Source organism: Xenia sp. Carnegie-2017, unplaced genomic scaffold (genome assembly GCF_021976095.1).
Source record: "Xenia sp. Carnegie-2017 unplaced genomic scaffold, XeniaSp_v1 HiC_scaffold_13, whole genome shotgun sequence".
Lineage (NCBI taxonomy): Eukaryota > Metazoa > Cnidaria > Anthozoa > Malacalcyonacea > Xeniidae > Xenia > Xenia sp. Carnegie-2017.
The window spans coordinates 1,950,262-2,056,171 of NW_025813436.1; the positions used below are offsets into that span (position 1 = coordinate 1,950,262).

The following is a 105,910-nucleotide window of genomic DNA, read 5'->3' on the forward strand; positions in this document are numbered from 1 at the left end:
ACTCTTCTGATGACAGTCTAAGCGTTCACTTTATTAAACACTTCACTAAAGAAAACTTTTCTCTGTTTAATGAAAAAGAGTCAAAGCGTGAGTATAAACCCATGAAATTTGCTTTTGGATGAATGCTAGTAAAGAATTGACCATTGCGTTTATGGAGAAAAACATATAGAAATGTTAACTAACAATTTGATTCATGCTAAAACGTATAATTTAAAGACGGGGAAGAGAACAAAGTTTATGCAAAATAATTGACGATTTTGTTGTTGCAAAAAAGGGAAACGGTGTCGTCAACGTAACGTTTATACCAAAGCATATCTTGAGGTTCAGAAGAGACAAACATCTTACACTCATTATAGCCTACGAAAATATTAGAAAATGCTAGCTCACGAGGAGAGCCCATAGCCACCCTATCAATTTGTTTGCACATAATATAATAAAAACTAAACTCAACTCCTCTAGTGGCCAAAAAAATTAATTCTCTAAAACCTCCTCGGACATGAGTTGTACAGCCAAGCGCATCATATGTTCTTTTGGTAGAGAAAATTCTTTGGAGTCAACCCTACATTCTGAAAATGTGTGCGCAAGGCTTGACAGTTTGCTCTTAAAGCCAGGCACTGCTTCGACATTACGTGGTTCAAACTTTCCTAACTGTGACGAAAACATTGTAATTTCTGAAAATATGTCCTCTTATCTAAATTTACTGGGGGGATTCCAAACTTTGGACCTCTAAACAAAACATCTATTTCAATCGCAGAAAGTTTATATGATGAAAGATTTGTTACATGTGATGCAGCTGAGCCAATGTGTTCAAATCTTTGGCGTATAAAACATTTCAACCTATCGTCATTATTCTTCCGTTGAAAAACCCATTTTTTATATCTTGTATCTCCTAAGTAAGCACAAAATCGTATGTGATCATATTTTGAGAGAAAACCCTTTGAAACTACCATCTGTCTAACAAGATAACTTCTCAAATACTGAAGCTTAGATTGTTCTTTATTAATGTCATCTATCAAAAATTTCTTTTCCATAAACAATGTATGTCTAGCCCTGTTCCTTGCTATCCTAGTAACTACATCAATCGGAATGACCTCTGCCTTCAGGCAGGCAACCAGAAAAGAAATTCGGCTTTCCACCTAGCGAATCTTTCCTCAAAGTCTCACCAAATTATTCACGTTACGAACCTGATCACCACTATAGCACTTTTTCAAATTATACTATTTGGTTAGTGCTCTTGACTTAAAACAGTTATTTTAAGAAATATTACCATATTTCTTTTACCATTCACCATGGTATTTGTGGTCTTTACGACGATTTTTAAATTTTTTCTTTGAACAAAGTGTCTAAAGTTTGCAATTTGCCTTATTTGCTTTCTTTTCTAAGTCGTCATTTCTCGAGATTTTTGATGATATCGTAAAATGAATACCAGTTCATTTCTTTACGGTAATATCACATAATTTCTCCATCTTTTAGTCAAATCTTGTGTATCGCTATAGTGCATAAAAGCCATTTGTAGAACAGTGTACCATGGCATGTTTAGGATTCGTTGTTAATACAGGAGGACAGTAGTGCTTTATGCTCCTGGAAAGCATTTAACTAATATTTTAGTCCTTATCGATTTCGTTAATAAGTGCTGACAAATGCCTTTGAGAAATGAGTCTCCTATAATCACAGTGGCACCATTGTCTTTTACCAATTGAGTTATACTAGACCTTTTTTCTTAGGGTTGTAATTACTGCCCGTATTAATTAACTTTGATTTTGTTTCAAGATTGTCCATTTCTCTCATTTCAAGGTATTCAAATTGATTTGTGGTTGGTACGAAAATAGGCGTTTTAGTTTATTGCATGCGATTTTTTTTTGATTTAGTTGTTTGTTCTGGTTTGAATACTTCCCAGGGAGGAATTGCTTTCATTTTCTTTTTTCTTAAGCTTTTCACTAATATCTTTTCTTTGAATTTGCATAATTGTTCTTTTTTTAAATAGTGATTTCGAGCTCCTTCATCTTATCATTTGATAGTTGAGGGCAATTTTGATTTCGAGTTGTTGTACATGATTCTGTTGATTTTCGAACTTTTTAGGCGTTGCCCTGTTTACTTACTGATTTTAGCTTTTCATACCTGTCTTGTTGAGTTGCTTTAGAGTTATAGAGATGACTTTTAAAGTCTTTGCACAAAGAATTTTCTTGGAGCTATTTTACTAAATCAATCAGTTCTATAGTTTGAATTACTACACTTCTGGTACGAGAAACACGATCATTTGTAGGAGCTTTAGGATCCTGTAGTGAATGTATGGTGGCTCAAAGCATTGCCAAGTAGAGTTTAATCTCAGCCATTTCGATTGAGTCATTGTTCAGTAGCTGATGTTCCAATTAGTAATTTTTTTGCCTTGTCTTGTTTTATTTTTTTAAATTTAGTGCAAGAGCTTGAAATCTTTCATAAATTCTAGTATTTTAGATCTAAGTTCCTTAATGTCTCTATCGGAGAACGAACATTGTATTTTTCCAACATTAGGTGTAAATATATGGGAAAGAATTTCTAAATCTATATCTAAATTAACTAGGCTCGCTTCAGCTTTGTTAAAGGAAGATATGATCTTCGCACTTTTTGCTGGACAATTTAAGAAATTGTCTCATGAGCCTGAAAAATTCAGGTGACTCAACGGGATTCAGTCCCCTGAATTTTTCAGGCTCATGAGACAATTGCTTAAATTGTCCAGCAAAAAAATGCGAAGATCATATCTTCATTTAATTTCAAACATCGCACTGCATATAATATTCCTTCATATTCAGCTTTGTCTTGCTTGTCTTTGCACTGCACAAGAGATATAAATTTTTCCCTAACTTCGTTCGCTCTTTTCCCTTTTAATACTAACGATGCAGTGTACCAACGTATACATAAGTCATTCTCTTCAAACATTTTACACGCACCGTCAGGTGAAGTCGAGCTTGCAGTAGATAGTTGAATTTGTTCAAGTATATCTTTAGGTTTTTTAAACTTTCCGTTCTATGTTAAATTCCCCTTTTCGTTTAACGTTAGTTCTTTATCGAGTGTAGTAGAGTAATCATGATGAGATACAATATCATTAAGTTCTTTTTGAGTTTAATCTAATAACGTTTCAGTAGAGCCCTTACGTAGACGACTGTCCGCCATGTTGCATTGTCAATCTTAATTGTTTGTTTACAATAATTTAACTTTCTCACCTTTGATTATTTTGATTAGCTTTTATATCACTTCTTTGTTTGATTAACCACTCAGGACCACTTTCTTTAGAAGACAATTTCACTGTGTTTCTTTTTTAATTTTATTACTGTGTTTCTTAATGCAAGGGCGTTCCGACATAGGTTTAAAAGTACATTATTATTTTTCCTTTTCTTCGCTTTTCTCAACTTCCAAGTTGCTGTTGGAGGTATGCAGCCTCTAATTGCCCTCTAGTTTATAATGCAATCATGGTGAAATATCTTGCTAAAAGGCCTCCGTGCTTAGAATTCGCTTCAGAAAATGTGGGAACATAAGCATCAAAGGTTCCGATACGAGTGGGCCTTCTGTCAAGAGATCTAATCTATGGTACAGTATTCAAAGTATAGCACAATGTTAGAGAAATAGAATTTCTCAAGAAGAAAAAGAAACGTTTGGTTTGACCATTTGGACAGCAAGATTAGTTTTAGTTATATTTGCTTATGTGGAATACGTTGACTTTGCGCCACTTCCAGAATTGTTATACGAATAGACGCATGATCGAAAGAAGAATTAAAGCAAGCAATGTGAAGGATGCCGTAATGCTCGATTTCATAAAAAATCTCTAGTAATTATTAGTATTCATTGAAGTACCCTTTTTCTCTTATTGGAAATTTTATGTTTTTATTGGAAATCACGTTTGAAATTTGTAAAATGTTCTAAATGTTCTTGTATTGAGTGTAGTGCGTGCATCTTATCGTGCAACCATAAAAAAATGAAAACAGATGAAAATTCAAGCATTTCATGTTATAATTTCATTGACTATTTTTATGTCAAGTCCATGGGTGCATAACTGTTGTGTGCTACGTCCATAATATGACGTATGTCTGTCCCCATCACAACAGTTTTTCTTCTCCGGAAAATTGACGTATCATATTATACATTGGACATTCATCAACATCATAAAGTTTTGGATCAGAAATTTTAATGGAAAATAATGAAAATTTTTTCTACTCAAATCACGTTTCATTAATAAGTAAAATAACCTATCGTGAAAAATCGTACATGTAGCTACATATCATGTACAGTAAGTTGTAATTAAAAAAAACCCCAAAGAAATTCATGTGTTATACGTCTTGTGTTCCACGTCATCCTAAAAGCCAAAATAAGATATTCATATTTTCAAGTTTTTTGGTTCTTGAAGTTAATATTTCTCAGAGCAACTTTATCCTGTCGCCAGCTGAATAAATTGTTTTTTGTTAACAGATTTGATCTAGCAATCTTATTTAAAGATTATAGATTAGACGAGGTGGATTAAAACTCATCAACGATGCAAAGTAACTGCTTACCTCAAGATCTTATGGAGCTAATGTTAAAACCAAATTTGGCATTCCGCCCATGCAGGGATGCGAAAGAGATGGTTTTAGAAAGATGTTGTTGTAAATTCTCCCTAAGTTGTTCCATTCGAATAATTTCGTGAGGTTGTACTTTGAACAGCTTTATGGCAGCAATGGATAACGGTGGAAGACTTGGTCTTTCAATGTTCCAGAGGAGCCTAGAGGGCATTCCTGTCGATAAATAATAAAGCATGCAATTATTCATATGATTCCGCAGTTTATGTAGGCAGCAATTGCTCAAAGCTGAAGTGGCATTTTGTCATTTTAAACCATTATTATATATATATTTAAGCATATCAACTTGGTTTTAGCAATTATTTTCAAGTGGAAAATAGAGTACATCTTGAACGGTAATTTTTGCTTTGATGTTATAGGATGATATTGAACTTGGCAATATTTTTTACCTTTAAGTTTCTCGTACACTTGGTTTCTTGGCTTTTTGTATTCCACGCATACAGGACCATGAGTAGTAGGCAGTTTTTTTGAATCTAGAAATTCTTTCGGATAATAACGAGTCATTGGCATATATGAAGTTTGATCCATAAAGTAAGTGTTGAACTTGTAGTGCTTTCCTTTATTCTGCCAATCCCACCAAGTCTTATCAACAAAGCCATGATGAAGAAAGAATTCTGGGGCAAATCCTGCGTTATTTAAACACATTGTCCCACTTATATAACAATGGACATTGTTGTGGTAAGTACGGAGCAGTATTTCAAAATCATCAAACTGATCATATGTTTTTTTCAATAGCAAGTTCATATCCACTCTAGTTGGAAATAACCCCACACCATTAAACCTTCTCCTCAGACACAATTTTGTTGTATTGGCGGCTGATGGGAGGAGCCATTCATGTTCTCGGAATAATCCTGTTTGAACGCAAAAGGTCGTTGCTTGCCCATCACCACCAAGACCCGCCTTGCTTGTATCCCACACGTGGCTAGTGAAAGGTTCCCCAGCCTCTAAGCTCCAATCCCAATACGGCATGGTAAAATCATCATCTATTTCTCTCAAAAGATTTTCGTATTGAAGAACAAACCAACGATGCCAAGGAAGAAAGTTTCTCTTTTTGTGGATACCACGATTGAAGTAATCTTTATGAATTGTTAACAGAGTTTCGTACTTTTTTTTGTAGAGAGTATCCGTCGACGCTGTTATCACTGCGGTTGTATATCGAATGCGTTCCGCTTCTGTCAGATCATTGAACTCTTTTCGAACTCGACAATTAGTTTTATCATTTATTGACAGAGCTTAAAATAAGAAAAAATTATCAGTACTGAAGATCACATGAAAGAACTGTGTGTGAATATTTAGCTTAGCGAATAAGTGTTTAACTTTGGTATGCATCCATCTTCACGTACCATGACATTGAATGGTCTAACAATTCGAAAGTGTAAAATTGCTCATTACATAGTTTGTGAAATATTGCATCAGTTTATATGGATGTAATGCCTTGTTAGTACAGCGTTTCTTTCACGCCAAGACGCAATGTCATAGTGTACTTTATACTTGTATTGCTCAACAATGCATAGCAATATTTTATATGGTTTCATTTGCCAAATTTTATATTTGGCCGCGAAGCTAACTTCTAAATTAATTTGATGAGCACAAAGAGGAAAATGCAACAGTTTTATATCGTTGTACTACTTGGTGGATAAGGTTAACTGTTGCAATTTCGGCCGAAAATATTTAAATCAATGAGAAAAATAGGCACCCATTTTGTACATGTGGGTACTTTATCAATTATGTCGCCTTAAAATGATTTAGATAATTGAGCATGCTTCAAATAGAAAGATATATTAAGAATATATACAACTGTTCAGTCAATTGGCCCAGTCACTGCATAAATCGTTCTTGCGTGTCATGTGACCATTCTCACGTTGTGGAACACGTACAGTTGCATTTATTCGGCTTATTCAAACTTTTTACTGGTTGCATTCATCAAGTTGGATTACTTCACTACGATTTTAAGGTGTTCGGTTGTTTTTTAGGAGCGTGGCTAAAAATTTCCATCTCAATCAATGGAAACACAATTCTCTATTTCTATTTATTCGAAACAGAAAATGCAAGTACTATCTTTTTCTTGTTGATAAAGTTGTTTTTAATGTATCAACCATGCATCTTTGTCTTGTGAGCCGTACGAAAATAACTTCTCACATTTAACGTGTGACGTGGAATGCAAGTGAATCCCAAGCATCCTTACTTCTAGCAAAACTGGTTTTATCTTTTTTCATACCTGTAACAAACGGTAGAGCAAGACAATCCAAAATCACAAATACCAGGAAAACTTCCATTATAGAAATTCTAAAATAAAAAAAAATTATGTTTACTGATTTTCATACGTGTATTTCTGCAGTTTATGTAGTGGTGTAAAAAATGCAATCTAAATTTTGGCTGAACCACAGCTTTGTCTTATATATGAACCACATTACCACAATACCACATTACCCACCTGCTTCCTTTATACATTCAAACACGGAGACGTCTTTAGTTACTATATGTTATAAGTGATGTCTGTTCTTTAGAATTTGTTATGAAAACTGCAAGTATATAGCTTGCATGGTTTTTGTCAAGAGCAAATTCTACTACGCAAGTGCAAGCTCTGTTACATTTAAGCCGCAATACTCGGTTTGCACTCCCCTGAAAATTGAGGACGAACGCCGCTCTTGGCCAAAAGGCTGGCTCTATTTTGAAATTTGATTTGGATACCTTAATGGAGACTATATATAATGGAGACGGCATAACGGCATAACCCCTTTTGCCTACAACCAAATATACAAGAAATATATCCTGTACGAAATGTGATGCTTAGAAATAGACGTAAGAAATGTACGTGCATCTTAGTTAATAAAATTAATATCCTAAGGCATTAGCTCTCAGTTTCTGGAACTATACCAAAATAGGTACGCAGAGCATACCTGTGGGTGGACACAAAACAAACGGCAAATACTATACGTACAATATACATTGAACTTTGAAAAATATTCCAGATTGCAAGTATGTGATATGAACTAAATCAAACGATGGACCAAAATAAGCCTTTCAAAATCTACGCTGTAGTAGTAGATGTGTAGTAAGTTGATCAACCTCTGCATTAGGACCGGATATTGTATAAAGAATGTGATTTTATAAAATCGTTTCGTTTGCGCATATAATTGCATAATCCTGTTTTGTTTATACTGACAATATGTGAAAAAATAAGCCAAGATTTGAAAGAAATGTTAGCATTGCAAGCCATCGCAAACATGAATTAAATTTTGTTTGGTTGAATAATATATGAAACTTGAAGTAAAGAACTAGTATTAAATATAGTTATGTGCAATCTGGTCCAATTGCTTTGGTGAGTAAAACGTAGAGAAAGTATTGAATGCATTTTTATACTTGTCTTAAATGCATTAAGTATTCTCTCGATGTGGATAAACATGAAGTCATAATTACAATGCATCAACACTTATAGTACAGGCCTAACACAATTCAACGCATTGTTTATCTAAAAATATTTGGTATACGCGCCCCGTTATTCATAAAGGGTTACGTACTTGGTCGTTTGAATGAAGAGTAATCTCAAAGCACATTTTTGCAATCTTGAACAGTTTTCAAATTTTGATTTTTGTCCATATATTTGTCATATAATTTGTGGCCTTCCAACCATTTGTCAAACGCTCTTGCATAAATCACATGCCACGCGGATTATGACAATATTATTTTTGAATGAGACATTGTTCGTTCGTTACGTTCATGCCATGGTTAACGCAAACGTGCGTCTACTTTCTTGCCGTATAACATAGTGGCTACACTGCATGCGCCTGGCAACCCACAAAAAGTCGTACTTCTTTTACCTAATATAGCCCAGGAGTGATAATAAACTGCAACATGCTCCTGAAGTTGTCATGCCAAGATGCTGCAGTTTACATAACATATTCTAATTAAAAACACTGCTAGAAGCCACAGTGACAGTTCTACTGATGATGAATTGCTAAAATCAGTAAAATTAATTAAAAAAGAACCGAAAGTCTTGAAAATGGGAGCTGAGTCATATATTGAAGGAGCAGATAACTGGAGTTCTGAGATAAGTTGAATTAGGTTTCAGATTCTATATGATGTTTTGGCAATTATGTACATGCTTGATGCTCATTGTCGTTAGGTTTCAATAACATGTACTTTTAACCTGATAAAAATGAAACTAAAACATGGAAAATGATTCTTCACCATAATTTAAATGATTTTTGTTTATATTACTGTACTGTTCACATATTCATTGAAACAGACATATGATTAAATTCTTTATGCATGCTTTGTATGTATTCAATTGAGGTTCGTCTTATGCAAATTTTTGTGTAAGTCTATCAATCAGGTGTTGATGTGTAAATATCATGCAAACATCACCATACCAAAACATTAAAATATTTATAGTATAAAATTTAATTAATAGTTTGTCATATTTGATTGTTGCTTATATGCATAAGAAGCCGTCGAGAGCGGATGTTTAAGACCGCATGAAAATAAGAGAAGGATGGATTTCAAGAAAATAAATAAATATAATGTTTTAAAAGTTGCATGCAGAACTAAAACAAGCGGTCTGGCAATGCTACTCTCTAGATAACACTATGGCAATACCAAATTCTTCATTTGATGTGGCTGATTGAATTATTATTTAAACTTATGAAGCTTAAAAGCATTTCCCCGACGCTGCCTTTGGTAACAATATGAGAATTTTTTTATAAAATAATAAGTTCTGAGATAAAATGCAGGGATCGCCTTATACTTGGCAGAATTGCTACGATGATAGACGTTAATGGGGCTCATATAACCTGCTTGAATTAAAACTTTTCTTTGTGATACTTTGCACGCACAGGAATTTAGGGACGGATTAAAGTGACAAGGACGTAAGCTAACTGTAGAAGTTCAAAAGATACTCCTAATGCAACAAGACAAGTTGTTTAGAACTTCCATGATGTGATGCTAGGCATGTTGGTAAGTACCCCCAAGACACGGAACACGGAAGATACATGCAGAAGGATTACTTCGCTGCACAACTTGCTGCTGTATATTTGATTAATTACTGGCAGCAACAAGCTATCTTAGCACTTCTATTGGTCAGAAAATGCAATTTACTGGCTGACATTACGATAATGACATGCATAATAAGATATGCGTGATACGAAAAAAATTCAATGGAGTGGCCTTGGTGTATGATCCCTTCATTGTGCCCAAGATAAAATTTAAGTAAAAAAACAATGATTTTTGCTACGGAAATCATGCAGTCATTTAATGAATGTCTGAATCAGTGGCGTGCGGTGACCGAATTTAATAGGGAAGCGCTGGGGGTGAGGTTGGCGGCAAGCCGCGAACCTATCTAGGGGGTCTGGGGGCATGCTCCCCCAGAAAATTTTTGGATTTTGAAGGCTACTGGAGCGCATTTCCCGCGATTTCTGGGAGTACTTTGTTGAAAAAAATGTATCTGTCATGACTGAAACAGTATTGAAAAAATCTAAAAAATTCAAAAACTTTTATAGAGTATATATCACAATTACGGTTTAAAAGTATTACATGTGGTATTGTGATATAAAGTCGTTTTAAGTAAATGGCTACGCGTGCATTTGTATTGTAGTGAAGAAGTAACAGAACGAAATAGTCCAAAATCCTACAACAGATTTACTTGAATGTAAATTCCATCCGTCTTTCCTTTGCGCAAAACTCCTTTATAACGTCCTGATAGAATCGTGGCTCCCCCTGCAAACTTACCAACATCTCCTTCTCGATTGAAATTGTAGCAAATGCAGAAAGTCGCTCTTGCCCTTGTGTACTGCGAAGATACGTTTTGATACGCTTGACAGCCGAAAATGATCTTTCTGCAGAGGACGTACTTGGCATAGTAAGAATGAGCTGACACAATCGGTACACCTCTGGAAAACAGGCTTTCAAGTCAAGTTCGATTATTTTTGATATCATATCAAAAACAGGTTTCGATTTGAGCTCGGCAGATGCGTATACAACGATTAGTTCACTTTTTAGTGCTTGAAGATTAAAGAATGTTCCATATGAATCTTGCAACGATTGCAGCTCTCGTTCGGGAAAATTTCGGCTGTACAATTCGTGCTTTGAATGATCCAACAAAGAAACGAATGCTCTGCTGTTTAAGACTTTCGAATCTAGAGTCAATCTGCACGACAATGGTATCGACTACACAGAAAAACATTTGACGGAAGGACGCCTTTACATCCTCTTCACTTTGCCCGCGTTTCAGTGCTACTTTGACGATACTTGAAGTAAAATTCCAATAATCTACGAATTTTGCTCGTTGTTCTTGAATCTTATCTTTCGTCTCGCGAACTTTCGTGACACAGAAGACAATATCGAACTGCTTACTCTGAATGATATTATACTTTATAATTACGTAAAACTACTCAAATTTCAAGTACATTATCCGCTGTGTAATAACTGCACCTTCTTTAACCAAATATATAAAAATGCTGTAAATAAATTCTAACACATAGAACACTCACGACTGTTGTAAATAACTTCTTCGCTAGTGAATAAAATAATCACAAAATTTACTAGCATTCTAGTACATTGAACTCACGCTCGGAGCTCATACGAAAGACTTATATACAACGCTAAAATCTACCGGATACAAATATCAAAACTACTACGCAAAAGGAAGCGCTTGTCAATATCATAATCTTGTATTACATGCTACAGATAATATCTTCTACATACATAAATTGCAAGACAATAGGCGCGAAATGTATTGTAGCAGTCGTGATTATAACAATTAAGAACAGCCAGTTTCGCGCACAAAATTGGCACGGTGTGTTGCAAACTGAGGCCATGGCGTTGTTTAATGTTTATATTTTGGTATAATGACGTCATGGCAACGTGTTCTCCCGTTCTTCAAAATGTGTCTGGCACTAACTCGTACGTTTCAGAATATCGGAGAGTCGTGTTTATTATTTAGTATCTTGTACCTTTTATTTTTAGTCATTAATTTACGAATTCAACGACACAAGACTGACAAGAGCATAGTGTTTTGGTCATAATGCTAGTCATACTTTACCACAACACACGTTTGCGTGCATTTCGATATCTCTGCAGACTGCGGCCCTGCTTGTTTACGCACATTGTGCGCAGAAAATAATAAAATAACCAGTAAAGCACCTACTACTTTGAATTAGAAATCAGAACATTACCTTTCGCTCTCAGCCATCTTTTAATAAACGATAACATTAACGGCGTGAATAATTCGGATGTCCAATGTGTTGAATATACGAATATTATTCGCGCGCTGATATGTGTTTAAAATTGCGAGCGTACAAGACTGTTGACCAATCGCTATCAAGCGGCGCCCTTAGAAGCGCCGCTTGCCTTTTCTCGATATTCCTCGAATAAGAAGCCTCCAAATCTAGATTGACGCATGCGCAAATGTTCAAATTGAGCTCCGAAGGCAAGCGCGCTTGCCTTGGTTAATAAATAAGAAATTTTTAAGGTGTATTTAATCCACTTGACTGATCTTACAAGTGTTGCAAAGTGAAACCGAAAACCACGACAGTAAATCGCGTATAAATAGCAAGCATTTCAACTGTAAAGACAATTTAGACAAAAGATTACATTGACATTGTTTAGAACAGAAAAATTTATACTGATTTTGCTCAGAGATTGATCCAAAAAATTTTTGTTCGGTAAAATGCTTAGGCAAGCGGCGCTTGCCTACGCTTGCATGACCGCACGCCACTGGTCTGAATCTTTGTTTTTGAACAACAATTTGTGAACGATCTGCATAACGATTTGAAATAAATGATGAACTATATAATACAACAATGAAAGCAAGCACGCTGTTACTTTATACTTGCTTTTTTTACTATAGATTGTCCAACAATGAAAAATGGGTGATAAAGCTTGAGCATATATAAAAGTTTAATGTAAATTTAGTGAGGTTTTTATAATGAATGCATTCAAAATATCTCGAGGTGTTTATATCCATCTAATTGAACTTAGGCACGTTGCAAAATTTGCACGCAACATTACCAATAACATTCAATGAAGTTTTATCAGCTAAAAGTAGGGAATTCAAATTGTAAAAGACAAAAAACAAATCATGCTTCTTAATTTGCTATTATTAATGATAATGCATATTGAGAATATTTCCAAAAAACCTAATACGAAGCAATAAAATCTTCCTTTTCCCCTCTAGTGCTTTTCATAGCACCTCATCAGTAAGTCAAACCTCTGTATTCAGGGCTGAAATCCCGAAAACTGTTTTGAAAGTCAATTATTTATGCAGCCATTCTTGAGCGGTATGAACTCTGCAAAATTTAATCAAAGAAATACAGATAATGCTTAACTTGAGCCTAAAGGCTTGCAAAATTTCAGCAAAAGCTGATCATACCCCTCTGCTTTTTTCCGTTATTTGTATATACACCTGCAACATTTCATCACAAAGTAAAAATGCTTATTTCTCTGTTTTCATTTATATTAGTTGTAAACGGAAAACCAAAAGACTGGCCATGTTCTTTTCTAAATTCAGAAGAGTTTTTACTTGTTTGAGACACAAAACAAGCCTGCTAGGGCCATTCGCACTAGTGTTACAATTTGCGAGAATTAAATTCTGAAAGGCGGGCAGTCTCAAATAACTGACATATCTTGGTTGAAGCAATACAGTATAACAAATTATTGGAAGATAAACTTCCACGTACGCGCCGGCATAAAAGGATAAATGTTTACAGTGAAACCCCGACAATAAGGTCACCGAAATAAGATGGCCGTGTTCAAGTTTCTAGCACAGCGACCTTCAAAATGCAAGAAAACTCGTGGAAATTAGTAAGAATTTATCCGTCCAATTTAAAATAAGAAAATGGCACTTTGACATGCATAAGTTGCTAAATTCATTAATATCTGCAAGGGGTCTATGAACTCCAAACCTAAAATTGCAGTTACATTTGCACTCGAAATTTGTACTCATAATTTGGTGAAACTTTAACTTAATGTAAAATCTTACAAAATGATTTTGGAATAGGAAATTAAGCCTTAATTTTCTATGAAAGATTTTGCATAGGCTGGTTCAAAATGATTCCATCAAAAACTAGTCACTAACCTCGATAATAAATGATTTCAACAATTCTTTTATTCTTTCACTGGTGATGTCAACTTGGTCATAATGATGCGCATCTTCTGTCGCCCTCCATTTATGTGCAATGGTCAAGCACCAGAAAACAATTAGCAAACACATTAGCATACACATCACGGAATAAAGTCAACAATAACCAGAAATAGTACCTGATGTCAATTCTATTTGTGGCGAGAGCTGAAGATCACACTCACGTTCAGTATGACTACAAAGTCCCATATCACAAATAAAAATGTTTCTTTCGATTTTAAATATGCCGAGAATGAAAACGCCCTCCTTGTGATTCTAAAGATTCAAGCTTAGATTCTATACAATCGTTGAAAATCAACAGACAGAAAAACAGCCAGTATTGGCTCAGCAACTATCAACACTTGTGAGCGTCCAAACGTGTTTCCCTTTATTATTCACAGTTAACTTCTTAACATTGTCTAAAATAAAGTGATGTGATCGAATTGCCTAAATTTTCCAACTTATGTGTTTGTGAATGTATCTAAGAATGTGATTAAATATTTTGTACTAATTTTACCTTATAGTGATTCTAAAGATTCAAGCTTAGTTTCTATACAATCGTTGAATGTCAACTTACAGAAAAACAGTCAGTATTGGCTCAGCAACTATCAACACTCGTGATCGTCCAAACGTGTTTCCCTTTATTATTCACAGTTAACTTCTTAACATTGACTAAAATAAAGTGATGTGATCGAATTGCCTATATTTTCTAATTTATGTGTTTGTGAATGCATCTAAGAACGTGATTAAATATTTCGTACTAATTTTACCGCTGATGATGACAGTTTGTAAATTGGTTTGTGTGCGTGAGTGTTAAAGGTTCCAACGATTCTTCTGATCTTTGTGTAGTGTTCAGTTGCTCTTTGATAAGGATAATGTTTAACTTTGTGTCTGTCCTCTATATTTGCAAAGGTTAGGTAAATGAAATTAACAGAACATTTTTTAAGATGAATAAGGGTTTGATGAATAAGTAAATAAAAGAGCGCCAAGACTGATATATACTCTATCAATGCTTTGAGAGGTTTCATTCATAAAATGAATTGTAAACCCTTCGTTTGTGTATGTGATAAGTTTGCCTTTTTATACTAAGTTGGCCGATTAAATACATTTACGAATTGAAAAAAGTTATGTTTGATTTTTGAGCGCGAACCAAAGCTGTATCGCATGCGTATATCATTGTATTCATTGTACAATGAAGCCTCGCACGCTCATTTGCTACTCACAAAACCGTTATAAATTTGCATAAGGATTGAGTAGTTGGTTCATAGACATAAATGATGGAGAACCATTAACGACAAATGCGCTTAAAATATAGGAGGATTGTTTGAAAACCTTTTAGCACCAGCAAAAAAGTTTCTTAAAACAATATAGAACACACAGTCATTAATGATATTCAGAATTTAATTCTTAAACTTGGCCTTTTGATAGTAGAAGGCGTGACTGATTGGTCCTCTGATAAAACGTATTGAAATGTTATGGATAGTCTTGCAAAAATTTCTTGTACTTATTTTTACAGCACCTGATTTTAGTCAAGAATGGAAAACTAATTTATGAATGGTATTTTTTGAAACACATTTCTTTGTACCATAAAGCTTTCGTACAACTTTTCATCATTTTATAGATGGCAACTAGACTTTTTCAAGAATACTAGCCGATACTGAAAACTTTTTGCCAAACAGGCATGTTTAAAAAACCATAGATAATCTCAGTTGTACTTTATAAACGTCCGTCAAAAAACAAGCGTTCTTCAATGATCAATATAATTACTTAGTAATTAGTGCCCACTCTTAGCAATGTGATGTCTGATTCCTTTAATGTGAAAAGTGGTAGAAATAACGATCAAGTTCATTGTGACCTCAAATTCTACTCCGGTAATGAAAATGTAAGTATCATAAATCTAACTAGCAATTGTGACTATGGTCTTATATTTTTTAATTACGATTTGCTTATAAACTGTGCATTTCTGGATGAGGGACGCTTTGAAATAAGCTATATATAAAGAATACATTTATAACTGATGGTTCTCGATAGCTATGTGTTTCGACCACCCACCCACACGCCAAATGCAGAACATTTTCTTCAGTGCTCACTGCGCTTGTGCGGCTACTATGTGCAAACAATATATACGTGCATGATGTATAAAATTCGTCCGCTCAAGTTCAAAAATCAAATATGAGCTATAAGAAAATCGGCAGAAGTCGTTCGAGTCTTACTGACCTACTTTGTTGTTCATAATTTGATGTTACAAAGCACACGGCATAAAGATACACTTGTGTGATATTGCTTGTTGTCAACTATTTATACAGATAATCTAAAATAATCATTGTATTTATCTCAAAGCTTTGCAAAAAGCTATAAACGCAGTGATAAACAAAAAACTTAAGACGTTATACAAATGCAAGTGACAATGCAGTGGTGAAAATAGCGCTCACCTGACACAAATCTGTATTCACAAACTGTTATTATCAGTGGCAAATTTAGTTCGAAGTGCATAAATAGAAAATTTAAACAATTTGATGTGAAGAAACTGCACCACTTTATTTTAGTTAATTTCAAGAAGTTAATTTTATATACTTTAGATACAAGCAAATATTCTTCCGAACAATGAAATGAAACATGTTCGAACGGTATCGAGTGTTGATAGTTACTGAGCCAATATTGGCTGAGTGATTGTATAGAAATCGAGATGGAATGTTACTTTAGAAGCATCAAAAAGTGCATCTTCATTTTTGGCATATTTAGAAGGGAAAGAAATATTTCATTTACAGCGTGAGAATACAAGCGTACACTAAACACATTAAGCTACTAGCGCTCAAGACAAGCCTTGAATGGTGCTGTGAATATGTTTGAATTATCACGAGTTTTGATACTCGCTGAGTCAATATTGCTTGCTTTCTGATTGTTGACGGTTCAACGATTGTATATAAATCTAATTGAAACTTTACTTTGAGAAGTATCAAAAGGTGCTTTGCAATATTTACAATCGAAAGAAATATTGTCATTGACGAAGTTGGAATATGCGGTGGCTATCGTTAAAACAAAGAATAGGTAATCGAGGAAGGGAACGTGGAAGTGAACAAGGAATGCGAAAACAATGAATGGAAGTCCGTAATCTTTAAAACAAGGATCGAGAAAAGCTGAAATCTTTAAAAACAGGGAATGAGAAAAGCCGGAGTCTTTGAAACAAAGAATGAGAAAAGCCCTAATATTTACAACATTAAAGAATATGTAAGTATGCAATACCATGTACATTAAAAACAAATTCGTACGACATCATGTTTCTCAATTTTTCACAAATTTCGTGCAAACGGCTAGTTAAAATCCGTTATTTTTAGAAAAGCTTACGAAGAATGGTTAACAAGGCAATTACCACGCAATTTCATCGAATAGATTGCGAGAAAGTTGTTTTAAACCGAAATATGAGTCTGGGCATGTTGCCAACTGATTTTGGGACTTCGAACGAATTGTGTCCTTCTCGTATAAAGTTAACAAAGTGATCGGTATGTATACAGTAAGCTATCGTTTCTTTCGATTTATGACAGCACAATGTGCCCAAAAATTTGAACTGATTTCGGTCGCAATTTTGTCATTTGTCAACATTGCGTTATTACTGTATTTTCATAATAACAAATGTTGGTGTCAAAGAAACTGTTCAACTTTAGCGCTTAAGATTGTTAAAAATTTTATTCATAGTTCATGCAATTATTTGCACTAGATAGCCGATTTATGTAAATTTTGACTTGTGTCACTCTCTTTCAGTGGTGGATCTAGGATTTTGATTACCGTGGGCAAATTTCATCACGTCATACAAGTGAAGTCCGACGATATGAAATTGATGAAATCAGGCATATAAATTATGTAGGTCTACACAGTCCTGCTGACCTTAGTGTCTTATTGATGTGCACTGTGGTTGTTAGCTTTAATCAATAAAAATGATGACAACATACCAGAATGATTACATAGCAAAGCTCATCTGACATCCAATATTTCTTTTTACAAACAAAATATACAGTAAGCCGATATGGATGGCCCATATTATGAATACTTTTTTAAAAAAGAAAAGGTAAATTATGTTTGATATTTGAACATATAAGAAATGCACACCTGATGCAAGTATTTGTATTTTGTTTTATACATACACAAAGTAGCGTGCACGCGTGGTGGCTACTCACACAACGTTTTAAAGCGTGCATAACATTAAGGTGAGTGGTCGATAAAAATAACTACGAGAAGCATCTATGACAGGAACACTCTTCATAAAAACCTTGCTTTCAAAATTTTTTAAACTAGCAATGCAAGGTTTATAAGCAGTTCTATAATAATAGAAGACTACAGTCATGAACGATAGTTAGAATTTATGATACTTAAAATTTGAACCTTTCCCAAGCTTGGCCTATCGATAAAAGGAACGTTTGACTAATAATTGCTCTAATACATAGCTTTGATGTAGAATGCAAGATAAACATGTCTTTGTGAATATTTCTTACTTTGTAAATGGGTGAAACGCCTGATATAAATCATCCAATTCAAACTGGTTTATTAAATGAGTTTTGAAACACTTATTTTCTATGTAGCTACCATTCTTAAACATTTCAGTGTTTCAGAATTAAATTACTTTTTATAAAAAAACTGGTCCAAAATCAAGTATATCAGCGAATTGACAGGCATGAGTTTGAAACAGTATTAGTAATTTCAATTATATTTCATAATCGCCTGTGTTGGAAAATACATGTTTGTCCATGATCAATATATTTAGCAATTAGCATACATATCAGGCAAATAAGTCAACAATAGCCGAAAATAGTACCTGATGTCTAATTCTATTTGTGGCCAGAGCTAAAGATTACACTCACGTTCAGTGTGACTACAAATTCCCATATCACAAATAAAAATGTTTCTTTCGATTTTAGATATGCCGAAAACGAAAACGCACCTTATAGTGATTCTAAAGATTCAAGCTCAGTTTCTATACAATCGTTGAACGTAAACTGACAGAAAAACAATCAGTATTGGCTCAGCAACTATCAACACTCGTGATCGTCCAAACGTGTTTCCCTTTATTATTCACAGTTAACTTCTTAACATTGACTAAAATAAAGTGATGTATCGAATTGCCTAAATTTTCCAACTTATGTGTTTGTGAATGCATCTAAGAATGTGATTAAATATTTTGTACTAATTTTACCTTATAGTGATTCTAAAGATTCAAGCTTAGTTTCTATACAATCGTTGAATGTCAACTGACAGAAAAACAGTCAGTATTGGCTCAGCAACTATCAACACTCGTGATCGTCCAAACGTGTTTCCCTTTATTATTCACAGTTAACTTCTTAACATTGACTAAAATAAAGTGATGTGATCGAATTGCCTATATTTTCTAATTTATGTGTTTGTGAATGCATCTAAGAACGTGATTAAATATTTCGTACTAATTTTACCGCTGATGATGACAGTTTGTAAATTGGTTTGTGTGCGTGAGTGTTAAAGGTTCCAACGATTCTTCTGATCTTTGTGTAGTGTTCAGTTGCTCTTTGATAAGGATAATGTTTAACTTTGTGTCTGTCCTCTATATTTGCAAAGGTTAGGTAAATGAAATTAACAGAACATTTTTTAAGATGAATAAGGGTTTGATGAATAAGTAAATAAAAGAGCGCCAAGACTGATATATACTCTATCAATGCTTTGAGAGGTTTCATTCATAAAATGAATTGTAAACCCTTCGTTTGTGTATGTGATAAGTTTGCCTTTTTATACTAAGTTGGCCGATTAAATACATTTACGAATTGAAAAAAGTTATGTTTGATTTTTGAGCGCGAACCAAAGCTGTATCGCATGCGTATATCATTGTATTCATTGTACAATGAAGCCTCGCACGCTCATTTGCTACTCACAAAACCGTTATAAATTTGCATAAGGATTGAGTAGTTGGTTCATAGACATAAATGATGGAGAACCATTAACGACAAATGCGCTTAAAATATAGGAGGATTGTTTGAAAACCTTTTAGCACCAGCAAAAAAGTTTCTTAAAACAATATAGAACACACAGTCATTAATGATATTCAGAATTTAATTCTTAAACTTGGCCTTTTGATAGTAGAAGGCGTGACTGATTGGTCCTCTGATAAAACGTATTGAAATGTTATGGATAGTCTTGCAAAAATTTCTTGTACTTATTTTTACAGCACCTGATTTTAGTCAAGAATGGAAAACTAATTTATGAATGGTATTTTTTGAAACACATTTCTTTGTACCATAAAGCTTTCGTACAACTTTTCATCATTTTATAGATGGCAACTAGACTTTTTCAAGAATACTAGCCGATACTGAAAAACTTTTTTGCCAAACAGGCATGTTTAAAAAACCATAGATAATCTCAGTTGTACTTTATAAACGTCCGTCAAAAAACAAGCGTTCTTCAATGATCAATATAATTACTTAGTAATTAGTGCCCACTCTTAGCAATGTGATGTCTGATTCCTTTAATGTGAAAAGTGGTAGAAATAACGATCAAGTTCATTGTGACCTCAAATTCCTACTCCGGTAATGAAAATGTAAGTATCATAAATCTAACTAGCAATTGTGACTATGGTCTTATATTTTTTAATTACGATTTGCTTATAAACTGTGCATTTCTGGATGAGGGACGCTTTGAAATAAGCTATATATAAAGAATACATTTATAACTGATGGTTCTCGATAGCTATGTGTTTCGACCACCCACCCACACGCCAAATGCAGAACATTTTCTTCAGTGCTCACTGCGCTTGTGCGGCTACTATGTGCAAACAATATATACGTGCATGATGTATAAAATTCGTCCGCTCAAGTTCAAAAATCAAATATGAGCTATAAGAAAATCGGCAGAAGTCGTTCGAGTCTTACTGACCTACTTTGTTGTTCATAATTTGATGTTACAAAGCACACGGCATAAAGATACACTTGTGTGATATTGCTTGTTGTCAACTATTTATACAGATAATCTAAAATAATCATTGTATTTATCTCAAAGCTTTGCAAAAAGCTATAAACGCAGTGATAAACAAAAAACTTAAGACGTTATACAAATGCAAGTGACAATGCAGTGGTGAAAATAGCGCTCACCTGACACAAATCTGTATTCACAAACTGTTATTATCAGTGGCAAATTTAGTTCGAAGTGCATAAATAGAAAATTTAAACAATTTGATGTGAAGAAACTGCACCACTTTATTTTAGTTAATTTCAAGAAGTTAATTTTATATACTTTAGATACAAGCAAATATTCTTCCGAACAATGAAATGAAACATGTTCGAACGGTATCGAGTGTTGATAGTTACTGAGCCAATATTGGCTGAGTGATTGTATAGAAATCGAGATGGAATGTTACTTTAGAAGCATCAAAAAGTGCATCTTCATTTTTGGCATATTTAGAAGGGAAAGAAATATTTCATTTACAGCGTGAGAATACAAGCGTACACTAAACACATTAAGCTACTAGCGCTCAAGACAAGCCTTGAATGGTGCTGTGAATATGTTTGAATTATCACGAGTTTTGATACTCGCTGAGTCAATATTGCTTGCTTTCTGATTGTTGACGGTTCAACGATTGTATATAAATCTAATTGAAACTTTACTTTGAGAAGTATCAAAAGGTGCTTTGCAATATTTACAATCGAAAGAAATATTGTCATTGACGAAGTTGGAATATGCGGTGGCTATCGTTAAAACAAAGAATAGGTAATCGAGGAAGGGAACGTGGAAGTGAACAAGGAATGCGAAAACAATGAATGGAAGTCCGTAATCTTTAAAACAAGGATCGAGAAAAGCTGAAATCTTTAAAAACAGGGAATGAGAAAAGCCGGAGTCTTTGAAACAAAGAATGAGAAAAGCCCTAATATTTACAACATTAAAGAATATGTAAGTATGCAATACCATGTACATTAAAAACAAATTCGTACGACATCATGTTTCTCAATTTTTCACAAATTTCGTGCAAACGGCTAGTTAAAATCCGTTATTTTTAGAAAAGCTTACGAAGAATGGTTAACAAGGCAATTACCACGCAATTTCATCGAATAGATTGCGAGAAAGTTGTTTTAAACCGAAATATGAGTCTGGGCATGTTGCCAACTGATTTTGGGACTTCGAACGAATTGTGTCCTTCTCGTATAAAGTTAACAAAGTGATCGGTATGTATACAGTAAGCTATCGTTTCTTTCGATTTATGACAGCACAATGTGCCCAAAAATTTGAACTGATTTCGGTCGCAATTTTGTCATTTGTCAACATTGCGTTATTACTGTATTTTCATAATAACAAATGTTGGTGTCAAAGAAACTGTTCAACTTTAGCGCTTAAGATTGTTAAAAATTTTATTCATAGTTCATGCAATTATTTGCACTAGATAGCCGATTTATGTAAATTTTGACTTGTGTCACTCTCTTTCAGTGGTGGATCTAGGATTTTGATTACCGTGGGCAAATTTCATCACGTCATACAAGTGAAGTCCGACGATATGAAATTGATGAAATCAGGCATATAAATTATGTAGGTCTACACAGTCCTGCTGACCTTAGTGTCTTATTGATGTGCACTGTGGTTGTTAGCTTTAATCAATAAAAATGATGACAACATACCAGAATGATTACATAGCAAAGCTCATCTGACATCCAATATTTCTTTTTACAAACAAAATATACAGTAAGCCGATATGGATGGCCCATATTATGAATACTTTTTTAAAAAAGAAAAGGTAAATTATGTTTGATATTTGAACATATAAGAAATGCACACCTGATGCAAGTATTTGTATTTTGTTTTATACATACACAAAGTAGCGTGCACGCGTGGTGGCTACTCACACAACGTTTTAAAGCGTGCATAACATTAAGGTGAGTGGTCGATAAAAATAACTACGAGAAGCATCTATGACAGGAACACTCTTCAAAAACCTTGCTTTCAAAATTTTTTAAACTAGCAATGCAAGGTTTATAAGCAGTTCTATAATAATAGAAGACTACAGTCATGAACGATAGTTAGAATTTATGATACTTAAAATTTGAACCTTTCCCAAGCTTGGCCTATCGATAAAAGGAACGTTTGACTAATAATTGCTCTAATACATAGCTTTGATGTAGAATGCAAGATAAACATGTCTTTGTGAATATTTCTTACTTTGTAAATGGGTGAAACGCCTGATATAAATCATCCAATTCAAACTGGTTTATTAAATGAGTTTTGAAACACTTATTTTCTATGTAGCTACCATTCTTAAACATTTCAGTGTTTCAGAATTAAATTACTTTTTATAAAAAAACTGGTCCAAAATCAAGTATATCAGCGAATTGACAGGCATGAGTTTGAAACAGTATTAGTAATTTCAATTATATTTCATAATCGCCTGTGTTGGAAAATACATGTTTGTCCATGATCAATATATTTAGCAATTAGCATACATATCAGGCAAATAAGTCAACAATAGCCGAAAATAGTACCTGATGTCTAATTCTATTTGTGGCCAGAGCTAAAGATTACACTCACGTTCAGTGTGACTACAAATTCCCATATCACAAATAAAAATGTTTCTTTCGATTTTAGATATGCCGAAAACGAAAACGCACCTTATAGTGATTCTAAAGATTCAAGCTCAGTTTCTATACAATCGTTGAACGTAAACTGACAGAAAAACAATCAGTATTGGCTCAGCAACTATCAACACTCGTGATCGTCCAAACGTGTTTCCCTTTATTATTCACAGTTAACTTCTTAACATTGACTAAAATAAAGTGATGTATCGAATTGCCTAAATTTTCCAACTTATGTGTTTGTGAATGCATCTAAGAATGTGATTAAATATTTTGTACTAATTTTACCTTATAGTGATTCTAAAGATTCAAGCTTAGTTTCTATACAATCGTTGAATGTCAACTGACAGAAAAACAGTCAGTATTGGCTCAGCAACTATCAACACTCGTGATCGTCCAAACGTGTTTCCCTTTATTATTCACAGTTAACTTCTTAACATTGACTAAAATAAAGTGATGTATCGAATTGCCTAAATTTTCCAACTTATGTGTTTGTGAATGCATCTAAGAACGTGATTAAATATTTCGTACTAATTTTACCGCTGATGATGACAGTTTGTAAATTGGTTTGTGTGCGTGAGTGTTAAAGGTTCTAACGATTCTTCTAATCTTTGTGTAGTGTTCAGTTGCTCTTTGATAAGGATAATGTTTAACTTCGTGTCTGTCCTCTATATTTGCAAAGGTTAGGTAAATGAAATTAACAGAACATTTTTTAAGATGAATAAGGGTTTGATGAATAAGTAAATAAAAGAGCGCTAATACTGATATATGTTCTATCAATGCTTTGATAGGTTTCATTCATAAAATGAATTGTAAACCCTTCGTTTGTGTATGTGATAAGTTTGCCTTTTTATACTAGAAAAAAGTTATGTTTGATTTTTGAGCGCGAGCCAAAGCTGTATCTCATGCGTATATCATTGTATTCATTGTACAATGAAGCCTCGCACGCTCATTTGCTACTCACAAAACCGTTATAACTTTGCATAAGGATTGAGTAGTTGATTCATAGACATAAATGATGGAGAACCATTAACGACAAATGCGCTTAAAATATAGGAGGATTGTTTGAAAACCTTCTAACACCAGCATAAAAGTTTCTTAAAACAACATAGAACACACAGTCATTAATGATATTCAGAATTTAATTCTTAAACTAGGCCTTTTGATATTAGAATGCGTGACTGATTAGTCCTCTGATAAATCATATTGAAATGGTATGGATAGTCTTGCAAACATTTCTTGTACTTATTTTTACAGCACCTGATTTTAGTCAATAATGAAAAACTAATTTATGAATGGTATTTTTTGAAACACATTTCTTTGTACCATAAAGCTTTCGTACAACTTTTCATCATTTTATAAATGGCATCTACACTTTTTCAAGAAAACTAGCCGATACTGAAAAACTTTTTTGGCAAACAGGCATGTTTAAAAAACCAGGGGCGGATCTAGAGTATGTCAAATCCGTCGCGCGACTGATGTTTGAAATTCAAAAATTACCTATTCATATTAATTAAAAAATCATTAATTATTCTTACTTTATTATCGCATTTACGTCGTGATAAAAATCCAGCTTTAATTATTATTGAGAACTAATGACTAATGCAATGAATATCTCGTTGGTAACCAGATCATTTGAATTTTAATTGACCTGGAATAATCGACTGATAAGCGGGGTAACTTGACTGGTTCGACTGATACAGGATTATTTCATTGGTCAATAGCCAGATCAGTGGACGATCTGGAATAATCTCGACCGATAAGCAAGACCGATGAACTATAAGGGAGTCCACTTGCTATCGTGAGTAGTTAAGGTGCAGGTATGGTCCCGGAAGTAAACGGAGCTCTTACCCGTGTCAATTAGTTTCCAGTCCTAGGAAGTAAACAGGGCGCGCGCGTGTAAACCGGAAACGATATAAAATGAACGAAGGTTGCTATTGGATGACATGATTATTGAGTTAAAGTTATTTGGTAATTTTTGTCTTACTAAAACGAAAATGGCTTTAAAAATAGACATTGACCAAGCAAAGAAAGTGAAGGAATCGACCTTCGAATTTGAAGATGAGAGCCATGTTTTAGATGAACGCCAAAGCAATTTACAGAATAAATTGTTGAAGTGCTATGCTACTGAAATTAGTTTTAAAATATATGATCTTGTGGCAAAAGACTGTGACGGTTGTCGCGTTGACCAACCATCACAAAAACGCCACGAATGCTTGATGATGCCTAATGATGAAAGGGTAGCGATTTACTTTGAAGATGCAGTATCAAAAATTGATGAGGAAGAAGTCATGAAATCCTTCTTTGATAGTTTACAAGACATGACTCCGATAGTAAATGGGCTAGAACTTATCAAGTACACTTGCAATGATTGGAGAAAAATATTTTTGACAGAAAAATAGAACAAATTAGAACATGAGACGTTGATATTCTTAAATAAATTTTATTGAAATAAAGCATTTTTATTTTATTGGAAAAAACTAGCAACGATCACTCTGAAATAAAAAGAAATCAATCTTACTGTATCAATTTTCAAAAAGATAAAGAATTATAAAAATACATACTCAAAAAAATCTTCGAGAAATCTGTCGACTTCTTCGTCAAAACATCTAGAGTATAACGCAATGGACATTACATAAAAAAAAACACGACGACAACATTCAGCAAGCATATTAATTATTTGACTTACAAGCATATGGGACATTGAAATGGCAAGCATTCCACAAGCCTCTCTTCTACCAAAGGTAAATGTACTTTATGCCCGCAGCTCGGTGGACAGATCAACCATAGTTTGCAGTGTTCACATTGGCCTAAAACAATGAAGAAAATCACAATTTAAATTTACTAAAGTCATATCTAACATTGAAATTGTATTCCAATTCAACTTACTCAAAATGGGCCTAATTGTTTGAGATGTAGCCATTCCTCTATCTGTTGTTTCTCTTTGCTCTCTTTGCCTTCGCCGTTGACTGATGATTTTTGCCTAAGACTTTGGCGTGAGTCCTTTTACATGCACATTATTGACATAGGCTCTTTTGTTAGCAGTAATTTTCCAATGGATCGATTATTTCCTTGGCAAGCGTGCGTTTCAGATTGAATGAAGGCGTTAAAGTATTAAAACAGTAAATTAACTCGTATGTATGCAGGCCTAATGTATTTCAAACACCTCCAATTAAGATTGTGAAATAACGTGCAAAGTCATTGTTAGTTTTGGTTTGGAAAAATATTATGTATCATAACTGTCTTAAAAATTATAGCTATGAGTCTTAACAATTATTATCTCTGCAATTTTCAACTTGTCATTATACTTTGTCATTACAATTATAATCGGCTAGCACAGCTAGAGTCCACATATTTATGAAACTTATGTTTACTATTTTGGTATTTTTCATGGGAAAAAATTTTGCTTTTCCAATGGATCGATTATTTCCTTGGCAAGCGTGCGTTTCAGATTGAATGAAGGCATTAAAGCATTAAAACAGTAAATTAACTCGTATGTATGCAGGCCTAATGTATTTCAAACACCTCCAATTAAGATTGTGAAATAACGTGCAAGGTCATTGTTAGTTTTGGTTTGGAAAAAATACTATGTATCATAACTGTCTTATAAATTATAGCTATGAGTCTTAACAATTGTTATCTCTGCAATTTTAAACTTGTCATTATAGTATGAAAACAAGCAATAAGAAATTTTTCATCATTCGTGTGGAGAAAGAATTGTGATGGAAATATGATTAAAAGAAGCCTTAATCAAACAATTAAAAAAAAATGTAGACAAAACTTAATCCTTGAGGTAATTATAACCGGCTAGCACAGCTAGAGTCCACATATTTATGAAACTGTAGGATTACTATTTTGGTATTTTCATGGTAAAAAATTTTGACGGAAATATGATTAAAAGAAGCCTTAGTCAAACAATTAAAAAAAATGTAGACAAAACTTAATCCTTGAGGTAATTATAATCGTTATGTATGGACGCGTGGAAAAAATAGAGAAAAATACCTCGTTTTTTGAAAAATACCCGGCTACGTGTGGACAAAATCTTAAACATAGTCAGAACCTGCGCATTGCAAAGTTAAATAATTCCTATTTTCGTATCGTTAATATGGAGAAAGGATTTTGATGGAAATATGATTAAAAGAAGCCTTAATCAAACAATTAAAAAAAAAATGTAGACAAAACTTAATCCTTGAGGTAATTGTAACCGGCTAGCACAGCTAGAGTCCACATATTTATGAAACTGTAGGATTACTATTTTGGTATTTTTCATGGGAAAAAAATTTGACGGAAATATGATTAAAAGAAGCCTTAATCAAATAATTGAAAAAATGCCGACAAAATGGAGTCATTGGGACATTATAAAAACTCAAGCACTGCAGATCGTATGCATTAATTGGACAAACGTTTTGCAGCCAGAGATAGAAAAAAAGAACCAAGGAAGAAAATGGTTTCTATTGAGAAGCACAGATGCTTTTGCAAAAACGGCGGTCTGAAACGTTTTACTTCCAACGAGGGCCGCGTCTTCCTAAAGTGCGCCAAAGAAAAATGTAATTTATTCACGCCCGAAGAAAAGTACTTGCAGCTTATAGACGTGTACGAGAAGAATGTGCTGAAGGAATTCAAGCCGAACCGTTTTTCACTCTGCGAGTGCCAAGTGTTTGCATGTCTGTGGGTATCGAACTCGGCCAACTTTCCTGGCCGACCCTACTTTTGTTGCAAGTATATGGCAAGTGAAAAGAAATGTTCACTCTTTCATTGGGCTGACGAATCCATGAAAGGCATTGGAAAAACTAAAAAACCATCAGCGCCCAAAAGAGAGTCGAGCACTAAGGTACCAAAAGCTGAAGAATCAAAGCGCTCCAAAATAATTGTGGAAAATTCATCCGATGATGAAGAAAACTGATGTCCAAAGACATAATTTACAAACTTTAAAACTTTAAATTCCATATAATCTTGATGTGTTTACAATATAATCTATGTATGAATTTAAATTTCAAAACTATTTTTTTGCTTATTACATCATGACATGCGCAATGACGATCTCTGTAGGGGGTAAAGTACTATAAGAAAAGGGCTAGGTTGGATCTATTTTATATCAGGTCAGCTTTACCAAGAGTGATCAATAGTAGTTTCTTAATTTGTTTTGATATGGATTCATATGACCTGCGTTTGAAGAAACGTGCTGAGCGTAAAAATGCGAAAGCAAAACGTCTTATAAGAAAAATCCAGAAAGAATTGGCTAAGCCAATATCGGACTTACGCAAAGTCTTACGTTGGCAAGAAAAAACTGCCAAGCTACTAGAACAAAAGTTCAAGCTGCTGAAAAAAATAGATGAACGTTTGGCTTATCTCTCCGAAGACACAATACACTTCAATATGGAGAAGATATCCGAAAAACACGTGAAAAAGTTTGGTGCATCAGCGTGTGTTTTCAGAGCTACGATGGAAAGACCTAGAGATGATAAAGTGTACAAGATTAAAGATATTGTTAATGAATTAAACGAACTTTTTGCAAATACAATTCATCAGGTATAAGAAAATACTTCTCTATTTTCGTGCTTTTCCTTCACATAGCTTAAATCAAGAAAATGTTTTTTTTGCACGCAGGTAAAGAAGGCGTGTGATTTAGTCACACCCCTAGAAGACAGAATGCGAATCATGATCTGCTCGAATGAACTCAAGTCCCCCATAAGCACGCAACTATTGCCTGCAATTCGAATGACTTCAAACCGGGTGATGTCCACAATAACGAAATTTTTGTAGAGTAATGAAAACATCCCTTTGGATCAGTCGTTTACTGTTGATGTTGTTGCTGTAAGACAGCCGACAGGGTCCTGTAAAAACATTTTACTTCATTAAAAGTCTTAGATTATAGCAAAGACAGCCTAATTAAAAGGTCAATTATTACTATACGAAATAAGGATAATTTCTGCTGTGCTCGCGCTCTTGTTGTTGCAAAGGCTATAGCGGACAAGAATCCAAAAATCAAACAATTTAAGCAGGGTAAAGCTATTCAGAAGCGAGAAGCTTTGAAATTATTCAAGAAGGCCAATATTTCCTATGGACCTTGTGGAATACGGGAGTTGTCAGAGTTTCAAGGGGTTCTATTAGATTATCAAATTCAGGTTATTGATTTTAATGCTCGAAATACAGTCATTTTTGAGGGGCCCCCAAAACATAAAAAGCTTATTTTATACAAACAAGGTGATCATTACAATGCTATTAACCTTGCGAAACTTCCGGCTTTCCACGGTGAACGTTTCTACTGTGACAAATGCTTTCAGTTCCTCAAAAATGGTTTAAATCACCCTTGTTTTAATGTCTGTATAACGTGCAGACAAAAAGACTGCGTTGAGATTTCAGATGAAAAACATATGTGTTCGGATTGTTTCAAGATTTGTCGCTCTACTGCATGTTTTAATCGGCATAAAAAATCGCGTCGGTCCAAAGGGGTTGACTTGCCATCAATGTGTGACAAGTCGTTTCGATGTCAAATGTGTTCATCTATAGTTGACAAAGACAGACAAAACGAACATTGCTGTGGGGAAACTGTATGTCATATATGCAATAAGTTTGTACTTGATGATCATTTATGTTTCATGCAAACGGAAAACCCAAAACTCAAGAATGATAGTCTAATATTTTACGATTTTGAGACAGATTTTTCAACCGGAGAACATGTGGTTAATTTTGCTGTTGCACAATATTTAGACGGTACAGAATTTGTTTTCAAGGGTTACAACGCATTGAACGAGTTTTGTTCCTTCTTATTTTCAAGAGAACATAAAGGTTTTACAGCAATTGCCCATAATGGCATTTGACGGTGCATTTGACGGTGTTTTCATTCAGAGATGGTTAATTGAATACAGACCGACTGCTGATATACATCTTATAAATTCGGGACAGAAAATTATGCAACTGACAGTGAAAGATCATCAAATCCGTTTAATTGACTCGCTGAACTTTTTACAAATGCCTTTAGCTAAATTTCCTAAAACATTTGGACTCGATGAAACAAAATTTTCCAAAGGTGACTTTCCGCTTTTGTTTAATACAAAAGAAAATCAAAATTATGTTGGCCCGATACCTGATATTAAATATTACAGTCCTGATTCAAAGTTTGAAAAAGATCGCACCAAATTGATTGCGTGGCATGAAGAACGAACGAAAAATAACTTTGTCTTTGATTTCCAAAAGGAAATGGCTAAATACTGCTCTCAAGACGTTATCATACTGCGTTTATGTTGTTTGCAATTTAGGGATTTATTTCTCGCAGAGACTAAAGTTGATCCATTCTGTTATTGTACCATTGCAGCAGCCGTAATGGCAATTTATCGGTCAAAATATCTTCAACCAAACACAATCGGAATCGTACCGAAAAATATGTATCGAAATTCAAATAAGCCCTTCTCTCAAAGCGCAATCGTGTGGCTTGAATTTGTATCTGCGCAAACTAACTGCAAAATACAACACGCTCTCAATGGCGGAGAAAAAAAAGTTGAAGATCCGGAATTAGGTAAAGTGTACTATGTCGACGGCTTTTGTGAAGAAACAAACACTATATTTTCTTTTTATGGTTGTCTTTATCATGCATGCCCATCTTGTTACGATTTAAGAAACGATCATCCCTTTTTTAATGAGAAACAGATGGCTGACGTATTTGATGAAACAATTAGACGACAAAATAGACTTTTACAATTGGGTTACGAGGTTAAGACGATTTGGGAACATGACTATTGTAAACTTAAGGAAACGGACGAAATGAAACATTTTTTGGATACAAATGACATTGTAACGAATCTTGAACCACGCGATGCGTTTTTTGGTGGCAGAGTCAATGGGTTTAAGCTTTTTAGGGACGCCCAACAAGATGAAACAATTGAATATGTTGATTTTACATCGTTGTATCGTTACGTTAACAAAACAAAAGTTTATCCTGTAGGTCATCCAGCAATCATTCGCGAGAATTTTGAAACAATTTCGAATTATTTCGGACTAATAAAATGCAAAGTTTTAGCTCCCAGAAATTTGTATCTTCCAATTTCACCTGCACGAATAAAGGATAAACTCTTTTTTCCTCTATGTAAACAGTGTGTTGTACAAAACTCTTCAGTGTGTACTCATTCGGAAAATGAGCGTGCTTTTTGGGGTACTTTTACCACAGTTGAAGTGCTGAAAGCTATCGAAAAAGGATATAAGGTTATTGAAATTTTTGAAATTTGGCACTTTGAAAACACAAGCTCGGATTTGTTTTCGGATTATGTGAATTATTTTCTCCGTATAAAACAAGAGAGTTCAGGATTTCCGAGTCGTATACAAACTCCAGAGAACAGACAGAAATACGTGGCCGACTATTATGAAAACGAGGGAATGCTGTTAAGGCATGATAAAATAGATTACAATCCAGGCTTAAGAGCATTGGCTAAGCTATGCCTTAACAGCTTGTGGGGTAAATTTTGTCAAAAAGACAATCTACTAAATACAGAATTCATTAATGATCCTCTACATTTCTACAGACGTTTGAACGGGGCCGACATTGAAATGCACGATCTTTGCATCTTGAATGATGATTAATTTAGTCGAAATTGTCTTTAAGAGAAAGCATGAGTATGAAGTAGAAAACAAACTAACAAATATCTTCATAGGAATTTTTACCACTGCATGGGCTAGATTAGAACTTTACAATGTGATGGATTTGTTACAAGGTAGCCTTTTATATTGCGATACAGACAGTTGTATTTATGTAAATAAACCGGGGGGTCCAAGGCCAATCTTAGGGGATTACCTGGGTAATTTAACAAACGAAATCACTCAAGAACATGGGGTAGGTAGTTACATTACAAGATTTGCATGTGGGGGTCCAAAAAAATACGCGTACGTTGTAAATAATGGGAAAAAACATTGTAAGATACGAGGTTTTACTTTGAATTTTAAAAATAGTCAAATTCTTAATTTTGATTCTATGTATAAAATGGTATGTAACTATGTACGTTCAGACTTATGAAGTCTGATGATGTCTTTGGAATAAAGACGAAATATTACACATTATTTTGTTTCAAACTCTTGTAATATCTTGAATATCAAGAAAACGAGATGTCCCTCTTCGGAATTTGCTTTACTTTGTATTACAGGGTAAACGGCTGGGCTTTTTTTCAGTGCAACTTCGTGAGACATAGCTCTACTAGGATTCACTTTAACTTTGCGAACTTTTAGATAAACATCCACCAGTTTCACTTTAAATGCTGCATCGTCCTCGGATGCCATTAGGGCAAACTCGTCACTGGTACGGTTCAATACCACTTTCAAATCAACATAGCTAAGCAGGAGGCGTTCACCGAAGAAAACATCACAAAATATAGGCCCTCCCATTTCGACAATTGCACTTCTCGCACTAAACTTACTTCGTGTTTTCAAGCCATTGTTTGGACTGGCGTTTGCTGGGTCGGCAACCTCCATTTTTGAGGCTTCGTCCTTGTAAAACAACGCAGCTGTCAGCTGGGATTGTTTAGCTGATGGACCATAATTCAAAAGTGTATCGATATATGCACGATAAAGATAAGTTCCTGTCGCTTGGGTTACTAGCTTCCCTTTCAAAAACACATCAACTTGCTTAAACAAACTATGCAAGAAATTGTTGACCGGTTTCTTTTGCTGCTTGATTACTTTAGCGCCATCGTCGAGATTTCCACCGTCAGCTTTCGTTACTTTTGCTCTGACCATCAACATTGTGTTAGACAAGTCAACATAATCTTCTGTACCTGGCGCTAAAAAGGTAATCGGACCGCTTTCAGATACACTAGAGACAGGTGGATGGTCTATCCATCGCCCCTTTTCCAAACTGGTTTTCGTTGGGGGTACGAGAAATATATCAAGTTCACTTTTTGTACATTCTGCTGATTTTGGATGAACGAACTCCATATTTAACCGAAAATATCTTCTGCTTCTTTAGCTGCTTTATGTCTCTTGGCTGAATGGTAAATGACATGAAAAGACGATGCTTTTCTCTTTTTAGCTGTTTTTTTTTGCCTGTTTCTTCTGGGGTTTTCCTCTTCCTGTTTGAGCAAACTGTTGTATACGGTTTACAGCTTTTTTCCCTGTTTCTTTTGCTGCTTGATTAACACGAGATTTTGCAGACTTTTTAAAACTTTTCCCTGAGATAACATCACCCAAAACGTTTGCACCTGTATCGAGGGCAATTTTACCTAGAGCTTTTGCGCCGGTTTTTGCCAAAGGTATTGCAGCTCTAGCCAATCTACGAAATAAAACCAAGACCATAACCCATCTGCCCATAACCTTTTTGCCAGGATGCTCCTCTAAAGACAGGTTGTGATCCGTATCCTTTTTGCTGATCGAGATAATATTGAACATAACGGTTTGTTCTACTCATATTTTTTTCTTATGTAAAATAAGATAAGGATTGTTTTCTGAAATGAAGTGTCACTATCGACTTCCCTCGTTCAAATGCGATGGGATTTCCTAACTCGTCCCTTAAGAGAATTTCGATGTCCTCAAAAGATTTTGTTTGCACGGGTAAGTATTGGATATTAGTGAATGTTCTTGAAACAATGTCTCCATATTTTCCTTGAATAGCAACTGCCTTTAGTAATTTTACATTGACGTCTCCAACAACTTGCGGTTGTACAATGTTGCAATATACATACATCATGACGGATCCGTGCAAATCACAAGCATAAGGACTTTCGGTTGTTTTTAAAATCTCTACGTCTTTTCCGCCAAAGCCGAGTAAGACCGACATTCGTTGATTAAATGATATTTTGTAACCCTGTCTTACATGCACTTTAATTTTTTCTGTTCGCGGGTCAAAGCTCAATTTGATATTGTCTTTTACTTCTTTGTCAAGAGTCTCGTTAACTGATTTTACTAGGTCGAAGGCTTTTTCATACAAGCCATAGTCGACAAATATCGGAGTAGGTAGACCTGTTTTGTGAGTTACATATATATGTGTATCCAAACCTTTTTTCAACGTGTACCATGTATGAGGATATGTAATTGAATACAATCCTACTTCCCAATTACCATTTAAATTCACAACGTGAGGTAGTTTTACGCAATAACCTGAAATCTTATTCTCAGGAAATACAGAGAGCGATGCATTAATAGGTAATGTCAGATAGAAGTGTGTCCCGCTCATCTTTAAGGTATAATGTGAAATGAAAAAATCGTGAAAACGGTTACGTTTTATACATGTATTTCCGATGCTGGTACCCATGAATTAAATTTGTTAGGGTAGCCAGACCACTTTACAAAATATTGTACATTGCCCCCTCTACCACGTTTCTTAAGTATTTTTCAATCTCATAAACATCGTCTTTCTTGATGACTTTTGAAGTTCTTTTCATAAAATGTTCCTTGAAGTTCGTCCCTTCATGATCTTTCAGTCTGTATACAGGAGGATTGCGCGGTATTTTTTGACTTACAGTGAAAATTTCTTTTGAAAAATTCGGTAAATACCCCTTCTCAAACCTTCGTTTTATTTTACTTATTCGTACTTGGTTACCTATATCAAACTTATATTTTACATGCATAGGTTTATTTAATTTGCTATCCCCGTATAGATTTTGCCGAATTCTATCTTCATTTTCACTTGTAACGTTGATCGGTTTTTCCTTAATGCTGCGATGCATGCTATGATTATAAGAATACAGTAGATCAGGAAGCATGTCAATGTATCTCATGGTTTTGTTTGCTGTGAAGTAGCGCCACATTTTAGTTTTCAGTGTACGTATCAAACGTTCAACGATGGATGCCTTCGTCTCGTTAAATGTATTAAATAAGGTAACGTTTTCTTCTGCCAAAAGTTTCTTAAAGTCTCGATTAAAAAACTCCGAGCCTTGATCCGTTTGAATGTGTGTCGGTTTACGCCCTGATGACAAATCTTTTTAAAAGCTTCTACCAACGACGATCCTGTTTTCTTTTTTAATGGAACAGCCCATGCATATTTGGATAAAACATCAATACAGATAAGAAGATAGCGATAACCATAATTATACTTTTGCAAAGATTGCATGTCTGCAAGATCCAATTGCCACTGGTCGTCAATACCACTCACTACGACGCGATTTCTTTCAAACTTTCTTCGAATAGGTTTATGCAAAGAGTATGCGTCTTGTTGCATGAGCCATTCTTTAATTCTTTCACGACTAATGTCATATATTCCTTCTGCCTTTACATCGCGGTACAAACGTTCAACACCTCCGTAGCTTCCAGGACGTTTTGGATTGAAGTATACACCGGCTAAGTACTGGTCAACGTTACTCATGATAATGTTCTCGTAATAATAATTTGCAATTAGATGTCAATTTCTTTTAACTACTCATTATCGACGGGTTCAACGTTTTCAGTTACAGGCAGTGTTTCTTCTATCACATTATCTGTTGGAAGTTTATTTGCGGCGGGTCCATAATTTTTAACAGTTTTACTTGTGTATCCTGCTTGCAAATGACCCTCAAGATTGAGATCGTTGCGTCCGAAACTTATACCCAAGCGAAACATTTTCTGACGATTATGATTTTTATCCCTTTTTGCATTTCTATTTTCACGTTTGCTGCCGATTCCCATTTTCACAATGACATGGTCATAAAACAACTGAAGTCAAAATGCAATAACATTGAAATTTATATTTTTATTTTTCTTTTGTCAAAGCAATTACATAGTTGATTTGTATTTCAGTTTACAACTACAATCAGCATAGTCAAAGAGATGTTGAAAAAAAGGAGGACGTTTTGTCTCCGTGTAAATTAACATTAGTTCTACCCAAGTAGCACTAAACAGTTTGTCAAAATATGTCTTGTGAGAGTTCGAAGGTCCACAGTTCTTTAGAAACTTAAAGGCTTCACATATTCCATTCCAGACATGTTCGCGATTAATTGTTTCGACTGCTCGAGCTGCAAAATTGAACCAACGATCTTCCTCAGTCATCATTTCTAAAACGTTTTGATACTCTACCCAAGGATCTGCTTTACTTTCATCCTTTTCAGCTCTTCGTAGCTCTTGAATCTTTTTACTTATAAAATCGACGAAAATCAAATTGATAAGATCGCTGTGACTAACTTCTTCAAACTCAACAGTGTCTGCATATATCTGATTAAACATGTGTGCCATATTTTTGTCTTTTTCAAAACGTCCAAAAGCAATGCAATAATGAACAACGCAAATAACATTTTTTAAGACGATAGTTCGACTATATAGTGAATCGTGTAATGAAATACACAATGAGGGCTTTAAGACATTTTATTGGATGCTTTAATAAATTAGATAATATTTCTTGTCAATTGTTTCATTTCCCTTCATTATGATAACCTATCACATTCAACATTCCCCCGCTAAGTTCGTTTCCGGTTTACACGCGCGCGCCCTGTTTACTTCCTAGGACTGGAAACTAATTGACACGGGTAAGAGCTCCGTTTACTTCCAGGACCATACCTGCACCTTAACTACTATCGTGTAATTGGTTCGTTTAAATTTTTGTCTTACTGTGATTGGTTTGACCGATTTCGACTGATAGCCAACTGAACTAACATGGTCAAGCTCACTGTCTGAATTGAATGTTTGATCGTTTAATACTAATTTTCTAAATCATGATAGAAATTATACTACTATTAGATGGAATTTATGGAACTCTTTTACAAATTCATATATTGACATGAATGCTGCTTTCCAAACTGGGAATTTTTTCAAGAGGGCGAAAAATTTATGGATGAATTGTAAATGCTTGGCAAAGACGATCTCGCGAGCGACATTTCAGTCATTGATGTTCAAAAGCAAGCCAACATTGTTTTGAGTTTTATCAGTAGAAATTTACATCCAAAATCGTAAGTAAAGGACAACTGAAGTGTATGCATGAATGTAATATATCAAAGTCAATTTATGCGAGTGTGTGATGCGATTTATGTTAATATGGCGTATGGTAAGCAGATTGATGCTTCTAAAATTGTTGTTGCCGAAGGACTTTTAGCTATGATTTCTTTAATGCTTGGGGAATCGTGACCGTTATATGGCAGCAAAATCCTACATTCCTGCAAATATATTTCAATGGACAAAAAATCTGTAGCCATAAGGCGCCATACTATTATTTACTTTATCATAAACAAATGTTTGGGGCTTTTCAGTTTATGATCATTGATCATTCAATCATTAGACAGATATACTACATATTGCTTAAGATTTGAGAAAACTATCATTGATTACATGAGAAGCTGTTTACTATAACCTGTGATTTTGAGTGTTCTGATCCATGAAGCTTTTTATTTTGACAATTTGACTGGAATGGTATTAAACCTTAGTATTTCACATACATGAAATGTTGTCCCATGTCACATATTGTCCCCTTTTCTAACTGAACACCTCATGTAGAGATGTAAAGAAGTGTTAATCTACGGCTCATACCAGATTGTTTGCCATAAATTCCAAAGGACTATTGACAGCGGCGTAGCTAGGAAAAATAGTCACTCCCGCCAATGCATCTCGCGCCGGAGGCGCGACCCCACTAGGGGGGTCCGGGGGCATGCTCCCCCGTAAAATTTTGAAATCCAGAGCCTTGGAAACAGCATTTCCTGCGATTTCGAGGGCGAATTATTTGTTGTACAATAATTTATAAAAACCCATTTTTGTTAGCTGCATTCTTAATGTGGCAATCGTTGAAACTGCAACTAGTTAAAAAGGTACTAAAGATGGCTCAGAGAAACGTTACGCAGGAGACAATTGTCCCCTAAAACATAATTAACTCATCACTGCCCCTGCATAAACAGAAGAAATTTGTATTAGCACAAAAAATAATGTAGTATACGACACTTCTAAAGTGAATAGAGAGAGATTTTTCTTAGCATTCTACTTGTTACTTTAAACTTGTTTAGATTGGGGCAAGTAGACAGGGATGGCTTTATTCTTTAAAGTTATGCTTAATTTTCTCAATGAAGTACCATGTATTATACGAACAAATATCAAAACACATACTATACTCATCATTTATAAAGAAAGGCCAGCCTCCTGGTTTTTCTACAAATTTTTAACCACCTCGTTATGCAACACCTCTGATTCCTCTTTTTCAATGATATCTTTGTGAATAGATATTCTACACAAAGAGCTAAGCCGACCTTGACCCATTCTATTTCTTAAATAGCTTTTACTTTTAAGCAAGAAAACGACCTCTCTACTGAAGCACTTGCCACTGCCAACACACCATTCAATTTTAACAAATTTACCACTTGACCTAAACTCGACTGGAGATTAAATTTGAAAATGCATTTAAGAACCACATTACTGCACTCTTCGTGAAAGTCCTTGTCGTTGTAAATGAAGGAAAGTTGACTCTCCAAAGTTTGGATGTCAAAAAGAGGACTATATTTATCTTTGAGAAGATTGATCTTCTCCTGTGGAACTATGCCCTTCCATGTAGTAAATAGTTTAGGATTTACAAGGTCTAAAAACTCGAACTGATTAATATCTTGAAATCGTTCACTTAACATGCCTTTAATGGAATCAATAATCTCAAAATAAAGCTGTTTGTAATTGTATCTACTATCTGCTCTGGTTGCTGTTGGGCCTACTTTTTCTAGTGCAGTTTGGTAAAACTCGGTGAAAGCTTGATCTGTGCGAAGTGACACAATAAACTGCTTGAAATTGTCAATTTTGCTTATGCCATAGTTAAAATGGGTTTCCCTATTTTGAAGAATGGAATACAAAATGGTGGACTGTTCTAAAATCCTGTAAAAAACACACACTAGAAAACAAAAGAGAAAGCTATCAAGATAATGCAGTAAGCCACTTATTTTACTTAATGACTCATCATCCCACCCAGCTGGTTGTTCAAGTACCCTCAAAAATATCTAAAAGTTTTCATAGTTTTGTGCAATACATTGATTAATCTAGAGCGATAATACCATCTTGTTTCACCAGGGGCAGGAAACTCAAGGTTGTTAGATGAGAAAAGCTTTTCTTTGGGGCATTGCTTGTAAATGTGCTGAATGTAGCTATATTAATAAAAAAATTTTAACAGGAGAAATTGATGAGGCTGACTGGCATAGGACCAGGTTCAATCTATGAGCTGCACAATGAACAAAATGAGCAAAGGATACTCTTGTCGAACCAATGCTTGAACACCATTGATATGGCCAGACATGACAGAAGCACCATCATATGTTTGTAAAACCAGTTTTTCTTTTATATTAGAATACTCACCAAGTTTATCTTTGACAACTTGTGATATTGCTGTGGCATTTCTGTTCATACTTACATCCACAAATCCTAATTGCCTCTCCATAATTTCACTTGCTTTGTCAAACCGAGCAATAACACTTAGCTGCTCTTTGGTGGAGACATCAGATGCTTCATCAACCTGAATACTCATAAATGTGCAATCATTTATTTCCTTTCTGATTTCATCTTCAATAATTGAATCAAGACAGCTGATAAGACCATTTTGAATTTCTGGGAGACTCCAGTAAATCTTCTGTCACCAACTATATCAGATTCTGCTAGTCTACTGTGCAGTCGACGCTCAAATACAGAATCAAACTTAGCAAAACATTCGAGCAACTCTATAATTACCTTTGTTCGCTACCTTCGGACTCATTGTGACCTCTAAATGGCAACTCTTGCTTTGACAAATACAGCACGGCCTCAGTAACAGTTTTAAAATTCTCGATTTTGTCTTACCTCCTCATTGTGACGCTGAATCTCATTTCTTCTAGCGAGGGACATAAGACAATCAATTCGTTCACTAGCTCCATACGTTTTCCATGTCTTAAATGCAGTCAAATGCGATTTAGATTTTTCATGCTTCTTAGCATCAGACATAATACTCCGCATATCGTTGAAGCCATTCTTAGTCCACGATGGCGATTTTTTTTGGGAAAACATTAGACATGGCCAACAAAACACTTTCTGCAAGGTTGTACTGCCACACAGCCAGTCCTTCGCCTCATACCAATCTCTCTGAAATGCTCTTCCCTTATTTTGGATAGTTAAATCAGGAGTAGGCCGTTCATGAACGATAACATTCTGTTCGACCGACGATCGAGCAGAGTACGGTTTAGCTAATAAGCTATTTACTAAATCAACATCAGTTGAGCAAATCGCAGTCGCACTTGAAGCCATTGTGTCATACACAAATACAAAATAGCAATTTGAGAGTAAACACAATGGAAAATTAATACCGACAATGACACGTAATTTGATAATTACGGTGGCCCATAAGGGCCATCACTCAAAAAAAGTCACAACACAAGTAAATGTAATCACAACACAAGTAAAATAATCACAATGCAAGTAAAATAATCACAACGCAAGTAAATAAAGTCACAACGCAAGTAAATAAAGTCACAACGCAAGTAAATAAAATCACAACACAAAATAATCACAACGCAAGTAACAAAGTCACAACACAATTAAATATAGTCACAACACAAGTAAATATAATCACAACGCAAGTAAAATAATCACAACGCAGTAAATATAATCACAAATAATGTTAATAAAGTAACAATACAGATAAAATAATCATAACGCAGTAAAATAAAACAACGCAAGTAATATGGTCACAACAAAAATGCAGTCGAAACGCAAGAAAATCACCGGATATAAGCCATTCTATTATATTCCTATATGCCAAAACAAGATGCATGAAAGAGAGATAATAACACAATATTTTCATTTGGGTTATTAAATAGCATCATAAAAGACTTCTTATCGAACTATCACGGCATAGAAATGAGTTTAAGGACTTTAAACGTAGATTGCAGGACTTTGGCTTGAGACGAAACCCAATGTCAACGAAAATGACTGAATTGAGAATAAGGAAGTCATTGAAACGAAATCAAATGGATCTGGTGCGTCTTGGGCTACAGATCAATATGGCATGTTCTTCGTTTGCAATACCACATTCACGTGCTCGTCAAGTGGTTGCCAGGTTCTTCAGGAAATCGATCCTGAGGTGTTCAGCAAAGACGTCGAAGAAGGCTATAAGACGCAGGTATACAAGTTTTGGTCCAAACTTTTGCTGGCATGTCGATGGTGAGTGTACTTTTCTGCACTTAGTCGACTCTGATAGCATGTGCATCAAAGCATACACTTTCTGATGTGTGTATGCAGGATATGACAAATTAAAGCCGTACGGGTTTCCTATCCACGGAGCAATAGACGGATACAGCCGCAAAATTTATGGCTAGAAGTTGTGCGATCAAACAATAAACCCGAAGTTCCAGCCAGATTTTATTTGACTGTGTAAAACATCAGCTGCCCCTTGTTGTTAGAGTGATTGTGGTACGGAAAATGGAGTATATGGCCATGTTATTTTCGAAAGGATGGAAATGACGTACTGCTACAACGCCTATAAATATGGAACCGTCTGCTAACCAGCGATACAGGGCTGGTGGTCTTACTTTCGCCGAGCCAGAAGAGGATGGTAGATGGATCTTTTCAAAGACATTGGTTGCTTCCTGGTCAGTTAGAAATAGGAATACACTGCAAATGGAGGTCTATGGTTTTGTTTTCCTCCTATCCCATCGAGCTAGAAGCTGTCAAAATGCAATGGAACACACATCGCATTCGTCCAACAAGAAATTACGGTACAGTAGCAGGTTCCAGATGTTCTATTATCTCCAGGGAAATTTGGTGCTGCTGAATGTAAGCGTAGTAGCAAATGAACGAATTCATGAAGGAGCAACACGCAATAGGCGACGAGGAGTTTACACAAAATATACAAAGAATATTTTAATTACGTACTGGATAAAGAAGATCTTAATTCAAGCAAATGCAGCCGATGCATTTGAATTGTATCTGAAACTTATTGAATTTGCAAGTTCTGAGAACTGAATTTTCTGCTATTATATTGCATGGTATATATGTCTTTGTATTTCTATATGATATTGCATGTTTTCTATATTTTTTTATAGCGTAGCGCGATGCAAGCAAAATCTGGCATCTCTTCTTATTGATATAAATTCTGCACCAAACAATTTCAATAAAGACTTGTCCCTTGAAACGTTCTTTTCAAACTGGCAACTTAGAACGGAACAAACAAAAATATTTCAATGACAACATAAATATAAAATGTTCCAAGCTACCATTGTATGGACATTGATTCAGATACATCCAAACCAGCGCAGTCACTAAGTGCTGATGTCATCATTTCCCATCTCGCTAATACATTTATGAACTCAAAGTCCTGAGTCCTTCGCCTCATACCAATCTCTGAAATGCTCTTCCTTTATTTTGATAGTTAAATTGTGGGTAGGCCGTCATGAACGATAACATTCTGTTCGACCGACGATCGAGCAGAGAACGGTTTAGCTTACAAGCTATTTACTAAATCAACATCAGTTGAGCAAATCGCAGTCACACTTGAAGCCATTGTGTCATACACAAATACAAAATAGCAATTTGAGAGTAAACACAATGGAAAATTAATACCGACAATGACACGTAATTTGATAATCACTAACGCTGTACGTATTAAAAGGTCGAATAATTACAACCTCCACAATTTAAAAAGGGAGTTCGACTATAAAACAGCAGATTTGAGCATGCGTCAAGTCCCTTAGCCAACCAGAATTCAAAACTCTTATATAGAATTATATTAGGCGTTCCGCCCTCTAGATGGGCGGAATACGTGGAGAATCGCGCGAGTATGTAAATGTGCGAGAAAGGCGGTTGCTAGGTTATATAACAAATCTTGAGATTTTGCTGTATTACTACGAACCACCTAATAAAAGCGTAAATATGAACGAATAAAACATAATATTACAAATTGTTCGTGAAAAAATGTATATCTTATGTCCAAATAGAATATTTATTATTTTTTTGGGAAATTTCTACTCCCGCCGGGCGGGAGTAGCGGGACCGCTAGCTACGCCACTGGCTATTGATGTATGAAAGCATTTTCTATAAAGTAAAAATGTCTTCCTATGTATGCAGATAAACCTTGAAATTTGGCTAAACAGCAAAAGTATTTTTCATGATCACTAGGTAATTTTTCTGATGATCATTATAATTTCTAAACTAAATTATTTCAGATTTACATTTAAACAAGCTTTCATCATATGAAAAGATATTTATCATAATCAGTAAGCACACACATGAAACCAATTTTAAATTCATGTAATTATATAATTAAAGACATGTTGGTTACATCTGTTTGTATTTGATAATACAATGCTACTAGTGATGCTAGCCACCTTGCAAAGATAATAGTCAAGTGAAATGCCTAATAAACATTTATGGCATTAAGCTGTCCTTAACTGCAAATTTTCACTTCGATAATTTTTGCTAGTAGTTCGACTTTAATACTCGCTCATATGAGTGTGAGCATATTTCACGAATTTATTTCAATTCAATAATTCGAGAAATGTGCCTTAAATGTGTATTTTGCCTTGTTCGATCGCCATTAGGTATATGCAAAGGAAGCCGCAGTCCAGCGGTGATTGTTGTCAACATAAATACAATATACTAGCAAAGTAGGTTGCATAGCATTATCGTTGCATTTTATTTTCTGTTTTAAATTATTTTGCAATGGACATGGATTATTAAACGATTCTCTAGTATTTCTTGAGTGTTCAACAATGATTAACGATCAAACATGATTCAACCATATGCTTATGAGCCGATGAAACAGATTTCAGCGACGAGCTAAGGACGACTCGGAGTTCATGCTGTTGCAACATGAATGACAGCTATCGAATTTGAGGGAATAGGTTCAAGATGTATTACAGATACCCTGTTTTCGAAATCTTTGTAAATTATTGGTATTACGACTGGCATGGAGTGAGCTTAAACAACACTGGTGGTTCAAGATGAAGAAGCGATCGAACACAAAGACATGTGAAGCTTACAGCACTGGAGCCGATGGTGTTGAAGTGAAATTATACCACTGTCTTTTGCTGCCAGCTACATTCGAGTTGTCATTTTCAACCACCAGGTAGTTCAGAAGAGACCTTATTCATGCCTTATTATTCGCTGATGAATAATGGTAATGTAAATTATTATAGCCATATTTATAAAGTATCGTTAATGATGAATTATTAATAAATAAAATATAAATTGGAAATAAATACAAAATGTTAAATTATGAATTATATTGGCAAGCCAAACCACCTCATTTGTGCCATGCCAATTCCTAAAAGTAACACCAAGTGCCTCTTGTTAATGAATTTGCATTAGCAAAACAAAAATTTTACTACTTTACTATTAGAGATTCTCTTTATTATTAATTAGAAATATTGGTATATATAAGTATTTTGGGACCACAATTAATTTTGATTTGTGTGCTTGTAAAACACTTTCTTTGTTTGGATATAATATCGTGTTCCCAAAAGGGCGAAAAAATTGGGTAGCCAAGCCAATTATGGTGAGTAAGTCATATTCTTTTGTGCAAGGTATGATGGAAGATGTCTGCTGTTTTAATGTAAAAATGTACATAACAAGATTTCTTTACCAGCAAACATTCCAAGAAATATTGCATCTATAGAAAAGCCAAACAAAGAAAGTGTTTTACAAGCACACAAATCAAGAATGGGTAAACAGTCCCCAAAAATAGTTATGTATATATCAATATTTATAATTAATAATAAGAGACTCTAATAGTAAAGTAGCACATTTTTGTTTTGCTATGCAAATTCATTAGCAAAGGCACTTTTAATTATGTACACCAAAATCCTTGCATAGCACAAATAAAGAATTGGTTTGGCTTGGCCATTATAATTTGTATTTATTGTTCATTTACTAAATCCAATTTATATTTTTATTTATTAATAATTCATCATGAACGATACTTATAAATATGGCTATAATAGTTTACATTACCATTATTATTCATCAGCGAATTTAAAACCCTCAAAGACAAAGTCCTCTTCTAGACCTGGTGGTTGGAAATGTGATCGAATGTAGCTAACAGCAAAAGATGGTAGTGGTACTCTAATTTCCTTGCCCAATACATTCCAACACCATCGAACCAGTTGCCTGTAAGCCACATGTCTTTGTCTTTTGTGTTCAGGTCCTTCTTCAGCTCTTGAACCATAGTGTTGTTTATACTCACTCCATGCCAGTCGTAATACCCAATAATTTAAACAAAGATTTCGAAAAACAAGATTATCTGTACTACAGTCTGGAGTATCTATTCCCTCAAATTGTGCTGAGTCTTCATTTATTGTTACAACAGCTGAACTTCGTCGGAGTCGTCCATAGGCTCGTCGCTAGAGTCTGTTTCAATCGACTCATAAGCATATGGTTGAATCATGTTTTGATCGTTAATCATTTCTTCGTAGTTTGAAACACTGCTTCCAGAATAATTACTAGAGGAATCGTTTGAGTAATCCGTATCCATTGCGCAAAATAATTTAAAAACTTAGAAAATAAAATGCAACGATGAATATGCTTATGCGTAATTTCTACTTTTGCTAGTATATTTTGTCTTATGTTGACAACGATCACCGCGCAGTGACGTCACGACGAAAAACCGCTGCTGGACTGCGGCTTCGCTTGCATGTACACAATGGCGATCGAAAAATACACACATTTAAAGCAGTATTTCTCGAGTTAAATTTGAATTGGAAACCTAGGATTTCGCGAGAGAGGTAAGAACAATATATACTTTCATATGAGCGAAAGTTGTGTTAAGGTCAGACTACCCCTTTAAACAATACCCTTGATGTTTATGAAACGTTGGTACTATAAAAATTGATACCCACATTTCGCAGCACTTCACTTTCTATTCGAAGTTTCTGGTATAGATTCACACCGAAGGGTGAATTACACCAAATCGCGGATTTCTATGTTCCTAAGATTTTTTTACATCTCTTTTCAAGAATAAAAGCATTGGAAAGAGAAAACGCTCTCTACAGGAGCAGATAAAGCAAAACCTGAGAGAAAAGGCCGAACTAGAGAGAGACTTAAGCAAGTATTGAATATGTCACATGGTGAGTCTGGTCACGTGAAATTGTTGTCGTATGAAGTCGTTGTATATTACATTGACGCGTCAAGTCATCGGTCGATTTGACAAATTCTAAAATCAAACATGTCTATCTGAATTATGTTTCCGTTTTGTTAGATTACCTTAAAGATGATGCGTATCTGTTTATTGAACAATGACATGCATGATACTGCACACGGAGGTAGTATATCACAGAAAGTCACGGCAATAATCAATTAAATTTCCCACTCATCCGTAATGTATATTTGGATTAAATATTTTGAGAAAAAATGTACAAAAGGTTTGACAACGTTTGAAGTTTGTGCCCGTGCAGAATAACGAAAGCAACTCCCTCTCTCTCCTCTGAACATTCGAAGTATTTTATAATAAGTTGTAATGAAAATTTGGGGGAGTGGCATTACCTCGGGGCGAATAAATGACTTACACCGATTTTACGAAAACTCTGTAAAAGAATTTCTGAAGTGTACTTTGTGTACTGTGATTGTCTGATCACTCTGGTGCAGTAAAATGGCTGAATGGCTACTCATAAAATATATTTTAATAAACATATCAAATGAACAACGATTTTTTTGTAAAGTAAACATGTTTCGGCCCTCTTATGCCATCTTCAGTACAGAAGAATGCATGATATAATGAATGATTCCATTTACAGATTTATTTTTGTTGCATAAGTTAAAGGTATTAGAATACTGAATCTAAATTTTCTCAACGCGTATTATCTATTGTGTTATTAAGAAACCATAGAAGACATTTTAATAACACTGGGCGTTTTTTTTAAACTTAAAAACACGAAAGTTTCGAACTTTAAAAGTTGTCAAGCCGTCCATTCATTAATGTTCCGCTTTGTAAAAACTCCTGCGTCGTTGAAATTGTAATGAACCGTCTCAAATTCGCGCGCAAGCGATCGCTTTATCATATCTACGATTAAAGAACGGACGATTGACTGCATCAAGTCAAAGTTTTTCCATTCAAACATCGCTTGGAGAGTTAAAATATATAGAACTTACTATGGTTATAGACGAAATATTAAAGTTACATGTCGATGAAGCATAAACTATTAAATAATCTTCCACACTTTGCACGAAAAAGAATAAAATGCTAAATTTACAGTAATTATGTTTGAAAACTGTTGACATTGTTGTATAAGCACCGTGCTAATGTAAAACGCCAATTGAGGGTTGTGAATATTATAGTACTTAGCTCTGCCTTACTGATTAGTACTGAAAAGAGATTGTAATTTAAAACTCAAATCCTTAGACAATCTCTATCGTGTGATTTAAATATTGCTGTGAACAGCGTGTTTTTTTAGACACCACGTACGAATAGAGTCTTTTTATTTTTTCATGTAAGATTGCATCTTTTGAATGGCTCTGTTTTTTTCAAATCGCTCCCATCACAAATATAAAATACACTGCCACAAATACTCTCAAGAACAACAGTCACAGGACAGGTTATGTTAAGGAAAAGCTTGGGGTTCGGATCAGTCTTAATATGTTATGGCCACATTGAAGAAATAAAGACTAACGTGAAATATGGTATGCAAAAGAAAAAAGTGTGAACATGTGGTTGATCATTTCACAAGTTCTTGGCATCATCAATCATGTCATTCAAATGGGTAGTATGACTGTTGAAATATTTACGTTATTTCTAAACAATGGTCCTCAACGTCTGAACGACAAAGAAATGCATCACCTATACAAAGGTCCATTAGCTAGTTTAACGGCGGACAATGCTACAGATGACATTACGTGAAGATGCTCCTTATACATCAGCATATGATTTGTTCAACAACTTCCGAAATTCTTTCGAAAATGAACAATTGCTTAGCTGCTTGAACATGTTACAATGTAAATCCAAAAATGTGTCATTCTCAATATAAAAATTGCAGCTCAATGACCAGACTTGTACTACGTATTCAATCTTTATAGATTTTTTACGCCTTATTTTTATAATTATATATTTTTGACGTGCTGCACTATCTCTCATTCAAAATTCTTCTATAATCTTAGTTCGAGACCTTTAACTGTCAATTTTATCACATTATATATCACAAAGAAGGAATGGTACATTAAAAAATTAAACAAAGTAGGCGCAAAGATCGACAAAAAGTTAACACAAAGTTGACATAAACTTACAAAGTAACAGAAAGGTAGACACGAAGTTCGTCATAAAGGTAGAAATATGAAGGTAGACGTAAAATTAGAGAAAAATATATCAACAATAGTGAACAAAAAGGTAGACGTAAAGCTAGACATAAAGGTAGACATAAAGGTAGACATAAAGGTAGACACTAAGGTAGATATGTAAAGGTAGACATATAAATGTACACATAAAGGTACACATAAAGGTAGACACTAATAGACAGTAACACAGGTAGACATATAAAGGTACACATAAAGGTACACATAAAGGTAGACACAGGTAGACACTAAGGTAGACATATAAAGGTAGACGTAAGGGTAGTCATAAAGAGAAAACAAAGAACGTTGCAAAGACAACTTCTATAAAATGATGACTTTCTGTTAAATGTTAACCCTTATAGAGCTTTTTCAAATGTCGTTTTTGACCAAAATGACTGCATAATTACAAGATTACATGATAACATGATGACATTATGACATGAATTTTTTAGCAAAAAAGACGTGTTTAATACTTTTGCAAACGTCATGTACTTGTTTCTTAAACAATCACGAAATGTATGTTGTGTATTGTCAAATATAGTCAATAAAGTCATTAGACACGACATGAACGACATTTGAAAACGTCATCATTTCATAAGAGAAGACATGAGACAAACAAGTTGAATTATCCCCAACGGCAAACTATTAAATTACCAAAGCCACTAGTAAAATAATAAACACGTTTTGCTGAACAAAATATTTTCAGTTTCCGAAGCGCAACGTAACTGGATAAAATTAGTCCCAAATTGACCACGTTGCTTTTAAACATAAGTATGATTTCTTACCACAAAAAAGTGAACGATATTTTATCGAGTCATATGGCTTTGCAAACTGACATAAGTAAGCGCTGAAGCATCAATTGCCCTGTAAAAAAGTGTTGACTGTCATGATGGTAAAAACTATTTTTGGTAAGTTTAAACAATTTAAATGATTCGCAACGCCATTAAATTGACTACGAACATGCGCGTTATTGCTCTATCATTCACCACATGGCAATGGCTGACATAGTATATACTTTATTCATCTTCCTCCTTGAAATTATGGATGTCATGAATGTCTAGCAAAGTTATAGTTCGACAGAGACGCCAAGTAAATCTCTTTTTCTCCTTTGCAATCATGGTAAAAAACATTAATGAAACATACTATATTTTGTGAACTTTAGATGATGGAAGGCAATGAATGTTGCTTTCTGGACCACTTGACATGTTGTGACAAGGTTTGCATGTTTCTCGTCTGGCCAAGCGGTACAGTTGCCGGTGCAGTGATCACACCTTTTGGTTTCAAATCTTTTCCTTTTCTCTTTGTCATTTTTCGAGTTAAAATATTTTGAATACTGAGTGGTACAGTTACGGAATTAAGGATTACACCGTCTCCGGTTCTGACCAATTCGTTTTCTTCCCCTTAAACTTAAAAAAAGGATTAAATAATCCAAAAAACTGAATGCTTTCGATGTTGAGTACTTAGCTTGACTTGCCATCACTGACCTCCTGTGCACAAGATCCTTGTTTCGCACCACTTAGGTGTACGAGGGGGATGTGGACGACAGAAAGTCGAACTGAGGAACGAATGTCTGGAGGTAAGAAGAGGAAAATTAGAGCGTTCTGTTTGCTCTTAAATTCCTGACTATTAAAATTTACAATAATAACTCCCTACGATCATAGCGAGTCATAAAAATAATGATCAAAACACTTAGTTTTTTAAGAGTAGTTTTTTGCATGGGATCGTATCTTTTTTTCTTCGCTCTCCTCCTTCCTCCTTCTTCTTGTTCCTTAGCGGAGAGCGGGTTTTTTCTGAAATTACAGTGTCGGAAACCATTCTTGAAAACTTTATCATAGAAATGCTATCTTCGTACTATTGAGCAGCACTATATTCCTGTTTCTTAGCTCATGTTATAGCCTACATCTTATTCCAGACAGGGTTTGAACCTCCACTTTGCAGCCTCGACAGGTTGTGTCTTTTCAAGAGACCAAAGAGTTCGTTGCAGATAAATGACCAATTTAACTTACTATTCCTATTTTGTAGTAATTAATGCAAAAATAAAATTTACCAATAGTGGTCTCGAAGCAAGATTATACAAGACTTTCGAGCTTATGATATTGCGCAACAAAGAAGAAACATTATCATAAAAATTAAGACATGCAAAGAGTGAAACTAGAAATGAAAGATATTATTACTTTGGTGATAAATGAGGAATACATATGTAGTAACTAGCTTTGGAGTAATTTCTAGGGAAACCCATAGAGAGAAATATGCTTGCACAAATCTTTGACGTGCAGCACGTTTCCTTATAAAAAATAAGTTAAAGATCTCTTTTAGAGGCTGCTGTGATTTTGTGAATATTAGTTCAACACAAGAGGCTCTTGTTCTAGTTAAATGAGAGGATGACATATTTCTGGCTTTCTGTACCATCCTTTGACGGCTAGAAGTTATCAACTATTTCTTCATACTTTTTCAATTTGATTGCATAATTGACGACGTAGCAACATTCATCTTCAAATATTGTGTGGAGGATACAAACAGTGACGAGAAACCACCGTAAATAGTCTTATACGGCGTTCTATACAATTTCTGGTCTCTTCAACTACGCAGTGTCTACCTTTATGTCTATCTTTATGTCTACTTTAATGTCTAACTTTATGTCTACCTTTATGTCTACGTTTATGTCTACGTTTATGTCTACCTTTATGTCTACCTTTATGTCTACCTTTATGTCTACCTTTATGTCTACCTTTATGTCTACGTTTATGTCCACCTTTATGTCTACCTTTGTCTACCTTTGTGTCTACCTTTATGTCTACCATTATGTCTACCTTTATGTCTACTTTTATGTCTACCTTTATGTCTACCTTTATGTCCACCTTTATGTCTACCTTTATGTCTGCTTTTATGTCTACCTTTGTGTCTACCTTTATATCTACCTTTATGTCTCTTTTATGTCTACCTTTGTGTCTACCTTTATGTCCACCTTTATGTCTACCTTTATGTCTGCTTTATGTCTACCTTTGTGTCTATCTTTATGTCACCTTTATGTCTACCTTTATGTCTACCTTTATGTCTATCTTTATGTTCACCTTTGTGTTCCTTTATGTCTACTTTTATGTCTATCTTTATGTCTACTTTATGTCTCACCTTTGTGCCTATCTATGTCTACCTTTGTGTCACCTTTATGTCACCTTTATGTCTATCTTTATGTCTACCTTTATGTCTACTTTATGTCTACCTTTATGTCTCACCTTTATGTCCACCTTTATGTCACCTTTATGTCTGCTTTATGTCTACCTTTATGTCACCTTTATGTCTACCTTTATGTCTCTTTATGTCTACCTTTATGTCTACCTTTATGTCCACCTTTGTCTACCTTTTGTCTCTTACCTTTGTCTATCTTTATGTCTACCTTTGTGTCTACCTTTATGTCTACCTTTATGTCTATCTTTATGTCTACCTTTGTGTCTACGTTTATGTCTACCTTTATGTCTATCTTTATGTCTACTTTTATGTCTACCTTTGTGCCTATCTTTATGTCTACCTTTGTGTCTACCTTTATGTCTACCTTTATGTCTACCTTTACGTCTACTTTTATGTTTACCTTTGTGTCTATCTTTACGTTTACCTTTGTGTCTACCTTTATGTTTACCTTTATGTCTATCTTTATGTCTACCTTTATGTCTACCTTTATGTCTACTTTTATGTCTATCCTTATGTCTACATTTATGTCTACCTTTATGTCTACCTTAATGTCAACCATTGTGTCTACCTATATGTCTATCTTTGTGTCTACATTATTTTCTTACTTTCTGTTTAACTTTATGCCTACCTTTATGTCAACCTTTGTGTCTACTTTTATGTCTACATTTGTGTATAAAACTGACAATTAAAAACAACAGACATGTAATCACCATTTCAAAATGATTGGGAATTTTTCGCTCAAAGCAATTGTGTAATTTTTATTTTGTTAGTATTACAACTTTATTAAAAAACAGGAACACTGTTTTACGATTATCAGACATGTTTTGTTTTCAACGTCGCCTATTACATAAGCCGATTGAAATTTAAACAAAACATAATGAAGAATTTCATCTGATTTTCTTTTGTCTTCAATGTTTTTGGCGTATGTAAAATATGAGATATGAAATGGGCCCTACGTTAATATTATTATAGAGGGACGATTTAAATTCCCTTTTACAAACGGTTAAAGATCACACTAGCAGATCAAAGAAATTTTATGACAATCAATAGATCGTTCAGCGGAAGACGTTGTCACGGAATTCAGCCACCTTGATATCACGTCAAAATAACAAATTGTGAAAATACAAAAAGAGTTTCTGTAACCTGCATTTCGCCATGATCGCATCTAAACATAAAATAATTATAGTAGTAAACACACGAAGCGTTATTTTCACAACAGTTATGGGGAATTGAATTCCATTCTATAAAAAAAAATTCAATGAGGGCTGCTGGCTTTAACAAAAACTTTTGCGACAAATCAAACTTCCATCATGAAGGTCAATTTTTCTAACATGTAAATCTCTGCGCGCCATGTCTTGTTTGATTTCAATAATGTATCTATTGAATTTTTAGTAATTCGGCAAAAATAAAAAACAAGCAGGGGGGGACAGCTTTTAAAAGTACAAAAAGTGAAGGAACGTTATGTGATCCAATCTGAGTGGATGGCATGTAAAGCCTCAGCATATTGTTCTGAGTCAAACAAAATTTACTTAGTAATTATTTACAACATAATTTACTAACTCAAAGATGCAGTAACCATCACTCCTAGATTTAGGGGTCATTTTATTCCCTTTTCTCATAACCTGTAGCTGAAAAGGTAGCAAAAAAAACCACCTATATTTTTTTCTCAGTCTCTTGAAGTCAAAAATCACTGGGAATTCAATCTCATACACAAAAAACCCATATCGGATTGAAAAGTTGATATTAAAGCATGTGTTGCATGAATTAGTATGCTCTTGCAATTTTGCATAAAATTTATGCAGCCTCAGGCCTTTTGTTGCACCTCCCCCTTTTCTGATAATCTCCAAGTTAAAATGAAGCAAAAAATAATATATCAAGATTGGAGTTTTATCACAAGACAGACAGTTATAATACGCAATACTTGGACGTATAACAAGCTTAACTTAGACTTACTTTTTAACGATATTCTCAAGTCGCACTAATCTTTCCTTCTCGTAGTCAGTCATCATTTCTCTGATGTCTTTCACAGCCTGCGAATCCTCGTCAAAACCCTGACTCTGTAACGATGATATCGTTCCTTCCAATCTTTCCGATTTTTCCAACAATCGCCTGAGGAGAGTTTATTTTGAGTGTATTTTAGAACTTTGCACAACACGACAAAGAGTGAATGAAAATGCGTAGTTTGTAATTTATGGATTTATGCATTTCAAGGGCATTCATGAGGTGAAACGAAAAAGTATTAGCTAAAAGCTTGAATTTTACATCAAAATCAAGACATCGCAGTAATAACACCAGAGTACCTACATCAAAACGAGTTTGAACACCGGAAGTAAAACTGCTCAGCGTTCGCCATTTTTGTTCCAAAAGCCAGCAAATAAAGAGCATTAAAGGTGGAAAGACCAACTTTCGGTTATATTTTCTCATTTATGAATAGACAGCGATCACCGTCTTTGGAATTCAGTTGTTTATAGATGTCATAATAATAGAAAAGCATGTATTTAACGCAGTGGATGTAATTAACACGCTTTTAATACGTTTTGCCACAAGGAGCGCGTGGATTTCTATTGTTCATTGCTTTGATTTGCACTATAAAACGCAACATGAAATCATTGTAAAAATTTTTATATTTTATTTCCTATCTAAAAGATGGTCATAATTTTCACTTTTGGAACAAAATGGCGTCTAGATACTCATGTGTCCCTTCTACCCAATCACCATGATTATAATGCGAAATGCAGAAAACAATACAAATACAAACAATACAACTCTTGTAGTGGGAAGAAGCCTTAAAAGAAACAACACTTCACCATTGATTCGTGTGTCTATCTTGGATCGCGCATGGAAACAAGCAGATGGAATTTTTCATACTATACAAGGGATGGATTTCTGGAGTGTGTGGGGAGATGCACAACCCCATAGACTTGGTTAGAAGGGATGAAAAAAGGATACAAACTTCCATACAAAATATTAACATACCAAACAATTAAGCTAAAACAAAAGCCAAACTATTCATTTTCCATAGTCCAGGGTCAAACCCTCAAAAACTCTAACATGTGATTGACATAACGAAACGAACGGCAAACACCAAAATGCAATACAAACTACATTACGACCGAACGGCATCTTGTAAAAACTAAACTACAAAACTATCCCCCACATACACACATACAAAATCATCCCGGATATATTCCTGTAGTATATAAATTAATTAAGAAATATAATTAATACCTACGTTTCCTGCTTACTTTCCTCACACTGACGTATCTTAATGTTCGCTAAAATCTAAAGGAAAAACACTAAGAATGACAAGAAATCATCATTAACCTCACGAAATTTTAGGCCAAGAATGAACCTTCGAAAAAAAGATAAACGTATTGTATAATGGGCACTTATTTCCCAGTGCATATAATTCAAAAGTAGTCATTCCCCGGGATCCCAGACGTAAATAATAATTCACATTACCGTATAAATTTTATCCAATAACATTCGACAAACTTGCGGCACATTAACACCAAATAAATACAGCGTTCTTGAAGGAGCGTAGTCAGCACTGCGAGGAACCTCCTGTGGAAAAAAAAACTTATAACTACACATCATCGACCAATCCTCCACATATAATACAGTGTTCTTAAAGAGACATGCTCAATACTGCGAGGAATCTCCTATGAAAAAAAAACTTATAACTACACATCCTCAACCAATCCTCCAAATATGTATAATACACTGTACTTAAAGGGGCATAGTCACTATTGCAGTGGACCACCTGTGAAATTATACCAACACATCCTTAATTGTCTTTCAAGTTCTCAACACCCATACTTATTTTTTTAGCAATTCTATCCTCTTTTGTAGTATATTCCATGCATCCCCATCTAAGGAAAAAAACTGGTCTTGCCCAAGCATAAGTTCAACCACAAATGTTTCTGCTAATCGCACAAAACGCGACAAACCAATAAATTGACGAAATTTTCCTCCACCAACTTGTACACAAGCTCTTTAGCTTCTTTCGATGGAATCATACAAAAATCCTCGATCTATAAAGTTGTTCATAGATCTTCATTGATAAATGCTCACGAAGAAGAGCATGGTACTTAATTCCGTAAATAGTTTAAACCGGAAGTATCATTATACACGTTTGCAGATGTAAGTCATCGAAGTTAGGGCCTGTTTATATGGAGCCGAGTTACCCGGCTGAGCGAGTTACTCGCCTAGCCGGGTTTGACAAAGTGATCTGTTTATATGGCACCGGGTAACTCGGCTAGCACTTCTGTTTATTAATCTAAAATGAAGTTTAGGCGAGTTACTCGCCTAGCCGGGTTTGACAAAGTGATCTGTTTATATGGCACCGGGTAACTCGGCTAGCACTTCCGTTTATTAGTCTTAAATGAAGTTTTGCTATGCTAACTTCGAGTTAAGGCGCGAGATTTTAAAAAGCCTCACAGTTTCGCAGCAAAAATGGAATGGGTGAACATAAAATTGAAAATTATGACATATGTATGTTTTTGTATTATAATACTGCAAGTACAAGGCTTAGTACGCATGGGTACCAACAGAGCCAATTTTCTCGTCTCGCCGAGTTTCCCGGCAAATGCGTTTATATGGAAAAATTCATCCCGCCTAGCCGGGTAACTCGCTTACACAAACCGAGTTACCCGGCAAGGCGAGTTACTCGGATGTGTCATATAACGATTCACCGGGAAATGCATTCATTTTATATAAGGGCTGAGTTACCCGGCTTGGCGAGTAACTCGCTCAGCCGGGTAACTCGGCTCCATATAAACAGGCCCTTAGACGAGTTGCGAGAAAGACTGTTGATGTTGGTGTACACTGACAATTTGATATTCTGAGTCAAGTCAAGTGAAAAGTTACCGGATTTTTGTCTGTTTTGTACGTCAATACACAATAGCCAATAAAACACCTCTAAATAAAAAACCATGACGTATGAACCAGACTACAAATATAGCGAACCTGACATAATGTTCACACTTGACTGTGAAGACGTCTACCACTAAGAATGTCGAAACGCCAGTCAATACAAACACCAATTGTACCATATACAGGACTGCACTTACCTTAACGATCTACGTCTACAAACAGGTAAATGAGTGTAATGAACAGTTTTAGATGGTTATTTTCACTCAAACCTTTGTAATTTAAACTAATTTATAACAAAAACTATTATACAAAATAATTAAAAAGAAAGTTTCAAACATCCGCGACCAAAATATTTTTGAGGCATAATTACAGAATATCATACCTTAAGGACTGGCAACAACAATCAAACTACGTTATGATTAGGAATAAAGTTAGGGCTGGGGCCAGGCTTGCAGATAATGTTGTTATGTGACATGGTATTCGATAATTTCTCAAGTTTTTAAGTTAAAACCATCAGTTAGCAAGGTAAAAAGGAAGAGATAACAAAACTTAGTAAAATCAAAACTTTTATAAGAGTATATGTTACAGAATTCAAGGTGTTCATAGTCGCACTGTACTTGAAAAAATGTTATAAAAGTTTGTTTATCGGAAAACTGAGAAAGAAAAAAAAAACATTTGAAAATTAATCTTCTAACTTTAATTTCGAGAAATTCACCTGTTGCTGCTCTAAATATCCCTTCATTCTTAGACAGTTGAAGATTCGAAACGACTTTGCTCCTAAATTCTCTTTAATAATGGACTCGATGCAGGCAAGAGAGAGAGCGTGTAGTATATTTTTTATGTCTTCGTATTAAGGACACGGTCAAGGAGAGAAAACACAAAACGCTGGTAACTAGTGACGAATCAAGCCCCAAGTTTGGTCGTGCTGTGTAAATACTTTGGTGTTCACTAACTATAAAAATAACAAACTTCTACAGAAATAAAACACACAGGATGAAGACTTGCAGGCTCGTTACGCCACTGTATAAAACACATGAACAATTCTCAATTCTGACTGTAATTTTTGAAAACGATATAAAATCATAAGTTGGCCATAGTTTAATTGATTTTTATGCGCATCAGGACTACGTAAAAAGCTTATTTTCAAATGTTCATTAAAAAGACTGTACCCAATTCGTATTATTGACAATTTCCAAACGCTATGCTCAAATATTTTAAACAAATCGTCAAATCAACAGCACTTCCCCGTTTTAGAAATAAATAAATGAATTTCACAAACTACATATTTCTGACAGAAAAAAAGACCAGAAAAGGATACTGATAGCATACAATCCTCCGGAACTGTCGGATTGCTTTGTCACAAAACCTCCCTGAAACAGAGCAATTTGATTGGTCGTAGGTTCTCAAATGTGAATAAAATAGGCACTCCCATAATGTCAGCAAATTACTGATCATATTATTGGTCATAATATAGATTGGATTCCGGTGGCTACCTAGTAGATGTCGCCGTGACATGTTAAACATTTTTTATTAAATTCTTTAACTTGGGAGACATTTTTGCACGTGTGCTTCGCTAAAAACAAATCACAACTCCTCTGGCTCAATTGCTTATTGATGTTGATATTTCGAATAGAAATTGAAATTCCTCCAGCACACTCTCTAGCTATAATTAGGAAGGGTGCCTACCTGTCGACACTGTCAGTAAATGAATCCCTGTATTAATCCCTACACCTAAAACAATCTCACTGGTACAAAAATACAAATCGGACATCCTACCTTTTCTTGTTCGAGGATACTAAGCCAACTTAGAAGATCACCTTCGCTCATTTCTTGATGTGATAAATTCTCGGCTATCTGCAAATTCAAGGATTGGAAATGCTTCAATATCAAGCAATTTTTTTCTATATCGGCCATCAGCCATATTTAGACACCTCAAACATGATAGAAAATTTGTTATTTTCTAATTCAAACTTTTACAAACTTTTAACACTGTAATGACATTTCTCATAAAGATTTCTTGTCCGCAGTTTCTCTTTTAAGACAGATTGCAGAGACGCTTCCTCTATTTTGTTTTGATTTTAGAAACTGTCGTTTTTTTGCATCATTAACGAATGAAACCAAACAGTTTCATGTATTTGTAAATAGTACAGCAAAGTGTAAAATTTAGGAAAATTGATGAAATAACTGTAACATTGGATGAAAATTTTAGCAAGTTAAAGAAATAAAAATGTTTCTAATTAAAATACTTTGCATTCGCTACACGACAAATCACTCAAAAATCTCCGAAAGATGTCCCATCACAGTTTCAAAAGTTCTTTCGATTGAGAGAAGCAGACAAATTCCGCGTCACTTAAATACATACTTCGTAGAAACCGAGACGTTTCGTTTTATCAGAAAAACATGACCTGTCCACATTGGTCATTTTGCACATCACGTCCATAACTTTCGAGGCAATCTCAAATGACAAAACGTAGAAAAATTCCCATTGTAGAAAACAGAAAAATATAGAGAAAGGAAGAGAAAATGCATGAGTTAGTCGAATAGCAACTATTTTAGATTCACAGCTACCATAATCTTTTACAAGCTAGAATTCGCTCTCAGACTCCATAAATTATGATATATTTTAATATACATTATGTATTATGTAATGGAACATCGTTGCAGTCATGAGTAAGAGTTCATCTCTTGGTAAGTGCGATTACAGTATATTGTGACACAAACCTCGTCTATACAGTTTCTCGTACCATCGACAATTATCTGTAAAAAATCAACTTTCAAAATTAATAAATCAAACGCCATGCATATAACGACTCCAATATAAATTAATGGTTCTAATTTTCTTTATTAATACAAGATTATGGTAATTGTCTTTTTGTATAGTGTAATATAACAATTTTCACAATAAACACATTTCTCAGTTACGAGGTAAGTTTGAGCCAGGCTGCTCATGGTCTTCAAAGGATGGGGTGCCCCCCTAAATCTAAGAACATAAACCTTTTTTAAAGAATCGTTAACAGAACACAATATTTATTAGTTTTTAATTTGTATATAGAAATTAGAGTTTTTCAAAATACTATCAGGAACAGGAATTTCATTTGCACAAAGATAAACCTATATTTTTATCTTTATTTTCATAAATACCACCGTTCATGGTGCCCTTTGCAAGTTGATTGTTTGAGTGCCCGTGGGTCTGCCCACCAAAATTTCATAGAAAAGAAATAGTAATTTCCAGGGGCGGATCTAGAGTATGTCAAATCCGTCGCGCGACTGATGTTTAAAATTCAAAAATTACCAATTCATAATAATTAAAAATTCATTAATTATTCTAAATTTCTTATCGCATTTACTTCGTGATAAAAATCCAGCTTTATTTATTATTGAAAACTAATGATAAATGCAAAGAATATCTCGTCGGTAATCAGATACGTTGAATTTTAATTGCCTGGAATAACCGACTGATAAGCGGGGTGGCTTGACTGGTTCGACGGATAAAGGAGTCTATGAACGCCAAAAACGCTTATTTTATTGGTCAATGGCCAGATCAGTGGACAGTCTGGAATGGTCTCGACTGATAATAGGGGTGGCCGGACGTATAAGGGAGTCCAATTGCTATCTTACAATTGGTTTATTTGAATTTTTGTTTTATTGTGATTGGTTTGACGGATTTCGACTGATAGTCAACTGAACTAACATAGTCAAGCTCACTGTCTGAATTGAATATTTGATCGTTTCATAATAATTTTTATAAGCATGATAGAAACTAAACTACAATCAGATGGAATTTATGGAAATCTTTTACAAATTGATATATTGACATGAATGCTGCTTTCCAAACTGTGAATTTTTTCAAGAGGGTGAAAAATTTATGGATAAATTGTAAATGCTTGGCAAAGACGATCGTGCGAGCGACATTTCAGTCATTGATGTTCAAAAGAAAGCCAACATTGTTTTGAGTTTTATCTGCAGAAATTCACATCCAAAATCGTAAGTAAAGGACAAGTGAAGTGTATGCATGAATGTTATATATCAAAGTCAATTTAAGCAAGTGTGTTTATGTCAATATAGCGTATGGTAAGCAGATTGATGCTTCTAAAATTGTTGTTGACGAAGGACTCTTTAGTGCTTGGGGAATCGTTACTGTTATATGGCAGCGAAATCCTACATTCCTGCAAATATATTTCAATGGACAAAAAATCTGTAGCCATAAGGCGCCATACTATTATTTACTTTATCATAAACAAATGTTTGGGGCTTTTCAGTTTATGATCATTGATCATTCAATCATTGGACAGTTATACTTCATATTGTTTTAGATTTGAGAAAACTAACATTGATTACATGAGAAGCTGTTTACTATAACCTGTGATTTTGAGTCTTATGATCCATGAAGCTTTTTATTTTGACAATTTGACTGGAATGGTATTAAACCTGAGTATTTCACATTCATGAAATGTTGTCCCATGTCACATATTGTCCCCTTTTCTAACTGAACACCTCATGTAGAGATGTAAAGGTGTGTTAATCTACGGCTCATACCAGATTGTTTGCCATAAATTCCAAAGGGCTATTGATGTATGAATAGCATTTTCTATAAAGTAAAAATGTCTTCCAATGTATGCAGATAAACCTTGAAATTTGGCAAAACAGCAAAGTATTTTTCATGATCACTAGGTAATTTTTCAGATGATCATTATAATTTCTAAACTAAGTTATTTCAGATTTACATTTAAACGAGCTTTGATCATATGAAAAGATATTTATCATAACCAGTAAGCATGACACATGAACCAATTTTAACATTCATGTAATTATATAATTAAAGACATGTTGGTTACATTCTGTTTGTATTTGCAAATACAATGCTACTAGTGATTGCTATATAGCACACCTTGCATATACTTACAGGAGATAATAGTCTAGTGAAATGCCTAATAAACATTTATGGCATTAAGCTGTCCTTAACTGCAAATTTTCACTCTGATAATTTTTGCTTAATCTTCGGCAGGAAAAAATTTTGAGTTTTTTCTCAAAAGGTGAATTTGCTGGCAGTGATGTGGAGATGGGTAAAACAATAAACTTGCATGGTTTGAAGTCTGAGCTTTTCCATATCTATGAACTGTCACTTGTAGTACCAAATTTCTAACTTAACTCATTACATAGAGGTTTGAATGGGGGTATCTAGAAGGGTCTATGCCTGACAACTTGGTAGAAATTTTTAAAGACTATATCTGTTTTTGAATAGCATTATTGTAAAATAAATTTTACGTTCCTAGACATGCTAATGATTCATATATTTGGCATGATAACGAGGCTAGATATTTGGCAAAACATTCAAGTATTGTTCACTTCATTTTTTTTTTCAAAAAACGAAAGCAAAAATGTGTTGTTTTTACGCAAAAACGATGCCCACAAAATACATTTTGTGTTGCTCTAAAACGCTGAAAACGGCATTTTCAAGTCTCTGAAATTCAAAATTTCTCAGGGGAGAATGCCTCAGTTTCCCCCCAGGTGCGGAACGCCTCCGACGTTTTATGACTGATGTTTGAAAAATCCTAGATCCGCCCCTGGTAATTTCAACTGAATTACCATTTTGAGAAGATTTAAACCACGTTCAATTAATTTTCCCATACATTTCATGACACTAAAAACAAAGACTGGCGCATTTTCAAACGAAAAACAATCTTTGTGGAAAAAAGGGACTTCATGAAATTCATGTTTACTGAGGCGCAAAAATTTCATCTTACCTCATCGACCAGGTGGACGTTGAACTGTTGAATATTAACTTGCCAAAAGATGTCAGAGTCCTGTTTTTGAAGACGGATAAGTCTGAGCAATTCCACTCCATTGAAAGGCAATTATCGATTTTTTATTATAACATCAAATGAAGTATCTTACACTACCTGAAAATCGATCGAAATTTTGTCGCTAAAAAGGAAACGGTAAAAGATTTACTTGATTTTTATGATGAAGGAAAAATAAAATGTGGAGAAGGGAGACAGTTGTAGGTATTAAATTGAGAGTGATACTCGTGTGATTGTTGAAAAGGGATGCATCAATTAAGGTTAAGTGGTTAGGTATCAAAACCAATAAAAAGCGTTCTTTCACTTGCACCACCGGCTTCCGAAGTTTCAAAGTGTTTGTGACACGAAATTTTATCACAGATTTGTTTGATTGTATTGGGTAGAACATATAAAAACGACTTTATAACCTCTTTAGTACAACTGACTTTGGTACTTTTTTTCTGGAGATATTTAACTTTTTTCTTTAGGCAAATAACATCGTTATGACATCCCACATCATAACGACATTTTAAAGAACGTGAATTTTTGACATTAGGTTTTATAAATAAATACAACAGTGTAATAAATACAACAATGAATACTATGTAAATGAGTATCTGCAAAGATGACAAAGTAAGACATACTAATGCTTAGAGTCAAAAGAACCAATTTTTCATAGTACTTAATAAGCAATTTGATGTCATAATGATGTCATTTGCATAATAAAGAGCTGCTGCATATCTTCAAAGAGAAATAAAAACACACTTCTACTAAAGAATTTGTTAAGTCATTTTATATGGCCTATACCGTGCAATAAAAAGCAATTTGTCGAAATTTTTGTCATAAACACTTTAAGATATAACTATGTCAACATTCATTGTTGCAAAAGTTGAAATTTGTGAAAAGATAAAGTTGTTCCATAGATTAAAAGGTGTCAAAAGTCGACAATAAAGACAGCTAAAACGGCGGAAATTTTGTTTATTTTAATCAGAATTGGTGAATTGAATTTTGTGGTAAAAGACTTTGAAGTAAGGCAGAATGCTTTTGGTCATAAAAACACAATAGAATGAAATCGATGTTAAGGCCCGTTTCCACATAAGAAAATTTTCCACGGAAAGTATAATTTTCCAGGTTGCGCATGCGTTAAGTAATGCGAGAGATGCGATCAAATTTTCAGTGGAAAAATATTTAATATTTTCAAGTCGAAATTTTACAACTTTGTGTATTTAGTCCTGTGCAGGACATAGATGTTAAAAACAATTAGCATAAAGTAATACAAAATGGTTTGAAAAGTATTTGTTGTTTACAAGTTTATTTCTCATACAAAAGTGGCAAATTCCCCGTTAGTTGTTTTCTCAGCAAATATTCGTCTTACCACATACTTTTCCTGTATTTATTTTGTTTGTCTAACCTTGTGTAGTAGCGGTTTCTCAACAGTAATAGAAGTAGTATACGTCTATTTAAGGCCGCTATATTTCCAATTTCCACATTGGCATGAATGGAAAATGGAAATCATTGCTGGGAGAAAAGATATCGCGGAAATTTTTCATTCCACGGGAGATTTTCGTATATGGAAACGAGCCTTAACAAATTCACTCGGCGTTTGCTGAGTTTAGGAAATATTTTATCTTGAATGAGCACGTTTAAGAGCTACCCAGACAATTAAAAATTACTGCTCGTACATTGCATTAGCCACTTTTTAAGTTTATCTATGTTTATTGTCCGACAAAATGAGATAAGGAATTTAATGGCACAACTTAATGATGTTATCAGAATGAAAAAGCTGAACGACCATACAATAACCACAAATAATTTTATATATTCATTCGATGTTGTGATTGGTCAATAAGGTAACCAATAACACGGCCTGATTGACCACTAAGATAACCACAAATAACCATATTCGTTCATTAGATGAAGTAATTGGCCATTAAGATAAGCAAAATTAATCACATGCTAAAAGCAACCGCATGGAAGTCTAAATCGTAAGCAAAACATGACGACTATCGATCGGCCTAGCGATCTGTATTTTACACTTGTAAAAACTTATTAGTAAATGAACGTGACTGCATATCATTAAATGGCGTGTGTAATTCTCAGGTATGTTGCAGAAATTCACAAGGCCCATCTCAACTACAACAAGTTCACATTCGAAAAAACTTTTCACAGAAAAATAATTTTCACATCTTAAACACGTTGTATGAGTGACATCCACGAATGGCACAGTCCAAGGAAGATTATTAGGAGCTTTAGCAAAGACTACGATTTACGTCGTTTTGATGCAAAAACATTGTTGCGACAACAAAAACACGAAGCCGTCACCAATCTGAGTACGATATTTTGTAAAAAATTCGTAGTCGCGACTACGATGTCTTTTTAAGCAAAGAAAGTAGGTATATTTCTTCATTCTGTAAGAAATTAGTTTACAGTACTATTTTCGAGCATCCAGGCTTTAATTTAGAACCTTTTTAGCGCAGATGTACATTAAAAGGAAAATATGACCTGCAAAACTTTCATGTATTTCGTACGCAAAGTGAAAGGTAAACAAACAATAAAGTAGTACAAATATATCGTACATAAAATTTAAAATAGTGAAGATTTTTCAGTCTAAAGAGTCCTATATTTTTGCAAAACCAGTATCACCGATTTGTTGATATCGTTATTGACAAATAAAGCCGTAGCTACTTCGCAAACGTCGGTGGTTTTCACAATAAAAAGGTTCGTTCTGTTGTTTACAGCTAAAAAAAAAATTTGACGAAGCGACAGCGACAACAAACTTCCTCGTGCCATTCCCTTACACGGTCAAATTTCGTACTCGTTGTCGTAGTCGTACTCTTGCTAAAGCTTCCTATTATTGGTTAAAGGCAGGGGCGTAGCGCTACATTTTGAGCCGGGGTTGCAGAGCGCAAATTTTATCTACAAAAACGAGGTACTTCTAACGAATTTGGTAAAATAATAAATTCAGCTGCCAGTGTAACATCATGCCTAATGAAGTGATTCGCGCCAGTCACTTGTTTTTTCGAACATTTGTGACATACCCCATTTACAAAATGAATGAACCTATTTTTATAGTTACAAAACGTCTATCAAGCGTTCACTCGGGCTACTCAAAACAATGTTGGGTCAAACAAATACATTTGCGTATTATAATAGTTAAACAACACAACGAAATTCACGGTAATACCATATCCTAGGTGGCAATATATTATGTAAGCAAATCATGCTTCATTGTACACGTCATTAGTGACTCTCACGCGTGAAACGATACAAGAAAGATTTTGATTGGTTAAAGGATTTCGTGTCAGTCACGCGTGATTTGTGTAATCTCGCGACATAACCGCAGGACAAGACAGAAACACTAAATTATGGTTGAAGAATTAATTTTTTGTTGCATGAGTGAAAATTCTTTACATTTTGTTCAAACACAATTCATTTTGAGCAACCAACACTTACTTGTTAAAGGAAGCCTTTCTTCTATGTGATGCCGACACTAAATAATAAATAATGACAATCCATGAGTACACACGCTTAAAAAATAACCTTGAACTGTTTAAATCGCCACCCTCAGGAAGGGGGGGGATTATTGATAATTGAGGTAGTCCATGTTCACATATGTATGTTCTACTTTCTACAGTCCTCTCTATGTTTTTCTATAGAAACTTATTGTGATTACGGATTACACAATATGAATATATCCTGGAGTTTCAAAATTACCTCCCCCCCCGAAAGTTACCGCAAAACAAAGGACCTTACGAAACTAAGCGCCACCACAGAATAATGATTATACAGAATGGTCACACAGGATTGCGATACGTCCTCACATCGGCCATTATTCCAGCCAGTTGATTAAGGTTGGTCCATTGACCTATAATACATGGATCACTTCCTGTAATAGAAAAGCCAAAAAAATGTTTTGAAGCCAAATTTCACACCCAGACACGCGAGATTACAACTAAACACGCGTGTCTGGGTGCAATCTCGCGTGTCTGGGGGTAAAATTTGGCTTCAATTATTTGCTTCAGGTAGCGTTCCATGTATTTTAGTTCAATGGGTTTGTCACTGGTTTCCAACCATTAAAATTACATGATGTCAATGAACTGGAGACTTCACTTTTGACTTAAGATATGACTTTGGATCATTGTTAAGGGTGGGAACAAGTGAAAAACCCTAAATATCTGATATGCAGGGCACAATAAGTGCGAGGACAAAAACATCAAAAGTTCCGACACAAGTGAACGTTCGGTATAATAATTATTCTGTGGCGCAGCCCATCCCCTAAAGTAACCGCCCCTTGAGGTCACGAATACAAAAGTAGGTTTAGGACTACTTTTGACACTCTAAAGTATTGAAATGTCAACTATCAATCTTCCAACACAAACACCCCCCTGGATATCTGGTAATCCCAACACACTTTATTCATTATCAACAAAATATTTTTGAGGAAGTTTTTCTACAAAAATGTCAGCAACAAAATATCACAAGAAATAGTCACCAGTAACATACCTGTGGGTGTGTATGCTCTCGGCAACTGATATTTTTCACTCTCATTTGGAGGAGCCTTGCTGGGATCAATGCTTTCTAGAGTTGAATGTTGAAGCAAATGCATGCTAGCCATGTTGGCGAACTGTTCAGAAACCTGATATTCGTTTATGGCAACTGATGCTTCAGCCTGAGGATCATGTAACCGTTGTGTAACACGAGTAACAACTGATGTCATTGTCATCCAACCATGTAACAGAAGTTGCTCGACAATCAGCTCTGCCACATCACCAAATAACATTTTTGCCTTTTGTATAAATCGTGGATAATACATGATGGCAAAAATGTTTGAAAGTTGTCCAGTGTATGTGATGAAACCTCTTTGATTCTTTTGACATTTCACCAAATTATGTTGAATTAACTGGCAAAGAGCTTTTCTGATCTGATTGAGGAAAAATTATAACATTGTACAGCTGCATATAGAGTTTACTGCAATTGCTAAATTATTAACAAACACGAAAATAAATTCAACTAATTCAATTTAATGTATAAATGCAAATATTTTGAGCTTTATATCATTAGGCAAGTTATTTTACACATCATTAATGTTAGAAATAACCATTTGTCATTAATGACTTCAATGACTACTCTGGAAACGGAGGTGTACATTATGTGAGTGACATCGCAGCTTTTGTGAAATATGTATAGAAATTTGATCCATAAACAAATAAAGAGCAAAGAAAGTTGTTCCACCTATAATATTAAGCTTAATAATAAAATAAAGATCAGCTCTGCCACATCAAAATCAGCTCTGTCACATCACCAGATAACATTTTTGCCTTTTGTATGAATCGTGGATAATACATGATGGCAAAAATATTTGAAAGTTGTCCAGTGTAAGCTATACATAAGTCAGTCCTTAAACATAGGGCACCTTCCAGTTTTTTGAGGTGTATGCACTCCTGTCTGTAAAATATGTGTTTTTCACAACAATTATTTTTTACAAAGGCATTGCAGGTATTTATGAGTGTGGATAGGTAAGTCTATGAATAAGGAGCTTTGTAATACTCAGTATTGGTCAGCCATATTCTATAAAACAGGTTTTATTTTTGTTTTTACTAAATAGTTCACAACAATGACATGTGTTAAATTTTCATGATAACTGATAATTTAATATTATCAAGAGATGGAGGTGTGAAATGTTTCATATACATTTGGAGTTCAAGAAAGGTGCCAATTTCCCTGCAAATTATTATCAATAAACCAAACTATTAAACGACTGTAATTTGTGCATAATGGCCGGTAATTTCGATAAAAGTCTGGCATGGTGCGGCGAAATCTACAAAAATCAGCACGGAACTCTAAACCAAACTGAAGCAATCTTCTCCACTCCCCATCCACAGTCCACACCGAGGTAAGGGCACGGGGCAAAACTGTCCTCTAGACCATCCCATTATTCATCAAAGAATTCGTGTGCCCAGTTGATATATAACGATGATTTCCACACCAGCACAAAAATAATTTTACTGAGCATACAGAACGTCTTTTCAAAAACAACATATTTCCCAGTGTGTTGGTCCGTAATTACAAAATTTAGTTCAAGATATAAACGGCACTTACCTTATTTTTTGAAAATCCCGTATCCAGTGCAATACTTGATAGAGTTGTAAATCCTTTATTCAAAATATTCTTGCCAATTCTCGCTACTATATCGCCACAATGTTGCTCCAATATCAAAGATGCCAACAGAATTTGTTTGGCCGACATCTTGCCGACTCATTTCATATAATATTACATAAAGTAATGTCCTTGCGCCAAAGGGGAAATTGCAGGAACCCCGAACCAAAGGACATGGATACCACCACCTAGCCACCATTGGCGGGTCTAGGGTATGTCAAATCAGTCACGGGACTGATGTTTATAGTTCAAAAATTATTTATCAAATTTAATGATTACAATTTTTTGTGATCATTAAATTCCCGTTCTGTAATAGTTTAGATTTCATAGTCACAATTCTGTTTTATACATGAAAACTTATATAAATACGACCTCAGTAAAGAGATCAGTAGATTTTAACATATATGATATTGACCATATATTCCATTGGTCAATAGCCAGATCAGTGGACGACCTGGAATAATCTCGACAGATAAGAGGGGTGGACGGACCGATAAGGAGTCCAATTGTCGTGTAACTGGTTCGTTTAAATTTTGTATTACTATGTTTGGTTTGACCGATTTCGACTGACAAGCAACTGAACTAGCATAGTCAAGCTCACTCAGTGCTGCCACTCGTAGGGGAAATCCCCATACAGTAGGAGGATAGTGGTTTGTAGTGGTAGGGAAAACCTACGGGGAAAACTGTAAAATGTAGGGGGATTGTAGGGAGAAAAGAAAATTGTTTAAAAACGAGACTCATTTTTGCCCAAAATACTCTTTTCTTCCTGTGCTCTCACCATTTAGCAAGTGATTGTAACAGAATCTTTCTTTTGCACAATTTGTGACCATATATGGCGATAGAAGATCAGCAACTTAGCATAAACTCAGTGCGTCATTTGCACCACTTGAATATCGTTACTTCCTACGCCAAATTCTAACTTTGTCGTCTAGATGTTCTTAGTTTTCAATGAATCTTTTTTGTATGCATTTTTTTAAAAACAGACTAAAAAATTCAATGGTCTGACCCGACGTAGGTATGTAAGAGAGGGATATGTTATATGTTTGTAAATGATGATCGTCCAGGTTAATAAAGTCCTGAGAAGGACTGTTTTTGATGTTGTTGACTGACGTTTCGACAACCTTAGCGGTAGTCATCTTCAGAGTCAAATGAGGAGTAAACGTCAGGTTAGCCGTATTTGTTGTCTGGTTCTTACGTCATTGTATTGTGTGTACAGGAAATGTGCAGGAAATGTGCATTGTCATTGTGGATTAGTGTGAAGTGAAATATTTTATTTTTAGTTGTGATGTGTGACCAACTTTCTAATGTAAGCCGTTGTCTATAGTCAGTACTGTAAGTGATGCATTTTGCCGAGTCCCAGTCAATGTTGTGCTTTGTGATTCGGTGATGTTCGGCAATGTGATTAGTTTTGTCTTGTTTCTTAGTAGCTCGTTTGTGCTCAGTAAGTCTTATGTTTAAGTTCTTGCCAGTTTCCCCGATATAGGAGGCGTGACAGTCGGAGCAGTTTATTTTGTAAACTGCACCTTGTCGTTCGTTGGGTTGTTCTTTGTCCTTTATGTTCGTTAGTACTTGTCGTAATGTTGTGATTGGTTTATGTGCGACACGTATGTTGTATAGTCGTAAGATACGCGAGATAGTCTCAGACGTACCTTTGATGTAAGGTATCGTTGCTGTTGTCACTGAGTTGTTCGTTTCGTTGGGTTCGTTGGGTTTGTAAGTGTTGCGTTTGATAAAGTCAGATTTGTAGTTGTTTTGTCAAAACACGTTTGAGATAGTTGTTTTCGTTTTGTAGAGCGTCCGGTGAATCACATATGATTTGTGCACGTCTTGTTAATGTTCTGATTGTGGTGGCTTTGTGTGATGTAGGGTTGTAAGATGATTGGTCTAGTAGTCGGTCAGTATGTGTTGGCTTGCGATAAACTGTTGCTCCTAGTTTTGATTGTCATGTTTTACCAAACAGTCGAGAAAAGGAAGAGTTCCGTTTTCTTCGACATCTTTGTAAATTGTATGTGGCTGTTCTGTTTGTTGATGTGAGTATGGAAGTCATCAATCTCGTCTGCATGTAGTGCTGTGATTGTGTCATCTACGTAGCGAAACCAAAAAGGTAGTGCATGTTTGTAAGTCATGAGTGCCCGTTCCTCTATAGATTGCATTACAATTTCAGCAACTACAACAGAAACGGGCGAGCCCATTGCTGTCCCATGTAATTGTTTGTAGTGTGTTCCTTTGTATTGGAAGTAAGTCGAGGTGAGGCAGAGCTCTAGTAACTCCATAATGTCTTCTGTCGGTAATGGCAGTACGTCCGTGGTGTTTGTAATGAGGGTTTTTGTACAAGTAAGTGCCAGATTAAGTGGAATACTGGTGAACAGTGATTTTACATCAAAAGACACTAGTATATAGTTGTCTGGTATTTGTATAGTGCACAGTTTTTTAATGAATGTTTCAGTGGATTGTAGCTTGTGTTTTGATTTGTTTGTAAGTGGTTGCAGTATGTTAGTCAAGTACTTTGAAAGTTCGTAAGTAGGCGAACCACAGAATGATACAATTGGTCGCATGGGTATTTGTGGTTTGTGAAGTTTTGGTAGTCCGTATAGTCTGGGTGGTCGTGGTACTGAACATCTGAGTCGATAGTAAATACGTTCAGATATAATGTTAGATTTTCTCATAGAGAAGATCTTGCTGTTAAGTTTGCGTACTAGTGATGGTGTTGGGTCTCGTTTGAGTCGTTCGTACGTTTGTCTGTCGTTAACAAGTGCGTCCATTTTGTTAAAGTAATCATTCCTGTCCATGACTACAGTCACGCGTCCTTTGTCTGCTGGTAAAATGACGATGTTGTTGTCGTGTTTTAGTCGTTTGAGTGCTTGTTGTTCGTCTTTTGTCAAGTTGTTGTCACGTATAGAGGACGATTGTAAAGTGGAGGCTATCCTGCTTCTGATCTCGTCTTTTGTTGTCTCTGACAAGTCTCTTTGATAACAAGTCTCTCTGACAAGTCTCCAGACAACAAATACGGCTAACCTGACGTTTACTCCTCATTTGACTCTGAAGATGACTACCGCTAAGGTTGTCGAAACGTCAGTCAACAACATCAAAAACAGTCCTTCTCAGGACTTTATTAACCTGGACGATCATCATTTACAAACATATAACGATACTCCCGGGTTCAAACCATTTACTTTAGAGGGATATGTTGTTGTGTAAGGGAAAAGTAGGGGGAAACAAAGAAAATCATGGTAGCGGGAGGTAGGGGGAAAATAAAGTTTGGTAGGTGAAATGTGCATACACACAGTGACAGCACTGGTCACGCACGCGCAGTGGAAAAATACGCCATAATTTTGGCAGAGTGGGCCTTGACGTGGCAGAGTCGTAGAGATTGTAATTTTATTTCCTTTGCGTAATTGCTTCAAAGCTATATTGTCTAAGACTTTGGTGCATTAACAACATTAAAACGGTGAGTGAATCTATTCAGGTAAAAAATTTTGGTTCATTAATATTAAATTATCTTGATATTCTTGATGCAACTTTTGCCAGAATGAGCAGTTTAACATGAGCAGTTTTCATGAGTCATTATGCTCTTAATGTAAACTAGACTTTACAGCATTTGCCGTTCATTAAAAGTGAAAGGAAACAGGCGAGTTCTATATTTAATAAAGCGTTTCTAATTTCATTAACAACAATCAAATGCCAATTGAGCAAAAGATAAGTTGAATAAAACAGCCATTGTTCGTAATTCATGCACATGACACGTAATTCATACTGTGTTTTTTATTTTCAAATGAGCGATACAAACAAAAATAGCAAGTAACGCGATACGAAGGTCAATAAGAAAAATACAAATGCCATATAGATAACATATATTTAATTTAGCATTAAGCCCGCCGCACACTGGTGAACTTGCCGCGCGTACTTGTTATTCGTGACAAGTGTGATCGACAAAAGTTCCTAGTGTGCGCGGAAGTTTAGAACAACATTTGTTATTCGTGGCAGATGAGTCAAATATCAAACGCGTTTGCAGGTCAGAGCACTGCACCACTGATCTGATAATAGACTGGATATAGCTTCTATGGGTAGCAAAAGTGAAGCCTAATTATATATGCAAAATACACTTCCGGGTACCACAAGAAATACAAATTACTATAGAAATGTATGGCGGATAACGTTTACATACAAGGATTTTCGAATATTTAAGGCATTTCGTGACATTTTACTAATCTCAAACATCTGTCATGAATAAAACAAGTTATGTTAATCAATTTGACATCAAAATGATACCAATATCTGCAAATATCGGCGCTCGTGTTCAATTGAAAATTGCGCGTGCAAGAATCAATTTGTTCATCGTTGCAAAGGCAAGATAATTCACAGCTCATTTTCCAAGTTCAGATGCAGTTATGATCTAGAATGAGTTTCGATGCTTTTCGTTTGTACCTTCTTTATCATTCTTTATTATCTAGACATTGTTTTATGTTACTTTTGCCGTGGCTTCATTAGCTGGGTACTGTTGTTGTAGGAACAAGACAAATTTACTAAGCTTTCTTCCTCTCTTTCTTATTTTCATTTCTGTTTTTATTTTATAAAATAATACAATCACCACACCTTGCTGTAGCATTTGTATACAGCCATGAGTAAGTATGGTTGTTATTGACAAAAGTATCCAACATTTTTATCAATTGCAGTCTATACCGTAGCATCAGGAATTGTATTCCCATGTGGTAAACTGCCATCTGAAGTTAAAAGCACCTTTCTGTTTTATTGCATACTTGAATAACAATAGCTGTTGGTTTGAATCAAAGTACTCATGTCTTTTAAAGGCAGAAAAGCAGATTCACTTTAGTAATTTTTTCAACCAACAGCATAACAAGTAGGGCAGGTAGTTTTCTTTGGCAGCATCTGCCTATAAAATTAGCCATGTATGGTATTGCAATCACTTTAAATTCAGAAACAATGGAAAAGCTGTGTGCACTACTATAATCTTGCTAATCATTACAGTATATATTTTGTCTACAAACAGAAGTTATTTGTTTCAAACCAACAGCTATTGTTATATCAACATGAAACAAGGCAGGATGGTGTTTTCAGCTTCTGATGGTAGTTTATTACATGGAAATACAATTTCTGTTGCTGAATCTTTGTATACAATGCAATTGATGCACATGTTATGTCAATAAAAACTATACTCACTCATTCATGAAGGCCATGTCCAAATGTATTAGCAAAGCGTGGTGATTAAATTATATCTGTAAAATAAAAACAGAAATGAAAATAAGAATAAAGAGAGGAAGAAAGCTTAGTAAATTTGTCTTTTTCCTATAACAAGAGTACCCAGCTAATGAAGTCACGGCAAAAGTAACATAAAACAATGTCTAGATAATAAAGAATGATAAAAGAAAGGTACTAAACGAATTTTTTAAGCATAGAAACTCATTCTAGGTCATAACTGCCTCTGAACTTGGAAAATGAGCTGTGAATTATCTTGCCTTTGCAACGATGGGCCAAATTCGATTCTTGCACGCGCAATTTTCAATTGAACACGAACGCCGATATTTTGCAGATATTGGTATCATTTTGATGTTAAATTGATTAACATAACTTGTTTTATCCATTACAGATGTTTGAGATTAGTAAAATGTCACGAAATGCCTTAAATATTCGAAAATCCTTGTATGTAAACGTTATCCGCCATACATTTCTATAGTAATTTGTATTTCTTGTGGTACCCGGAAGTGAATTTTGCATATATAATTAGGCTTCACTTTTGCTACCTATAGAAGCTATATCCAGTCTATTATCAGATCAGTGCACTGCACCGGCACCGCAGAGGTCATGCTCAGAGCACTGCATGCTCAGAACGCATGCTCAGAGTGCATGCTCAGAGGTCATGCTCAGAGCACTGCACCGGTACCGCAGAGGTCATGGGTTCGAATCCCGTTGAGTCACCTGATTTTTTCAGGTTCCTGAGACGATTGCTTAAATTATCCAGCAAAGTGCGGAGATCATATCTTCATTTAATTTCAAACACCGCACTGCATAAAACATTCATACGACATTCCTTTCACGAGAAAACATGAGCCCAACAATATTGACCTGCTCACCACTGTGTGTGTGACTTCATAGCTCAGTTGGTCAGAGCACTGCACCGGCACCGCTGAGGTCATGTGTTCGAATCCCGTTGAGTCACCTGATTTTTTCACGTTCCTGAGACGATTGCTTAAATTGTCCAGCAAAGTGCGAAGATCTTATCTTCATTTAAATTAAAAACATTCTTTCATAACTATCAAAGCCCAGCAAAGTGCTTTTATAATTAAAAGAGCCAGTTAATGCATAAAAAGAAATATTTATTTAGAAGCGTAACGTCTCGACTCTTAAGACATCATCAGACAATATTGAATTACAAGTATAGAGGGATATATATATTATAGCTATTTACATAATATTAAATTACATGGTGGGATGAAAATGTGACAGTAAATATGGGATAAGATGGTATGACGTGGGATAAGTAGAAACACGAAAGAAACAAAAAAAAAACACAAACAATCATAAAGTTACAGACATGAGGACGGACGAAATTATATTAAAGCAACTGAAGGACAGTGGAGTTTCCTTGGGCGTTAAGAGATGGTTTCATTTTGTTGATTTAATTTAATATTATGTAAATAGCTATTATATATATATATCCCTCGATACTTGTATTTTAATACTGTCGGATGATGTCTTGAGAGTCAAGACGAAACGTTACGATTCTAATTAAATATTTCTTTTTATGCATTAAATGGCTCTTTTAAAAGCACTTTGCTGGGCTTTGATATTTATATTAAGAATTAGCATTAGTTGATGAAATTCAAAATTGGAGCGTATTGAGTAAGGGCAAGCCTTTAGTATGATTCGCACGTTGCTTGAATATACCTAAATTCTTTTGGGTACAAAAACTCAAGCGGGTTAAGATGGTTTCGATTGACACATCAGAGAGCGTTTCTACGGAGCGTATCGAATTGTGTTGTTAAGCAGTCGTGTCTACCACGATGTCTGTCCACAGAAATCTTCCAGGGTGAATAATGGTCTGTTTATATGGGCCAGACTAAACAGACGTTGCGTTCAACCACACGAAAACTAGACGCTAAATGCAGAAAACGAACCTTCAGTTAAATTCATCGCGCTAATGATTGTTCACTATGTGCAATTGTTGTTTTTATCGCTCATTTCAAAATGAATAAACGGCATGAATTAGATCGCTATTTTTTTGAACATCCTTTTTGGTCATTTCGTATTCGATTGTTGCTATATTGAAAGTGGAAATGCACTATTAAATATACAACACGTCTTATTAAATATTTATTTTCTCTTAATGTTGGGCAAATGCTTTACTAGCTACACAAACCATGCAATTTTTCATAATAATCAAATCAAAATCAAAACGAGAATCAAAATAAAATAAATAATTGTTCTCCAATAATTCTTGGTTTTCATGTGTGTCTCAAGGAATAGCCAACAAAGAGAGGGCATCCACTATGAGAACCAACAATAGGTGGATTAAATATTACGCTACAATATAGGGTGCTAAATGCAGCATAAAATTTTATCAATGTGTTTGTGTTTATACAAAATATTAGGTTTAAAGTTACGTGCCGTGTTTTCTCTCATCAAAACATTTTATGATAGATTACCCAGAATTTCAAATCATGATTCTGGAGTTGACAACAACGTTCTTGTTAGTTTGGATAACTTGGTATTTAATAACGACATACTTGGAAAGAAGATTAATGCCACCTGGGCCGTTTCCATTGCCAGTCATTGGTAATATGTTACAACAGGATGTCAAGTCAGGAAAACCATTTCATAAACTTTCTAAGACGTACGGTGATATAATGACATTACAATTACACACAAAGTGTGTATTTGTGAACACTGCATCACTTGCCAGAAAGGCAAAGATTGAGTATAATAACGATGTTGTAAGCAGAGAACAAGATATTCCTTTATGTAAAGTACTGGGACCAAATGATGTTGTCTTTGCTGAATATGGAACAGCATTCATGTTCAGAAAAAGAGTATTTAATTCAGCAATGCACGTGTTTGGAGCAGGTATCAAGGCAGCACAAGAGGACTTCATGCAGTAACATGTACTTTGGAGCAAATAAAAACATTGAAAGATCAACCATTCTCTCCCCAAGAAATTATTGGATCAGCTATAATGGTTCAATTGAGGCAATGGCTCACTGCCGAGAAAGTTTCTTTGGATGATCCAGTAATAATGAATCTCCTCGAGTTTAGTGATCTCGTTGCAAGAAAGATTCCGTCAATTTATTTAACTTACTGCATGATACCGTTTCACTCCTATCTGCCAACAAAGCTTTCCAAATTTGTTAAACGAGGTCAAAATATAAAATTCTCGATACTTTCACCAGTTTTAAAATCCCATTTAGAAACTTACACACCTGGTACTATCCGCGATATGGCTGATAGTTTTATTGAAGCATACAAAAAGGAAGCGGCCAAAGAAAATAAAAAAGATATTGGATCCATTGAAGATATCAAAGCTTTGATGATAGACGTCGCTTTTGCCGGTTCGGACACAACCTCTTCCTCACTATCATGGTTCATATTGTACATGACTTTATACCCTGAAACTTCACAAAAATTCATGAAGAAATTGTTCATGCACTAGGAAGGACAAATTGCCGAGAATGGATGACGCCGACAACATGCCTTATCTTCAAGCCACCATTTGTGAAGTATTACGCAAGACCTCTCCAGTGTCAAGGGCAATTACAGTGACAATAAACGATGTAACACTTGCAGGATATTATATTCCAAAAGGAACTACTCTCATGGTCAATATACCAGAGGTTCACTTGGATGAGCGAGAATGGCGGGAACCACATAAATTCAAGCCAGAGCGTTTCTTAGACGAAAATGGGAAATTTGTTGGATGGACAAAGTATCCTGCATTTATGCCGTTTGGTTTAGGTCGAAGAGAATGCGCCGGAATATCGTTTGCAAAGATCATGTTATTTACGTTTACTGCAGCATTATTGCAACAGCTCAAGTTTGAGCTTCCTGAAGGAGCGGAAAGACCTGCAGAAGATGGACCACATTTGGGAATTGTAAATGGTCCGGAGAATTTCTATGTTATCACAAGAAAAAGGTTTTAAGCTATTATTGTAACTTATTTGAGCTATTTTTCAATGTTATACAACAATCGTATAATTTCCATGGACGGATTTTCAGGAGGTTGCAGAGGGTGCTATACCCTTAAAACATCAGATTTCATCCCCTAAATAAATTGTTCACGTCTCTAAGAAACATTTTGACGCCTTCTATTTTCAGCAACATAAACAGTAGTTCATTTTTACTGAGATTCTCTGGGCAATGTTTCAGCTATGTACACTACCTTTGGTGTCCATACTTCCAGATTGCCACTAAAATCTAGATCCTAACTTTGTCTTGCATCAATTTCTTACCAGCTCACCCTTCTAAAATTATTAGCACTACCCCTGTAAAGATATGAAAATCCGTCCATGATAATTTCTTATATAATTTTCAGAATAATTGTCATAATGAGCATATATGTAAGAGAAGACTAGACAAGGACGTTTATATTTCCACGACGACTGATTTTGTATCATAATATTGTAATAATCATTTTTATTTTATAGAAGAGCGTGCAAGGACTGTGTTGAATAGAAATAAATTAACAGAAACGATTTGTATACAAGAGCGATCTGAAATCATACATGTAAATGAATAAAATATAGGAGAAGTATTCCACTTGCTTAAGTGTGAAATCTGAACTCTTCTTAACCGCATAGACATAGCCACTGGAACAAAACCTAAAAACACTTGAACTTGAGCATCTCTAAAATATTTTATCTCAAAATGTTTAGAAAAAACAGCTCTTCAAAATACCTCATCTGTGTTTGTGCACAACTAACCCGAAAACATAAGCATTTAAAACATAGTGATATTAAAGCAATATAAGTAAAACATTCATCGAGGACCCACAAACAATGACTTAAAGAAAACGTCTGTTCAATGCATGGCATATAGTACAGAACGCCACAATGACATGCGCAACACATCTTTCTCAAATCGGATCACAAACCACCCATGGGAACACAGGAAAACCAAACAATTAATTCCTGAATATCAAAAAGCAACAAAGGCTTCATTGTAGTGGCACTACCATTTATTCCTTGTTCTGTGATAGAAGTCAAACGAAAGAATGTTTTATGCAGTGCGGTGTTTGAAATTAAATGTAGATATGATCTTTTATCCACAAAATCTTGGGAATTTCTAAAATAGTCAGTGTCAACACTGGTCTAAAAGCTAAAAGCACGTGTAAATAGTAATTTCCTCATTCTGATGAAGGCTCGAAGCAACGAGTCGAAAGCTCAATAAAAATCATTTTATACAATCCGAAGGATCTTTTATTTTTATACAACAATTTTGTGTATTTCTGTTTCTTTTTTCTGTAAGCGTTTGATTTCTTATTAAATGTAGATATGATCTTCACACTTTGTTGGACAATTTAAGCAATTGTCTCATGAACCTGAAAAATTCAGGTGACTCAACAGGATTCGAACCCATGACCTCTGCGGTGCCGGTGCAGTGCTCTGACCAACTGAGCTATGAAGTCACACAGTGGTGGGCAGGTCAATTTTGTTGGCTCATGTTTTCTCGTGAAAGGAATGTCATACGAAAGAATGTTTTTGCAGTGGGGTGTTTGAAATTAAATGTAGATATGAAGTCACACAGTGGTGAGACACACAATGCTTAAATTGAGCTTTCGACTCGTTGCTTCGAGCCTTCATCAGAATGAGGAAATTACTATTTACACGTACTTTTAGCTTGTAGACCAGTGTTGCCACTGACTATTTTAGAAATGCACAAGATTTTGTGGATAATAGTCCCAAGATCCTTTAAAATATCCCAAGATCCTTTAAAAATATCCCAAAATCCTCCAGGTACAGCAAAACAGTTGTTTCCGGAGCTCCTTTGTCTTGGGTACGCCATTAACGCATCATTTTGTTTTGATACTTTAAATCAAAAATTGTATAAAAAACAATAGTAAATACAATTTTTTACATGATCAGGAAAAGTTCGTGAAACATAACAGTACATAAAATTATCAAACATGCTAACCAGACCCTATTTCAACAATCTCTTCTCTTATGATGTCATAAACATCAGTTGCATTTTCTTCCTGTTCCTGACGTTGACCATGTTTATTAAAATATTCTCTCCTACAATGGTCAAATTGTACGTCTTTTACAAGTTTAGTTGACGGCTCCCATGTGTAGCAATGTGTAACTTAAAGTAAATGGTTTGAACCCGAGAGTACATGTTTAATGTAGATCGTCCAGGTTGGTACAGTCTGAGAAGTTGTTGTTGACTGACGTTTCGACAATCTTAGCGGTAGTCATATTCAGAGTCAAATGAAGACTCTGAAGTTAACTACCGCTTCATTTGACTCTGAAGATGACTACCGCTAAGGTTGTCGAAACGTCAGTCAACAACAACAAAAACAGTCCTTTTCAGCACTATACCAACCTCGACGATCTACATTTACAAACATGTAATGTGTAACTTGTCGAGAAATAGCTTGTTTTGCAATTAGTCTGTTTCTCAAAGTTGAGCAATACAGGGGTTTGGTTTGAGGAATCTTTATCATGCTAACTTGGGAAAAAATTCTGATGAATGAGGTAAAACAAGATGGTTGCACATTAAATTTCCCAAAAGTTCAAACTTTTTATTTCCGTTACTATCTTTAATAACTCTGATCTCATTTCAAATCTGAGTTGGGGAGTCAGCCATACCTTTATGAAAGTCTGTGGTGTATAACAATTGCCTCCACTGATCATCAACTTCATCCAACTGATCTTCAGACACTAAAGATGGAAAATGGTGTGCTAATATACCGCCATCGAGTTTAATGATCGCCTGGTGGACAATGCCTTTGAAGGGTTGGCAGCTGATAGCAAAGCTAGAACTACATCACTTTTGAAAGAAAACCTCTTTTATTTTGATTACATAACTTAAGGAGAAGTTACGACAATTGCTTCTGAAACGTTGTTCTGGGTTACCCAAAGACAGGTGAGTGCACAGGCTTACGCATCTTCCTCCGAGATGAATATCATTGAGAAGCTTGTATATCTTTACGTCGTTTGGATTAATCTCGTCCAACGGTGTTTCTCGTACTACTTTGTCTTTGATGAACAGGGCTAAAATGCTTCTATACTCATCTGATATAGAACTGCACAGAGTGTGCAGCTTGAAATCTTGAGCCTGAAATTCAACATTTAAACAATCAACTTTTACAATATGTAATTTAGGAATGCCTAATATGTTTGGTTCCTTTTGTCGTCATGGTTTTATAGATCTTGACAGCCCCGTCTACACGATCACATTAAGACTGAGATTGAAAATAAAGTTTTAATGCACCCCATTGCTATAAAATTCTTGCAAAAACTGGCCTCGGGAAAGCCACCTTGTCTGTGAAAGTTTGAGAATTTTATGACGAAGTGCTTTCATAATATCTTGTATGAGACGGAACTGGTGTTGTCGCTTACTGCTACGGTAAAATAACAGCAGGCGTCTTTCACAAATCCTTCCAACCAAGAAGGTAGGCGACTACTTGCATGGTGCGCCCAGATAGCAAAAGAGTGACAAATACAACCAAAGACAAATACACCAAGTACATCTTTTTTTTAGAGAGTAGGAAACCTCCTCTTCCATCCATCATTGTCGAACAATTGTCGCTAGCAAAACGAACAACACTACTTAGTGGTATTGCTCGTTCTTAAAAAGTTTTAACAGCCGCATACAATCCATTAGCAGAGGCATTTTCTACTTTAAGGGCAGTCAATAAAGCATCAGTCACTTTCCTTTCATGGTAAAATCTGACAACAACAGCAAGAATTTGGGAAACCGAAACATCTGTCGATTCGTCTACGATCCGAGAAAATTTGATTTTTTGACAGATTGCTGATAGCGACCCCACTTCCTCTCGCGCAATTCCTTCTTAAATAACATATGATGCCTTTGTTTTTTTCAACTGCATTTTTGCGCAATTTTGCTGTCTGGAAACATTTTTTTCATTAACTCACTGAGATGATCGGCCAGAATGAAAAGCGTTCGGTGGTAAGCTAAAAACCAGACAACAAAACTTTGGCTTTGCTGTCATTTCGTCAACATCTGGCCCTGTTTGCTTTTTTGAAAAATTTGCTTACTTGCAAAGTGTTTTGCTTGGCTTTAAATGCATCATTATGCTTTTTTGTGGCTTTATGCTTCATCAAAGCAGACTAGTTGGGACCGTTGAATGTATGTTCACAAACTTTGCATCTTTCTGTGAATTTCTTTCTGGGGTCTTTAGAAATCCAGTCTTGTAATTCTGGATCTTTTAACCATGCATCGTTAAACGATTGCTTGTACCATTTTTCTATTTCCTTGTTTTGCTTTTTGTCTTGATGGAGGATGATCATTCTGATCACTTGATTCACTTTCTTCGTCATCATACATTTGCTTCGAAAATGTGTTTTTGTTCCACCGGAAGTCAAATATTTCAAATTTAACTGTTAACTCCGTTTTCACTGCATAAGAAAATGTAAAACTTGTGCGTATAACAGATTTTATAGCTATTACCATTTAGTATTTCAGGTTTTCCAGTAGCTTGATTACCCAATACCGTTTTGCTTTTCGACTGTTATTTATGATGGAATGTTGGCTTACAATTTTACGCATAATAAGAGAGACAATATTACGTATAAAATATATAAACAAAATATCCGAAGAGTTTACAATATTTCGACAAAACTTCCAAGATCCCAAGCTTCATTCGAAAATCCCAAGATTTTGGGAGAAATCCCAAGGCGTGGCAACACTATTGTAGACGCTTGGAGCGTCTAGTTGGATTCGCGGATGGATTAATGTGACTGGATGGGGTGGAATGCGTTGCCATAGGTTTTGGTGTATTGTTAATATGATCGGTGTTGATATTATTAGAGTGTAATGTTGTAGCTCTGTTGTTGTTTGTACTTTTTTGTCCTTTTTCTTTAGTTGTGAGTATATGATGGGTATGTCGATATGTCTGTTTATTATGTCGTTGTCTTTACTGTACCAAGCTTCTTTAAATTCGCGTGCGTGTTTAGCCTGTGCGCGTCCGAGTATTTTAGTTTCTGTCCAGTCTAATGTGTGGTTGTTTCAGTGGGTATGTTCTGCCGGTAGTGAGTTTGGATCTCGTCGTTTTGTGGCGTTTTTGTGTTCTGTGAGTCTTTTTTTTGATTTTCTTTGATGTTTGTCCTATGTATCAAGAAAATCGAAACAAGACTCACAGAACAGTTGTATTAGAGTTCATTGTATGGGACAGGTTTTTCGCTAAGTGGCGTGAAAACGTTTGCGTTTCCCGGAGAAATTTGTCCACCATTAACACGCAAAATTTTTCACGATAAATAAGTAAAATAACTGTTCGCATATGTGTTGAAGACGATATGATTTTGAAAGAAAAGTTTGCTTCACCAGTGATCAAAATCAAATTCTAATCAAGGCAAAGCTAAAGCACGAAAATTGGATTGGACGGTGAATATTCACTACTCAGCACTGTTCGACCGACTTCTTTAAATTGCAATCAAATAGAGATCGACTTTGCCGGTTCCATGCTTTTCGCAACTTAATCGGCTTTCAAAATTCAGCCCGACCTTACAATATATTTTATAGAAAAAATATTTTTAATGTAATTGGCTAACGACAATTGCGCATGCTCAAACACACAGATTTAGAGCATCTAGCCTATTGAATTATTTTAAATCATTGAACTAAATATAACTGGAAGACTAACTTTTGAGGTATCCTAACACACGAATCGAAGCCAAAGTTTTGCGTAATCTGACTTCCAGATACGTGTGTTTGGAAGTTAAATCACTCAAGCTCAGCCTTGGGATGGGTGATTGTAAACAAAGTGAGCAAGTTAATAATAAACAACATGTTTATAACGGGAATTTTGGCAAAGCTACAAAGAGGAAAATTATCTGATTTTTTCGATTTCATGGCCTTTTCTTATGTTATTAATACAGGAAATTTAAGTTTCTTACCGAACAATTACTTTTTACACAGGAAACTTACAAATGGCAAAGGTTTGTACTTGGACTCGTTCTCGTCCGAATGAGAAGAAACGACGATGTTATTCGTAAATAACTCTTTAAAACATAGATTTTTTTACGTTCAGGTGCTCTCCGATTATGTTTTATGTCCGTCTCATTAGTGTTCAAACATATTTTTTGAAATGTCAACATAACAATTCAGCTTTGCAAAATGTCGACATGTCCGTATTTGTGAAGTTCGTTTTTCACAGAAATAGTTGCCATAATGATGAATTAACCAAAAATATTGCTATAAATCAGTTGCACAAATTTACCTCATTTTGAAACTTATTTTGCGATTTTCCCCTTTTCACAGTTCCTTAAAAATTAGTTTGTTTTGAATTTGTTTATCACATGCTTTGAAAGACTGGGAACAATACTGCCGACTTCAGCACTACTGGCATCAAAATATCGATTGACGTAATCTTCCATCTTTTTGTTCAATGGTTCAATGTATTAAATTACCTGGAGAGAAAAAGGGGCCTGGGAACTGTGGTTGAAAACATGAATGCTTATACTGAGCTATAATGGATGGAAGGCTACCTGTAATAGAATTATCGTAGAAATTATTGTGACATTAAAGGTGATGGGGCTTTATCTTTTGCACTGTTATTCATGATGCTTCCTATTGAGTACATCGTTAATCGAATATATATATGAAACATTGCTATACTTGTTTATTTCAAAAGGATTCAACTGGATGTATTCAATAATCTACATATGTTTCTCCTTGAAATATTTTTACGTCCACCTATTAAATTATTAGATTCCTATAAAATGAAAAGCTACAATTCATCAAACAATTCACGAGTTTTTTCTAATTTATCACCAAATCTCATTTTAAGTTTGTACTAAAAATTGTATTTTTCTGTAAATTTGCACGGTCCACGAAAGCGCACTGATAATAATTGTTTTGGGTAAAAATATACTTACAAAACTGATCTTTCTTTAAGCCCCGTTCACACGGGAAAATTTTCTTTGACAAATGATATATGACAAATGCATAAGTTCATGTGAACGGCTATCAAATTTTTGGTTACATAGCACTGTCACTAGATTGCCTTCGATACATTTGGTTAGCAGAAAAGGAAAATACGTCGTTACTTTATCTTATCGAGATATTACGTCCTACAAATATCAACTTTTGACAATCGCAAGATGACTCGTTACAAGACTTTAAAGAAAAATAAACGTTTATGTATTAGTTTGGCTGTTTTTATTTTAATGAAGATAATACGTAAAGGTAAAAAAATGCGAAAACGTAGATGGTGGGTGCGACCATGGGCCACACAAGAACGAAGAGAATCACAAGGTATTGCATTCAATTTGATTCCAGAGTTAAGACGCACAGATATCGCAAGTTTTGGAAACTTTTTAAGGTGAGCACACTTTGTTTTTATTTAATACCGTAGACACCATTTTATTTTATCATTTGTGTATTTCTTTAGAATGGAACCGACATTGTTTGATGAATTGTATGATCAGGTCAATGTTTTTCTTTTGAAAAAGAATACCAACATGAGGGATGCTATTTCACCATTTGAGAAGCTATGTGTAACTCTGCGATTTCTTGCAACTGGAGCATCATATAAAGATCTTTCTTACTCATTCAGAATGTCAACTTCTACAATATCAACATTTGTTCCAATTGTGTGCAAAGTAATCTATAATGTTTTGAAAAAAGACTTCTTACAGCCCCCTACAACGCATGCACAGTGGAAACAATTAGCAGAAAAATTTTCGGATTTGTGGCAGTTTCCTCATGCAGTTGGTGCCATAGATGGAAAGCACATTAATATAAAAGCACCACCCAATACGGGTTCAGAATATTTTAATTACAAGAAGTACTCAAGTATTGTTTTGCTTGCTATTGCTGATGCAAAGGCAAGGTTTGTATCATTTGACCTTGGTGCACCAGGAAGTATGTCAGATGGTGGAATCTTTAAACATGGTTTCCTTGAATGTATATGCAAAAGCAATGTTTTCCAATGCCCTCGAAATTGGGAAAAGACCCAACAATGTCCCATATTTTCTTTTAGGTGACGAGGCTTTTGCATTAAATGTTAATTTAATGAAACCTTATCCTCATAGGTCGGCAATGGGGGATGAAAAGGTGTTTAATTATCGTTTATCGAGGGCTAGGCGAATTTTCGAGAATGCTTTTGGTATTCTCTGTGCCAGGTTTAGAGTTCTTTTAAAGACATTGCAATTAAATGTTGAAAACGTTATAGAAGTGGTTCGTGCATGCCTAGCCCTTCATAATTACCTTATATCAAGAAATGATACAAATTATGCTCCTGCTGGATATTTGGATGATGAAGATGAAAATTGTATTGTAATGCATGGTGCATGGAGAAAGGAAGTTGACAATACATGCACAATCACTGATTTATGCAGTCATCCAAGTGAACGGTCTTCTACATTGCAAGCTAGAGCTGTTCGTGATGACATGAAAGATTACTTTTTTTGAAGAAGGTGCTGTTCCATTTCAATGGAAGATGACTGAATGATTATGTTAAAGCTAGCTATTTACATTTAATTAAATTCAGTTTTTTAGAACCCATAAACACGCACGTTTGTGATCATATAATCAAGAAAATTTTTATTTTTGGAATTTTTTAATTCAAAAAATCATTTTGCTTGATGGATCATGGATGAAAAATGTATGGTTAGTGTTTCTTCACATATTACAAAATAAAAAACAACAGCCTAGAAACTAAACAATCACTATAGAAGAGATTAATTGTTAGAAGAAAAGTACATCACTTAAAAAACTGTAATATCAACATTCTTAATTAATTAAGTAAGAGGCAGTGTATTCAAAAATCAATTCTAAAGATGAAAATATTCAGTTGTTAAAATTTTTAAAAAATGAATCAATAACTGGGATGGTACTATCTGTACGTAGTGTAGAGTTATAAACTGTGCATCGAGCTTTTTCTGCAGCTTGGAAAATGGCAGACTGCACAGCAAACTTAGCTCGTCTTTGCCACTCTGGGCTGTTGATGGCTCTAAGGGAATTAGCAACATCCACCCCAAACACATCCCATTCATCCTGTTGATCGTCATTAACTTGGGACAACTTGGTAAGTGCACTTTCTGCAGTCTTCATCCATTCATTTTCTTCTGAGCTTCTTTTCTTTTTTGGATGCATACCAAATGATGTATCACTGCATGTGCTGCCAGTTTCAGAATTTCCATCCATTTCATCTTCAATGTTACTGCATGTTGGTCTATTTAATGCAACAACATCTTCAAGAAAGAAGCATTCATTGAAAAACTTCCATTTTGGGACATATATTTCAGCTGATCCACAACCAGTATGCTCACTTTTTTAATTTTTCTTATTTCTTCACGAAAGGTCGTTCGAAGTCCTTGAATCTTAGCTGTAGCAAAAATAAATACTTCACAACAATATTACAGACAACTTGCAGCAGTTTCTGTTTCCTGCTGAATATTGATACTAATTGAGAAATTCCCTGATAGTGACCAGACAATATTCATCAACCCAATTACTGAAGGGCACTGTGCATCGTTTCAAAAATTAAAAGAAAATGTTTAAGAGCTATCAAAGTGTAACACAAATTTAAACAATTACATTTTGAATACTGTTACCTTTACAGCTGATAAATTCATTTCGGGAATTTCGGCGCTTAAAATGGTAACTATTTCTTGATATTCTCTCTTCTTTATATTTCTATCTCGGTACGATGTCAGCTTAGAGTTCCACAAACTCTCTCTTGTCTTAAGGGCATCGAGAAGTAAAGAAATACTGCTGTCAGTCCAAGAAATCACATGTTTCGTTGTCCTCGCTCCTTGCGTCGTCGCCATGTTGTTTGATAAAATTTGACACATTTGATGTGATGGTCGTCCAGACGGACAAATTTGATTATTGACAAATTTTATACGACAAAAAAAAGCTAACAACCCAGCTTTTGAACAAATTCATTTGTCATAAAAAATTTGTAACAAATTGTTCATTCACACGGACAAAATTTATTTGTCACATATCATTTGTCAAAGAAAATTTCCCCGTGTGAACGGGGCTTTAAAGTTTTATATGCTTTCTTTTGTTATATGAAGTTTGCAGGTATCTTGCGAATAATAGTTTCTACTTTGGAACAAACACTTTAGTTTTGGCACATTTACAGACAAACAAAACAAATAACTTGTTTTATGTTTTCATAATTTGTTTTCTTTACAAAAATGTAAATGTCAAAAAGTTGTGTCTAATTGATGTTAAGTCTCATTTGTGAAAGATTTGTTTGCAAAATTGAGGCAAAAAAGAATTTGTGTTTTGTTTTGGAGCTTCGTAGTTTGTAAAAGTTATCAATTCGATTCTGCCTATTGGCTGTATGTTTAGAATGCGTGGAGGGACTGGGAACTACTGGCATCAAATTTTCGACGAACCATTGTACTAAAACACATCTGAAATGATAACTCCTGTAGAGTGTTTGCACCTACGTCACCACTACGTCACAAAATTTAACTGTCCGCCATTATGGGGGAGTGAAGAGTAGTGCAGTAATGCAATTTATTTTTATTATATCGACCGAGTTTTACTCAATTTATTGCGTCATTGCATGGTTTTAAACCATTCAAACGACAAGTTCTGAGCAAAAGGACCTTCCTTTGCTAAATGCACAAAATAATAAAGAAATACGACAAAGAAACGGAGATTTTGTAATCTGAACGTATGTTAAGTAAAGTGGCGACTTGCGAATGCGAACGATCATTGCCGAGACTTAAGCCTTAACGCACGATGTTCTCGAAAACAATTGTGTTTTAAGCGAAATTTACAATCCGGAATTGTTGCTTCTTTGTGCGGGAAAAGAAGAGGAGGTAATCATAAAATACAAACGAAACGGTTTCGAAATTTGCTAAAACGGTTAGCAAAGTATTTTGTTTTGTTTAGCTCAGTCAAGATGAACGAGAGATAAATGTGTATGATGAATGCAATGATTGATGAAATCTTGCTACAAATTATCACAGCCCAAAGAGCCTGGGCTTAATGTGCTAAGAGCAGTTTGCTTCGCGAGTGAAGTTGGAAAAATAAGAAGTTCTATTGTACTTTTGAGTTGAGAAACTTTTGCTAAATAATATATGGCTCATGCTGACAGAAAGAAAAAGTTCAACACGGTTTTGTTGATGTAGATAAGACAAGAAATTTGTACCAACTCAGCACTCGTAATTACAGTCAAAATTTTTAAATGTTTTTTTTTTTGCTGAATTTTTCAGCTAAATTAGATGACGTTTATTGACGAACTAGGATTCAGTGTACCCATGGCTCAAAAGTTAACGATGTAAACACAGTGAACTATAATAACAACTGGAATGATAACTTCGCGCCTTCTTTGAAGCCAGCATGATGCCAGCTTACACGTAGCTCCAGTCCCTTTCGTAAAAAATATGGTATTTTTATATTTATAAAATTTCAAAAGTATATCTTGCGTTTCCTTTTCAAAATAATATTATATTTAACAATATTAGTGAAACTGGCTGAATTTCAAAAAAAATTGGCCAAAACTTGTTAAAGCAAAAATGTTAAAGCAAAGACAAAAATTACCAAAAGTCGCGATTATTTGCTGCTTTTTCTGCGTTATTGAACGTTTCAGGCATACCTAAACGTTCAATCCACCAAAATATTATAGCTTCATGTTAAATACACGATCTTACCAAGTTTCGTAAAAATTGAGCAATTTGCCAAGTAGAAAAATGTGTTCTTAAGAGCATTTCTAATACCATGAAAATATATACACCTGCAAATATATATACAGCTCAGTGTCACAAAGTATGCAAGATCCTCCCTAAAGGATTCTTGAAAAACTTATTTATCGATTTAAATATGTAAAAATCAAGTGTCTTTTTCAAATACATAACACCCTATTCTTGTGTTGTCCGTGTAAAGCATACAAAGAGAGAAAAGGAAATGAACACATTGCATATAACGGGCCGATAAACTTGGTGTAACGAATTGTTGAAAACAATCGTCCACGATTCTTGCCGATTATGCTTCTCCTCCAAATATCTTGCTGAGTCGTACGCTAATTCTGGTAGATACAATTTTAAAGCACACAATGTGTCAAAAAAACGAAAACAAATAATTTTTCACTGTTTTCAACTGCCAACAAGCCAAAACTAACGTCGGTCGCCAAGAAAACACGCATTATATGAGGGGGGAGTTTGGATTCAAACAATCATGAGAAAAACTATAGGAGTTATCGTTCCAGTTGTTATTATAGTTCACTGTGTAAACATAAACAAAAGCGCGCAATGCATCGTGGTTGACACACATTCTTTAATCGCGAGTTAAACTAAAATCGTTATTGAAAGATTTGGATCATCCGCTCAAAATACGCAATAAATAGATTAAAACTGTTTTGAAATTCAAATTAAATTATATTGAATTTTTAATCGAACAAATTCCTTGTTTTGGAAGAATTTTTTTGGTATGGCTGAGAACAGTGTAACCTTTAGATACGCTACTGGTTCTAATATTAAAGAGGCCAACAAAATTTGTTTGGCCAACATCTTGCAGGCTCATTTTATTGAGTATTACATAAATAAATTTTTCTTACATCAGGGAGGAGACATCACAAAGCCTGTTCATGGATATTGCTTTCCATTGGATAGCTAAGGTTTGAGAAATCTTTTAAATGGGAAGAGTCTATGTCAGTTCTAAAATTTCAAAGCTTTATTTTCGTAAAAACAATATCATTTGATATAGTCATCTTAGTGACCTTACTTGCCCCATCTAACTTGGTACCAGTGGCGTAGCCAGGATTTTCTATCAGGTAGGGGCAATTAAAAGGCAAAGGGGCCACGACTGGTGCTTAAATCAGAGTTGCGCCCAGAGTCGTAAATAGAACGTCAATTGGGGGTGGGGTGGGGTGGTGCATATTCATATATTTTGTTGTGCCCTACAGATTTTTTTGGAAGTGAATTGAATTTCATATGAAATCAGTAGAGCACAACTGAATATATGAATACTCACCCACTCAATTAACGTCCTAGTTACGCCTCTGGTTGCGCCGATTAAATATTATTAAATTTTTTACTGCCCCAAGAAAAAAACGAAAATAACAAAATCTATTTTCGTTATATCATATTATACAACTAAATGAAAATAATGTCAAATAGATGCAAAACAAGGTTGTCGTAAGCCTTAGAGTTTAATAACTCTACATTATTTCCAAGCGCTGCGCTAATTAAGGTTACTCAGATGCGGCGCTTGACGGGGAGAGACGCTAAAAAACTTTTTTGGATTCTGAGTGCGGCGCTAAACAGAAGGCGAGACTTAGGTGGGAGCGGGGCTAAAGCAAGCATTTACTTTATTTTAATTTGATGGCAAGTTTGTCTCTTATTCACCAGAGTAAGACAAGATGTTTTATGATGTACAAAACAAAAATATGTGTAGATTAACAAGCGAACCTCATTGCTTCTCATCCATATTCAACATCGCACTACTTGTGTCAGCCATTTTGAAATTACAAAGTCAATAAATTTTGGGTGATGCAGTTAATTCATGCAAAAAACTTACAAAAATAAATTGATAAAACTTTCATATAATTGAAAATAAAATAAACCACGAATTACTTCTTGGAAATTTATTTCCTACAGAACTGTTTCGTATGGCAGTTGTTTTCAATTATACCGCTCTGTCGTTGCATTGAGAACTCTATCCGTGAGATTTTGTTTGCGATAGTTTCTATCACAAAATCCCATTATAAACTTTTCATATATGTTGATGCAAAATAAAAGTCCCAACGATTTACATTTTAATATCCACAACAATATAATGCATTTGTTTATTGGAGATAACGGTGTGTGAGAAAGTCTGAAAGACTTGATATTAAAGTCAAATTACAACACTATAGATAGAATCGATGAATATCGGGCAACTTGACAATGATTTAATCGTTTATTAAATATAAAAATTGCTTTAACACAATAAATATTAACAAAAAGAGCTATTTTAAACAAAAATTCAAAAGTGCTTCTATATCAATACAACATTCGTAGAGTCGATGAGAATTAATTAGCTTTCAACAATCTGCTTCATTAGGTTGACATTGGAAACGTAGTTTCACGTACTTGAGAGAACTAGATTCACAATTACACCTCGTAGAGTCAGAAAAAGGAGAAGTACGACCTATAATGTAAAATGCGTTGAGCCCAACTACCATACTTTACCAATATTTAACAATTAGTGAATTAGACTGAGTCAAGAATTATTCAGACCGTCGTCAATGCTATCTGCCAAAGTGAGCCTGGAGCTGATAAAATTAAGCGAATAATTCTTGAGAATTATCTTTAGGCTCTTACTCTTACCTGACCACAATTATGTTAGAGTTGTGGGAACGCGGTGTTTTCCGAGTCAAAATACAACTGACCATACTTTAAGTAACATCATATTGAAACATTACATTGATTACACGCACTTTAACCTTTTTATAAAATGTTTCTTATTATATACGTCGCTTTAGACATCGTGAATCTTTTTTCTTAACAGTGAGCAGTTCTAGGAAAACAAAAATCCGCTGCAGGAGATCGACCAATAAGGTAACAGTGGTTTTACAGTACGTTTAGCAGGGAGTTAAACTCGTCTACCTCTTCTTCTTCGACCTGGCACAGCAATCAAAAAGTTCACATGAGCAAGAACCAAACATAGTACTGCCAAGATTTCAAGCCATTCATCTTTATTGATCTACAATCAAAAGAGGAAAAGACATCAAAAAGCAGTCACAAAGTATCTTAAACACGAATTTATCTAGAAAATAAGTTATGTTGCAACGAAGTTGACAATAAACGAGACGAAAAATGTTCATATTCATTAAATTTTTACGACATGAATTGTTAGTAACAAATTCATGCATTCATGCATTCACAACAATGTTGCTCAAATATACAATACTTAAAATTGCAAAAGGACGAATGTATAAAAATAAAGTGATAATGAGCCACGTGGACTACTAGAGTGAGATCATTTCAGTGGTACTGACAAGATTAAAGTATCTTACTTTAATTCACCTAGATTATCACTTTTAAAAATATTCTTGCTTTGCAATGGGAAACGTCAGAGAACTTTGGAAACTGACCAAAAAGGACGTTTCCTTTCATACTATAATTACCGTTTATAAAATCAGAATAACACAACGCCTGCGTTGATTGGTCTATAGCTGAGTTTCCTTTAGCTTGTCCAAGATATATTGACGCAAAAAATTCATTTAAAGATGTTTTGTCTGACCTTTTTTTTAAATCTTCTTCAAAGTACCAATTTTGACCATGTTAATTACTTGGCGCAAGTGAGCAAACTAATTAACATATATGCTTAATAGAGACAATGAGACAATTTAGCGATTTGTTTCTCAAGCTGAGAGTCAAACACGATAATATTTTGGTTTTAATACAGAAACTTGTGACAGAGGCGAAAAAGTTATTTATTGACGATGAAGAATTATTTTATTATGTCGATGTTGTTCGTAAGGAAACACCCTCTCATCAATGATAAAAAATATAAAATTACTCTCTTACTATATCAATGCCCTTATCATCCTCTTCACTATCATCGCTTTGATTAATTTGAATTTTGAAAATAATTTTCCATTTCATTGTTGCTGTCCAAATATAATGTAATAAGAAAAGCCACATAGATATTATGGCATTCAAGATTTTATGTCAACAAATCAAAATGATGATGCAGTTTGCTGGGCATTTTGGTTTCCTCTATTAATGTCAAGGTTGTTATAAAAACATTCTCCAGTTCCGACAACTGATCAGTGATATTGTCATCCAAGACGTATTGCCATCAAAGACTTCTTTTTCATAAATTAACATGATCTGTATGCAAAACGCAAGCCCTGATTGGTTAATACCCGTATTTGGAAAAAGCTATCAAAAACCGGAAATTTAGATTGCTGTCGCGAGCATTTTGAATAAGTCTGAGAATGACGACGATATGTTTGCCCGATTGATTTAGATTGCATTTCTTACAGTTGAAGTGTGAATTTAAATCATCACTGGTAATTTTGATACACCTTTTACAGTCACTAAACCTTGATGTGATTTTACGTTGTGATGTTTTTGACATCTTTGATTTCTAAACTTTATAGCTTCAGTCACTCTGGAGAATTTAGCAACAATATTTGGAGAAATTTTTGAAAATTACCTGCCCCTCCAATACACTTCTGTAAAAAATCTCGTGGAAACTAACAACACAAAGTCTCGTATGTTTAAAGAATATAAAGTATCACAATCCGCGACAATAGTCCCTAAGTAATCAAGCATACTTCCCGTTTTCAAACCTGTACTTTAATGAAATTTTACATTTTTCGACAACTCAAACTTTCATGTTTCCATACAAAAAGAGCACAACTCTGCAATCTTGTTGTTTTTATAAAGCCCTTGGTAAGTAACGACATGAGCTTCGTACGTCCTCACTTTGTAGGTCTTACTCTATTGCATAGAGTAAACTTTTGTATAGAAAAAAAATACATGGTCGTTTTACACATGGATCAAATTTTCGTTTTAGATGTTCATGTACGCTCAGATAATGTCTACCGGATGATTGAAAGAACAATTTTAAAGTCAATTACTTACGAAATGGAAAAATTACGGACTTAAGTAAACATGTCATGAAAACGACCGGCCCGTAATAGCTAAAACAAAACATATATTATACTAATATAGCAACAATCAAAGTGCTATAATATGGGGAATAATTATGAAGAGCCATGCAGTACAATCTTGTGCCCAAGCTTTTTAGTTTAATTGACGCTCCTATCGCACTGAAGCTAAGAGGCAGGAACTTCAAAGTAAAGAGAGAGAACCCAGTGGAAAATTACGGTAATTACACGAGCAAGAATCTCGAATGAAAAGAACTTAAGCTCGTATGAGGCAAAAGATATTTATTTTCGTAAAATGCACATTACAGCACTCACTTAAAGGTGTGTTTTGCTGGCAATTTTTTCTGCTAAACGGTGGTTGACGTGAAGTGATCTTGCACAGCACAAATTTATCAATATTTTATAAGCTACAGAATTTACTATCCTAGTGGTAGTCAATATTAAGCATTAAGCAATTTTGACTCAAAAGAAATTAGGTATTTTCTTTATTGTAATGTTCTTCATTTGCTTAAGAGTCCTAATAATAATTGGGCCTACCACATAAGTGCTCAGACTCATGCAAACTTCTCAGTCTAAGAGTATTTAGTTTATTCGTCTGGCAAAGTTTACTTGAATGAGTGTCATTTGTGTTTAAAATTATCAATTTCCTCACCAATGTCAGTCGTGTGTACACGTAATTGCGACAAGTGCTTTCAGTTATGAATGATACATTAGGTGATTTTTTTTTGTCATTGCATTATGGTGGACTAGGAAACCAAAAAGGCTTTGTCATAGAGGCTATAATCATTTCATAATGATTATAAACTAATATGCAAATTCACGCTGCAATGACACACGATATATAAGCTGTGCGGAAGGTGCCAGTCTCCCAATACTGAAAAGCTTTCCTTTACTGCCAGTTTACATTTATGTGAAGAGCTTGTAGGATACTGCCCATGATTTAGAACCCAATCCTCCAGATGTCTAATTACCGTCTTGAAAGGTGGCATAAAGCAAAACTCAAAATAATAATTAAGCTACTTAAGGCTTAAAAATCCAATCTTAGAGGCCAGGCAAGCTCCATATTGGGGGGGGGCAATTATTTATATATTCGTATGTTTTAATCTTGTTAATTCATAACCACAATTGATTTTAATGGTAGTTACTAGAAAGAACATGCATACATGAATATTTGCCCTCCTCCCCAATTATCAAGCTATAGACCTGAGAAAGACTGTTGTCGTTGCTGTTGAATGACATTTTGACAACCTTAGCGATAATCATCTTCAGAGTCAAATGAGGAGTAAACGACAGGTTAGCCGTATGTGTTATCTGGTTCTTACGTCTTTGTGCTGTGTGTACAGGAGATGTTTTGGCGTCAATCGTGTATTGTAATCGTGGATTAGTGTAAACTGTAAAGTGTAATGCGTTTGTTGCATTGTGAATAAGTCGTTTGTAAGGTGCCAGTAATTGCTGTGATCTGTTTAGAGGTTTTTGTTCGAAGTTGGTATACCAACTTTCTAACGTAAGTCGTCGTCTATAGTTAGTGCTGTAAGTAATGCATTTTGTCGAGTCCCAGTTAATGTTGTGGTTTGCATTCGGTGACGTTCGGCAATGAGATTGGTTTTGTCTTGTTTCTTTATAACTCGTTTGTGTTCAGTAAGTCTTCCCCGATATAGGAGGCGTGGCAGTCGGAGCAGTTTATTTTGTAAACTGGACCTTGTCGTCTTCTTCCATTCTCTAAAGTTTTCTGGCGAATAATGATTGAATGTAGACCTGAACTTTTTATTGAGCACGAAATGACGAACGAATATGTTAAAATTTACATAGTTTCAATTCACCGTTGGTACTTTGTATTTACCAATTCAACTAGAAGTATATTCGCTTTTGTGTCTTTGGATCAGGCAGGTCATACTTAACTCCATTGAACTCAACCTTAATTAACCATTTGGGAGGGGTAAAGTGGGCCTTTGTATCACCATTCTATCTTTTTGCGTATTTCAATTTCACGATCTACATCTATAAACGTGTAACGATACTTCAGGGTTCAAACCATTTACTTTAATAGGAAATAACATTACAAAAAATGTCGTTTCCCGTTTATATTTCTCTGTCAAAAGTACTTTACGTATGTTCTTTGTTGATTTGTTTGATTTTTTTCATCGAATTTGCGAAAACTGAAACGCGATGAAAGAACAAGTACACTTAATGACGTAAAAGGAAAGATCGCGAGTCGTGTTTTGCAATAATTACCGTTACTATTAATAAATGCAAAAATAACTAATTCTAACACATAAGACCAGCACAGCAGTTAGTTGTAAAAGAAATGAAACTTAAAACAGAAGAATGTCGAATAGTCGCGAAGCAAAAGAGGAGTGAAATAAAATAAAATCATGAACAAGCCCTGCTACATTCATCATATCTTATTGAAAGCAATTGTTGCATATCATTAACCGCCGCCATAGTTGTTGTTTGGGATGAAAACCCGCATGTAATTCCCCCTTTTTCTAATATTCTAGCTAAAATTTATTTGCACTAGGCTAACGATATTATGTAATAACCTAATATTCTACAACAGAATTAGCGCGGACGCTTTTCCCTAGGACTTAGCGGTCTGTCATTTGTGATTTAATAGAGAGCAAGAACAGAAATAGCAGGAGACCAATAAAATGCATAAATATGTGAAAAAAAATATTATAATTGTGAGCAGTAACAGTTACTTTGAATCTTTTTATTAAGAACTGCCACAAAATAATCTGTTATTATATTTAGTCCATTAGTACACACACACACGCAGCAAAAACATTTCTTTGTGATGTTAAATGAGAAAATATTTAAGTATGAAAATTCGTTTTTACCGGATTTAGATTCAGCCCTCTGAAGTGATACTTGCAAAACACCCAAAAGGGCCATGATGAGATGCAAATATTTTCTACCCATGCCAATCATTAGAAGTGACATGTTTTTTTAATGCTTGCCTTGTAATCTTTTTGATAACTCACATCATATTTTTTTCTTGAAATCTTAAGGAAACTCCATGGTTTTGTTGAATTTGAAATACACAAAATGTTAGAGTGATGATACAAAGGCCCACTTTACCCTTCCCAAATGGTTAATTAAGGTTGAGTTCAATAGAGTTAAGTATGACCTGTCTGATCCAAAGGAACAAATCGAATATAATTCTAATTGAATTGGCACACATACAAAGTAGCTACGGTGAATTAAAACTATGTAAATTTATAACATATTCGTTCATCGTGTAGTACTCAATAAAAAGGCCAAGTCTTAATTCGATCTTCATTCGTCAGCAAACTGTAGAGAAGGAAAGAAGACAGGCTCAGGCGATTCACTATGAAGATTACTTATTTTGTTTTTGCTCTTGGTTTGCTTTGTACCGTTGCTTATGCAGCCACAATTAACGACGAAGGAAAGCTCAATGAAGGGATTTTGAACGGTATTATGAACTTTTTCCAACATATTTATTTAGAAGACTTGAAGCTCATTTGTTCCATGCTTTATCCATCATAAAACGATTCTTTTCACCAGCTTATAATTAAGATTGAAAACAAGGGTTGTTTCGTTTAGAATTTGACGAGGAAACTTCGCCAGAGGAAAGCATAGGGAAGGAACTACAAGAAAATGATGATGAAAATCACCAGTTGGACGATGAGTGAGTAAGCTTTGTCTACCATAGTTTGAATTGGTACTAAGGTGTCTTCTTGTGTTGCGAAGAGACCTGTTATAAGAAAGCTTCGTTTTGTAAATTCTTAAGGGCACACTCTTCAAAATGAACACCATAACAGAATCTTAAAATTGCTTGCGAAAAAGAACAACCTTATTTACTTGATAGAAAATGTAAACTTACAAAAAATATCTACACATGAAACCACCATGCAGGGAGAAGCTACAATTGTCGAAGATAAACTTATTAAGCTCATCTTTTGAGTTCTCGCTATTTATTAATAAACGCACAGTAAATAACTTACTAATCTGAAGGGAAAACCTGCTTTAAAATATTACCAACTTTCTAGGTGCAGACTGCTCAATCAGAGCTGTCGTGAACCTTTCTGTAATTGCCAAGTGCCACTACTTAGATTTCATATTACTTGACTGTACGTGGGTGATCCGATCATAGAAAGTGAGAAACTTTATTTTCAATATTTCTCACAGTTGTAACGACTTTTGACAGTTGTAATTGTCATTTCGAGTGAAAAGTTTTCTCAACAAAATTTTCTAAAAATATTGCCAATAGCTTGTCTTTTGAAAGTAATTTTCTGGCTTTTATGAGATGCCGATGGTTTCAATCAACCAATCGATCAACAATGCTAGCATTGATTCATATATATACGGCACTAAATTCTATTTCTATTTTTTGACCAATGTGTAGGCGGCGTTGTTTTGTTGTGATTTTATCAAGTAATATATCGTTTCGGACAATAATCACCCTAATTTAAATAATGAAAACCTTGAATGCAAATCGCTTATTGTTAGTGATAGGAAGTATTTCAATATATTTCTGCTATCACATATTTAAACACGTATCATGTGTCAATATTCTTTATCATTTTGACGTTAAGTAAGAGCACTCGAATATTTTGTGAAACAATCTAACAACAAGAAATAAATTACGTTTCTCCCTTTCATTAAATTCACCAGCCGAGTACTGTGCCCAGAATGACCAAACAACAGACTATGCAAATAAATACTGAAGTGGACCAAATACAAGCACAGTACATTGTATTAAGTACAAGTGTCTCGTGTTGTTTGCCCAAAATAATGTTATTGAACGCCTGCAAAGGCTTCCTGTTCCTGTAGCGAGTAATTTACATTATATCTATATTACATTGATCATACATTCCCAATATCGTTTGTGCAAGAATTTGCAGCCAGAAGTAGAAAGCTATAATAAGATGCGCCGCCATATTGAACAGTCACTCGCGTAAAAATAATCTATAGTAAAGAAACAAGATAGCAAGCAGTTTTGGAGCGCATTTACTTAAACACCCTAAAAATTCTTTCAGCGTGAAGCTAGAAGCATTTTCTTGCGATACTATCAGTCAAATTGTGTCACGAAAATTTTAGAATAAATCCTTTCCAAATAGTACAAGTGCTTCCTACACAATCTTGTAAAATCTAATACGTAGCAGTTTTGTCAATGCATCATAAGAGACGCTTCTCGCAATTTTTCCGAGCAGAAGTTGATATAATTTGTATGTCAAACTCGTGAATTGGGACTGTTCAATATGGCCACTTTCTGGCTTCCAAATTGAATTAGTGATACGCAATGGTAATATACATGTCAATGGTAATTTACGTTCGACCACTAAAGAGAAACGAATGCTTCAAATATTACAACTTACATATACAATGGCGTAACTAGGGTAAGTCGAAATAAATTACTGCAGCACATTATGGAATATATTCACATTTCTAAGCCTTTTACAGACAGTTTCATTGGTAAAGTTACATCCTTTAGAAGCTCAAAACAATAGTGTTTCTCAGAAAGCAATTTAAATTTTAAATTGAGCAGCTACAACTATAATTGATTTTGAGAAACGCTGGATGCTCGAATGATGTTACGCCACTGAGCAAGTTTTGATGCTTTTCACGTCAGCCATGTCGGAGGTCTGATACAAAGAATATTTTTCAGTAATAAATACAAAAAGATTGGCCGCATGCCTGGGATTAGAATTTAATGTTTGATAAATCCGAAAAGATTAGGTGCAAATCAAAAATTTCATTGTATTTACTGCTTAGACATGCATAATACGTCAATGTTTATAATGATTAGGACTTTAAGTATTATAAACCACACCGGCTATGATTAGGATCATACGCGCAAACCACACGATTAAATTTATTAAATTACTTAAAGTAAATTGTTTAATAGCTATTTGCGACACCCAGCTCGGACAGAACGATGACATAAATGGATTCAGTTTAGAAAAGTTTTAGATCAATTATCTACATCACTTATACATATCTCGTGGTTACAAATGTAAGGCCTACAACATGAAAATTTCAATGAAAACGGGAGGAATATAATTAGAGCGATCTGAAGTTTTATTGCTTGCTGAGCCCAATCAAACGATCCGACTGATTTCAGAGCGGTATGAATTGAAAACTAAAATGAATGTCAACTCAAATTAATTAACATTTAGACCGGTTTATAATGAGACGAGGCATGAGCAGCACAAAGTACAAAAGCCAATATGGGAGAAAGCGTAAAAGAGCCTGCTAAAGAGGAGTTACGCAGATGAGGATTTTTTTAATTTCGTGGTGGTTCCAGGTAATCATTCAAACAATTCCGATTTTCAGCCTGGTTTAACATCGCTCCAATTTCATGTAAACAGCGCTAGGGCCTAACTTACGAATAAAAAGACATATCAATGAACTGATTTTAAAGTCCACAGTCATTTCAAGGGTTCTGTTCGATTAAAATATAACTTAGCGAAACTTTCATTTTACTACCTGTTTGATGAATTTACATCCGTAAACTTTATCAGGGCAAAAAAGTGCTACAAAAACTATTGTTAATATTATGTAGCAGTTTGCTCCATTAGCAAATAAACAAAAAGTTGACGGACGTCTAGCCACGTATACACAGTGTTCGCCCACATCAAAAATCATTAAAAATACTTTGCAGTACGTTACACTAATTAGTTAAGACGCAAAATTGACGGGCATTAAACATTGTTTTATGTAGAGACGTTGAGGAAGCTGCTCCAGATCTAGAAAAACGCTCACCTTATGGTTACCGTCGCCGTCGTTACTCCAGCCGTCGCCGTCGTTATTCCGGCCGTCGACGTCGTTACTCCGGTCGTCGCCGTCGTTATTCTGGTCGTCGCCGTCGTTATTCCGGTCGTCGCCGTCGTTATTCCGATATAGAACACGACTACCGTGGATAGAGAAACCCTGAATAAGAAACATTTTTCATGTAGTTTGTCGTCTAAAATGTAACTTGCATTCTTTAATGTTTCATGTAGGAAAAATAATAAATGTTTGCAAATGCAATGATCAAAAAATGCATGTAACCGATGAATGACTGATGGATCACAACATTTGTGTAGATATATAGTGACCTATTGAGCACGTTAACATGTTTGAAAAATAAGGCAGCTATTAGTAATGCGTTATTTACAAAATATTTTTTTACATGGCTAAGTTTTAGGTTTTTCGTTTGCGTTTGGAATCTATGCTTAATTTACATTATGCCTTGTGTGTTTGCAGGAGTGGAAAAATTTGCATGTATAGTGATTTCATATGATTAAGCTCATAAGTACGATGCGCTAGTGTAAATATTAGGGAGCACAACAGCTTTTCTGACATAAATTTTTGAGTCATTTGAAATAGATGACTCTGTTGAAACACAGCATGAGTATACAACAAAACTGCCTTTAATTGCCCAATGTCCTTTTCGTTATCGAGACAATTACCTCTGTTCCAGGTTTTTTACGTGCATTGGGTGATACGACTTGTGGTGGATTATAAAATGTTTTCAAATTGGTAATAATTATGTCGAGGATGGCATTCCCCCTGTAGGCTCCTTACAAGATAGTTGAGATTGAAACAATGGCACAGATGAAAAAGTCATCTATTAAAATATTCAACAAACAAATTCTAGCACTAGGGTATTTAGCAAGTGCCAAATCTGATTTAAAAGATAAATGCTCTATCATGATATTATTCTCGTTTGTGGTTGGATGGTATATAACAAGACAAAAAATGCCACTGGGGAGTTCCGCCACAAACTCATGTATTCGACTTGAAGGTTATAAAGTGTTTAAAATGGTATATCTGACTTTTTATAAATGCACAAATTCCTCTACATTTCATGGTTGCCTGTCTCGTCAAATTAATGAAAATCCATCAATTTCCAAGACCCAGTCATCAATTTGGTCAGACGACCAAGTTTCCGTGACAAATATACAGGAAATCTGATTAGATTTCAGAGCGACAGATAAATCTTCTATATCTCAGGAAGAAATGATCTTACACTGGATAAAATTATAATTGGAAGCTTTCTCCTCTGTTTTTTTTGCTTTTAGTTGGTTTAATTTTCAACAAATGATGTGGGTTATGGCGGAAGTCTATAAAGTCCGTTTGTGATTCAAGTTGTATCAAATACTAGGGAAGGAAGGAAGTCTGGTCGGAGTCTGGTAACGGTTTCTTTATAAATGTTTGTTTTTTGATGTTGCAATGGTATTAGCGGAACCTGGTTATGTGGTAAACTGTATCCAAATGCTCTAACAATTTCCATGAGCTCTGGGGGGAACAAAGACGATACGGCATTAGGTTATTTTGACCAGATAGATAGATAGATAGATAGATAGATAGATAGATAGATGGATTTAACGTATAATAATTCAATAATTGCAGTTTCGTCGACTGAATTACTATTGAATATACAAGTCTTTTTCACACCACGTCATTTAAATACAATAATTGTAAATAAATTTAGTTTAAAATATCTATAAATCATTTTATTTGCACAGTATGGAACAAAAGAATTGCCAAATCTAATTGTATGCATTATGGGAAGGTTATATTTTCTAGTTGATCTGAGGTTATTACCAACGTTTATAAGACCATCTTTTGGGACAACCTCAAAAACAGACGTATCATCTGCAAATTTCCTCAGTTTGTTATTCGGAGATTTTGTGATCGCTAATTCATTTATTATAGCTATAGGAATAATCATGGACTAAGTTTTGTTCCCTGTGGAATGCCATAGGGAACTTTTCGATCACTTGAGTACACAGAGTTCATTTTACTCTTTGAGATCGAACACCAAGAAAGTCGGCTATCAAATTTAGAACCGTCGTTATCATTTCGTATTTAGTGAGTTTATCAACAAGTACGTTGTGGTCGACTAAGTCAAAAGCTTTACGAAACTACTCCAACTGTTATCCCGTCCATAGAGTGCAGCTAGCCAAGTACGCGACAGTGAAATAAGTGAAAGGGTCGTGTTTCACACAGGAATAAACGCAAATTGCGCTGGGTCTAACTTCCTTAGTAGGTTTAATTTCAATTCATATTCTATAATGATGTTTTCTGCAATTTTTGACAACGTAGAAGTTAGGGATATTGGTCTCTGATCCTTATTAAAGTCAGTGATGTTTTTGGTTTTGGAATAGGTGGCACGTCCGCTATTTTCCATATATTTGGCATTGCATTCACGGAAAGATGTATTAAATATATCCGTTATTGGCGGTGCCAGAATGTGGAGTAGGTCTTTAGGAGCGAATTGGGTAAATCATCAGATCCGTTATGTTTAGATACGCTAATTGTGCGTAATAAACTCTCCAGAGGTATTTCTGAAACAAAAATTGGCACGTCGTTGTTTTTTGGTAACTTGAACTCATCTAATAAAGGAGGAAAATCTTTCATCACACTAACAAAGGCCTCATTAATCATATCCCACAAACCTTCATCACTTTCATCTGCGTCAAATGTAATCATAGATCTAAGTTCTAACCGTGTTGTTTGCTGACCACTCAGTTGTTTAATCTCTCGCTACCAGTTCTTATGCTTAGAATCTTGAAAGTTACTGACTTTTTTTTGATAGTATACTTTACAAAAACGTTTTCTTTCTTTCTTTATTTATTTTGTAGCATATTAAACAAGAGATTTTTATCTGAAGCAATGATTTTTGCCTTTGTACAATAAGCTGTTTCAAATGTTTAGTCATCCACGGACGATCATTTACATTTACTTTGATTGATTTTTCTGACATTATCGTCTTCAAGCTATAATTTATTATGTCCGTGACAAACATGAATTTGTCATCTGAAGATTGATGAGATGACAAAATATTTTCCAATGTAATCTTTGAAAAGAAACTTCTGAGACTTGCAGTATTGCTTAGTCTTTTGTCCCTTGCTTTCACAGTTGTGTCATGATGTCGAAGTTTTACACGTTTAGCAGGACTCATAGTAATTGAAACATGGTCTGATAAACCAAAAGATGGACTGCTTTCTCCGGTCTTATAAAAAATTTTAAGATTTGTAAAAATTTGATCGAGAGTTTTTCTTCCTCGAGCAGGGAAACTTATCATAGGTTTTAGATTAAAAATTTTAGCTGTTAATTTAAAATCAAGTCGGTTCAAAATCAAGTTTAAAATCACCAGCCAAAACTATGCCGCTGTTTGGATAACGTACTTCAATTATTTCATATTTGAAGTGCTCCTGCATTACTGTATTATTTACACACCTGGTGGATGATAAAGTACTCCTACAATAATATTTGAATATTTTGGAGGCAAACGTTTTGTCGTAATATTATTCCCAGTATTTCATATTCGTCATGATCAATTGAAGACAAAATTTTGTTTTCATTGGCGTTCTTTACATAAATACACACACTGCTATGCTGTTAATTTTTACGATCAAGCCTAAATAGCTGGTAACTAGAAATAGCAATTGAATCATTTGTGATTGTATTCTTTCACCAAGCTTCAGTAGGTAGGGCCACTTGTATGTCTTATTGTACATGCTAAACGCTATTTCATCAATTTGTGGGGTCATAGACATCGTATTCGAGAGTAATGATGCTGGAACCAATTGAAAATGATCAACGAATTTCCCTTTAGGGTATTTTATACTTTTTGTTTATTTAATAAGTGGAACAGATATTAAATTTTGACAGTTTATACAATTAGGGTGCTTAATGATTTTGCAATTATTGATTCTCACTGTAATTGGCATTTTTTCTTGTAGTACATGGGAGCAGTGGCGTAGCCCGCCAGCAAGTTTGGTCCTGCTATGTTAATTTTTCTGTGTTCACTCACTGTAAAAACAATTTATTTCTAAAGAAATGAGTTATAATAATGTTCTAAAATTTACATAACAGGACCAAAACTTGCTGCTGGCTACGCCACTGGATGGGAGGGATTCCTTTTAGTTGTTGTTGGTTTAGCTTTTGTTTGGCTATTTGTCATAAAGTGCACGTACTGGAGATATTCATTCCAGGACTGTCCCCTATTGACAATCAGTAGGATTTTTGATTTCGTAAAAGGGTAAGTTGGAAGAATCAATGGCCGTTCAATTGGGTTTTATATAGTGATTTTGAAATTAAACGACACTTACTGTTAGTCGAAGTTTGATTATAATTCTATTAGTCATTAGTGAGGAGTGAAGAAGTTGTAGGAGAGGGAGCAGTGCGCATAAACTAACCTGTAGTAAGAGTACGAATATCCATACAATGGTAGGAGTAGAGGAGAGGGGACTGGGAGACATATGACTTGGCCTAGAACTCCTCCTCTCCTCACTAATGAGTAATAGAATTATAATCAAACTTCGACTTAAGGTTTCATTTCCAATTCTATTACATCATTAACTTTAGTCGTTACGTAGCTGTAAGATATATCTTTTGTATCAAAGTTTTTTTGAAACAAGAGGAGAAGTTGAAGCCGCCCTTGTACTATGACTTGTATAAATAGATGCATGTGTCAATATCAGCATCTGTGATAAAACGTTGAACCCATTGTGAAATAGTTTCAGTGTATATAAGTCAGTGTGGCTTTATAAATCTGATAAAAGTTGTTTATTGTCACCATGTAGTGGGGCCGTACGTTTTAAATATTTTAAAACATGAGTGATTACACATAATCTTCCATCGGAAGAGTACGCTAAAAATGTTAATGGTTGTCGGTGAGTATCAGGTCTCGAATGTGTGAGTTTTTCTTTTACAACAAAAGTACCTCTGGAGTCTTCAATTACTATAATAACTGACTATATGATCAATACATAATTTATTAATCGCTTGACAAGTTTTGCCCCTTAAGAGTA

General features: G+C 34.9%; 6 protein-coding genes and 5 long non-coding RNA genes across 24 annotated transcripts; 7 read left to right on the top strand and 4 right to left on the bottom strand.

The window, feature by feature from the left end:
* Positions 1-4,142: 4,142 nt before the first annotated feature.
* Positions 4,143-13,769, bottom strand: LOC124452199 (tyrosinase-like). The gene is made up of 5 exons (XM_047002785.1): positions 13,660-13,769; positions 6,805-6,872; positions 4,976-5,818; positions 4,524-4,742; positions 4,143-4,327 (listed from the first exon to the last, which is right to left on the bottom strand). The coding sequence occupies exons 2-4, from the start codon at positions 6,860-6,862 to the stop codon at positions 4,525-4,527; spliced, it is 1,119 nt and encodes a 372-aa protein (XP_046858741.1). The 5' UTR covers positions 6,863-6,872; positions 13,660-13,769; the 3' UTR covers positions 4,143-4,327; position 4,524.
* Positions 13,770-13,941: 172 nt separating this feature from the next.
* Positions 13,942-14,465, top strand: LOC124452208. Its single transcript, XR_006950756.1, has 2 exons — positions 13,942-14,065; positions 14,226-14,465. It is a non-coding gene; the product is annotated as an uncharacterized LOC124452208 (long non-coding RNA).
* A 1,617-nt stretch (positions 14,466-16,082) lies between these two features.
* On the top strand, positions 16,083-18,885 carry LOC124459441. 5 transcript variants are annotated; one of them, XR_006953664.1, is made up of 6 exons: positions 16,083-16,929; positions 17,037-17,201; positions 17,461-17,559; positions 17,714-17,764; positions 17,847-17,903; positions 18,612-18,885. It is a non-coding gene; the product is annotated as an uncharacterized LOC124459441 (long non-coding RNA). The 5 variants fall into 5 exon arrangements; XR_006953660.1 differs by having other exon boundaries at positions 17,461-17,764; XR_006953662.1 differs by having other exon boundaries at positions 17,461-17,764; positions 17,850-17,903.
* Positions 18,886-20,022: 1,137 nt separating this feature from the next.
* LOC124459425 lies at positions 20,023-23,554 on the top strand. Of its 6 annotated transcripts, none has more exons than XR_006953648.1 (6): positions 20,023-20,254; positions 20,952-21,600; positions 21,708-21,872; positions 22,132-22,435; positions 22,518-22,574; positions 23,281-23,554. It is a non-coding gene; the product is annotated as an uncharacterized LOC124459425 (long non-coding RNA). The 6 variants fall into 6 exon arrangements; XR_006953652.1 differs by lacking the exon at positions 20,023-20,254 and having other exon boundaries at positions 20,754-21,600; positions 22,132-22,230; positions 22,385-22,435; XR_006953647.1 differs by lacking the exon at positions 20,023-20,254 and having other exon boundaries at positions 20,754-21,600.
* A 4,861-nt stretch (positions 23,555-28,415) lies between these two features.
* Positions 28,416-31,841, top strand: LOC124455682. The gene is made up of 4 exons (XM_047006319.1): positions 28,416-28,796; positions 28,875-29,000; positions 29,228-29,981; positions 30,046-31,841. Exons 1-4 carry the CDS (start codon positions 28,416-28,418, stop codon positions 31,839-31,841), a joined length of 3,057 nt encoding a protein of 1,018 aa, XP_046862275.1.
* Position 31,842: 1 nt separating this feature from the next.
* LOC124455690 (uncharacterized protein F54H12.2-like) lies at positions 31,843-33,185 on the bottom strand. Its single transcript, XM_047006330.1, has 2 exons — positions 32,387-33,185; positions 31,843-31,856 (listed from the first exon to the last, which is right to left on the bottom strand). The coding sequence occupies exons 1-2, from the start codon at positions 33,183-33,185 to the stop codon at positions 31,843-31,845; spliced, it is 813 nt and encodes a 270-aa protein (XP_046862286.1).
* A 19,113-nt stretch (positions 33,186-52,298) lies between these two features.
* Positions 52,299-68,484, bottom strand: LOC124458959 (DNA-directed RNA polymerase III subunit RPC3-like). Of its 5 annotated transcripts, XM_047008568.1 has the most exons (16): positions 68,330-68,484; positions 66,734-67,151; positions 65,684-65,720; positions 62,351-62,375; positions 62,195-62,254; positions 59,172-59,207; positions 58,813-58,905; positions 58,227-58,304; positions 57,769-57,820; positions 57,166-57,293; positions 56,445-56,495; positions 55,526-55,609; positions 55,038-55,139; positions 54,808-54,857; positions 53,529-53,684; positions 52,299-52,740 (listed from the first exon to the last, which is right to left on the bottom strand). In XM_047008568.1, the coding sequence occupies exons 1-16, from the start codon at positions 68,474-68,476 to the stop codon at positions 52,671-52,673; spliced, it is 1,587 nt and encodes a 528-aa protein (XP_046864524.1). In that variant the 5' UTR covers positions 68,477-68,484; the 3' UTR covers positions 52,299-52,670. The 5 variants fall into 5 exon arrangements, with proteins under 5 accessions (XP_046864524.1, XP_046864525.1, XP_046864526.1 ...); XM_047008569.1 differs by lacking the exon at positions 56,445-56,495; XM_047008571.1 differs by lacking the exon at positions 52,299-52,740 and having other exon boundaries at positions 53,626-53,684; positions 54,804-54,857.
* A 3,240-nt stretch (positions 68,485-71,724) lies between these two features.
* LOC124455699 (cytochrome P450 2U1-like) lies at positions 71,725-78,146 on the top strand. The gene is made up of 4 exons (XM_047006340.1): positions 71,725-71,834; positions 76,043-77,005; positions 77,049-77,528; positions 78,040-78,146. The coding sequence occupies exons 2-4, from the start codon at positions 76,575-76,577 to the stop codon at positions 78,065-78,067; spliced, it is 939 nt and encodes a 312-aa protein (XP_046862296.1). The 5' UTR covers positions 71,725-71,834; positions 76,043-76,574; the 3' UTR covers positions 78,068-78,146.
* Positions 78,147-85,131: 6,985 nt separating this feature from the next.
* On the top strand, positions 85,132-85,987 carry LOC124455708 (putative nuclease HARBI1). Its single transcript, XM_047006349.1, has 2 exons — positions 85,132-85,438; positions 85,557-85,987. Exons 1-2 carry the CDS (start codon positions 85,132-85,134, stop codon positions 85,985-85,987), a joined length of 738 nt encoding a protein of 245 aa, XP_046862305.1.
* Positions 85,988-91,912: 5,925 nt separating this feature from the next.
* LOC124459605 lies at positions 91,913-93,137 on the bottom strand. The gene is made up of 2 exons (XR_006953707.1): positions 93,052-93,137; positions 91,913-92,224 (listed from the first exon to the last, which is right to left on the bottom strand). It is a non-coding gene; the product is annotated as an uncharacterized LOC124459605 (long non-coding RNA).
* Positions 93,138-97,475: 4,338 nt separating this feature from the next.
* LOC124447846 lies at positions 97,476-100,886 on the top strand. Its single transcript, XR_006948860.1, has 3 exons — positions 97,476-97,575; positions 97,707-97,791; positions 100,828-100,886. It is a non-coding gene; the product is annotated as an uncharacterized LOC124447846 (long non-coding RNA).
* The last annotated feature ends 5,024 nt before the right edge of the window (positions 100,887-105,910 follow it).

Coding starts and splice junctions, on each gene's coding strand:
- LOC124455690 (XM_047006330.1), bottom strand. CDS start 33,185: ATGGAGTTCGTTCATCCAAAATCAGCAGAATGTACAAAAAGTGAACTT.
- LOC124455682 (XM_047006319.1), top strand. CDS start 28,416: ATGGATTCATATGACCTGCGTTTGAAGAAACGTGCTGAGCGTAAAAAT. Junction 29,001..29,227: donor TTCGAATGACTTCAAACCGG/GTGATGTCCACA, acceptor GTTGTTGCAAAG/GCTATAGCGGACAAGAATCC. Junction 29,982..30,045: donor TGTTGCACAATATTTAGACG/GTACAGAATTTG, acceptor CTTATTTTCAAG/AGAACATAAAGGTTTTACAG.
- LOC124455699 (XM_047006340.1), top strand. CDS start 76,575: ATGGTTCAATTGAGGCAATGGCTCACTGCCGAGAAAGTTTCTTTGGAT. Junction 77,006..77,048: donor TTGTACATGACTTTATACCC/TGAAACTTCACA, acceptor TTCATGCACTAG/GAAGGACAAATTGCCGAGAA. Junction 77,529..78,039: donor TATGTTATCACAAGAAAAAG/GTTTTAAGCTAT, acceptor TTTATTTTATAG/AAGAGCGTGCAAGGACTGTG.
- LOC124452199 (XM_047002785.1), bottom strand. CDS start 6,862: ATGGAAGTTTTCCTGGTATTTGTGATTTTGGATTGTCTTGCTCTACCG. Junction 5,819..6,804: donor TGCTCTACCGTTTGTTACAG/GTATGAAAAAAG, acceptor TCTTATTTTAAG/CTCTGTCAATAAATGATAAA. Junction 4,743..4,975: donor AGTGTACGAGAAACTTAAAG/GTAAAAAATATT, acceptor ATTTATCGACAG/GAATGCCCTCTAGGCTCCTC.
- LOC124458959 (XM_047008568.1), bottom strand. CDS start 68,476: ATGTCGGCCAAACAAATTCTGTTGGCATCTTTGATATTGGAGCAACAT. Junction 55,610..56,444: donor ACAAAACAGACAAAAATCCG/GTAACTTTTCAC, acceptor ACAACTTTATAG/ATCGAGGATTTTTGTATGAT. Junction 54,858..55,037: donor TATTGGATAAAATTTATACG/GTAATGTGAATT, acceptor TTTTTCCTTTAG/ATTTTAGCGAACATTAAGAT.
- LOC124455708 (XM_047006349.1), top strand. CDS start 85,132: ATGTCAACTTCTACAATATCAACATTTGTTCCAATTGTGTGCAAAGTA. Junction 85,439..85,556: donor TGACCTTGGTGCACCAGGAA/GTATGTCAGATG, acceptor ATTTTCTTTTAG/GTGACGAGGCTTTTGCATTA.